This window comes from Tiliqua scincoides, chromosome 7 (assembly GCF_035046505.1).
Source record: "Tiliqua scincoides isolate rTilSci1 chromosome 7, rTilSci1.hap2, whole genome shotgun sequence".
In the NCBI taxonomy this organism is placed as follows: domain Eukaryota; kingdom Metazoa; phylum Chordata; class Lepidosauria; order Squamata; family Scincidae; genus Tiliqua; species Tiliqua scincoides.
In genome coordinates, this window is record NC_089827.1 from 16,768,744 (window position 1) to 16,912,922 (window position 144,179).

General features: G+C 42.2%; 1 protein-coding gene across 9 annotated transcripts; it reads left to right on the forward strand.

Annotated features, from left to right (window-relative positions):
- The first annotated feature begins 47,714 nt into the window (after window positions 1-47,714).
- NRCAM (neuronal cell adhesion molecule) lies at window positions 47,715-113,945 on the forward strand. Of its 9 annotated transcripts, XM_066633400.1 has the most exons (28): window positions 47,715-47,877; window positions 48,935-49,057; window positions 50,531-50,701; window positions 54,503-54,614; window positions 57,000-57,184; window positions 57,896-58,027; window positions 60,406-60,549; window positions 63,831-63,942; window positions 66,288-66,454; window positions 66,552-66,699; window positions 67,590-67,714; window positions 69,920-69,949; window positions 72,838-72,939; window positions 74,103-74,300; window positions 74,405-74,475; window positions 75,353-75,578; window positions 76,870-76,985; window positions 78,809-79,013; window positions 79,385-79,507; window positions 80,664-80,840; window positions 81,915-81,941; window positions 89,703-89,705; window positions 90,653-90,778; window positions 92,741-92,893; window positions 97,670-97,801; window positions 98,684-98,762; window positions 112,716-112,727; window positions 113,273-113,945. In XM_066633400.1, exons 1-28 carry the CDS (start codon window positions 47,730-47,732, stop codon window positions 113,508-113,510), a joined length of 3,585 nt encoding a protein of 1,194 aa, XP_066489497.1. In that variant the 5' UTR covers window positions 47,715-47,729; the 3' UTR covers window positions 113,511-113,945. The 9 variants fall into 9 exon arrangements, with proteins under 9 accessions (XP_066489497.1, XP_066489496.1, XP_066489490.1 ...); XM_066633399.1 differs by lacking the exons at window positions 81,915-81,941; window positions 89,703-89,705; window positions 112,716-112,727; XM_066633393.1 differs by lacking the exons at window positions 69,920-69,949; window positions 81,915-81,941; window positions 89,703-89,705; window positions 92,741-92,893; window positions 112,716-112,727 and adding an exon at window positions 52,772-52,828.
- The last annotated feature ends 30,234 nt before the right edge of the window (window positions 113,946-144,179 follow it).

The following is a 144,179-nucleotide window of genomic DNA, read 5'->3' on the forward strand; positions in this document are numbered from 1 at the left end:
GCCTCAGGCAGCACCTAAGTTTTGACTGGGCCTGCCCTAATGACAGTTGCAGTCAATCTTTTCTTTCCAGTACTGTTGCTTTCCCATATCTGTGGACTCGGTTTTTGTGGTTTCCGTTATCCACAGTTCACACATTTCCCCAGTCATGCTAAATCTTATCTGCTTTTGTTTTGTTTGTCCTTTTGTTTTGTTTGTCGTGGTCTCCTGTGCTATCTGCTTGCCTCTCCTGCTGGAGGGGATAGCATTTGCAGCCCTCCAAACTGTTACCTCTTTGTGTTTTTGCTGACTCTACTTCTAATGTACCAATTGACAACCCAATCCTAAACTGCACTGCATCCAGTGCAGCATAGGAGCAGGCTGGAGGTCTCCTCAAGGTAAAGGCCTATTTTTCCCCTTACCCCAAGTAAAACCCTAGCCTGCCCAATGGGGCTACTGGAATCTGCACCAGCTATTTAGCCAGAGCAAGTCTGAGCAGCCCCACGTAAAGCTGGGAGGCTTGGGAAGGGGGTTAGGATATGGCAAAGCCTGCTCTGCTGATCATACTCCCTGGTCCTGATCTAACCCCCTGCCCAGAAACACCCCTTTCCAGCCTCTGTTCCACCCTCTTTTCACCCTTTTGCAGGTCGCTGGTGGCCTATCCACTGAATGCGAACTTGGAGAGAGACTAAATTAAAAAAATCTAGTAGTATTCATGGGGAACTGAAATGTTCTGACTGCTGCACTGACATGTTTTCACAAGTTTTATTGCAGTCTGGTCTTACTGTGGAAGGTGGATATCTCAGCACATATGTTTATAATTTTGCAAGTTATCTCTCCTATGGTTTGAGCTATGGTCTCAGAGCCCAATCCTATCCAACTTTCTAGCACGGGTGCATCTGCAATGCAGCCCCAAGATAAGGGAACAAACATTCCATTACATTGAGGAGGCCTTTGTGATTGCCTCCCCACCACCGGATGCAGTGCATACCCCATTGGCACAGCTGCACTGGCACTGGAAAATTGGATAGGATTGGGCCACCAGGATTTTGCATGCAGAAGTGCTCGGGTCTCTAGTATCTCCAGTTAAAAGATTGTAGCAGCGCTTGCAGAACTGGGAGAATAAAAAGTTTGGAGCTAGATGGACCAATCATCTTAATATGAGGCTACTTCATGTATTTCTGTCTGTCCTGATATATTTACGGTATTATGGACTGATCCTGCTACATAATACGTCATCGGATAATTTGATATGAATAGTTTATTGCATTTGCATTAAAATTGTATGAGATTTAACAAATGTGTGTACATATTCATTACTCAGAGTCTGATTATAGAAAAATATTAATATTATTTATATATGCCAGTTTGATTATATGTAATATAAATGAGAACAGCCCTACTCCATCTCCAGAATTGCAGCTCAGTAATTCTGATGATGGAGGAGAGCGGAAAGCGAGGGGGGAGGGTCTGGTTAGACATCCCCTCATTCATTTCAAATGTTTTAAGAACTGTGAAATAAATTCATTTTTCCTGAGAATTCCTGTTTCACCATAGTAATTACTCATATTCTTCTAATGAATAATAGCAGAATCCAGAGGCTGCGGTCTTATGTACACTTTCTGGGAGTAAACCTCACTGAAGACAGCAGGATTTACTCCTGAGTAAACATGCATAGGACCACACTGTTAGTCACTCATGGCACATATCCTGCTTATGAGTACAAGACAGATTTCTGTTGTGAGAGCCCAATTATTAGATGGGCCGAATAAAGAACTTCTGCAGGCTGTATCCAGCCCGTGGGCCTAATGTATGACAACTCTGCCTTAAAATGGTCTTGTATAGTGATTATTACTATAAAGATGGAAACTGCAGATGGTAGGAGGAACTTGAAAGGGAGTGGCTTGTCTGCTGCCATCGGCTGATTTTATAACAGATGCAAAATTTGTTTTAAGGACTTTCTGATTAGTAGATCAGTCTCTTAGGCACTATATTGCACAGATATTACAATGCAAAAATGGTGTATTAGGGTGTTTGTCCTAACTGATGTAATACATAGTTATGATTATTTGTGTCTTCCTTCTTGTTTTCAAAGAGGAGTTTTTATGTTTTTGGAATTTCAGGAGGGGAAATATTTGGAAGATTAAAATGTCCCCTTGAACCCTCATATTCAATAGTACAGGTGTGCATTGCTTAGTGACATTCTGACTAACAACGGGCCACATATACAATGGTCCATCATTGTTTTATTGTTCAGTACAGGGGGACCCCTGTATCCGAGGATCCTGTATAAGTGGTTTCACTTATCTGTGGTTCCACAAATGCGGGGGCCTCCACCCCGCTGCGCACCCTCTGGAGGGCCACTGAGGGCTTCCCTGGCCCTCATAATGCCTTTTAAAGGCATAAAAAGGTCACTTCTGGTTTTGCCAAAAAAACTGGAAGTCACTGTTTTTTTCTCCTAAGAGGCATTCTGAGTCCTGCAGAGGCTGTGGGCAGATGTTCCCGGCCTCTGTGGGGCTCAGAAGAGCCTCCAGAGGTGAGGGGAGCATAGCTTCCCTTGCCTCTGGACGGTCCAGGGCATGCGGGGGGCGGGGTGTTGTGTATAACTGCCATTTATGGAATCAGGGCATGCTTGTAGTTGAAATTCTTCACCTTGTGGTTTTGTATGTTGTTGTTGGGGTCATTAGGAGGTCCCATGCAGTGCAGGCCAAATTCTAACCCACACTCTTAGCCTGATCAGCCTTACACAGGTTGCTCGGATTTGCATCTGCCAATTTGCTGGCGCAGATCTGAGTAGCCCCATAGGGATGTCTGGGGTGTGAGATGATATAAGGGCAAAGATATCCCCTTACCCCAAGTTGCCCTCCAGCCAGCACCTACCTTGTGTTGGGTACAGTGCAGGCCAGTCAGCCTGCCTGTTCCAGTGCAAGTTAGGATTGTGATAAAAAGATCAGTGACTTTTTGGGGAAAAGTAAAGTTCTTACTTTACTGTGTTTGAAGTAGATGAAGCAAATTCAGTCAATGTCCTATAAGAAAAGTTATCGCCTTGTCTGTTTTGTTAATTTCATGAATAATTTCATTTTTTCAAAAGCAACCCCAAGTTTAGTGAGAAGTAGGAACACTTGCTAGCCTTGTAGATCTTTATTGATAATGTAATACAGTTAGGACTTTAAATGTTGTTACTCTCAGTTGCTACATGTTCTTTAAAACTTAAGAGATGGAGTTGAGTCTTTTATGGCTATCTTTTGGACTAAGGGGATATTTTCCATAAATTTCATGTATGCAAGTCATGTTTCATTATAGAGGTTGAGTATCCCTTATCCAAAATACTTGGAACCAGAAACATGTTGGATTTTGGATTTTTTTTTTTTTAAATGTGGGCATATTTGCACATACATAATGAGATACCTTGGGAATGGGAAAAAGATATATCATAGCTGAAGGGGGCCGGGAGGGTCATTTTCCCTTGGGGATGCTGAATAAACTCCCATTGGGGACGTTGAATAAATGCCTGCATTTTGACTGCGACCTGTCACAAGAGGTCAGGTGCAGAATTTTCCGCTTGTGGCATCAAAAAGTTGATGCTCAAAAAGTTATGGATTTTGGAGCATTTCAGATTGTCAGATTCGGGTTGCTCAACCTGTAATAGGTCGAAAGGCTATACACACTTACTTACGAGTAAGTCTCATTTAAATTAGTTGGGTTGTTGGTTAGATGTATTTGTTTGAAATGTGAGCAATAAATTAATTTCAAGGGCCTTTCCTGTCATAATTTCATTTCATAAAAACTGTATTGAGGCTAAAAAATAGATACAAAATACATGACACAGGTGATTCCTTAAAAATGATCACAGGTACCATTTACAATTAGGATTAGTTCAAAGGCATATGTGAAAACCTTTGTCACAAAGGACCTGTTTGACTTTAGATAGCTCCTTCCCAGAAATCCAATGACAGATTTTGTTATAGCTTTTGAGATGTCTGTTAAGAACAGTGCCTTTCTCCCTTGAATGTTTTGAGTAGCCCACTGTGGAGCTACTGTTTGGAAAGTAATAGGTCACAGTAGGAGCCTAAAAGAGGATGGCTTCCAGAAGCATTTAGTGCTTAATGGGGCTAGTGCTGTAGTGAACCAGTGTGCAGAATTAATTCTGATTAGACTTGGTCAATCAAGCTTCAAACTCAGATCTGTCCTTCTCTCATTCATCTTTAAACAAGAGAAAACTGCTATTGTTCAGAATAAAACCTTAGGAACTCTCCTTCAAAAATAGTTTTTCATCTTATAATCAGATTCAATTATATGTTGAGGAGGTTGTGATATCAGTTGTAAGAAGGAAAAGAAAAACAGATTTTGTTTTGTTTTTTAAAAGAACAATTAGGGTTACAATAAGGCACATGATAGCATAAGATTTGGGAAATAAGGTTGTGATCCATTGATTTCAGTAAAAGTAATAGATCATCTGTTCCTTCAATAGAAACCAGTGCAACTTGAAGTGCTGACCTTTGGCCAGACATGACCTTACAGGTTCTTCAAGAGTTTAAATAGTAGTACTAACAGTAACTCAAATTTATGTGTAATTTACAATACAAATATAATTCGGATTAATATCAGCTTGTGTTGTTAGAAGATTTAGGTATTGTGTTAAAGTAATAGTTTTGAGCTTTCAAGTCAAACACAGAAAACATAAGCACAATTATTAAAATATTATTAAAGCATTTTTCTTTTAATGTAAGTGTAATTAGCTGATAATTGACAGTCCAGTCCTATGCATGTCTACTCAGAAGTAAGTCCCATTAGAGTCAATGGCGCTTGCACTGGAAGGTGTGGATAGGATTGGGCTGTAAGTCTTGAGGCTAATGATAGCACAGTCTAGAATGGTCATACGCGTAGTTAAGATACACTACTTTGTTAAATGGGACAGTTCATCTGGCTGTGCTTATTGTATAGCTTTCGTGACAATATGCTATGAACTAGATTGTGTTACAAGGCTATTGTGCCTTTGTGAAGACTCTGAATTGATCATCAGGGATACTGAAGGGGCTTCAAAGAAAAATTTCTTGCTGTTCTGAGCATGTGAAATGGCAATGGAAACATCTGTGAGTTGAGTTTTCCAGAATTCACATTGTGTGCTCCATCAACAAAGAGATATGTATTGTATTCATAGATGTCATATTTTTCCATGGAGCAGAAAGTTTGAAAGACGTCATTGTTCTTGACTAATTATGTAAAGGCAACTGTTCAAATAGTCAATGTGGAGAAAATGATAAATCCAGTTATCAAACCGTCTGTAATGCGGTCGTCTCTTGTAATCCATCCTGATTTTCAGAGCATTTTCCTCTGTGTTGAAAGGGTTGTTTCTCATCATAAAGACATCATTTTGTGAAGATACAGTGTCTAGACTTGAGTAATGTTTTAATTAGCATTTGAAATACCAGGTAGTTGTAGGAGCTATAATAACTAGGTAAAATAAAAGTATAATAAAATAATGTCTTTGTGTTAAGAAAGCAAAGAACAGTCAGCTTGTGAGCAGATTCAGGAAGACCCTTAAGGCAGTCTTAATACTTTTCAGAGTTATCCATTGTGTGAATTGGGAGAACTTTTCACTTTTTGTAGCAAACACCCGTGGCTATTTAAAATCTTAAAATGATCAAAACCATCATTTGAAGAAGAGGTCTGACCAGCTAAGCAGATTTTCTTGCTTCTAAATAAATACAGAGAAGTGTTTAACCCCTATTGTAGTGCTACAAAGCCTATGCTGATCACATCGTGAAACCTGGGAGGTCCAAAGAGGATGTGATTGGCTATTTGAAAATGGTCTGTTTGTACATCTTCTTGCATGCAATTCAGCAGCAGCAGAGTTCAGCAACACAGAGATTTTATCTGGTGGGATTACAAAGAGAGGAGAGTTTTGAATCAACGTCTTAACTGCATTGAGCAAGAGATGAAAAGGTGGGCAAAAGTGCATTCGTAAGGTAAAAAGATACAGAGCTATTTGGTTGCTACTCAGACATCAGATAGATAGTAGGTTTGTTATACGTTTGTTCTGTAGCAGTAAATCAGTTTAAGTAAAACTATACTTAAACACTTGCTTGAAAAATGTGAAGGTGCAACTAACTTGAATGAAATGCTTTGAATTCTGTTTATAGTTGAAATCAGCAGCCCTATGTTATACCTAAATCCAAACTTGGTAGTGCAGAAAGTCCCAAAGGCAAATCAAAAGCTCTGCTTGAGTTCCTGGACCACCAAAGTCATTGACAAGCCTCCTGTTTTATTTTGTGCAGAAATAGGTTTATTCTGTTTGCTGGAACATCTATAACAGCACAAACCTATGTAAATCTCTTCAGTAGTCAGTTGCACTGTGTTTAGCTGGGTTTACTCCCAGGAAAATGTGTATAGGATTGAGCCTAATTGTGCTAATTTCAACTGTTGAATAGAGAATATGTTTCTTTTAAGACTGCTATTTGGATTTCTGTTCCTATTTCATGTGGTTTTTCTAAATAGATTCTACACAGGCAAATATTCCTCCCAGTTACAAATTCATGTTACTGGAATGTAATGCCATTTTTACCCTATTTCAAATCTTTGAAAAAAAATTATTTTAGCTAATTGTTTATGTATGTACTGGAAACATTGATTCTTGTCCTCTTTTCTTCCAACTTCATTAAACAGAGACTGCAATCCTGTACATACTTTCCTGGAAGTAAATCATTGATTACAATGAGACCTACTTCTGAGTAGACATGCCTAGGATTTTGATGACAAGTATGCTAATATTTTCAGATGAAAGCTCTCCCATTGTTGACCTGAAACACTTTTTTTTCATAGTGTATATGCCTGTTCACAGGTTTACCATTTAAAACAATAGGCTATGTTGAAATATACTTTAAAAAAATTATCAGTATTTTAAAAAATTTGAATCCTTGTATGATTTCTGAGATTTTATATATTTAAAGTATTTCTATTTCACCTTTTCCATCCCAAAGCAAATGCTTGTGATGGCTTACAAAGTTTCGTAATAAAACGTACAATGTATAATAACAATATATAAAATAGTCAATAAAAATGGTAAAACCATTGGGGAGGGAGGGAACTTTTGGACCAGGAAGAAGCAGCAGGACCAAAACACTATGAAAGAAGCACAGAGCAAACGGCAACCCCTCACCCAAATGCCTTGTCTCTTGCCATGGGAGTTGCCTGCACTGAGGGAAGGAGTTGGAACTAGATTATCTCCAGCTCTAAACTTCTATTATTCTACCTTTCCTAGATAGTCCTATTTGTTTATATGTGCAGACACAAGAGTTTGAGCAGGCTGCTAAAGTTTGTTTTATTTCCTATCAAAGGAAAGCAGATTTCAGAGTTGCTTGCATCTGTCTAAGGTATCTTAATCTTAAAATAACTGAGATAACTAAGATAACTGAGCACTGAAATCTTTGGACACAAACCAACCAAAGTTAAGCACTTTTTAGTATTTTTAGTACTGTTGATTTGAGATATTTAAGCTGTAGTTATCTCAGAGGGGCAGCCCAATCCTAACCTGTGCTGGAACAAGTAGGCCAACTGGCCTGTGCTGTATCCCGCGCAGGGTAGGAGGTGGCTGCCATGCAGCTCAGAGTATGGGGAAAGCTACTCAGATCTTAGCAACCTGGTGTAACACCGGGCTGCTCGGGAAGGGGGTTAGGATCCATCCTAAGTGCCAGAGGCCGTTCCCAACCCCTTCCCTGGCCTGGTCTGCCCACTGGCATGCCGGCTAGTTGACTCCCTTCTCCCTAAAATACCCCACAAACAAGCGATGCTGCCCTGGCAGAAGATTGTACTGTAAGTTCTATTCACTTTAGTTCTAAAGCAGGCCATAGCAACAATCTCTGTGTCTCTGCTAGTGTCTCCATGCATGCCATAGCTGTGCCCACTAAAAACTGTACAACAAACAAGATCAACTCAAAAATGTTTTTGTTAAATGTTGTCTTAATTTATTTCTACTTTGAAACTTACTTAAAGCTCATTCTAAACTCTTGGAGTGGGTTGCAATCATTTTAAAACAAGTGTATAAAAATTGAAATATTGAATTTAAAAAGAATTCCAAATAAATACACCCAGAAGTAAGTCCCACTGTGTTCAGAAGGACTAACTAGATAAGAGATACTTTTTCAAGTGGGTGCTCCTCTTCTATTTAGCAGGGGGACAGTAACTGGCCATCTTCACCCCAGCAGTGTCTTCTGTTGTTGTAAATCCCTTCCCCCAACAACCCAATCTAGAAAAGGATGGATGATGATTTGGGTGAAAGCATTTCAGTCCCAAGTTATTATCTAGATGTTGGTTGCCATTTAGAGAATTATTGTTATTTAACTTTAATCTGTAAAATTATTGTTACTTAACTTTAGAATTAAGTTGTTATTGTTGCTTAACTTTAGAGAATTATTGTCACTGTAACTTTAATCTGACACAGCATATGAAACATACTTGTTTCATATGCTGTGTCAGATTAAAGTTACAGTGAGCCTACAGTCCAATTCATATGTTGATTTGTGTTTGAGTTTTAAATATGTTAAGAGATGTGCTCGACACTTAAAAATAAAACTTCATAGAGTTAGAATGTCAAGAAAACCTGCTTATGTGAACGGTTTTCCCATATGATTGCAGCAATTTGAACAATGATTTTGCAGTCCCTTTTGAGGAAGAGGGCAGAGATGGTACTACTACTGGTGAATTTAACAGATATGGTAATTTGGTTTACTTTTTAGAGTTATATGCACATCCTGTAAGCATATGAATTAAGTTCAAATACTATTTGATTAGATGTTATAGCAGCGGTTCCCAAACTTAGACTTCTTGACTTACTGGGCCATTGGTCAGTCCCATTAGGGTTACAATCCTATACATTGTATAAGGCGATGGGTTTATCACAAGGATTCTGCAGCTCCTCTGACTGGTTCAGCTCCTCACTCCCCGGGGAGCCACAGCTCACAGTTTGGAAACCACTGGGTGATACTATCCTTTTTTTCCAACCCATGTGAAAGATCCCTCCTTCCCATTGGGAGTATGATGAAGAAGAATTGACTCTTATACCTGGTTCACTAATTCATTCAATCAGATACATTCACTTCAGAATGGAATTGGATAAAACATTATATTGCTATAATCCAATAACGTTTAAACAATAATACATTATTGCATTACATTTTATTATTAGAAATGATGATAATAAATGCTTAATCAATAATAGAAACAATAAATAAAACTTTGCATATGTTTTAATCAGGCCATCCATTTCTTTCTTTCTTTTTCCTTCAGAACACCAAGGGATAAAAAGGAGGGAAGTTGAACTCAGGTTGACCTGACTCTTTAGAACAGAGCACTAAACAAAGGTAAAACCATGATGTCAAATTTTAGTTACTAGGACACAAGCTGTTGAAAATATCACCTAATGCATGTTGGTGTTTGAAATACATTTGAAAATGTGTGTCTGAAAATCAAAGGCCACTTTTATTTAACTATTTTTTTTAGATACAGTGTCAAATGAAGTTTCTGGCCACTGTGAATTCAGAATTGCATTATTTGATAATGTGTGGTATGTCTTACCCTGTTCATTTTGCTGCTGGCACTGGTATCCAACATTTGCCTCCAGGCATGGGCCGCAACTCATATGACTCGGACTCGAGTTGCAAAAACACATGTTTTTCTTTACACATACAGACTCAAGTCACATGTGTCAAAAACGTGGGCTCAGAGGTTTTACTCTAAAAATGAAAAGGCTCAAATAGACTCAAACCAAAACTCACTTTTGTGTGTGCTTGTGACTCTGTTTTGTCTATGTGCTTGCTTGCTTTTTTTTTGCTTCCACAAATCAACTAGTTTCTCAAAAAGACTCAGACTCGAGTCAAAATGACTTGAAACATGGCTCTGGACAAGTCATGACTGCTGCTGTTATGACGCATGGGCGATTCAAGTCAAGGGGGGTGGAGACTTGAGACTCAACCTGGAATTTGGGGGTGTGGCTCTGGCACTTCCCTGTTTGCCTTTCATGCAGCAGCTGCTTTCAGTCGTGCCTGGCCTGGCCACCGCTGCAAATGGGGAGTGGCTAGGTCTGTATGGCAACAGATGCTGGGTGCCAACTGTCAGAGGTAAACTCTGCAGGAGTTGGGAGGGGGGTGGAGAGGGGGTGGAATGAGGCAGGGGTGACTGGAACTGGGAAGCGACAGGGGAGGGGAGGGCAGATTGGTTCAGCAGCAGCTGTTCCCAGACCTGATCCACCATCATGGCTCAACATTGACTTGTGCCAGCAATATCACGAGTGTGGGTCCAAGTAGACTCGTCAGGCCAGCATGGGTCTTCCCTGGGGCAAGGGATCAAATGTTCCATTATCCCAAGGAGTCCTCAGCATGTCAAAATTCCACTGTGGCATGCAGCGGATGCCACATTGGTGCCTCTGCATTGCTATGGGGGGAGTTGGAGAAGGTTCAACAGTGTACATTTGTAATATGCTGCCTTATATGTAGATAGTCTGTGTTCCAGTGCTGTCAAACCTATTTCATACTGTGAGCTGAACAGCATTCCTGCTGCCTGCCAAAGACTGGAAGTGATGTCATTAAGCAGGTGATGACCAGAAATAAGTACTTTGTTCTCATTTAGAAACTCATTAGCTGCGAATGACAGAAAATATGCAAATTTTGATCATATTTTCAAGATACAGGAGAGCCCAATTATTACACTGGCCACCCTTTCAGCAGCAGCTCTTTTGTTGGGACATCATTTGCAGCTCAACAGCTGATAGGCGCTCCTCAGAGTGATGCCTTGGCAAAAGCATCACTGCTGAAAGGGCAACCTGTGTAATAATTGGGCTCTCCCTGCACTGCCCTTTCAGCAGTGCCACTTCTACCAATGTGCCAGTTTGCAGCTTAGCAGCTGAGAGCAGCTGATGGTGGTGCTGGGAGAATCTAATTATCACAGGGAGCAAATAAAGAGCTTCCATGGACCTTAAACAGTCTGGGCATCTTACCTTTGACACCCCTGCTCTACTCCAAATACTTAAGAAGCTATGTGGTATGCCCTGATATTTATTGATGGATGGAAAAGAGTGTAGGTTGAAAGCATAAACATTAAAAAATGTTCTGAAGATATGAGTATGGGTTTAGATTAGAAACAGAAACCTTTTATTTCCCATACAACTTCATCAATGGGATAATCAATGGGACTCTTCATCTGCATGGCTTAGGTCACAAAGTCAATAACCAGCTGGGAACAATCTTTGATATTCCTTCTTGTTTATATCTGTCTTGTTTAGATCTTGGATTATAGGAACAGAGATAAGTTTATCAGATGAACAGTTATCAGCTTTCATATGTTGCTTGTGAAAATTAAAATCTTATTTTGGGATCTTGAATGCAGCTTATTGTGCTGCTTTTGTGGACTTCAAAGTAGCCTTCCTCATATTAGTTCCTGATTGGCTATGTAGACTTCTATGCCTTTATGGAAATGCTTTCTTGCATTTTCCCACTTAATAGATTAGACTTTGAAAAGGACATATGTGGGACCAAAATGTGTGCTGAATGATTACCAGCATGTTCACTATTTTTTCCATTTTTTAACATTTTTGTGAAAAAAATGCATTAAAGACACAACAGAAATACAAACAGAATGAAACAGTTACGAAGAAAAACTAAGTTATATCTGCTTTCAAAAAATAAAGGAGTGGGGAAAAAAACAAGATGAAAGAAAAATAAAGGAAATGCATGATAGAGATATTTAAGCAATCTGTATTTTTATTGCATATTTCACATGCTATAATATATGTCTAGGAAATGCTTCCAAATACCCACAAATATATCCATATGTAGTTGTCACCTTTAATCCTCAAATATTGATAAAGTCAAAAATTCTTTGGTTCACTGACTAATAGTAGGGAGGTACTTATCTTCCCAATTTTTCAATATCAGTCTGTTAGCTATCATAAGGGCACAGAGAGTCCATTTCAACTGTCCCACTGTTAACTTCAGTGGTACAGGTGAACAGTTCAGGACGTAGGCATCGGCAAAAATAAGTAATTATTGCAATGTAACATTGACAGAAAATAACTTCTTCTCCCTAAAGAGTATTTATGAACAAGACCAATGCATAAATATGCATAAGAGCTGTATCCAAGGTTTTGCAACTTCACCATTCAGATGCTTTAATTTAGTCTTTTCTATAAAGTTGTTGCGGTGTCCAATATATTACCATGTTTATTACCCCAAAAGTGTGTAGAACTTCTTCTGAAAATGTATGCAACTAGTCACGAGGTTTATGCTGAATCATAAAAGATGTTAAAACAGTATTTCTCAACCAGTGGTACAGGTACCGCCAGTGGTACTTGCGGTGGTGTCTGATGGTACTTGTGGGACCCCTGAACACCTGCTGCCTGGCAGCAAAACCAGGAAACAGTGGTAGGAGGCTCCAAATCATACTTTTCTGTGTTTGAAAAAGCCCTCCCTTCCACCCTGATCCTCTTACTGGAGTTTGTCGCATTGCATCTGGCCCCCCAACCCAGAAGTAACTGGCGATGATGCCATCACCAGTTACTTCCGGTGGTAGTTCAAATAGGTGGACCATGTGAAGTGGTACAGTGGGCAAATATTGAGAAACACTGATTTAAAATATTGGTTGTATTCTGAACTTGGTTAAACTATGTGCTAGATTGTACCCTTGGCTGTTGCTAACAAAAAACTGAAGACTAAACCGGAATGTCCATACTTCTTCAGAATAATTTAAGATGAAACAATTTCATTTCAAACATGCAAATCTAGTAATCCTGTGTGGGCTTAGAGGCAGCAATGGACAAATGAACTTAACAAGAGCTTCCCCATGAGCTTCCCCATGAAACTCTGAGCAGGGACATGTAATGTAAAGCGCATTGTTGTGTTTTGAAGAGAGCCAAAAACATATCTTTGTGTACATTTCATATTCTTGTATAACCAACTTGTACTAAAATTCAGCCTTTGTATTTTCCTTCTCCCAGAAGTTGTGCAGGTTATATCTTTTGGTTGGAAAGTTTAAAATCAGCTGGATTGGAGAGATGAAAAGATTGTGTTTCTGGTGTGGCATTGTGTTGCAGAATTGGGAAGAGCAGAGTCAATACGTAAGAAGTTAACAACAGTATTTGCTCTCCGTTTTGCCATGTGAATAAACATACTGGTTGAATGCTAAACTTCAGTTGTCTTTCAGATGACATTTTGTAATTAAGGACAGTGCTGGTAAATATATATGAGTTATAGAGAATCCATAGCAACTTGCTGAATTGGCCAATAATTCAACATCCGTTGTTTGCCATTCTTTTCTCTTTCTGGTGTCTTTTATTTGAACAGTATTCGTTTCTAAGCCCTGATCCTGTGTAAGCTTTGTTATACAAACTGATCTCAAAACATTTTCTTGTTTTTTTTAATTTAAAGATTCTACTCTGGTTCCATGGTGGCGCAGTCTTTGCTTGTGGAAGCTTCAGACTGACCTTACCTGGTTAGCATGCAACAGGGTCCTCCCTTGGCTCCAACTGAGCTACGGTGTTTGTAGCAGCAGCAGTTATAGTTTCATTCTTAACTTCTAGCTCCCTCTTTTCCCCTGACAATGAATGTTTGCTGCTTTTTATGAAACCCCTTCTATGGCAGCAGGTGCCAAACCACAACCCGCAGGCCAAATCAGGCGTCGGGAAAAAGTCATCCCTACATGGCACTTTCCATTGTGCAGTGCAGTCTCTTTTCTTTCCAACCAATCTGCTCAGAAACTTCCACTGCCCATTGTCCCAGCAGGCTATTGACTCTAGTTTCTGGGTGAAAGAGTCTGCCTGGTGCGGGTTTCTGAGCAGATTGACTGGAAAGATAAGAGGCTGCAACATGGAATGGAAATTGCCACACCATATGGGGGCAGCGTTTCCTGAAGGTAGTGGTCCAGGTCCCTCTGGGGCTCTTCCGGGCCTCCCAAAGCCTTACAAGGCATTAAAAACATCACTACTGGTTTCTCTGTGAAACTGGAAGTCATGTGTTTTGAGTTGCTGAGCTCAGTCTGAGCCTGGCAGAGGCTGCGGCTGCAAATTTTTCTCTGAAACGGAAATATTTGTAGTAATTTAGTATTCTGTGGATCATAACTGCATTAATGTAACAAGTACATTTTGGTCAGGTGGCTACCTATGCCATTTTGAAGAGTTTAATGCATTAACCGTCCAGTGCGGGACCGGCAGTGCCTGTGTGCCCAGTAACCTATTCCCCTTCCCAGTGATATTGCTGGCACTGGTCCAAGTTGACCCATTGTGGCTGCCGGGGCTTACCCCAAGGAAACCAGCAGTTGAAATTCCGCCGTGAGCTGCAGCATAGGCCGTTCCTTCACTGCTGCATCACCCTGTGGGAATGTAGTCAAATTGGACTGTCGGTCTTTAGTTTTAAGTGGAGAGCGGCTTAAACTGGTTTAAGTGGTGATGTACATGATTAAATCTAATTTAGATAGTTTTGACTGTGCCCTTTCTAAGTATTTGGCAGGCGGATCATTTTAACGATTAGTCTGTTACAGTACTGTATACCTAAGTAGGGAGTTTGATAGAGTCATTTGTTTAAAATTTGATGCCGCAGTTTGGAAAAACAAATACATCTCCAAAAGCCTTATGTCAGCAAAACCTGGTTGTTTTATACTAGCAACAAGAAAAGGTAAAGGAATGGGATGCATATTTTTTTACTTCCTACGAAACAGTTTTAATCATGAAAATAAACTGCAGTTTTTCAATTAGTCAACAAAAAGTCCTCTGGCGACTTAAAGGATAATCAGTCTATTTCAACAAATGCTTTTGTGAGCAACAATCCACTGATGAAATCTTTGAAAGTTTAGGCTGAACAGATTGATTAGTCTTTAAGGTGCTACAAGACCCTTTCAAATGGCAGGGGTGGTGGGAGAGGAGTTGGGGGCGAGGAGCTGCTTCAGGCGGCCACTGATGTCACCTGCCCCCCTTCCTTCTTGCCCTCCCTACTTTTTGAAAGGGTGGCAGAGGCTGGGAGTGGGGGAGAAGGAGGAGCTGCCATCATTGTCTTCCTCCTTGCCCTGTTTCCCTGAATGTGGAAGTTCCATGATTGACCTAACTCCTGTGAGTGTATAAACATGCTTGAGTGTCCATGAGGACACTTCCGCTAAATGTGGTAATTATATCGATAACTATTGAAATCACAAAGTGACACATTCTAGGACAACTCGAATATGAACTAGTCCTCTGCAGTGCAAGAAAGATCTCATATTGCTGCTCAGAAATTTTTTTAAATCAAATTGGAGTTGAGTAGGGTCCTTGGCACTAGCCACAAACAGGGATCATCCTACAGCCATCACTATAAATCATGGTGGGAGAGTGAGCAGCTAGCCTTTCCTTAACTCACCCAGGGAGGGGGCTGCTGGCTTTATCTCTGCCAAGGACTCAGAGTAGCAACATAGCTTCTCCCCCACAGTACTTTGCTTTCTAGGAGCTGACTGGAAGGAGGCAGTGGTGTAGCTACAGGGGGGACAGTATAGCAAGTACTGTAGGCAACGCAATACGCCATATAAGTGGCCCCTCACACTTGCCATCTAAGCCTTTCCAGGAGGCAGTGGCAGCATGGAACAAATGCCGTTTGGTTCCATGAGTATTGCCATTGCCACCTGGAATGGCTCCAATGGCAAGTGGAAGCTGCCGCTTACATGGCAGATTGCGGCACCTGATAAGCCACTGAGAAGGGGCATCAATAGTAACCCCCCTCTAGAGAGAACTGTCCAATCCCCCTCTTTCCATCAAGCACTAGCCAGTGTTCTGTCCCATTCCAGGTTTTTTGTCCCTCCCTCTAGCTCTTCTTATGCTTTTATTGTTCTGTGCATACGTTCGTTCTCCCTCCCTTCCTCTCATATTCCTTCTCAAATTTCACTCTCCCACCCACCATTCTTTCAGCAGGCCCTCAGGCCCTTAACCGCTGCCATCATCATTCCTCATGTGATGTGATCTGCGCATTATCTTCTGAACCATTTTTCCAGCTCTTGCTGCTACAAGCTATTCCTGCTTGCATGATTAGGGCGCAGAATCTACTTCTTGTGCCACCTTCAGCAGACACAATCACATAATAATAATAAAAAAATAAAACTTTATTTTTATCCCGCCCTTCTCCCAAAAAGGGACCCAGGGCGGCTAACAACATATAAAACAAATTAAAACATAATTTCACAGATAAAAACATATTAAAAAACACATTAGCAGAACCCATAAAAACAGTAGTCAGAAGAGTCAGAATAAAAGAGCATAAAACAGCAGTTCTTAGAGGAATCGGGCCTGTAAAAAAGCAACTAAAAGATATATAAAAGATGTTAAAAAGGCCAGAACGTCAGAAGGCTTGGTTAAACAACAAGGTCTTCAGGCCTCGCCGAAAGGACTCAAGAGATGGAGCCATTCTCAAGTCAAGGGGAAGGGAGTTCCACAACGTTGGTGCCACTACTGAGAAGGCCCTATTTCTTGCCGCCGCCCCACGTACCTCCTTAGGCGGCGGCACTTGTAAAAAAGCCTTCTCTGATGACCTGAGAGGACGAGTCGGATTGTACGGGAGTAGGCGATCATCTGATTGCTGCACAAGGCAGCAAAATGGCTGAGGTCTCCTTTCTGCTCCATCCCGATCCTATCCAACTTTCCAGTGCTGGTGTAGCCATGCCAATGGGACATGCACTACATCCTGTGGGGGAAGTGGGTGGAGTCCACAGTTATGGAGACCTTCTCAGGGTAAGGGGATGTTTATAAGTTGAAGATAAGCTGCATCGGTGCTAAAAAATTGAGTAGGATTGGACCTTAAGGAATGTAGGCAAAGTGACCTACAAACACTTAAAAGGATGGGGAGTGCCATTCTTCAATAACTTCTCCATTTCCAAAGTGGTCAATTTTGCACATCCGTCCAGTGAAATCAATGGAGTGAGTGATAAGTACATAAACATTTCATGAACTAGGTACAAACAATTAAGAATATTGCCATTATCTTCTGCAACATAGAATACTAGTGTATTGATTTAAAAGTCATTATAGTGCATACATTTTTCATTTCTTCTCCATTAATATAGTATTTATATAGTGCACTTTGAAATTGGAATGGATTTATTCACTCACGTAAAACATTACCTTTTTAGGAGTGGGCACTGGGAAGATGGTGATGAAGAATATGTCAGCAGTGCCATTTCAGTAAAGAACTTTGCTTCCTTTGCAGCTGTGAAGCTCACCAGAGAGGGAACCCATAAAACCTTTCATGAAATATAGCAATAACCATCTAGTTTATTATCATTAGCTTTGTAAAACAACAGCCCAATCTTAACCTGCGCCAGTGCAGAGGGGCCCGTGTGGCTGCGCTGCATCCAATGCCAGATCGAGCAGGCTGGAGGTCTCCTTGAGGTAAGGAGACACATGTCCCCTTACCCTCTGTAAATCCCAAACCTTCTCAGTGGGGCAACTCAGATCTGTGCCTGCTAAATAGCCAGTGCAAGTCAGTGTTGTCCTGTGACAGTTTTCACACCCCGAACGAGGAATAGGATTTGGCATAGCCAGTGCCACCGATCCTACCCACATCCTGGGTCCGATCAAGCACTGTCTCTGCCCTCCCCCTGCCCAGTTACACCCCCTCGCTGCCATCCCCTGCCCTTCCCATACCCCTCTGCTGCTTCCCATGCCCCTCTTACCTGGTCCAGTGCGCATTTAAGAGACTCTGTGTCAGGCCTTCCAGCCCAACATGGAGCTCAGGGTCTGGCAGAGCAGAGCTCCACTGGTCCCACTCCCCTCCCGTCCTGGTTCCTCCCCCCGCCCACCCTCGCACCCAGAGCTCTTACCAAGCTCCAGGCAGCATCCAGCCACCATCGGGCTCATCACCAGCTGCCACTGGGCCAGTGCTGAAGCTGACTTGGCGCACAATGTAGCAGGCGTGCCTCACGGCATATTTGCAACATGCAGCGCTGGTGGTACACTCGTACTACTAGCGCTGAAGAGCTCAGAATTGGGCTCATAGTCTCCTGATATACAGCTACGTTTGCAAATGTATCTAACTCAAGGTTAATTGTTGAAAGTCTGGCAGCCTGTCAGGCCTGTTAGACAAATCTTATCATTTGAAATGTGCTGAGAGAAGAGTCTGAATTTGGATCACGGTTTGGTGAAATGTTAATTTATATTTCAAGAAGTCTGTGAGTCCTGTCAGGGCACGGCAAGCTGACAGCGAGATGAGAATGGTCCATCAAGTGGTAGGGAAGCAGGGCATTGGCAAGCGTCAAAAACCACCTGGAGGTTGAGCACTCCCCTCCACAAGAGTAGGAGACAGATGTTATGAGTTGTCTTATATGTTTAAAGTGATAATAATAATAATAATAATAATACAGGTATTTATATACCGCCTTTCTTGGTCTTTATTCAAGACTTTATTCAAGGTGGCTTACATAGGCAGGCTTATTAAATCCCCGTAGGGATTTTTTCAATTTGAAAGAATGTTCTATCTTACAAGAACCACAACATTCAGGTGTTACTTTCTTGATCTGGTTTCACATTCTGGCCTCCATCCTCCCATGTTCAGAGCAGATGGAATAACTTGGCTCAGTTTGTCGGCTGCTTCCAGGTCGCACGGTGCCGGTGGCCTCGAACTGGCGATCTTGTGGATGTTATCTTCAGGCAAATGGAGGCTCTACCCTCTAGACCAGACCTCCTGCCCTAAAGTAGGATAGATATCTAAAGTAAAGCCCTAAATATCTAAAGTGGATAGCTATTGTCTGATAAATTAAATATTTGGTGATGAAATATGTTAAAAGTGAGCCTAGCAATTGGTGGTGTTGTTCGTTTTAAAGTGTAGTCCTATAATTGTGAATATAAATAAACTCATAAATATTCATCAAACTGAAGCAAAATGTTTATATAAATTGATGTTCAGATTAAGTATAACCTTCATGAAGAGGGAATTTAGGGTACAATCCTGTACACCAGAAGTGACCAAAGTCGCTTAACTTAAGAGCCACATGTGTTAAACTTCAGATGTTTGAGAGGCGCAATATTTTAAAAGCATTTAAATTATTTACAATGCAACCCTAACTTGCACTGGAACAGGGAGGCCAGCAGGCCAGCCCCTTATCCAGCGTGAGTTTCGGGCTGCAAGTGGCTTGGCCCGGGCGGAGGAAATGCTTCCCCTTACCCTGAGGAGAGCTACTGGAGCCCCAATGGTTCTACTCGGATCTGCGCCACCTAAAGAGGTGGCACAGACTCGAGTAACCCAGAGCTGTGCTGCGCTGCCTGGAATGGGTCAGAATCCCACATAACTGCCAGGTCCTGGGCCCGCTGCTTACTTACAGGCCCACCTGACTCCCACCCTCGTCTTCCCCCAGAATGCCGCCTCCCTACTGGCCTCCCCACGCCCCCTCCAGATCCCTGCACCACCCGAGCTCAACCAGCGTGGACCTACCTTTCTCTAGCATGGAGGCTGGGCCAGTGCGCATTCCTGTTCCAGCCCAGCCGTCACTCGAGGAGGCGCAACTTGCTTTACGGCACCCTTTGCGACCCTTCCAGCCTGGTGCAAGGGATTTGTGCCAGCTGAGTACTCCATTAGGATTGTACTCCAAATATATTTACTCACCATGAACTTTAAACTCATGTTTTAATCCAGTAAATAATTATAATGCTTGAAAACTTCTTATTTACCTTCTATATTAAATGTGATGTAAAAAAGAAGCTTACCCAACATATTTTTGCAAGCTGCACCTATGTCAAAGACCCGTACGTGGATCACAAGCCACGGTTTGGCAACCCCACTTTACATGCTTACCCCACTTTACATGCTTACCTGGAAGTAAGTACTGTTGCACTAACAGTATATGCACTATTATATACTAACAGTATATGCACTATTCCTGAATAGACATTCAAACGATTGTACTAATAATTGTTCAGTGGGCCATTCGTGTGTTTTATTTGCCAACATTTATTCATAGCTGAAATTAGTGGGACAAGTTACACTACAAACTGTTGTGTGGTGCCTAGTGTTACTAATTTAGACTGGAGGATTCAGGAAGCTTTTGATGTCATCCTTATAATTCTGCAGGAAAGGAATTATGTTGGGGGCATGTTTCCAACCGCTTTAGTTTGAAGTGCAATACTTTGGCATAGGAGTAACCATTTGAGTTGAACATTTCTGTGTGAGATGGGTTATACTATTTATCTCTTAGCCAAATGATGATGTCTTTGAGAACTATGACATTAGCTCACCCAGACATCAAAACATGGGGAGAACCTATAAATAATATTTTAAAATCTGGGGTGGGGGCAACATCTCCAGCAACAGTAGTGACAAAACAGTGACTGAATCAGGAAGTATTCAAGAGGTATGTGCTAGCAATGCCAGTCTTGGTTTTGTGCCACAGTTGAATGATCACCCATACTGAGCCTGCTTGTCGGTGTGAATTGCAAGTGTTCAGAACCTTTATTCAGCATATGGAGCTTTGTGTCTGGAAGTGCCTTCATTCCCCCCTCCACCCTTTTCAAACCATTGTCTGCATTCTTGGATTTTTAAAGTGTTCTTTACAAGATTAGAAACTGGTAGCTGAGATTCCATTTTATCATGGTCTCTTGTCTATTTTTTTTTTAATGTACACTGCAGCACTTACGCTTTGAAGAACTATTGAAAGAGGCAGCCTTCAAAGTTTCATTAAAGGGGTTCTGGAAAGTTTGGACTTCTGGCATATTGACTATCAAGGGAAATTTTCCTCCAAAAGAAGTAATAAAAATAAATGTTAATGGGGACAGTACGTATATCCACGCCCTTCACTGGACTTAAAGAGAGGAATTTTCTCTATAAGAAACAATAGAATAAGGTAGAGTGATGATTTTCAACCACTGTGGTGCAGCACATTGGTGCACCACAAATGGTCTACAGCTGTGCCATGGGGTTTGGATGAAGGTCGTTTATTACTAGGGCCGTTGAGGGATGTCGGCCCCCAATCAGTAGTGTGATGTGCCTTGTCAGTTGTCAAGAAACTCTCTACCATTTCTATCACTACTTCATCATTTTTTAACCTTTTTCATCTCACAGCACACAGGCAAGGCACTAAAATTGTCAAGGTGCACTATCAATTTTTTGACAGTTGACAAGGCACACCACACTGCTGGCTGGGGACTCACATCCCCCAATGCCCCTACAAATATATGATCCTCCTGAAAACGTCTGTCAGTTCACAGCCAATGTGCTGCCTGAGGCACAGTGGTTGAAAATTGCTGTTATAAATACTCAAACTTATGTACAAACCCATCTTATGGTACTGAACGCATGGACATCAAAGGGAAAGGGAGGCTGGTAGAGTGATGCAGAAAGTATGAGAGTCCCTTTTTCAGGTCTTTCTTTTGCAAACTCCAGCCTGCCCTGTCTTCTACAAACAGAGTAGCTCTTCACTATGTCTCTCATTTAAAAATTCTTAAAAGTTGCCCTACTTGTTACAGCTTTGACAGCTTGTATTCCTTTTGGGAGCCATGAGTATTGCTAATGTGCACTTAATGAAACCGTCACCACGACTTTGAAATACACCAAAAACCATGTAAATCCCAGTGGATGACAATCATATTATGTCCTTTTTTTACACATAGTAAAATTGCTGCGGGTGCTGGATGCATTGTGCTGCTAGCAGCAGATTTTCTCCAGGGCAAAGCTCATAAACGATCAGCGTGCCATGGTCAAGCAATTATTCTGTCTAGGCAACTTTGTGTGCACCAAGCCAAAACAGAGTTGCACTTTATAATATTAATGTTAAGCTACACATTTACACATTGATGCCTGCATTTATCTATAACTGTGCTGTTGCATGGATAGTTTTCTGCCCAGTGAAATGACTGACATCCTCTGTGTATGACAATCTTTTTCTTGCCATGCTGAAAGATATGACATCTTTCAGTTACAAATGTGCACAAAAGTATAAATGCTGTCTTTGATGTTAAGCCGACTTTTGAATTACTGTTTAGTTACGTATGTAAATAGTTTTGCTCACAATCTCCTGGGCTAGGTAGCTTATTTAAATTTCAGATTGCTAAACAAGTCATTACTGAAACCTAGTGGTAGGCTTGTGAAAATTAGAGTGCAATCCAAAATACTCTCTACTGGTGCACTGGCCAAGGTGCCTCAAATGCGTCATAAAGCATATTTGTGGCACCTGGAAGGTAATAGCACCGGCAAGGAAGCCTGTGTTGCCATGCTGTACCCAGATGGGTGGCTGCCAGCGGAGGTAAGAGTCGCTCTGGGTAGTGGAGGGGCAGCAGGAGGGTGGGTCAGAGGAAGGGACGGGACATTTGTAGGCAGGGGAGGGCGGAAAAGAGTGAATCAGGCCTGAGGGGACAAGGTCAGTAGAGCAGGCCTCCACCGTATCCTATCCTCCCTTCCAAGTGTGAGCACCTTACACTGGAGCTGCTCAGACTTGCACTAGCTAAGTAGCGGGTGCAGATTCAAGTAGCCCCATTGAGCAGGCTGGGGAGTTATGTGAGGTGATGGGAAAAATGTCCCCATTCCCCGAGGAGACCTCCAGCCTGCTCCTAATGAGTGCTGGATAAAGTGGAGGCCATGCAGCCCCACTGCGCCAGCTCAAGTTAGGATTGGGCTGCCCAGTGAGCAAATATTGATTAAAGGATATTTCTTTTTCTTTAACCTCCTTAACACAGTTTTGGACTACAGTAGACTTACATGTTACGCACGTACAATTTATGTATATTAAATTATATGTGCTCGGGGGGGGAGAGAGAGAGAGAGAGAGCTTCTAGTTTTTAAAGAGGTAGTACCTTTTTTATTTAAGGGATTTTCAAGGGTAATTTTGAGTACATGCAGTTTTTGCCTTGTGCAGTGGTTTTGGAATCTAACTCCTGTGTAAGATTCAGTTCTACTGTACATTGCATATTTTTTAAATGTTCCTGATTACTAGTTTGTTTCTAGGCACAATTTAAGGTGCACGTTTTAATCTTTAAAGCTGTGGTTCTCAAACGCCCCAGCCAGAGAGCCCTGGCCTCTGCCCCTTTAAGGTGTGGGGAGGGGGGAAGCAGGAACACGATCACCTTGCGTCGCTTTGAAGTGGTTCAGGGGCTAGGATGGACTTACACAGCCTGCTGCAACCTTCCAGGGGTGGAGGGAGCCCCATGCCAGCCTCTGCAGGGCTCCTCGACATGCGGAGAATACAAAACTAACGATAGCAACCCATGTCCAGTTTGCAATCGTGAAACTGGATTACAATTGTTATTTTCGCAGTCTCCGCATGTTGGGGATCCCTGTGGAGGCTGGCGCGGGGCTCCCCACACTCTTAGGAGGCTGCAGCAGACTGTGGTAAGTCCAGCCAAGCCCCTGCATCCTTCAAAGTGACACAATCCTGGCGATTACATTACTGTCTCCCCCCTCCCACATAAGGACTTACAGCAGGGCTCGAACTCTCTGGGATCTTGGCAATGATTTGCCAAGCGGGTTTGAGAACCGCTGCTTTAAAGCCTTAAGAAATCTGAACTCTAGGTGAAAGAATGCCTTCTCCTATACAGTTAACCTTGGATTGGATCCATGCCACGCCCTCCCATGCCCTCTTTTCAAAAGCCAGTGGAGGTGTGGTCCACTTGCCTTCAGAGGCCTGCAGAGGCCACAGGCAAATGACTTCCCTGAGCCTCAGAATGCCTTGTAAGGCAATAAAAACGTCACTTCTGGTTTTATGATAAAACCAGAAGTAACTTTTTTCACTCGCATTCTGAGGCCCACGAGTCTACAGGCAGACATGTGTGGCCTCTGCGAGGTTCCGAAGACCGTCCAGAGGCAAGGGGAGTGCAGCTCCCCTCATCTCCAGAGGGTGGGGACTTTCCCCCCACATGCATGGATTCAGCTATTCATGGGGAGGGGGAGTTCTGAAACAGAACCCCCACGGATATGGGGACACACCTGTATAGCACTGCATATACTTTAAGATTTTCTGAGGAAGTTCTGCTAAGGGCTTCTACCCCCAATGATCTGGGGTTACAAGATCTGGGCATTCTCATTACTGAAATCTATCTGTCAAGCGCTTTGGACAAAAAATTTGCCTAGTCAGTTTTCTCTCCATTTTAAGGAGCGTTTAAGAAAAGAGCATTGTTCCAGAGGGCTTTTTGACCCTGAAACAGCACTGGAACTGACTGTTGTCTGTATATTGGTTTATTGATTTGATATTTCTGGGAATATTGTTTTAAATTTTGTGCTGTGTTTATACAGTGAATGACATGTTGTCTTAATGGATTACTATATTTTAGTGAAGTTTTTTTGTTGTTGTTAACCTGCTTGAACCCTATTTATCTGAAAAATAATTAATAAGTGACCCTGAAGGGTTAGATCTCAGTTCAAGTGATTTGACGAAAATGAAATACTGTTGGTTCAAAGTAGTAAAAGGCTTTACATGACCTGAACATGGTTTATATCAGTAGGACACTTTGACTTGATAGGAAAAGTGCATGAATAAGGTATCATTTTATGGCCCATAAGAATGAATGGTGAGAATCTGTAATGGCCGGCACAAGGCCCTTGCTGACAGGAGATGCTAAGTCAGGGCAATGAAGCCTAGAATGAGCCAAAAGGGTCAAAGATGGCCAACTGGAGGCTTGTGCAGGCGGGCGGGGCAGCTCTACAGAACCTGGAAAAGGCTACGGGTCCAAATTGGCTGCAAGGGAGATGAGCTGGCCCTTTAAAGGGCAAGACCAAGTGAAGTAGCGAGATGGCTGGCTGGCAGTGGTAGCGCCAGGCCAGAACTGGGAACCAAGGCCAGCAACACCAGAAATGGGAGAGGCAGGACTGGGGTTGATGACCCTGTGGTGCTAGGGACGGACACAGTGGTGCCAGCTGTGCCTGGGGCCCAGGGCCACGATGATCACAGGCAACTCATGGCACCGCCATCCCACAGCCACCCTAGGACCGACTCAAGAGTCATCCAAGGGCAACAGACCTGTGAGACAGAGGAGGAACTGGTCCATCAACTGGTGTAGTCTGGCTGGGACCCATGGCACCACCTGCAGAAAGAGATGACATTTGTGTTAAAGAAACTGTGACAAGTTGGACTGAGAAAACATGCCCACACATGAATGCTAAAGGTGCTCGTGGAGTAAAAGAACATGTCCACCCCAAGTCTGAGTGGTCAGTTGCCACGGGGCAGAGCAAATGGACAGTGGGGGTCAATCCCTAGACTCCCACATGGATGAGGGCGCCCAAGGGGGAGGATATATTACACTTCATTAGAATACTGATGACTAGCAGCAGTTTCTAAAGCCTTCTGAAAGAATGGATAGTGTAATGTCAGTGTGTGGATGACAAAGGAATAGATATTAAACTGTGATTGTGTCTCGTTTCCCAAATGATGGCAATTCATGCGGTTTCTCTAGCTTCTGCGGTTTGGGAATGAATTCTTTGCTGCATTCAGGAAACACATTTTACCATGAAATTATGAAATGCTGGCATCTATTCATCTGTCAGTGCATTATTAGATTGCGAAACATTTTTAAAAGAAGTCAAGTCAGTGCAAATATTTTGAAAGATAATAGGCTTCTGGAGTTAAAACATCAATGGGAAGTATATGGATCTGAAAATACATATGGACTTACATGAACTAAAAGTTCATTAAGGGCACAATCCTAACCAACTTTCCAGCACCGACGTAAGGGCAATGCAGCTTTGAGGTAAGGGAAACATTGCCTTACCTTAAGGAGACCTCCATGCCTGCACTTCAGGATGCAGCATATGCCCCACTGGCACAGCTATGCCAGTGCTGGAAAGTTGGTTAGGATTACACCCTTAGAGCTCAATCCAAAGGCACTCTTGGGCTTGTGCAAGTTCCCTGTGCTGAACTGGAGGTATAACAAAAGTGCCATAGTACTTAAGCAGGATTTTGTATAAGTGAGTTTACGCCTTAATTTTGCATAAACAATGGCTGAGAAAAAATTCCACTTGGCCTAAAAACCATGTATTCATACTCTGTTTTAATAGTATAAATAATTTATATATATTTAAATAATTAACGTCCTTTGGGTAGCATTTCAGTTCAGGAACTTGCCTTGGAAAAAAGTACAAGTTTATTATGACCAAGAAAATCTTTAGAGGAAACTTTTTTTCATTACTGTACAATTCGAGCCAGTGGATGAATTTTATTATATATCGGAGCCAAGCCCCATCATTCATCATTTTGAAACATTACCAGAATGTACTATATTCAGCAATTTGTTTTACTCGGTAGCAGTCTGAAATATGGTGGTACAATAGTTCACAAATGTTGCATATTTTAGGGGTGTAGTTAGAGGGAGAACATGAAATGCTTTTGGAACCTCTCAAAAATGCAGTAGTTGTTTGATGGGGTCTTTCTCTGTAATGCTGCCACTGGGATAAGCTTTCACATACCATGGAAAATGTTAGTTTTTCATAGTGTCAGGGAAGCCAGAAGCTAGCTGAAGGGTGTAGAACCTAGTGCACACCCCTTCCTATTCTTAGCTTCCCATATTTATTGCATCAGCAACTGAATGGAGGGAGCAAACTGGTAGATCTGGGTAGCACTAACTTTCAGCTCACTTTGTTGGCCATGTCTCAGCCCCAAATGCCTTTGGGCCTTGCATTCTGGGTCCCTGCTCTGTTGTATCATATCCTATGTGTCGGACTGAAAAGTCGTTGCTTGCAAAATAGCCAACGCAAACTTGAGAAGCCCTTTTGCTGGGCCCATTGATTTAAAAAGCCGATTTGTGAGAAAGTCTCCTTCCCCCATGGAGACCTCTGGCAGCCTCGGCAGTGCCACTGACTCAGCAGTAACTATTGTGGTGCTCCTGCACCTGGCGGCGCTGCCAGGGTTAGGATTGGGCTGCCCATGTGTTAGAAATACCTAGATCAGTGCTACTGAAACCGTGATCTGTGGACTAGTACAGGTTCATGAATCATCAGTTGCTGGTACGCAGCATAGCTCTTGTGGCTTCCTGCTTCCAGTTTCTTGGCATCTCTTGAAGCCTTACAAGAGGCTGAGATAGTGAGAAAGGAGGAGGGAAGTGGGAAAGACAATCTAAGCTGATGTGCTATATGCCTGCCTGCCTGCTTGTCTCTTTCTGTGCATGCACACAATCAGAGAGGGGGAGAAAGAGAGAGAGGAGATTGCCAGTCTACCACAGTGGACACTTTGAGAAACACTGATCTAGGTGATCCAGAAAGTATTGTAACCCTGAAGTTCTGATATGTGAACTCTTCCAATTGATTATTCTAAATTCCCTCCAAGAGTTGTCAATGGCATTAGGTCTCTGTGGCAGAACTGGGCAGAACACACCAGCTTCCTGTGTGCTTGGGTTTGGTTTAATTATGTTATCAAAGTGACCTGATTGGAGGAGTGCAACCCACCTGGCTTCTCCATCCCATTTCCTTTTCCTAGATGGACAGGATTGCTGCTCAGTTGGCAAGGCGGGTTTATTGGTAAGCTGTAAAGTTACTCTAGGTCAGCATTTCTCAAATTTCTCCACCCACTTGGTGGATTGGGACCTGCTTTCTAGTGGGTTCCCCAGAGCCTCCAATGAAAACACGGGTGATGGAAAGATCAGACAACTAATTGCCAAAAGCCCTGGGACTATTAAAAAATCAGAAAGCTGCTAACTGCCCTGCAAAAAGCAGAGCTCCTGCAGTCTGCAGCTTGTGTTAATATAGGGAGGTAAATGTTTGAGCATCTTTTCCTGGTGTTTTTTCTCCAGTCCTTCAATATCAGGTAGTGAAGTCAGGCAAAGGCTGGATCACATAACTAAGGCTGGGTTGCATAACTTTGAGGCTATTCATTAAGATTGTCTCATTACAAGAAATGAATCAAGCTTTTAAATAAATAAATATTATTTCTTTCTAGATCACCTTTTTAAAAGTCTTGTAAAGCTAGGTGGGTCCCGATAGAATGTCATTTTAAAAAGTGGGTTCCGGTGCTAAAAGGTTTGAGAACCACTGCTCGCAACAGTCAGGAATTTTCTGAATCCATGTCAACACATTCCTGGAGGGGATAATAGTGTCCCAAACAACAGACACAGGATAAAGGCTGCTTACCAGCAGCTTTTTAGGGTGCTGAGCCTGCACAGTAATTTCTGGGGCGTTACAAGTGTCCAAAATAAGGGAAAATAGGTGGGAATAAAACACGACATTCATCACAGTCATGCAAACAATTTATTCCAGCAGAGCTTTGCAACATAAATTCAGCATTGATATCTGTTTCTGGAGAGCAGCAGTATTTTGACATTTTCTCTTCTTTTGTCCTAGAAACTATTTTTAATAATAATAATAATAATAATGATAATATTACAGGTATTTATATACGTGCTGGAATCCCTAGCATGTATGCACTACTGAAACAGAGATGCCTGCGTTGGCTCGGTCATGTCGTGAGAATGGATGATGGCCGGATCCCAAAGGATCTCCTCTATGGAGAACTCGTGCAAGGAAAGCGCCCTACAGGTAGACCACAGCTGCGATACAAGGACATCTGCAAGAGGGATCTGAAGGCCTTAGGAGTGGACCTCAACAAGTGGGAAACCCTGGCCTCTGAGCGGCCCGCTTGGAGGCAGGCTGTGCAACATGGCCTTTCCCATTTTGAAGAGACACTTGGCCAACAGTCTGAGGCTAAGAGGCAAAGAAGGAAGGCCCATAGCCAGGGAGACAGGCCAGGGACAGACTGCACTTGCTCCCAGTGTGGAAGGGATTGTCACTTCCGAATCGGCCTTTTCAGCCACACTAGACGCTGTTCCAGAACCACCTTTCAGAGCGCAATACCATAGTCTTTCGAGACTGAAGGTTGCCAACTGTGACTGTTTCTTGGTCTTTATTCAAGACTTTATTCAAGGCGGTTTACATAGGCAGGCTAATTTAAATCCCCGTAGGGATTTTTGCAATTGAAAGAAGGCTCTGTCTTTCGAGAGCCACAACAATTCATATGTTTCGTTCTGATCTGGCCTCCATCCTGGCCTCCATCCTCCCACACTCAGAGCAGATAGAAATAGCTCGGTTCAGCTTGTCAGCTGCTTCAAGGTCCCACGGCACCGGTGGCCTCGAACTGGCGATCTTGTGGATGTTATCTTCAGGCAAATGGAGGCTCTAACCTCTAGACCAGACCTCCTCCTTTTTCTTAGTAGCACGCATTATAATAATTGGATTGCATGACATTTGGAATAGGAATCAACTCCTCTTTTTAACTGGTTTCATATCTTACTTGAGCAGATAAAAGTTTTAATGAGGGATGAGAACCTGCCTCTATAAGTAACACACATATAGCATTTAATTAGTTAATGGAGGGAAGACTAAATATTTGGTAAAACCAGCAAAGGTCTAGTTTACAAAGCGTAAATATGCAGTTCAAATTTTTTTAAAATTAAATCACCTATGCATTTAGAAATAGAGTGAGCAGTGAATGTGAGAAAGGCAATGTGTTGGACATGCCCCTGGAATCTTTGACTTTTTCCTGTTGATTCCCATATCATACCACAACTGGCTTTTCAACTGTTTTTCAAAAATGGAAAGGAATTTTGTGATATTGCATGAATGAGGTAATCAAAGTTTTAACTGGGTATGCCCAAACAGCTCTTTGAATCCAGTCACCTTATTTTACTGTATATGTTTGTAGTGGATCACTAGATAAAACCTATTCCATAAATTGCAAAGTTTAGGACTTGTTTATGTAATGCAGCACTTCCCAAACGTTCCTGACTTGTGATGCCCTTGGAAGTGGCGATGACATCAAACACATCATGCGGTGACTTCACCATCACTTACTTTCTAGTTCAGAAGGTGTCACAAGCCTCCAAACAGTGGTACGAGGGTCAGGCTGGACGGGAGGGCTTTTCCCAGCCCGCGGTTTTCACGTGCTGCAGTTCTGCCCACAACTCTGAGCCTCCTGCCACTGTTCAGACACTCAAACTACAACCTCCTTGCTGGGCAGCAAGCAGCTCGCAACACTCCAGCAAGTGCTTGTGATACCCCAGACCATCATGGTGCACACTTCAGTAACCACCGACATAATGTATTACCCCAAGCCAGTAGTGTCCTAAATAACTTCATTCAAAAAGTTTTAATATACAGTGAAGGAGCAAGTGGTGTTCGCAAATCACAGAAAGTATACAGGGAGCAAACTATAACCAAGAGAAGAAAGTCATTAATGAGTAAAATTACAGTGTTTAGGTGATTTAGAATTAACTCCTGAAAATTAACTTTGTCAGCCCAGAACTAGTGTTCAGGCAGCAGAGTCTGCCTTATGGCGGTTGTAAAAAACAATCCTAAAGCACACGAAGCCATGCATCGCTGGAGCACTGGTGAGGAGTCTGCGGTGGTTCACTACATGTCGGAAGATGAAACAAGTGCCTGTTGAAGTTGGTGGCAGGGGGAGGACAGGAGGTATACTGGGAGGCAGGAGGGGGTGGCACCTAGTGTGGACAACTTGTGTTGGATGCTGTCCCCTTCCTAGCCTCCCAACATACCTCCTTTCTCTCCTTTGCACTAGCTCTTTAGCTGGTGCATGTCTGAGGAGACCCATTGGAAAGCAGGAGGAAAATATGTCCCCTTACCTCTCCCAGGCATCCTGATCTGCCCCCCACCCACCAACAGGATGCAGCGCAAGCCTTTTTGGCATGGCTGCATAGGACAGAGGGGAGGATAGCTTTGGACTTCCAGGGAAGTGAGTCTAACTTCCCTGGAAGTTAGACCCACTGAAAAGAACGGGACTTACCTCTGAAAAAACATTCCTAGGAATACACAGAAACTAATTGAAACTGATGACCCCTGTAAACCTTTAAACCTGCTCTAAGGAGACTATTTGCACTATGCCTACAAGATAATCAACATAAATGAGTGGAATTGCAGTGGCAGAACCCCTCCATCTTCAGGAGGTCTGCTTACAGTCCTCACATGGGTACATGTAAGGTACATAAGTTGGTACTGTTTGTGCCATTGGGAATCATGCAAAAAGCAGGGTTAGCATCTAGTTCATATCTAATGTAAGGTAGCGTTTACAGCTGCTAGCTAATGATACCCAATTTTGGCTTTAAAAAAAAATCATATTTATTAAATTTTATAAGCAAAATGACAAAAACAGTACAAGCAGCTTAAAAAAAGAGAACGAAAAATGCACAGAACATGATTTAGTCCTCTCACTAATTCTAGTACAAAGAGAGACATTCATCAACCCTTTGAGCCTTTCCAAGTGGCCTCTGTCTTACAACCGCAGCCTTCTTCAAAGGGAACCGTAAATGTAGCAGAGGCAAGGAGTGATACTATTATACTGTGTGGTTTACTTCTTTTACTTGGCAGTCGTTAATCTGAAGTTGGCCCTAATCAGCTTCTTTGACCAGGAAGCGAATAAAATGTTACTGGCAAAACTCCAAACTCTCTGAAGGGAAAATGGCTTAAAGGGTGTTTCATGGTGCTTCGGCTCAGAACAGGAAGTGCAAACAGAGGCACAATGTTGAATGGGCAGAAAGGATTCACAGTTTTGCTTACTACATGTTCCTATTCCCCCCCCCAATAATGGTTAAAAGCTTTCTAATGAATCAGCAAAAAACTTTTTCCTTATTTTCGGAAGATTCAGAAAACTGGACCTACACATTTGCTTAAAGTACTACTGTGTTTCCCCAAAAATAAGACACTGTCTTATATTTTTTTTGGCTCAAAAAAACACACTAGGTCTTATTTTCGGGGTAGGTTTTATTTTTATTTTTTTATAGTTAATGGAACTTACTCCCTGGAAGGTGTGGAGAGGGTGTCCCCTCAGCGCCCAGGAGGATCCTGCCTGCCTGTCTACTTAGAAGTCAGTCCCTTTATAGTTAATGGGACTTACTCCCTGGAAGGTGTGGAGAGGGTGTCCCCTCAGCGCCCAGCAGGATGCCTGCCTGCCTGTCTACTCATAAGTCAGTCCCTTTATAGTTAATGGGACTTACTCCCTGGAAAGTGTGGAGAGCCTCAGAGCCCGGTAGGCAGGGTTGCCTCGCTTGCTGCTTCCCGCCTCAGCTCCTCCTCAGCGTCCTCTGCCCAAGACAGCACAGCAGGCACTTTCTAGGTGGCGCGTGTGGTCACGTTGTCCACCCGCCCTCGCCTAAGGACCCCTTCCGCGTCCCGTCCCGTCCCGTCCCTGATCACAACTAGGTCTTATTTTTGGGGAAACACGGTATTTTCATAGGAAGAAATTCAACTTCTTTACTCTTTTATGTAAAATGAGCATTGTTTGTATATTGCATAGGGTGGCCAAACTTGCATTACATAAGAGCTGCATACGATAAACTTCAGATGTTTGAGAGCCATAATATTTAAGAAGCGTTTAAATTCTTAAATATATTCACTCACTATCAATATCAAACTTATGTTTTCATTCAGTGGACCCTCGGTTTATACCAGGTAAATAATTATAAAGCTTGCAAGTTTTTTATTTCCTTTTTATTAACTGTGATGCAAAAAGGAACTTAGCCGTGCACATGGCTCACGAGATGTAGTTTGGCCACCCCTGGTATATTGGCACTCTGAGACCAAATGCAATTAGCCGTTCCATTGATTTCAGTGCCGTTTATCTCCACATTTATGAGCTTAGAATATTTGGCATAGTTAATTTTTAATTTCTCTGAAGACAGTCTGTTTTTTCTTTGAGCTGGGCTTTGAAATTTTACATGACCAGCATCAAATATGAAACACACTTCAGAAGCCCGAGTATCTCTTTGCGTTGAAGCAAGTTCTTTGTGTATCTCTTTGTATATCTTTGTGTTGAAACAAACTCCTTTACAGCGCAGTCCTAACTTGTGCTGGAACAGGCAGGCCAGCAGGCCTGCGCTGTATCCAGTGCAAGTTTGGGGTTGGTTGTGGCTTGGGGAAATAGTTCACCTTTCCCTGGGTAGAACTGCAGCTGCCCAATGGGGCTACTTGGATCTGTGCCGTCTAAATCAGTGACGCAAATCTGAGCAGCCTGGAGCTGCCCAGGAACGGGGATAGGATCTGGCATAAGTGCTGGATTCTGGCCCTGTCTCCCACTCTCTGACCTCTTCCCTCCCCGACGTGCTGGTGGAATCTGCTTCCCATCAGGTGCTTCGTTTGTGTTCCTTTGCTAATACTATATGTGGCAGACAGACATTAAACTAGAAGAAGAGGTGGAGCTGACTATTGTGGCCTGGAAATTCTGTGAACTGAACTGAACGACCTACTGCTGGGACCCAGTAGTTCTGGTCTGAAGGTGTAAGTTTCACTTTCCCGTGTTTGAATTGTACTATTACATGTTGGTGCTTAAGGAGAAGACCTTGGCTGCATTTCCATTATAGCCTTAATTCACTTTGAATGCACTTCTGTTCCCTTGAAGCATTCTGGGGGGGACTGTAGTTTGTTAAGGAATCTAGGAGCTGTTAAGAGATACCTTTCACAAACTGCAGTCTCCAGTATGCGTTGGAGTAATAGAAGTGCATTATTATTATTATGAAAGTGGAATAAAGCTGTAGTGCAGTGGTTCCCAAACTGGGTCAGGACCCACTAGTTGGTTTTGACCTGATTTTTGGTGTGTCACCAAACAATGACGGAAAGATCAAAAAGTAATTAATAAAAGATTAGTAATTGCATCAAGACCTGAGGCTATTAAAAAAATCAGATACTGTGGCTACTAATTACTGCAAAGAGCTCAGTTCCTGCAATTTGCAAGCATGTATAATTATAGGGAGATAAATGTTTGAGGGTCTCTTTTCTGATCATTATTACTAAAATACAGAGTCTTCACCTACTAAATGGTTATGCCTAATAAAGGTTGACTTGACTTGACTTATTACTAATAAATAAATATTTCTAGCTCTCCTTTTTTCAAAGTCTGGTAAAGCTAGGAGGTTTCCTATAGGATAGGCTGAGATTGAGGCACCCAAATTTATCTTGTAGTAAATATGTTTTGTACTGTATAGTTCATTTTATCATGGGCCAGCCCTGGGGATTTTGCCCCCTACTCGCCCCTCCTCAGGCCTGATTTTGAATATGCTGAATCACAAATTGTGCTGACAAATCTACAGAGATATTTCAGTTAAATAAGTTCTGCCATAAGCCACCAGGGTTTTAAGGTTCATAAAGCATGACACTTTAATACAATAATGCACGTTCAGCATTCATGTTCTCTTTCATATTAATTGTAAAATCATGCAGCAGTATGCCAGGATGTGTAGTTAAAACTGCATGACTAAATTTATATTTAGATTATTGTGCTATATGTAGCGGTTTTTTGAAAAAGGTGTTATTTATTTTACTCAGTTTCTTGTGTTCAGTAAGGCTTAGGCTGTAATCCTATCTACGAGTAACTCACTGGAAACAAAGCACCTCTAACCATGTGTCTTTAAAATAGAGAGGAGATAAGCCATAGAATATTGATTGTTGAAGTTTTGGAATATTATTGAGAAATATTGGGAAGCTGATTGTTAACAAGGCAACTCACAGGTTTCGCAAGCCAGGCATCTGCTTCATCAACTATTCATGTCCAGGCTGTGACAAGCCACTATTTCTATCCCTTGGCCCTGAGGTTTTCTAACTGGGGTGTCGCAACGCCCCAGCCTGAGGACCTCAGCCTCTGGTCCCTGAAGGGGAAGGTGTAAGGCAGCGACACAGTTCCCAGGATCATGCTGCTGCGGGGGCAGAGGGGGCTTTTTCCCCCCAAATGTTCCCTACCTGCTGCCGGGGTCCAGGAGGTGCAGGGAGACCTGTGGAGCCCTCTGCAGGGCTCCCTGTGGCTTGTAGAAGTGAAAATAGTGATTGTGACCCACTTCTGTGTTGCACTCACAAAACCAGAAGTGGGTCACGATGGCTATTTTCACTTTCTAGAAGCTTCGGGGAGCCCTGCAGAGGGGTCCGCAGAGCTCCCCACACCTGACAGCAGGCAGGAAATGTTTTAAAGAGACCTCTCTGTCCCTGCAGCGGTACGATCCTGGGGATCACATCGCTGCCATTTTCCCAGCCACTGCATAGACTAACCTCCGGAGTTTTACTCCTGAGAAGTTTGAGAACTCCTGCCTTAGCCACCTATCTGCAGTATGAGGATAAGTGCACTGACCTACCTTTCAGGGCTTGTAAGTATTATTGAGGTCCCTGCAGAGTATTTCAGGTGCTTAAAGGACTGTATAAGTAATAAGAATTTTATTATTATTAAAAACAATTATCATCATCATCATCATGAACTTGATTTTTCACAGAAGTTTCTAGGGCCCAAATCTTAACCAACTTTCCAGCACTGACACAACTGTGCCAATGGGGCGTGTGTTGCATCCTACACTTGGGTGGCAGTCACAGAGGTCACCTCCAGGTAAGGGAATGTTTGTTCCCTTACCTCGGTCCTGCGTTGCCCTTACCTCAGTGCTGGAAAGTTGGTTAGGATTGTGCCCAAAATCTCAGAACCAGAACACGCATCCATTTAATCTGTGGGAAGTTAATCATCTGGAACCCAATGCTATCCAACTTTCCAGCATTAATGCAGCCATACCAAAAGGGTGTGCGCTACATCCTGCAGTGGGGGGGGGGCCGTCACAGAGTCCACCTCAAGAAAATATTTGTTCCCTTGAGGTTGCATTGCAGCTGTATTTGCATGTTGCACTGGCCTATTGGATACAATTGGGCTGTGGGATTTATTCTGTGGTCGTATTATATTTGAAAATCCACTCAGATATTCAATGATGGTTTATCAAGTTTGTTCATCCATGAGGAATCTTAGTCAGATCCTTTTTCTGTGTGTGTCTTGTGGAGGTATTTAGGTTTACTTTTCAATACACACACCACACGTCACACAACACCCTGCATAGATTTCCTGTCAAATGTTAATTGAACCAAGTGGGAAAAGGTTATAATCACAATTTGGGGGTAGAGGAACAGGAACTTTTTCAACTATGTGGAGGAAAAAACACATGAGAGGTGGAAATATCCTTGTGAAAATGCAGTCAGACAACCATAAAAATCATGTGTAAATGTCAAAAACATATGAAGAGGGTGATGTTTATTCCATGTGGGTGGTGTGGGTGCTTTCTTGAAAAGAAATCACTGAGAGGCTTTTTCATTTCATAGATGTTGTATGTGAAACAGCCATTGTCAGGCCAGTCCTATTGGTCTGCACTCTCAGCAGATTGCTTTTATACTTTTATAATAATAATAATAATAATAATAATAATACAGGTATTTAATACAGGTATTTATATACTGCCTTTTCATGGTCGTCACATTTTTCCTCAGACTTTATTCAAGGCGGTTTACATAGGCAGGCTATTTAAATCCCCGTAGGGATTTTTACAATTGAAAGAAGGTTCTATCTTTCAAGAAACCACAACATTCAGATGTTTCTTTCTGATCTGGTTTCACATTCTGGCCTCCATCCTCCCACGCTCAGAGCAGATGGAATAACTGGCTCAGCTTGTCAGCTGCTTCAAGGTCGCACGGTGCTGGTGGCCTCGAACTGGTGACCTTGTGGATGTTATCTTCAGGCAAACGGAGGCTCTACCCTCTAGACCAGTCCTCCTGCCTTATACTTCAGAAGAAAAAAAAAAACCTTCTTCTAGTAATTAATACAAAATCCATGCAAATTTGCATAATAGTACATAACATGCAATGATTCTGCATCTCTCTCTCTCTCTCTCTCTCTCTCTCTCTCTCAACTCCTTTTCCCTTGGAAAACAGGATTCCCAGAATCGTGCAGAGATCCTTCCAGAAATTTTTTTCAGGTCTTAAAATGAATTTATGGCAGTCAAGTACACTTACTTATGCATTGAAATAATATTTGAAAAAAGCTACTAAGACCATTGACCGCAGGAGAATTAGCTCCTGTGACTAACAGCAGGTCTCAGGCAAGGTCTTTACCAGCCTTGCTACATTAGGTCATTGATTCGAGATGTAGGAAATTGAGCATGGCACCTCCTGCATTCAAAATGTTCTGAGCACCTGATGGCCCCTCCCCAAAGTTGTGATGTGGTTTACTGACTTCCTAGACCTTGCACATGGGATAAAAAAGTCTGTGTTGTAATTGTTGCTTGTTATAACTGCATGGTAATATTCGTTGAATTCAATTTTCTAATGTATGAATCAGCCTTAATGCTAAAATCATAATTGGTGAATTGTCTGTTCCTGGTTGTTTTTAAGGTTTAGTTTTCCTTTACTGCTAAGCATTCCTTCTTTTCCAGATTGTACAACTGTATTCATACAACTGCTTCCAAAAGCCTCTTTCAATAATAAGAAGGGGACCTTGAGCCCATATTAATTTCAGTGGGAGTTTCCTAATGCATTTTAGATTAAGGATGGAGACCAACAGCATCTTTGCAAACAGAATTTCTTCCCTTCTCTTTCTCTGCCAAGTTCTCACTGCATTGGATGTACCTTCTGATTGTAAGTATTTAAAGTTTATGGCATACACAGAATTGTATTAAGTGAATTCAGCTCATTGATTTTAGGCTGTTAGGATCTTTTTCTACAATCTGTGCAGAACAGTAAAATGTATTATGAAAATACAGTCTGAAAAACCACATGTATGTATACATACTTTAATGCTTCCTGCTTTCTACAGTGGTAGGAAGTTTCAAATCTTTTACAAAGTTCAGTTGTGAGAATTATTTGATGCTTAATGCCAAACTAGTTTTTTTTTTTTAGATAGAATTCTTTATTGGCATATAAAACAAATAAACAAAACTTCAACTATATACAATTGGTCAGTTGGTCAGCCAGGTAGCAAATCGACTTCTTGATTGCATAGTTCAGTGAACTGGCACAGGAAACTTGCTACAGTATCTGTTATTTCTGCCGAAGAATCACTTAGAAGGTAGCATATTCTTGCCCCATCAGTAAGTTCTCCTCTTGTTCTTAATGTAGGATCCAGATATCTTTGACGGATCTTGTTGTAGTAGGGACAATAAAGAATGGAGTGGACAATGGTCTCCACACTTCCCATCCCACAAGGGCATGGCCTTTCAGCATGAGCTATCATACAAAGTTTCCCAAAAAGAACGGCAGATGGGAGCACATTAAATCTGGCAAGAGAGAAAGCTCTCCTTTTTTGATAAATGAGAAACGAGTATAGATATGAGACTACTTGACCATGCAATATAGGAATCTCCATATTTAGCGGGGAACATGCTCTATTTGCCATGCTGTAAAGATCCTGCCTTTCAATGTCAAGAAATAGGCATTTGATACACTGAAACGCCTCTTGCTAAGGAAGCGGACCTAAACATTCAAAAGACAGACCAATTGAATTAATCTTCTTTTCCAACACGGTTATAGCAAGGGGCCTATTAGATTCAAGCAACATCGTATAGGGCAAGCTTTGAGGGTCATATTTGTAATATATGCGCAGCCAGTAATGAAACTAGTCATTTAAAATAGCCAAATTAAAATAGCCAAACTAGTTGTTAGGTGTCATGCATGTGTGTTTAAAAACCCTGGGCTTACGAATTCTGGGGAAGTAAGGAGTAGTGGTGTCTCGAACAGAGCTAGGACATTAACAGGAAGCAGAAGGCTCCCTGCTTCCTAATAACGTTCAATTAATCTGCTCCCTATAGTATGCAGGCTAGTTACCTGCATGTTGCATTTTTCAGTTAAGCAAGAATATTCCTCTGTTAAGAAACGCCTGTGCTTCAGTACTAAAGAAAAAAGAAGGTAATGGGGGCTGCAATTTATATAGGGTTCCCCCCGTATCTGTGGTTTTCATATCAACGGGAGGGGGGGCGACGAGAATAGAACCCTTGCTGATATGAAGAGGCAGCTATACTTCTTTGATGCAGGGGATGGATAAAGTGGTTAGTGGGTTGTTCTTTTCCCTCTTGCCCAGCACCAGAACCAGGGAACATCCACTCAGATTGAGTCTTGGGAGAGTTGGGACAGACAAAAGAAAATATTTCTTTACCCAGCATGTAATTAGTATGTGGAACTCCTGCAATGGGATGTGGTGATGGCATCTCGCCTATATGCCTTTAAGAGAGGGGATTGGACAAATTTCTGGAGGAAAAGTCCATCACAGGTTACAAGCCATGATGCGTATGTGCAATTTCCTGATTTTAGAAGTAGGCTTCCTTAGAATGCCAGATGCAAGGGAGGGCACCAGGATGCAGGTCTCCTGTTGTCCAGGATGCAGATGCTCCCTGAGGCATCTGTTGGGCCACTGTAAGATGCAGGAGGGTGGAGTAGATGGGCTTTTGGCCTGATCGAGCGGAGCTTTTCTTATGTTCTTATGTGGTAGACCTAAACATATTTGCCTACTGACATTTTGTCTTGTGCTTTATTTTAATTATGCCTTTTAACTGTTTATAACTTTACAGGTTTATTTATAAATTTACATGTTTACACGCACACACTCTTCAACACAGTTCCCCTACATATTAGAAGCTAATTCTAGATGCCAAGAACCTCTTCACCTCAGCCATCTTTCCCTCCAGCAAGCTGTAAACTCAAATGCTTATTTCCTTTTCTAGCTAGATTCAAATGGCAGAGACAATTCCTTCACCCTGGGTGTACATGGAGTGACCTCCAGGCATCAGAGACCATTAACTAGGATCCTATTGTTTAGCAGCCAGATGTAAAAAAGAACCGAATAGAGAGCAAGCTGTTTTACATCATGAAAGAGCATTCATATAACAATCATGTAGTATATGCCTACAGTCAGTATTTTTCAATGAGTATTTTTAGGGGTTCTCAAACTGGTGGGTTGCGACCCACCAGCCTGGGAAGTGGTGTCTCTGCCCCCTTAAGGGATAGGATAGTGAGATGGTGAAGACGTGATCCCCAGGATCACGCTGCCAACAGGGACAAAGACACTTTTTGTTTTTTCACTCCCCTTCTCCAGTACCCACTGGGCTTACCCAGCCCTAAGAATGCCTTTTAAATGCATAAACATGTCATTTCTGGTTTTCCTCAAAAACTGGAAGTAACTTTTTTTGCCTCCAGTAGGCATTCTGAAGCCCGCAGTGGCCTCTGCAGGCTTCAGAAAGCACGGCCTCTGTGGACTTCAGAAAGCCCTCCAGAGATGACCGGAGCACAGCTCTGGACTCCTTCTGAGGGTTTAAGGAGCCCTAAACCAGGGATTTGCTTATTAGTATCAAATTTGCTTTTCGTTATTCACAGGGGTTTCAAGAACCAATATCCTGTAGATACTGAGGCCCTACCAGCAGAATTTAAGCCATTTGCACCCAATGTTGCATATACGCAACAGGGACCAAATGTGTATACCTGTGGATTGGGCAAAAATGGGTTAATTGTCACTAAGGCTGAGAAGTTTGTCCTAAAATATTCAAGAGGGCTCTCACATTCAAATTATTTGACTGGGTAACTAAACAGTATCGCTAATAACTAAATATCTGTAATCTCTGTGGGTTAGAGCTCAGTGCTGTTCTAACTTCAAGTGCACCCTTAAGTGCTTAGTAGTTCTTCCATTTGACCCTATGAACAAATTGATTTTGCCTGTGGCGTGAAGGCATTTCTTTCCATTAATTCCATTTTCCCACTTCCCCAGGATTTCAGCATCAATACCATATATTCTTTATAGGTCAGAATAACGAGCACCATTTGCACTTGCAAACTCAACATTTAACAAGTGTTTCACATGTTGGAGTGTGAGAAGCAGCACTGATTCCTCTCATGCTAGCAAAATAACCTCAGTGTGTCAGATATTTGTGGCACTGGTTAGAGAACCTCATTAATATGGGTGATTTGGACATTTACTCATTATCTTCTCTTTCTAAGATTTCATTTTTCCTCCTTACTAACAAGTAATTTTCTTTAATTCATGATTGCAATTCACCTGCTGAATCTGATGTGGGGGATAAAAGCAAAACTTCTTGAAGAACGTAAGTTTTCTGCCCACAAACCTAGGCAATACAAATTGCACTGCTTGTCTTAATACATTTTTTTTAGTGTGGAGTCTGTGGTGTGGTTTTCATGCATAGTGCTGTTTTGCTGTTACTGATACTGTGTACAGACGATAGCTTAAAGGTAGCATGGTAGAAACTATAGCCAGGAACAGTTCTGGAACTGGTTTTAATACTAATTTAAACATTTTATTGAGCACCTTTCATTGCACACATCAACACTCATCTGATCTTTAAAAAAAAAGAATAAGTTTACCTTTCTCTCTCGGCAATGTCCTATGATTCAAAAGCATCTTTAGAAGTTTCTTTTAGGAGTAAAATTCATTGATTATGTTAACAACTGCATGTAATCTGGCCTAGTTAATTTCTCCAAGCCGAGGCTAGGTGGCTTCAATTAGAACAAGCATCTCCAAACTTCATCCTAGGAAACACACCCAGCCCCCCACAAGATTTTATTTGGCCTGCAGCAGCTTAAATGTTTTTTTTTTTGCTAACATTTGACATTTTTACTTATATATAATTTCTCAGTTTAAGCTCATAATTGTTTGTTTTGTTCTGAATCATATTTCGTATCTGAATTGTATTTCTCTTTTGTTCTGAATCATATCATGCTGATGGCAAAAGCTATCCAAGTAAAACTTATTCATCCATTTAAATTTCATTCATTTATAAAGCTGATTTTTTTTTCGGCCCACAAAAATGTAACCCTTGTACTGAAAAGTTTGGGGACCCCTTGAGTTAGAAAAACCATATCCATAATGGAGCTCTCTATTTTATGCCTTATTAGGCTGGACCTAACCTAGGCTGGACCTGACCTAGTAATATGGTAGCGGTAAAGACGTACAGTAGTTGAAATAATATCAGCAATAATGAATAAGTAAAAAAGAATTAATCATCTGTACACAGCTGAAGTGTGTTTTGATGCTCATATTTTCTCTTGATTGATGTTATGATTTCTAGGCAGACACAGTATCAGATTTAACTCTTCCATATGCCGTTTGTATTTTATCCACCCTCAGACACCCTTTACATCAGTAAGCTACAACTTTCCCGTTTATTTATTTATTTAACTATAATAAACATAAAATAAAAAAAACAAATACATACATAAACAAAATTCTAATAAAGCAGCACGAGCGAAGCCAAAACATTCCCATACTTATAATCCAAATACATACAGTCCAAACATTAACAAATATTAATCTATACCACTAATACTTCAAAATCAATCTTCAAATCCAAAATACCTCAAATCCCCATCCTCTCTCTGATTCAAAAAATCAATAACTGGACTCCAATTCTTCAAAAAGTTTTCTGTTGAATTCTCCCTAAGCAAAATTGTTAATTTATCCATCTCCGCATAATCCATAAGTCTTATCCACCATTCCTCCACCAAAGGTATATTCATAGTCTTCCAGTTTTGAGCATAAAGTATTCTGGCAGCGCTTATCATATAAAAAAATAAAACTTCATTTTTTCTTTCCACATACTCATCTGTCATACCTAATAAAAATACTTCTGGCTTCAATTGTATATTTGTTTTTAAGATCAACTGTATCTGTGTGTGAATTTGTGACCAATATTTTTTAACTTTTGAACATGTCCACCACATGTGGTAAAATGTTCCCTCTTGTTTCTTACATTTCCAACAATTTTTGGACATAGTTTCATACATTTTGGCTAATTTACTTGGTGTCACATACCAACGATAGATCATCTTATATATATTTTCCTTAATGTTAACATTCAAAGTAAATTTTGTCTGTTTTATCCATAATTTCTCCCATCTGTCCATTGAAAGTTCATAGCCCACATTTTTTGCCCACTGGATCATGCATTCCTTAACCTGTTCATCTTCTGTTTCAAACTTCCAAAGCAATTTATATATTTTAGATATTACCTGCTCATCTGATCTACAACTTTCCAAAGCTACAAAACTTTGGAAAGCAAAGCAAAGTTGTAAGCTACAACTTTCCAAAGCATTTGCTAAATATTACTCACCACCAAATCCAGTACCCATGTGATTGTCCTCAACCCCTCTCAAGTACAAGTACCTAAGAGATTGTTTTTCTTTCTGAAATATCTTCTCATCCTCTGTTCCACACTGCTGCATTATAAACTGCTTACAAAACTTCTGAGTTTCAGAAGCAACTTTCAGTGCAACTACATTTAGCACAACCAAAAAAGGTCAAAAGTCCTGCTGTGTGCAAAGAGCCAGTCTATCAGTTTTGTAGAGCATTAGCTGGTTGTGGTTTCTCTGCAGAAAAAAAAGTATTTTAGTTTCTTATTTCAGGATATTAACCATACAGCGGTATATATTGGCTTTTATAAATGCCACTTCTGCAGGGGAAAGGAAGATGAGGTAGACACCGAGAGACAGAAGAGTTCACTTTCTAGAAACAAGATCTGCTATTTCCTTTCTGTCCAAAAGGATGGAAAAGAGATGTTGTCAGAGAAACAGTCAAATTAGCATACTTTATACACAACTTTTCAAGCATGTTCATAAAGACAGAATTTTAAGTACAGGCACTATCCAAAAAATCCCTGTGTGTGGGAATATTCTGTGTGGTCAGAAGTCTAGTTATGAAGTACCACAGGCTGTTCAAAACTACTCATGGGCTATTTAATGTTCCTAAGTAGGCACAGTGACCTTGGTGTTATATGAAATCTTCACAGTCATGAATATGTATGCCAATCTAATGAAGTAGAGTTAGTCAGTGGGAACTCTCAGGAGCTTTGATCAGAGGATCATATAGCATAGGGCAGCAGTTCTCAAACTTTGGATCACAAATACCTTATGGCTTCCAAGTTATGCCAGCAGATGACCCACTTCATTGGCTATGTTATGCCCCATAATATCTTGCAGTCTTGCATTCAGGATGCTGCCTGGAAGCCACAAGGCATTCTGGGGCATATGGTCTCTGCAACTGACAAAGTGGGTTATGGCAAGGAAAAGTTTAAGAACCACTGGCATAGATGACCTGATCTAGCTCTTGGAAATGCAGTGCATTTTTGTCTTGTTGGGTATGTAGCTACAGGCTTATTTTGTCTGCTAAGAGTAGTAGCCAAGTTGTACACAAATCTGTGCACAAGCAAACAATATGGAGATTGAGAGCAGGGCCAGTGCCTGAGATCCCAGTTTCCCAGGGATCTTGGATCTGTGCTGACTCAGAGCCCAATCCTGAACTGCCTGGGGCATGTGGCTGTGGCAGTACCGAAAAAGGCTGCCACCGCATCCTGTACGCCCAAGGCAGCTGCCTGCGGCACCTTGGGAGAAGGGGATTAAAATCCCCTTCCCCCAGGTAAAGGGAGTAGCCCCGCAATGGGCTACTTGATTCACCGCCGACCAAAAGGTCAGCAGTGAGGTAAAAGCCCTCATGTTGGATGACGAGCCCAACATAGAGGCTTTGGATCCGGTAGAGTGAAGCTCCGCTGCTCCCACCTCCCTCCCCCGGGAGGTGCCTCTCCTGCCCTCTTCCCACCTCCCACCTCCCCGTCACGCCTCCTCCCCACTCTCCACCTGCCTCCCGCATTCCCCGGAATGCCTGCTCTCTGCCTCCCCCCGCACCCCAGCTTACCTCTTCGCTGCTCGGTGGTCCGTGCGACCACCAAGCAGTGGAGGCCAGGTGCCCACCTGGCGCTAACCCAGCGCTGGACTAGCAGTGGCACTCACTCGGTGTTAGGGCTCCGTTATGGCACGTTTGTGACAGTGTGTGCCAGCAGTAAGCTGGCACACAGAGCTCAGGATTGGGCTCTCGGCCGGCACAGTTTCAGATATATTTCCAAAACACTGTATAAGCAGCTGCCCATAATAATTAGAATGCTTTTTATGCTGAAGTGTGATTCAGTGTGAAACTGGCATGCAAATAGCTTGGCTCCGCATCTCTTGCAGTAGATTTGGTTTTATGTATTCAAGGCTGTAATTTTGAAGGTGTGTAATTATGACATACCTCATTCATTTCAGGGGAACTTACTACCATTCAAGTTTGCAGCCACATTAAATGCTTGTGATTCATGTCACTAATTTTTTTATGGTTTGCTATGTCTTTTCTTTTTACTTGGTACAAAAATGTCATGTGCCATTCTTTGGAAGATAATAATTAAAGAAGTTCCTTTTCTTTTTAATTATATTTCACAAAAAGTGCCACAGCCTCCAACGATAACACAGCAGTCTCCAAAGGACTATATTGTTGACCCAAGAGAGAATATTGTCATACAGTGTGAAGCAAAGGGAAAGCCGCCTCCTAGGTTAGTATTGGTTTTATTGTTTTAGAGCTTAGAAAAATTCATAAATGATTTGGGTATTTTGAGAATTGCCTTGCTAAAGTAACCTGAATGGAGGGTTATGAGTTAACTGCTGACTTCCGTATCTGATACTTTCTAACAAGGAAGGGAGGAGTGATTCTAGAACTCAAAATTCCAATGTCTATAACTTTTTGAATAATGTGGGCCCTCAATGTCCACGGGGGATCTGTTCCAGAACCCCCTGCAGATACCAAATTCTTTGGATGAAATCTGTGGGTGGGGGAACGCTGTGCTGCAATTACTTACCTGGGGGCTGCGCCTGGTCTTCCAGAGGTTGCATGTGGCTTCCCCATGCTTCCGAGCACCTCCCGGTGCTCCTACATCCAGGAGGTAGTCTGAGGCCCTCAAGCCATGGATTTTGCATCCATGATGCTGAGCCCGCATATAAGGAGGGCCCACTGTATAAGACTTTGGCTTTTGAGTGACTGTATTTAGAGGTGCGTGTCCACTTTTGAAAGTATAGCATAACATGCATTGTGTTCTGCACCCTCAGCAAAAACATTGATGTCCTCTGCTTTGTCTGTTACCTTCTTTTGCCTTCCATGTTTAATAAGATTTGGCATACAGTAGAAGGGCACATGTTTAATAAGATTTGGCATACAGTAGAAGGGCACGCATACCATTTTCTCCTTCACGTGCCCAAGGCTTGGGGCTCCCAACAAACACCTTATGTCTCCATCCGCCCCATGACACACTTTTGGAGATTCTGCTCTCTATTATGTATAGTGAAATTAGAGCTTCATCTGTTGTTCATACTTGAAAAGGAACATGATATGATAGCACGCTCTCATTGGTTCATTTCTATGACTTACATAGAGATACGTGTAGCTTTTAGTACTCAAAAATAAATTTTCAAGCAATTATATGATGGGAATCATGCTTCTCCAATATTTTAACAAATAATGCCATGCAGTAATAGTTAAACTCAAATAGCAACTGATGACAAACAGAGGTTATGAGAATGACCCGTGAACAAAGAAGTCATTTGAAATCTTATATCTGCCATGACCTCATTATACATGCGTGCCACTGGCTTTTAGCCTCTTCTGCAATATGGGGATATTAATCCTGACCTACTTTTCAGGAATTACAAGGCAATGTATAGGAAACACCCTGAATATGTAAAAAGCAAATGCAGTACTTATTTTTTGTGTGCATTTCTAAATTACAGCCTTGGAGACAATAGACTGACCTTAAAACGTGCTCTGTGTCCTGGGTAGCATCCAGAGTAATGCTTCTGAGAATGGAAGCACACTCCATGGAGGTAAACTCCTCTGAGAGCAGAAGGAGCAAGCCAGTCTTTCAAATCTCTGTGTGAGGGGAAGAGGCCCTTTGCACAAGCAGAATGCTATTTCTCTGTTAGGAAGAGCTGGTATTCATAGAGTTCTGTTTCCATTCAGAGATGCGTCACTGTGGATGCTATCCACAATGACCATGATGCAAAGCCCTGCACTTGATGCCTTGCTTGCTCGCAGAGCTTTTCTGCTCCACCTTCCAGGGGCAGCTTCATTAAAAAGCCTCTCTAAGGTTGAAGAGAACAGCATGGTGCCCAATGAGGTGCGGTATCCAGAAGGAAATAGATATATGCCTTTATCAAGTGCACAAAGAAGTGCTTTTGTTCATTCATCGAACTGGGTTCATAGTAGATAACTTACAAAACATTTAATTACTTTTATTGTATCAAGGAGCTCATAATGGAATTGCTCAAGGAATGGAAGGAATGGAAGTGTATCAAGGAGCTCATAATGAACCCACCTAGCTTTACGAGGCAAAAAAAAAAAAGTTTTACTTTACCTGCCATTCAAGTCTCTGCTTTCATCCTCTTTACTATGGTTGGGAGGGGGTGATTCTGGTGCGTTGGTTTAGTTTCACGTTTACTGGATTGGGTGGCCTTGCATTCCCTTTGGCCTGGGCTTTGATAATGGTTGTGACATGCTTGCCCTCTCAAGAGTAAACACACACATATGACTGAGTTTCGCTTTACATAGGGCTTAATACATTTTCCTTGTCAGCTATCAGCTTGTCAATTTGTGGTTCACAAAAAAATCAGATCTCAACCCACAGTTTGAGAACCATTGCTCTAAAGCAGCGGCGCTCAAAGTTGCAACTGCTGCACGCCCAGAATGCGGTCCCCGTCCGGACTGTATCTGAGCATTTGCTTGGGCACCACATGAAGTCCTCCTTGATTGGGAAACAGGGATGCTCTGGGCAGTCATGTTATCTGCCCAGCATACAGAAGGCTGCGCGACAGGACATCCGGGCAAATGCGACTGCCCAGAGCGTCCCTGTCCCCTGTTGTGGGGGTCTTCACACGGCGCCCAAGCAGAACTGCAAGGTCCACTCACTGGGCAGACGGATCCAAGCAAACATTGGATCCGGCCCCCGGGCCACAGTTTGCGTGGCTCTGCTCTAAGGGACTGAATTAAGACTGCATTTTGTTCAGATATTTTCTTTTTCATGTTTTCTCATTGGATATCTCATTAATATTGCCATTGTCAAAGTTTGCCCTTCAAAAGCGATACTTAGTCAAAAAGCAAATAAATGATGTTTTCCAAATAAGCACCAACCTTGACATTTTTGTTTAACTGATAGCTTCTCATGGACACGTAACGGAACCCATTTTGACATTGATAAAGATCCACGGGTAAGCATGAAGCCACACTCAGGAACACTTATAATAAATATAACAAATGATGAAAATAGAGGAAAAGCAGAAGAGTATGAAGGAGTTTATCAGTGCACAGCCAGGAATCAGCTTGGAGCAGCAATTTCCAATAATATTGTCATACGCTCATCCAGTAAGTTAAATACCAGTAGAACCTAAACTCATGCCTCTTGTTATTTTTGTTGTATACTTTTTATTTAATTGTATTTCCTCTCTTCCTTTTATTTCTTTTTATAAAAAAGACATCTTTTTAATCATCAGAGCAATCTTGTTAGAAGGTAATGGTGTGGTTTCTAATATTCTAGATTAGTACTGTATTGCATGAAAAAGATGCCTATTTTCTCCAGTTTCTTAGTAAGTTCAGCACGCAAATTTTCCCCCCTTATTTTCCATCATGTTTAAAACTGGGTATTGTATAAAGCATCACAATCAGAAGAAAAATGTTCATATTTTCTACATTCAAACATTAAATATTGCAAAAGCTGTACATTTTTTTCCTTTTATGGGAGCAAATAGATGGAATTTTAAAAGTGTGTCAGTGAGACACACTCATGATAACCATAACTATTGCCTTGAAACGGGCACGGTTGCATCTCAGATAAAGTTTTCTTCACTGCTTATAATGGGATGCAGCAACAGCTGCTTCAATAACTGACCTAAATTGTGACACTGTGCATCATTCTAGCAACACCTGGGTGGCATCCTGCTTCCTTATTCTCATTATGCGTAGAAAAGTCACATTGAACACATCAGAAATTTAGTACATGCAACTGTGCACAATGTTGGAACCATGTGTATTTTCCCAACTCATGTATAGCTTTTGTAAAAAATCAAATCAAATCAATTGTTTCTTCATCAGGGGTCTGTTATGCTTTTCAAAAATTTTAATTGCTTTGCTTTCCTACATTACCCAGAGTTATGGTATCCAAGATACGCCTATGCATATTTTAAGATGATCCAGAAGTCTTATTCTTAATATTTGAAAACTAACTTCCTGAAAGTTGTTAAGCCATAACGGTTTGTTTTTACAGTGTATTTCAAAAGAAATTCATGCTAAATTGTTCTACATTGCATAAAACTTTGTGTGTGTGTGTGTGTGTGTGTGTGTGAGAGAGAGAGAGAGAGAGAGAGGAGATTTTCCTCGCTCTTGGATATTTTTTTTCACTACTGCATAATTTCTTTTCCTATAGGGTCCCCTTTATGGACTAAAGAAAAACTAGTTCCAATAAGAGCAATAGAAGGTGATTTCATGATTCTTCCGTGCAGGCCCCCAGCGGGATTACCGCCACCTATAATATTTTGGATGGATAATTGTAAGTTTACATTTCATTTCGTGAAGACAGAACTGGTGAAAGTATTTATATCCATGTTTGAGCTACAGGAGAGGGGTCATAACTTAGGGGTATAGCACTATGCATGTAGGAGATGTCAGGTTCATCACTGCAGTTAGGAAGAGAAAATTTCTTGTCTGAAACACTGCTGCCAGTTGGTGGTGCCATTACTGAGGTTAGTGGACCAGTGAACTGATTCCGTATAAGGCATAATCTACAGGTAGGGATTGCCCTTGCTGGATTGGGCCTCCTCTGTGGTGCAAATTGGACAAGACATGGCTTCATGACCATTGCATTTCCACTGCAGTCTGTTTCATATTAAACTGGCAGATTACAGTTCAATCCTAACTAAATTCCCACGCGGCAATGCAGCAGCACAAGTGCAGGCTACATTTACAGGGGAATTTCAGAATTTTCCCAAACCTGACCTATCCTTCTCCCTGCCCCATTGCCACCTCATTCCTCAGTCCCCCTGCCCCATTTTGCCTCCTCTCACCAGCTTACCTGGGTAGGCAGGCCTTTGGTGATCTGTCATTGCATGACTGCCTCCCTGTTGGAGAAGGTTTTGCAGCTGCTGTAAGACGGTCTTGTCCGCCAGCAGATCAGCCAATAGGATTGGGATGTAAGGACCCAATCTTATCCGACTTTCCAGCACCTGTGCAACCGCAATGTAGTCCCAAGGGAACAAATGTTACCTTACCTTGAGGAGGCCTCTGTGATTGCCTCTCCACCTTAGGATGCAGAGCACGCCCCACTAACACATCTGCACTGGCACTGGAAAATTGGATAGGATTGGGCCCTAAGTCTTTTTCAAAAATTTGACCATATCTTAATGAATAGTAGTTTTCATTTTCTGATCTGAGAACTTTAACACAGGTTGACTAACTACTGCTTTAACCATCTTTTTCCTATTTTTCACTGCTGTATAATCCTGTTATCATTTTGTTGCTGCTACTTAATACGGTATTTTGCTATATATTAAATGTGTTTTGGCTTTTTAATGTTTGTTGTGCACTACTTTAGAAATGGTATTTAAAATTTAAGAGCAGACTAAATTTTTGAGATAAACAATATACATAGTATCCCTCCTGTGCAGGGATGAGGCTAATGGAGGATTGCAGAGGGGGGAGGGGGGAGAGAGGGGGTTGTGGGTGATTGGGAATTGCAGAGGGAGAGCAGGGATGTGTAAGTTTGACCTGGACCATACAGACCATAAGTTTGACCTGGACCATACAGAGACATTTTCGTGAAAGTTCTGTGAATTTTTTGCAACTACCATGTTAACAGAAATGGTTGCAAGCTGTCTCAGCTCACAACCCAGTTCACGCTGAGCTTTCTCTTTGTGATCCTTGTACAGGGAAAGATTGCCATGGTGAAAGAGTATCTAGGAGGGAACGTGTTGACAGCCATTTCTTGTTTAGAGACATTCTAAATATATTCTTTTTCTTTTCTCAGCTTTTCAAAAGCTGCCTCAAAATAGTAGAGTTTCCCAGAGTCTAAACGGAGACCTTTATTTTTCTAATGTAATACAAGAAGACACACGTGAAGATTATATATGTTATGCAAGATTTAATCACACTCAAACTATACAACAGAAGCAACCCATTTCTTTAAAAGTTTTTCCAGGTAGGTATGCAATTTTATAAACTGTTTTGTATTTATATTGGATTCAACAGATGTAAGCACTTTATCATTGACAACATGTTGAATCAGGAACACCTTCAGTTTCTCCTACCTACCCCCCCCTTCCCCTTCTTCCTGTCTTTACAGCAAACTTGCTGGTTTGTTAAACTATAGTTTCCCATTACATCTGTCTGGGCCAGAGTTACCTGACCCACAGAGTGGCCTGCCACAGGCTGGGATAAGGCTGGGAAGGGCTGGAATGGCCTCAGTGTGGGACAGCATGGTCAATCGACTAGTTGAGCAGAGGTCACCTACCCATGTAGCAAGTATCTGCAGGACCTTTCCCGGCCGCTCGGAGAGAAGGCATAAGACTCAGAGGGCGACCAGGCAGGGAGGGTGGAACCAGGAAGGGGACAGCAGGTAAGGTCAGGAGAATAGGGGTGGGCCAGGGATGAGAAGGGGCTGGCTGAGGGCTGGAAGAGTGACTCCAGAGCCCTGGGAAGCTGGAGAAGGCTTTGAGGCTGAGGTGGAGTAAGATGCTATAAACCTCCTCCCTGTCTTTGCTCTGAGAACCAGGGGAGGAAGGCAGCCCATAGGAGACAAGCCAGGTGGTGTGGCCCTGAAAGCCCTACATAGGCTACTGACCCTATTCAGGAAGGATGTAGTGGCAGGCAGAAACCCAAGACCCCCCTCCTTTCTTAGGACTGCTGACAACATAGAAAGAATTGCAGTCCTGGTGGCTAGGATATAATCAAATCATAGTTTTCTGGTTCAGATATCATGGCAAACTGTGGCTTAGTAGACTAGAAAGTCTTATAGGAAGTCAGGAATGAGAGGGGAGATGGGAAGGGAAGAATTCAAGCTTATCATTTTGTTCTTGATCAACAAACCGTGGTTTGTTGAACAGCGAATGTGATAACTGAACCAGTCCAGAAACGTTTTTTGCAGCATGTGTGACTTAAAGCTATAAAACAGAGTGTTGGGTTCTTAGCTTTCATACTGTAGCACTCTGTGGCTGGGAGCTCCATCTTTTCACAGTAGGGATTCCCAGCCACAGCGTACTGCCACAGAAAAGCTTAAACATCAACCCAGTGAAAATAATTCCCAGTATGTTTTTGTTAGAACTTTGTAAAAATGCATAATGCAGTAAAGACTATGCACTGTTGAACTTTTAGGATGCAATCTAAACTGCTTAAATTACACTGAAGTCTTTTATATTTAAGCAATCTGTGTACAGGATTGCAGCCTTAATTTGAATGTATCTTAGCGACAAGATCGTCCCTATGTTGCTCACTAAAATGTTATGAATATTGCCAGTTGCCTAGCAACAGGGTCTGTCCTGGGTACCTGCCAAAAGAGGGTGCTAATGAGATGCCAGTGTTGCTCCCACCCCGGCCACGCCAGCCTCAAACATGCTGCATCCTGGCCAGCAGGAGGCTCAGTTGTTGTCAAAGAGCAGAGGGTGCACTCACTGCAGCTGGAGCCATTGTGCACCCACACCTGGCATGGCATGGCTGGATTCTCCTCTCTCCAGAAGCAAAAGCTCAGCAACCCAGAAGTGAGGTAACATCATCGTGTCCCCGTGTTCCATGTTGCTGAGCATTGCACTGGGTAACGCCACTGAATGGAACCCACTAAAGTATTGGAAAGTGACAAATAGCAACTGTAACTTGACAATACACATTTTCTGGTTGTCCTGGATGTTGCGATCAGTTCATCAGTAGCAGTGGCGTAGCTGCAAAGGGGAGCAGCAGGCACTGCAACACTCTGTGTAAGCCACCCCTCACACTTGCTGTTGGAGCCATTTGGGGCAACAGTAGCAGTGTGCAGGAGCACCTGTGTTCTGCCCTGAATGGCTCCAGTGGTGAGTGGGGGCGGTGCAATACTTGGCTCATTGCGGCCCCTGCAATACTTACTGAGCTGACCCCTGTAGCTATACCACTGATCAATAGGTTAATGCATTAAAATGCTCCTTTCTCTTTGAGCTGCTCAATGTTGGTATACAGGTTAGCTTCTTAACCCCAGATTTATTTCTACCCAGCTGCATTCTTCATTATATTCTATTTATTTCAGTGGATTCATTGAATGAAACTATATCTGCTAATATGAGTGACTCTGATTTTTATGGTGGTGAGTTTCAGAGATCCCACTCCGGCATTCCTCTTTTCATTGTAGAATTTAGATAACTAACTTCACTCCATGGCTGCTTAATTTTACTGCCCTTACTATTCTAACGTATAGTAATATACTAATTAGAACTGGTGGTGATGTAAGTAAACTGCACCATATGAAGACCTTAGTTGATTTTAAATTATTTAGAAGTAATGGCAGACTTTTGCATGTGAAACATACTTTTGTTGTTAACAATGAGACGATGTAGTCGGCTTGTTAATATTTATGTATTTTATTGCTTTTCCTTCTACATTAACTGATTATTCATTACCACTGGGAATTTTCAATAGTGCACGCTGATCATAAGTAATAAATATGCTGTAAATAATTCACTGATGCTCATCTTGCTTAAATGTGCTGCTGAACATGCTGTTTAAGTGTTATCCATTTTAATACATGCGTGCTAGAAGGAATATATATCTAGCATGTTTTAAAGTATCTATTTCCTAATGTATCTTTTATTCTTTGCTTTTATTTTTATCCTTTACAAAGCGATATCTGTATAATACTATAAACATACGTGGATGGCTGTGAATTTGGCCATGTTATCAAATTTCTCTTTTGTGTGTACCTCAGACACTTCTTGAAAACTTTCCAAAATAAAACATGTATTACAGGAACCGACCCAACCAATTTATCATATCTGATTGATCCAGCTTTGATCTCTGTTCTGATGCTCTTCCCTTTCTCACTCACCACACCCGGCCTCCACCTGCTACTGTTGCCTACATATTTACTTGTTTATTATCCACGTGTTTATACCACCCTTCCTCCAAGGAGTTCATAGTGTACATAGCTCCTCCCCTCCATTTGTCCAGACAGCAACCCTACTACGTAAGGCTGAGAGACAGTGACTGAAACCCTTACTGAAACCCTTATTCCCTATTGAATTGTATTATTAAGGCCAGGATTAGTAAAGTAGGCAAACTAGGCACAGCGGCAGAGGTGAAAAACTCTTGTGATATATCCTTTATGCATAAATGTATAGTATCCGTAATCAGTATCAGATGCTGTAAGCATATGTACCAGTAGAATTAGAGCCCAATCCTGGGCTCGGCAGCATGGTTCCGTGCCGCCAAGCACTGTCGCAAATGTGCCATAAGGTGCTGGGCTTGCGCGGGACAGTCGCCTAGCTTCTGCGGCTCTGTGATCTCCCGGACCACTGAGTCACGGCATGGTAACTGGGGATGGGGAGGAGGCGTTCCAGAGAGGGGGGAGGCTGGCAGGGGATGGAGAAAGTGTGGGGGGGAGGTGTGCCGGGGGGAGCGAGGGAGTCATGCCGGGGGATGGAGGGAGGCGGGTCTGCAGAGTTCTGCTCCACAGGATCCAAGGCACTCATGGAGGGCTTCGCGCCCTGCACGAGCACTTTTACTTTACTGCCGACCTTTTGGTCGGCAGTAAAGTGAGTAGCCCCATTGTGGGGCTGCTTACCTTACACTGGAGAAGGGGACAAAAGTCCCCTTTTCCCGAGGCACCCTCCCGCGGTAGCCCAGGGCGTGCAGGATCCGGCGACAGCCCTTCCCAGTGCTGCTGAGCATGGGTGCCCCAGGCAGCTCAGGTTTGGGTTGCCCATTTACGGTGGATCACATTTGAATTGTAAACCCTTCCAAATACATTTTTCTTGTCTTTCAGCCACAAAAGACAGAGTGAGAGCTCCAACTCTTTTAACTCCCACTGGAACCACAAGTAGCAAAATCTCACTAAGAGGAAACACCCTCATGTTGGAGTGCATCGCGGAAGGCTTGTGAGTTGTCAGTCTAGAATGTAAATCTCCCTGAGGGCTGTTTTACCTGCTGCATTTTGTTAATGTGAAACAGGATGCATAAAATAACCTTGAATTGCGTCATTGCAGAATAATGTCCATATATATAAATTCAGTGTAGCTATATAGGGCGGGGCATGCGGTAAGTACTGCAGGCACCACAACGCGCCATATTAAGTGGCCCCTCCCACTCACTGTCAGAGCTATTCTGGAAAGTAATAGCAATGTGCAAGCGTGCCTAGAATGGCTCCAACAGCAACTCGAAGGGGCTGTTTACACGGCGCATTGCAGCGCCTGCAATATTTACTGTGCTGCCCCCCTTTAGCTATGCCACTGTATAAATTGTATCTTTGGCCTGTAAAAATATACATGAGTAAGGCCCATTTCCTTCCTACTCCTGCTCATATATAGTCATAGGCAAGAGCAGAGTGACATAATAACATTACACACTGGCCTGGTTCAAACGGTCCAACAGAGCACAGTTATTATTGACAGCGGTTTCACGTGTCATCTTAATCTAGGAGCTGTGGCTTAACTTTGATTTACAAACCAGGCTATGAAACCAGGATTAGCAGTTTCCTTCACAGATAAGTAGAGAAGAGAAGAGGAGGAGAGTGCGCAGTCCAAGAAGCCATGGTTTATTGGATCATCTGAACTGGGATTGTTCGCAAGGAATTTTTTTGGCTGACTACAAAATATAACACTAAGAGCTGATTGCCAGTTCCTAAAAAAAACTCTGTATTTTCTTGACTTCCTGCAGCTACTCTTTTGTAGAGTTAAGAAAGGATTCAGTATGACCTGAAGATTTAAGTACACTTGTTGAAAAGCAAGATTCTGACATAACAGAATCCATTTCCTTGTGATTAATGTGCCAGTAAGCACCATAGAAAAAAGTTTAGGTTCCACCTTGTCTTATACTTATTTTGTGTAAATTGATTTGTGGTATAGCTTAGTTTCATTAATAAATGGGATGTTTAGTGGCATCTACTGGCTTCTTTGTGCATACACAACTGCAAATGATGATTCATAAGAAGTTATGTGTGCTTCGCCAATTTTGGTCAGGTCTGTATGCAGTGCTTAAAGAATGTTTCCTGTTTCAGTTGCTATTGCATGTGGAAAGGTATATTAAGTTCTTTATAGCATCATAAAATAAAAAAACGAAGTAATAGTACAAATGGTTAGTAAGTGTTACGTATACTTTTTAGCAATGTCAGAGAAAGAAGAAAAGATATTAGTATTGATACTCAGAGGTTATGTGTTTTATCTCTTTGCTTCTTTTTACTTCTTAGACTTCTAGAGCAGCTTATTTGCAAGCTTAAAGAAACACTCTATATTGTTTTGGAATAAAATAGTTATGTTAAATTGTGATATATCAACTTTATATATATATATATATATATATATATATATATATATATATATATATATATATATATATTCTTTTTGCTTAAGAGCTACCTTAAATTATGTTTTTATGCCTCTTCCTTTTGTCAAGCCCTCTTTGTCCTTGTATTCATTCATATAAAATACAAGGAAGAGTGAAGTTGGAAGAGACATTTCTGCAAATGTATTTGCAGGCTTCATCATATTATTTATACCGGCGTGCTCCCTTATCCGCAGGGATTCCATTCCTGGACCCCCCCCCCCCCCACAGATAGGTGAAATTGCGGATGCAAGCAAAAGCACATCCCTATGGTTTGGACCTTCCAAAGGCAAGGGGAATCCAGCTCCTCTCCCACAGAAGGGCTTCTGAGCCCCACTGAAGCTGCGGACGTCTGCTCACAGACTTGGTGGGCCTCAGAATGGCCATTTTTGGCCAAAAACCGGAAGTGACAGGTGGATACTTGTGACCTCAGCAAGGTTCAGAAGCCCCTCCAGAGGTGAAGGGAGCATAGAATTGTGTTGCTGCTGAAGACAAAAGATATTTTTTTTTTAACCCTGGCAGTGTTGTCCCTCTGAAGGGTGCGAGGAGCCCACAGATCCCTCTGCAGGGTTCCTCAAGCCTCAGAACAGCTAAAAAAGTGATCCTCGCCCACTTCTGATTTGCGATCGCAAAGCTGGAAGTGGATCAGGATCACTTTTTTTAGCTGTTTTGGGGCTTGGGGAGGCCCTACAGAGGTATCCCGCAGGCTCCCCATAGCCTCCAGAAGGCTTGCACTGCCAGGGATGAGTTAAAAAAACACAACACCTTTTGTTCCCAGCAGTGGCACAATCATGGCAATTGCATCACTGCCTTCACCCTCATTGCAACACCGCAGTTTGGGAACCTCTAGGTGTAATCCTCTCTTACTCACCAGAAACAAGCACCTCTACCTATGTGTTCCAGTCATTCTAATCTCATATCTTTGTGTGTATTTTACCTTCCAGACCTACACCAGTTATTCGTTGGATTAAAGAAGGTGGTGAGCTTCCTGTCAACAGAACATTCATTGAAAATTTTAATAAAACCCTTAAGATCATAGACATTTCTGAAGCAGATTCTGGAAAATATAAATGTATGGCCAGAAATCGATTGGGTTCTGCTCACCATGTTATTACAGTCACTGTCAAAGGTAAAACTAATAACTAATTACATATTAGTAAAGCTGATATGTTATTTCTTAACATATTCCATGGCACTAATTCAGTTAGGGTGCAATCCTATCCCCTTATGTGAGTGCTTTCCAGCACTGGCATAGCAGTGCCAGTGGGACGTTTGCTGCATCCTGCAGTTGGGTGGCACTCACAGAGGCATCCTCAAAGTAAGGGAATGTTTGTTCCCTTACCTCGGAGCTGCATTGCACTTATGCCAGTGCTGGAAAGCACTCACAAAAGGGGTTATAATAATAATAATAATATACAGTATTTATATACCGCCTTTCTTGGTCTTTATTCAAGACTTTATTCAAGGCGGTTTACACAGGCAGGCTTATTAAATCCACGCAGGGATTTTTACAAATTGAAAGAAGGTTCTCTCTTTCAAGAACCACCACATTCAAGCTGTTACACTCCGATCTGGTTTAACATTCTGGCCTCCATCCTCCCACGCTCCGAGCAGATGGAACAGCTCAGCTGCAGCTTGCCAGCTGCTTCAAGGTCGCACGGTGCCGGTGGCCTCGAACTGGCGACCTTGTGGATGTTAATCTTCAGGCAAATGGAGGCTCTACCCTCTAGACCAGACCTCCTGCCCTGGGTTAGGATTGTGCCTTTAGTCTTTGTAAAACAGCATATATCAGCAAGCACAATCAAATGCTGACTGTTTTCTTCTCTGTTTTACATCTCAGCTGCACCCTACTGGATAAGAGAACCAACAAACCTTGTGCTATCTCCTGGAGAACATGGTTCTTTGATCTGCAGAGCAAATGGCAAACCCAAACCCAGCATTGGCTGGTTAGCAAATGGAGTTTCTATTGCAAGTACGCAAGCTAAATTTTTAACATTTCCTGAACAACATAGTTTTTAGTTGATACTTCCCCTTAGGAAAGATTGAAAAAGATATTGCAGGATGAGGCACCAGGAACATGCCACATTGTCAGAGATGGGGGGAGAGGCTGTGCGAGAGAGGGTGTCTTGCAGAGTTCTATGGAAGACAGCATAGGAGAGTCCCTGAAAGACAGAAGGGCTTTTTAGTCATCCTCCCCAGCATGTTTGTATTTTGAATGTACGGAGTGGAAAGTGGGATTGTACCCCTTGATGTCCATGTGTTCAGTGTTAGCATAAGATGGGTTTGTACATAAGTTTGATTATTTATAGCAGAGGTTTTAAACCATTGTGCCACAGCACACTGTTGTGCTTTGGGGGATGTGAGCCTTGCACTAGCAGTACAATGTGCCCTGTCAGTTGTAAGTAAACTGATGGTGTTCCTTCACAATTTTAGTGTAGTGTGAGATGAAAAGGGTTCAAAGTAGCTTTCCATACAGTCAGAAAACCTGATTGCCCCAGGCTTCCTAAATGCATGAAAGAGGCTATAGTTGAATATAGGGTAGCCACAAAGTCCCTATGCAGGCTTAGACAGCTTCAATCCCAAATCCACTCTAATCCTGGCCTTCAGAAAGGCCGGCACAAGTCCCTTGCACCGGCCTAGCAGTGCTGCGAAAGTACTGTAAAGCACTTTCACACCACTATCCGAGGAGGGAGGTGAGTGCATGAATGTTCTGCCTGTGGGGTTGGTAGAAACAATAAACCTGCTGCCAGCTAATTCAGACCAGCGCGGGGTTGGGGGGAGAGGGTGGGAGAGAGATGTTCCAGGTCAGGGGGAGGGCAGGTGGGGGTTGAGCAGGGGTGGTCCTCAGCAACCCAAAGCAGCTTTGGGCTGCTTGGATTTGTGCCACTTCTTGAGGTGGCACAGATCTGAGTAGCCCCATTGGGGCTGCTACAGCTTTACCTGCAGTAAGGGGAAGGAATTCTCCTTGCCCCTGGCTGAGCCACAACTGGTTCCAGTCCTGCTCTGGGTATGGGGCAGGCCAGCCAGCCTCCCCATTACAACACAGGATAGAATTGGGCTGTCAGTCTCATGTGTAGGGATTTTGTGTCCATTCTGCATTTCTTGTACACTAATATTAAACACATAGGGTCAGAAGTTGGGGTCAAGTTGGCAATCCAATCCCCATCATGTACTTGTTATATATGTGGGGATGATGAGTAAATAGTTCTAGCGCTGCATGGCTGGCCATTTCAAATAAGAGTTGAGGAAGTAAGAGGAAGAGATATAAGGTAAGAGGCTGACAATCATGCTGTGCACCTTCCAGAAGTAGTGGTAGTGTGTGGTGAACTATGCTCATGGGTTTAAATAGAACAGTTATTTATAGTAATGATGAGTCAAGTTTTTGCCTCACCAGGATTGCTCAGAGCAATGACAGTGTGTATTAATTAGAAGCACCACTTTATTTTGAGATACAGTTATGCCACTAAACATTATTTGTTGGAATAAGGTATTATTTAGAAAAAGCACACAAGTTTATTATTTATATTTTCTGTCTATAATTTTTGAGGTTCTTTGATGTGAAATGTACTGGGACTGGCTTCCTTTGATTGTACACAGATTAAAGTATTCATGCGACTTTTGTGGCTCTCCCAATTCAGTGCTGGAAGATGTAGACTGAGGGCATCATTTCAAAGAAAATAGCAACATTTGAATTTCAAAGCCACAGAGTCCCTGTAGGTCTTGCAGTATGCCTCTTGTGGCCCAGTAATCGGATTAAACTGATTTTATTTTCTATCAGAAAATTCAACTGATTAATAATCAGTTGGGAAGGAAAATTATGGTTAGATTCTGGTTTATGGCAATTGCTTAAACTTCAATATAGTGTACCCATTTTCAATGTGTCTGCATCATCAGGGAAGAGAATAGGATTGGGCCCTAAATTGTATTTAAATGGTTTTTTAAAAATCCACCATGCATAACCCCCTCCCCCCCTCTCCAGGGTGGTGTTTTAACACTAGTAGTTCTAGGTTTTCCTTCATTCTCATTGTAAAAGAAGGAGAAAGAAAGAAGCAACTTCGCCTGGATTGTACTGAGTGTGATGTTTTTCTCAGTTACTCTTCACTTTGCTCTTCTTTTTGATACCTTTTGCCACAATTGTCTTTTGGTGGAAAATATTAATTAACGATCTTATTTGATTTCTCAAAAAAAAATTGAAGGTAATCGCATAAATTGCATGTTGCATTTCCTAATTAATGTGTTTTATCTTTTTATAAAATTTCAGTCTTTGAATTTCTCCTTAATTTTTTGTTGCTTAAAACCTAACGAGATTGTGGTTCTTTTTTTCTTTCCTTTTTTACATTTTTCAAACAGTTGCTCCTGAAGATCCTAGCAGAAAAGTAGATGGTGATACAATTATTTTCACTGATGTTCAAGAAAGGTCAAGTGCTGTTTATCAATGTAATGCTTCTAATGAATACGGATATCTGCTAGCAAATGCATTTGTGAATGTTTTAGGTAAGACCATAGATTTTTTAAAAATGGAAAAAAGAAAACAACAAGTGGTAATGATCTATTGTTGTAGTGTGATTTTTTTTTTCCTTATAATGTATAATTTTACACAATTCAGGCCTGAGCATATTTACACAAAAGTAATTCCTTCTAAGTAGTGCTCCTAAAGGTTTGTTTGTTAGTTATATATGTATATATATATATATATAAACAGTTAAACCACTTATTTTCAACTACTGTGTCACAGCCCATTGGTGTGTCCCAAATGGTGCTGCCGGAGTTTAAGAACATAAGAAGAGTTTGAGAGAGGGTCTTTTATTAGTTGGACCATTAGGGGTGTGTGAGCCCCCCCCCACTTGCAGCATGGTGTGCCTTGACAATCTTAGCACCCTGTCAGTGTACTGTGTGATGAAAAGGGTTTTAAATTGTTGAGTTAGCTAATCACACTTCCTGCTCAGCAATGTCTCCCAGTCACCACCAGTAATTAATTTATTTACAGATTTGTATCCTGCTTTATCTCCCAAGTGGGCATTCAAAATGACTAAGCATCACTCCAAAACCAAACAGAAAAGCCAGGTTTTTCAGGGCAGGAGGCACCTGGCCTCTATATGAAGGTCATTCCTCAAGGCTGTCATGACCAGCAAAAGGGTCTGCTCCTAGTGGATGCCTGAAGCACCTGTAACAAGGCCACAGATAACAATTGGAACACATGGGCAGACACATATGGGTGATCCTTAAAGTATCTGGATTCCGGACCACTGAGAGCTTGCAATATCATAACTAGCCTCTTGAACTGAGCTTGGAAATTGATAGACAGTGCAGTTCATGCAAAGTTCAAAGAATCATAGAGTTGGAAGGGATCAACAAGCTCATCTAGTTTAACTCCTAGAGCAAGGGTGTCCAAAGTTTTTGGCAGGAGGGCCACATCAGCTCTCTGACACTGTGTCAGGGGCCTGGGAAAAAAAGAATTAATTTACATTTAAAATTTGAATAAATTTACATACGTTTACATAAATGAATATATTAAAGACGAACTTATATGAATGAATGAAGGTCTTGCAATAGCTCAAGGCCTATAAAAGGCCTTGCACAAAACAAGGCTGACCTTTCCTTTGCTGCTGCTACTGCATCACAGACATGAAACAGCAAGAAGTGGAGGGAGCCCTCATCCCACAACTCATGTGAGAGCTCGAACCCTCACGCTGCGAGCAGTTGCGTCAGGCCAGTGCTGGCTCCAGCAAATCTCTGGAGGGCCAGAGGCTCATTGGAGACTGGGGGCTTCCTGAGGGCCCCATTGAGAGGCCTTGAGGGCCGCATGTGGCCCCAGGGCCGGGGTTTGGGCACCCCTGCCCTAGAGCATCTCAAGCAGGTGCTTGTCAAACTTCTGCTTGAAGATCTCCAGTGAGAGAGTATCTGCCACCTGGAATCCACAACCCTCGGCAATCTGTTCCTCTGCCGAACTGTAATGATTGTCAAAAATTTCTTCCTGAGATCCAACCAGAATCTCCTCTATTTCAAACTGCAAGAGACCACTGAATTCAAACCACTGAATCTAGTTCCGGTGACATGCTTCTAACAGGCAACTCATTTTGCAATAGCTTCATGTTCCGAACCCTTAGGCTTAAAATTTGCTAACACATGCGCGCACGCACACAAACACACAGGATTAAAATCAACAAATTAGATACAATGTAGCACTCATCTCACCTCCTATCAATTTAAAACTCGCCACCAAACATCAGTTCAAATGAGTACCTATTTTAAAATAGATTACATAGTGAGGAGCTTTACTCCTATGCTTTTAAACACACTGGTTTGGAAGGAAGTACTAATGAAGCCAACAGGGCTTAGTTTTCAGTGTGTGTGTTTCAGCAAGATGCTGGTTTGTATAGGAAGAGGCTCGTAAGATACATCAGAAGGACGGTCCATTTATTTATTTATTTATTTATTTATTTATTTATTTATTTATTTATTTATTTTAGAGATTTATATCCCGCCTTTCTATCCAATGAAGGACACTCAAGGCGGCTCACAATTAAAAACATATTAAAAAACATAAAATATGCATATACATATATAAAGACATTAAAAACAATAAAACACAATAAAAACCTGGATCCCAAATTAAAATCCATTCAAAAAGTGCCATCCCCCCTGATGTCAGCATAAAAGGCCTCCTTAAATGAAAAGGTCTTAAGCCCCTGCCGAAAGGACTCTTAAAAGGGAGCTGTTCTCAATCCCTGGGGGAGGGAGTTCCACAGATGGGGAGCCACCACCGAGAAGGCCCTCTTTCTTTCAGTCATCCCCTTCACCTCCGCTAGTGCAGTCAGAAAGGCCCCTTCTGATGACCTGAGAGGACGGGTTGGATTGTATGGAAGGAGGCAGTCCCTCAAATAACCTGGACCCGAGCCGTATAGGGCTTTAAAAGTCAAAACTAGCACTTTGAATTCAGCCCGGAAACGAACTGGCAGCCAGTGTAGCCGCTGAAGCAGTGGCCCAACTGAGTTGAACAGATGAGCCCCAGCAACCACACGGGCTGCCGCTTTCTGCACTAGTTGCAGTTTCAGGACCGTCTTCAGAGGCAGCCCCACGTAGAGCGCGTTGCAGTAATCTAATCCGGATGTCACTAGGGCATAGGTCACCGTGGCCAGGTCTGATTTCATTGGGTCTGCAGGAGGGCAATGGGATTATAGCTCTCTTCTGGAAAAATCAGACTAGTGCTTCCTTTTTTCTGCCACATACATTTTCAAAAGTGGTGGATTATAAATTCTGTTCAAGACTGGAAAATGCCTGAGGAAAACTATTCAACTCAATTAAGCTATTGAGAAGAAAGATTGTTAACAAGATTCTTTTAGAAAGTCCAAAAATCATATTGAGATCTTTGAGAAAAGGATCTGTTGATTCTGAGTTTTTAATGGTTTTGAGTACAGTACTCTTAAAAAAAACCCGGCTTTTGTAGCTTTACATTTTTATAACAAGTAGTCATGAAAAGCATGGGCATTACAGCTATGAAAGGAAGTCCAGTTTGCAGGGAAAGAGGTCTCATTTTGTCTTTTTGGAAATGTTGGCTTTGGTTCTGAATCCTGTTGTTGCTCAGAGTGTTAATTAGCATGTGGTTTCATTGGCTGAATGCTGAGTTCTTCAGACATGATCAGTTTCAATATGTCATATGCAGTAACCTCACAACTTATAAAATCTATTTACTATTTAAACGTATTCTCTATTAAAAAGTATTTAAAGTGGATCATAGCAATTCTAGCAGTGTCTTTTGTTGTTGTTTTTTTAAGTTGAACCGCCAAGAATCCTCACTCCTCATAATAAAGTTTACCAAGTCATTGCAGAGAAACCTGCGCTACTAGATTGTGCATTTTTTGGTTCACCTGTGCCTGAAATAGAATGGTAAGTTGGTAATAGTGAAGGCATCTTAAGAAGTGTTCTGTTTCATTCACAACAATAACGCAAACGAATAACAATATTTGGGAATTTGTAAAACAATACAGAGAATTAAATGTTCTTTTTATGTGGAACTAAAGAACTAAATGTTCTTTAAACGTAAAAACATAAAAAGAACTAAATGTTCTTTTTATGTACATGTGGAAGTGCCTTTGTTGCTTTTTGGAGGGAGCAGCAGTTGTGTATTCACAAGCAGCTCAATCGTAACCTGTTCTGGAGCAGGAAGGTCAACAGGCTTGCCCACATCCAGAGCAGGGTTGGGGCCAGTTGCGGCTCAGCCCAGGGCAAGGGGAATTCCTTCCTCTTACCCTGGGTAAAGCTGCAGCAGCCCCAATGGGTCTCCCTGGATCTGCACCACCTCAAGAGGTGTCAATGGGCAATTTTCACAATGGAGAGAGGTGGAAAGCAATGTGCCCCAAGGATCTGTCTTGGAACCGGTGCTTTTCAACCTCTTCATAAATGAGCTGGAGACAGGGGTGAGCAGTGAGGTGGCTAAGTTTGCAGACGACACCAAACTTTTCCAAGTGGTGAAGACCAGAAGTGATTGTGAGGAGCTCCAGAAGGATCTCTCCAAACTGGCAGAATGGGCAGCAAAATGGCAGATGCGCTTCAATGTCAGTAAGTGTAAAGTCAGTCACAATGGGGCAAAAAATCAAAACTACATATAGGCTAATGGGTTCTGAGCTGTCTGTGACAGTTCAGGAGAGAGATCTTGGGTGGTGGTGGACAGGTCGATGAAAGTGTCGACCCAATGTGCGGCAGCAGTAAAGAAGGCCAATTCTATGCTTGGGATCATTAGAAAAGGTATTGAGAACAAAACGGCTAATATTATAATGCCGTTGTACAAATCAATGCTAAGGCCACAGCTGGAGTATTGTGTCCATTTCTGGTCATCACATCTCAAAAAGGACATAGTGGAAATAGAAAAAGTGCAAAAGAGAGTGACTACGAAGATTACTGGGCTGGGGCACCTTCCTTATGAGGAAAGGCTACAGCGTTTGGGCCTCTTCAGCCTAGAAAAGAGACGTCTGAGGGGGGACATGATTGAGACATACAAAATTATGCATGGGAAGGATAAAGTGGATAGAGAGATGCTCTTTACACTCTCACATAACACCAGAACCAGGGGACATCCACTAAAATTGAGTGTTGGGAGGGTTAGGACAGACAAAAGAAAATATTTCTTTACTCAGCGTGTGGTCAGTCTGTGGAACTCCTTGCTGCAGGATGTGGTGACAGCATCTGGCCTGGATGCCTTTAAAAGGGGATTGGACACGTTTCTGGAGGAAACATCCATTATGGGTTACAAGCCATGATGTGTATGTGCAACCTCCTGATTTTAGAAATGGGCTATGTCAGAATGCCAGATGCAAGGGAGGGCACCAGGATGAGGTCTCTTGTTATCTGGTGTGCTCCCTGGGGCATTTGGTGGGCCGCTGTAAGATACAGGAAGCTGGACTAGATGGGCCTATGGCCTGATCCAGTGGGGATGTTCTTATGTAGGTGGTGAAAATCCAAGCAGCCCTGAGCTGCTTCCGGCCACTTAGGACTGGTGTTAGGATCCAGCACACGTGGTGGTTCATGGCCCCACTCTCTGGTCACTCGCCACTCACCCGCAGGCCCACCCGCTGCCCGGCCTTCCCCCACCCCAAAATGCCTCCATTCCACCCTCTGCCCTCCCCACTGACACCTGCACCAACCGGACTCAGCTAGTGCGGGCTTACCTTTGCACCAGCCCAACGGGGCTTGGGCTGGCCTTCCTGCTCTCTTGGAGGCATGAAAGTGCTTTATGGCTCTTTTGCGACTCTAGGGACTTGTGCCAGTCCATCTACGGATTGGGATTGCACCCTTAATTTCCTGTGTCATACAGAGTAACAAAAATGTTCTATTATTTTCAGGATGCTGCGTTGGACATTGGTACATTTATTTAATTATTTTTATTCTTCACACCACCCTTCCTCAAAGGCACTCAGGGTAGTGTATACAGTTCCTTCCCTCCTTTTGTCCTCACAACAATCCTGTGGAGTAAGTGAGGCTGAGAGATAGTGACTGGCTCTAGGTCACCCAGGAAGCTACATGGCTGAGCAAGGATTTGAACCTGGATCTTCCAGGTCGAAGTCCAACACGAGAACCACTACACCATCCTGTTTCTTAATTATTAAAATGTAGTAAGCTGAGGTGCAGCCTGTTGATTTTGAGTGTGAAAATGTACTTACTAGTCAGCATTGTCCCAAATGAGGTCTAGATGAAAGCATAAAGTGGAATAACAAAATCCTCTTTTTTACACTTAGGTTTAAAGGAGTAAAAGGTAGTATTCTCCAGGGAGATGCATATGTTTTCCATGAGAATGGAACCTTGGAAATTCCTGTAGCCCAGAAGGATAGCAGTGGAACTTACACCTGTGTAGCAAGAAATAAACTGGGAAAAGTACAAAATGAAGTTCAACTAGAAATCAAGGGTAAGAAATCATGCCTCTGTTATAGAACTGCTCTTAATTGCCACTTAATAAAGAATTTCCAAATGTTAAATGTCTTAATAGTAATTTTGTGTTTCAGAGCCAACAATGATTATAAAGCATCCTGAATACAAAGTTGTACAAAGGACAGGGCAAGTTTTGTTTGAGTGTACAATTAAACATGATCCCACCTTAACACCCATAGTTACTTGGTTGAAGGACAGTGGTGAATTGCCGAACGATGAGAGGTATGTACAGGATTTTCTCTCACCTAGGTTCCCTGTAAGGAAAAAATTCTATTTAGGAAAGGCTACAGCATTTGGGGCTCTAGAAAAGAGGCATGTGAAGGGGGACATGATTGAGACATCCAGAATTATGCAGGGGATGGATAGAGTGGATAGAGGGATGCTCTTTTCCCTCTCACACAAAACCAGAACTAGGGGACATCCGGTAAAATTGAGTGGAAACTGTGTATTAATGATACTGCAGAGTGGGGCTCCTATATTAGAATTTCTTACAGTTTTCTCTTCTGACCCAGAGCTTCCTGTGTGACCCCTTTTAATGAAATCTGCATTTATATCTTTTGTTCATATGGAGATGTCTCCTCTGTTGAATATAGTGAGGTCAGGAAACAGTTCTTCTATACTTGAAAAGCACAGAATGCTTTGGTGATACACTAATTACTTTTGCAAATATGCCCTGGGCTCTTTTAATGTATTTCTGTCCATATGAAGCAGTATCCTGCCTTTCTATCCTTGCTCTGCATCAGTTTACAATGTGCTAATTACCTTTCAGTGAATTCAGTGGACTTAAGTGTATGTAACTGAATACAGGCTTACAACCTTAAATAATATCTGCGTTCTTAGCAATAGCTTTATGTATTTATCAGAAACTGTGTTGCTTGGCCACGGTGTGCCAAGGTCATTCGGCACTTGGGGCCCATAAATTTTTGATGACATTTTTGCCACGCCCTCCCCCTCCACCAGCAACAAAATTATTTTCAGCAATAGTCATGACATGAAATAAATAATAATTGTAGCCAGAGAAGAAGTCCAGACAGTAAACGTTTTCTTTTATTGAACTTTGTATACTGTCTCTCATTTGCAATATGTAGTAATTCAGTGTGTTTTTATTGCAGGTTTCTTGTTGGTAAATACAACCTGACCATTTTGAATGTAACTGATAAGGATGGTGGAACATATACTTGCATAGCTAATACTACTCTGGACAGTGTTTCTTCAAGTGCTGTACTTACTGTTGTTGGTAAGATTTCCCTTTATGTGTGATTAGGGCAAAAGCAAAGCAGTTGCTTTTCATTACTGTGGAAATGCAAATTGGGCTAAGCTCACATTATTATATAACTACCTTGTTTGGGAAGAATGAGACACATAAGAGACGTCATTGTTTCTTGTCAAGGCACGGATTTTCACTTACAGCAATGGATGCTGGTTTTTGAGGACTCGGGCACCCCAATCCTGAGCTGCCCGCAGTGCCCAGGCTTGGCGGCTCCGAGGAGGGCTTCCGCCGAATCCTGCACCTCCCGCACTACCGCAGGAGGTTCCTCGGGAGAAGGGGACGTTTGTCCCCTTCCCCCGAGTAAGGTGAGCAGCCCCGCAATGGGGATACTCTCTTTAAGTAAAGGCACTTGTGTATGGCGCACAGCCCTGCACGAACGCCCGGATCCACCTCTCTCCCTCCCGCAACACGCCTGCCACCCTCCCCCTGGCACGCCTCCCTCGGCCCTGTCCATGCCCCGCTAGCCTCCCCCCTCCCTGGAACGCCTCCTCCCCACCCCTGTCCACGCTCCACCTCCCATTCCAAGAGACCACCGAGCCACAGAACCTGGGCGACCGCCGTGCGCTAGCCCAGCACCGGCCGGCACTGGGCTAGCACCGGTGGGAGCCCAGTGGTAAGCCCCACAAACATGCCTTATGGCACGTTTGCTACTGTTCTCAACAGCACAGAGCTGTGCCGCCAACCGCAGGATTGGGCTCTTAATTAGGTTCTATGTTATATATACAGAACATCCCAAATGTACACACACTTTAGAGTCAACTTTATTATGCTATCAATTCACACATATACTGCTGTATGGTGTACACCGAAACAGATGCTTGACCCAGTTAGTTACAGCCCTATCCTTTCCTTCCCCACTGGTGAAGCTGTGCCAAAAACAGGTGCACTGTATCCAGCAGGGTGGTGGTGGTAGATCAAGAGGCTTCATCAGGGAAAGCGATTCAAATTCCCTTACCCTGCGTAAACCTTCCACCTCTGTCTCCTCAAACCTGCACTAACTTGCCTTATGCCTCTGTGGAACGCGTATTCCGGTGGCACAAGGCCCAGTTAGGATTGGGCCACAACGTATGTATCTGCTATATTTATGCAATTGGCTGCTATACAAGAAAGGAATCTACCATGCTCAATAGGTTTATCCACGTATCCTTATTAGAAATATTGTTCTGGGTAGCTGAAAAGTCAGCTAAGGACGCAATCCAAACCTGCGCTGGAGCAGGCAAGCCAGGAGGCTTGTGCTGCATCGAACACAGGTTCGTTGGCTGCAGCAGCTCAGCCACGGGCAAGGGGAAGCTCTTCCCCTTACCCATGGGTAAGGGCTACGTGCCCCTATGGGTCTCCTCGGACCTGTGCCACCTCCTGAGGTGGCGCAAGTCTGAGGAGAGCAGAGCGGCACGAAGTCGCTCCACTTTCCCCAGGGATGGGGGTTGGAATCCGGCATGACTGACCAGTCTCAGTCCCCCCCCAGCTCCCCACGCGCCTGCCCCTGGGCCTACACTCCCCCTGCCCAGGAACGCCCCCCATGCCCACCTTTGCCGCTTGCGTCAGCGCCAGAGTGCCAACACAAGCAGCAGCGCGGCAGCCACAACGGAGGCTTCTGGCTGCCTCCACACGTCGGCGCATGTAAATGTGCCGCCACGGCTCCCAGTGACGGAGGCGCAAGCATACTTTATAGCACATTTGCGACCCTCCTGTTTGGATTGCGCCCTATTTGGATTGCACTTTGGATTGCGCCCTAAATTGCAAATAGTCTCCTTTGGAATTATGATTTTCTAGATTGGGACATAATTCAGTAGAAAGAAAAATAGAGAATGAAACCTCAGTTTATCATATGCTGGTAATAGAAAATTCTGTTATGGTTCAATAACACTTAACATAGTCTTTTGTTAACTTCTAGACTTTTTCATGAATAGAGCTAAAGTTTCTGGGCTTTGTAATAGTTGGTCACCCACTTGTCACAGGTTATTTAGGTCTCAAATAATTTGAGTTAATTCTATGTCCTGTTGTTCTCAGCTCAACAACTAATCAGTGCATGATTAGCAATTTACTCTTTTCCATTTAAAAGTAATACCTTTATAATCTTCAGTCATCGTAAAAATAACCTAACTGAGCAGTTCTATGTTTTTACTGGCTACTAACACTGATTATAAACTTTATATTAATATCCCTTTTCAGCTCCTCCAACAGCTCCACCTGTCATTTACGGTAAACTAATAAAAAGTCTTGTTTGTATCATGTATCAAACATTCTTAACTTTTCTGCCTATGCCAAGTTCAGGCCTCTTTGCTTTTCCGTTTCATTACATCTCACACACTTACTTTGAATCGGATGAGAATTTTGCGTTTTGTTACCATTATTCTTGTGACCAAAATGCTCAAACTGTTTCATGATTATGATGTGACCCAGCCTATAGTTCAGGATAAATATTTCTAAAAACTTAATAAATAGTTTATTCAAAATTTTGTTAAATATGATTCTTTTCCCCCCGATCATTTGCATTTGTTACAATAGAATACAATTTCTTCAAATGCCTATACAAGATAAAATGCAGCATTCTTCTTGAGCCTTTCCATTAGTCTTTGGAAATTTGCAGTTTATTCCTGCACCATTGAATAAGGAAAAAAAAATGGATACATAAACAATTAAATTTATGTATTTGACACTTGCTAAGCATTTATGATCTTCATTCAAGATGCATCACAAAACCGCTACGTTGGACATCATTCACAAGTCTGATCCAGATAACCCAATCCTGAGTGGACAGTCACAAGCTCATATGCTGTTGTGTGCCTCTGGTCTTAGCCACACATTCTTGTTAGCCAATTTCACTGAACTTGGAGAATTTACTTCCCAATCAGTTATCAATACAGTACACAGTGATGGTTTCATACAGGCTGTATAGCTTCTTCTTCATAAAACACATAATAGAAAACATTCATACAGTGGCATAGCTAGAAGGGGTGCAGAGCACTAAGTTTTGCAGGTCACCGTACCATGCAAGTGACCTTCAGAACCATTCCAGGTTGCTAGAACAAAATGGTGATGAACACCTCTGTTTTGCTCTAGTGGCCCGGAATGGCTCCAAAGGGGAGGGGGAGGGGCTGCTTGTGTGGTGAGGCTTCCTGCAAAACTTAGTGCTTTGCACCCCCTCTAGGTACACCACTGTATACATACTGAACAAAACGAAGCAGAACAAAAATTTATACCTGTGAATTGAAACTGTGCATAGCATATTTAAAATTATAAGAATCTGTCATAATAAACGGTAAACTTTCCAGTAAACTGCATGGGGGAGCTTGCTTCCCAATACAAGTAAATATTTGCCTGCATGAGAACCAGCCTAGGTGCTTCACTGTCAGTAACGGGCAACACGTTGGAAAGAAAAGTGTGGGTTCACAGAGGTTGCAGGAGCCAAGGGTGGAGCTGCTCCTTTACCTTCATCATTTTTGCTTTCAGCAGTGGGCTATGCTCGGAAAAGAGTGGGCCCATGTGGACTGTGAGGGCTGGCAGAGCTGCACCTGCTCATGTTCTTTCAGTAGTGCTGCTTCTACAGAGGCATCAGTTCACTGCTCCACAACTAACGATGGCACTGGAGAGCTCAGTTATCATGCAGGCCAGATAAAAAGCTTCTATATGTTTGACATCCCAGACTTGACAGATGATCTCGAAATGGGCTTTTTGAAAATTCAGTGAAACAGATGAGGATCTGCTTCTCTGCTATTCTTCCATTCCTGTTCATTAAGATTAATTCCCAAATTCTTTCAGAGCCTGGGCTTGTTGCCTAGGGAAAGGAGGCATAGACATCTCCTAAATAAATAAATTAACTTACCCTATGGTCCTCATTCACATTCCCCAATATACATTTACATGTCAACAATCCATTTACCAAATGCTGTTCCCAATCTCTGTATTGTTGAAGGGACAAAAGAAGAGTCAGCCTTAGTACACATGGCATCTTTGTAGATACAGGCTCACCTTTTGGGCAGTTCATATATTTGAAATCTGGGGATATCTGCACTGCACATTCAACATAACACATTATATAGCTGTATGTGTGTTATGTGCACGTATGCATGCATAAAAGCCTGTGTCGCCTATATCATAGAAACAGTAGGGGATACACACTATGTAGAGTGAGATCTGAATTTATAACCTTGCCCCCAAGAAGTAAGTGTCAAAATCAAGTCTGTCTTTTTATCACCTGTATTTGGTGTCACCTCTGTCCAGTTGCTAGAGATCAATTCCGCCTGAAAAATTACACCTGTTTCCTGCAGCACAACAGGAAACGTTTTCAACCAAGGAGCAGGAAAAATTCCCAACTCCTTCTCTATGAATCAGCAGAAGTATCAAGACCCTCAAGGAGTGCCTTGGCCGCAAGTGTAATCTAGTTTTGGAGCAGTTTACTTGTCTTCACTTTTTCCAAGGATTGTTGGAAATTTTGATTTAGAAGGAATTAAATAACGCTGTGTTAGGATCTGATCATCCAACCCACAACAACTTTGAAGGAAAAACAGAATGCCATAAACCAGTTTACGTTAAACCAATTAAAATGTGTGTCATACACCTGTGTAGAGTGGATAGTATATCAGTGATAGAAAGCTACCTTTCTGGAGTTTTTTAAAGATGTTTGAGTTGGTTTACATCTGATAATTTTAAGGTCATGAAAATCCTTGCCATTAGAAAGCATGCCTGAACAGATTGCTTATAATCACTGTAATTCTGAAACAGTTTTATAGGATATTTACTTCTTTATTTTCATTTTCTAGTAAGCGAAGGCTTGCTTTTGTTAGCAGTAGTTCACTATTCATAACCATGAATCATACACTAAAGCTGCTGGTGAACCATTTCATCTTTTCCACTTTCCGGTTAAAGTTTTTTGTTTTTTTTAAATACAAAAGACAGTCTGACACTGGACCTCTTGTAATAATTCTTGTTTACCTTGCTTTCCAGCAAAATCATTTGTTCATTTTCATTGCGGTTGCATGCTAGTGGCCACTAAAATCATTTTTGTGCAGTGAAAGCAAACTATTGTTTTAGAATGGTTCCTGAAAAGTATTCTCTTGTATTTTCTCCTGTGCTTCTTTGGTTGACAGATCATCCCGATCCACCCTTTGATTTGGAATTGACGGATTATCAGGAGAGAAGTGTTCAGCTCACATGGATACCAGGCGAGGACAATAACAGCCCTATTACAAGTATGGTTTGCTATATTTATTGAAATGGAGCTTTTAGAGTTTTAAAAACAAAACAACCTATTAACTGAAGTGCGGAGGGGTTTTGTAATCAGGCAATGTCATTCGTGGCCCGGTCCTATTAGTACTGTATGCTGCTAGAATGAGTGTTTTGGCAGCATTCGGCATTTTCTGCCTGTCGCCAAAGGCAATTTGCTGGAGTGCGTGGCAAGCTGGCTCCGCACACCAGTGACCTCTGGATACCCACCCGCATAGGTAAGTGTGCACAGGGAGTGGGAGGGAAGTAAAGGGTGGACAGGACCAGGAAGGAGGTGGATTCGGTGGTAGTGGTGTCCACTGAATCCTAACCCCCTTCTAAACCCAGTAATCTGACATGGAGTTATACTGGGATAAGGAAACAAATGTTCCCTTGCTCCAAGGAGTTCAAAACTTCCCCACAGGATTCAACGATCACCACATTGGTGCCGCTGCAATGTCATGCGGGACGGGGGCGGTTAGTTAGAACTGGGCTATTGATTAGCATTAGAGTTTTATCTTAATTTTTTTTGTATAAAGTAACATAAAAGGTCAGATTTGCTTAAAGAGTTCCAGAAAAAAGCATAAAATAAGCTCTAGAAAGTACCATTTCATACACATTAAATTGCAAAATAGTGAATATCATGTACATCCAGGGTGACCAGATACAGTGGAGGACAGAGTGCCTGTACCTTTAACCATTGTGTAGAAGAGGGAATATTGGTAGGTGCAGCTTTTTAAACCCTTCCATGTTAAGCCCTTCCTCTGTCCTCCATTGTATCTGGTCACCCTGCGTACATCAGGTGGCCTTGACTGTTACATATTGCTATTATAACTGACTGCCTGATGTACTTTTCATCCTTTGTTTTGATTGCTGTCTAGGTATCTTGCACTTATCATTCTCCATTTCCCCTTAGAATATATATGTTTAGAATATATATATTTTGTTATATCTCTGGCAAGATCTGCCTTTATGCAAGGGAATCTTGATCACGTCTCCAGTTTCAAAACTTGAGAAATATTGCTTAATTCACATAAATTGATACGTATTGGATTGTTGTCAGATCATTTCGTTCTGAAATAATTTTGTTAGGCTTGTTGTGAGATAAAGTTATGGTTTCTAAAGCAAAATTCTTTCACTTTATACCCAGAGTTTGTCATTGAATATGAAGACGCTATGCATGAACCGGGGGTATGGAACTACCAGACGGAGGTCCCTGGAATCCAGACAAATGTACAATTAAGGCTGTCACCATATGTTAACTATTCGTTTCGGGTAATAGCTATCAATGAGATTGGAAGCAGTCAACCAAGTGAAGCCTCTGAACGATACATGACAAAAGCTGCAAGTAAATAAATGCTATCACTTACTGGTCTCCACTTAGTCTATTGATAATATTGAATTATTCAGGAGAAAAAGCATTTACTCAATATACATATATTTAACTTCTAGAGCCAGATGAAAATCCTAGTGGCATTCAAGGTATTGGATCAGAATCTGATAATTTGGTGATCATGTGGGAGGTACGAATTTATTTTGTTTTATGTTAGCGCTTCCAAGTAACACATCAATTTAAATATCTGAATAAATCCTTTTGGCAGTCTAATTGGTTTCTCTTCCCCCAAGTATGTGGAAAATGCCAGTAAATTGTCACTGTTTTTATTGGAAAAAGTAAATATAGTCATAGAACATAATTTTGGAGATCTATTTAGCTTTGTTGAGGACATCTTTTCTGAATACCAGAAACATCACTCCATTGTTCATGATGACAGATTAGAAAACCTTTTGATCTGATGCCATTGCTGTGGTAACTTGCTGCCGAAGGTAGCTTGGTCTATAGGACAGAAAATGATGATGTGTGGTTCAAATCTGTGCCAGCGTGTAAGGATGCTAGTCACACAGAAACAGTAAATGTGACAAGTCTTGAAGTTTTTGTGGTGAGTTCAAAGTGGTAATGACAGAGTGCTGAAGCTAGCTCGGTGTCTTGATTTACCCTGTAGTTGTTGCCAGTGTGTACACTGTGAGAGATCCAACATTTTCAGGTCATCTCTTCACTTAAAAACACTGACACTAACTTAACAAAACTACAAGTGTCTAAAGATAATGTGAAAATTTGATACAAGAATAAAAGTACTCAAAATTGCCCACAAACTGCAAAACCCCTGAAGGAGCTTGGCACGCTTGGATACATGGTCACATGATGTAACATGATCACATAGTTTTACATCATGGTCACATGATTAGAAAAATTTCAAAGACATTGTCTGATTAAGGGGAAGGGCATATTTTGACATTTTTCACAACAGGCTTTGATTTTGTATAATCCTTGCACTACTTCCTGTGCTCTTTGTAAATGAAATTGGTATTCTCATGTGGTATTTTTTCTTTTCCTCTTTTCAGCCTTTAAAGCGTTTTCAGTCCAACGGTCCAGGGCTTCGATATGAAGTCAGTTGGCGGCAAAAGGATGTTGATGATGAATGGACATCAGTTATAGTTGCCAATGTATCGAAATATATTGTGTCTGGTACACCAATATTTGTTCCATATGAGATAAAAGTACAGGCATTAAATGACTGGGGACCTGGACCAGAGCCTATAATTGCCATTGGATATTCTGGAGAGGATTGTAAGTTTCTGAAACAGACGATTTCTGCGGTTGTCTTTGCTACAAGAATTATGCATTTATCTTAACACTTCAAGAGTCCACTCCTATTGTTTCCGCTCCCACCCCTGCCAATTTTGCAGTGCCAAATGACTACTGTTGCATCCTGCAGGTGGGGGGGGCAGTTGCAGAGGACCCCCCAGGGTAAGGGAACAATTCCTCTCTTACTCGGGTTAAGCCGCAGCAAAGTGGAGGGGTCCACTTGGACCTGCCCTGGCTGGCACAGGCCCTTGTTGACTCCTGCTGTGGGATCAGGTGCAGGAGGGGGGTTAGGATTTGGTGACCACCACTGTCACTGAATCTGCCCCCTTCCCGGACCTGATCTGCCCATCCATGCCCCCCTTGCAGCCTCATTCCAGCCTCCTCCACATAGTTCTAGCCTCTCACCACTCCCTCACCACCTTACTTGGATCGGTGGGGAGCTCCTAAACCACTGGGACCCGCATGAAGGCTCCAAACTTCCTGCCAGCATCCCTTGTAGTGAGCTGAGTAGGGTGCTGCTAGAACACGGTTTACAACTGATGCTGTACTACAGTCAGTGAAAGTGAAAGAAGCACTGCAGTAATGGTGGGGAAGGTAGGAGTTGGTTGTGAAGATTCAACAGCAATTCTACTGTGGCCCAGTGATGCTTATATACATTCACAACCAGATTATAAACAGCTCAGTTGGGTCTCTGCACTGCCAGAACATATGTTCCAGTGACACTGTGCACTTTACGGCTGCTGCAAAATGTGACATGCCATAGAGCACAGACTGGCTACTTCCGCAAGCAACAGTGCCCACACAACAGCAGCCACCGGAGAAGTCCCAGTACCAGTAAGTCAGTGCAGGAGGTGGGCAGAAAGCGGAATTGAAGGGGAGGAATGGGGCAGAGACCAGGGAAGGGAAGGGGAGTGTGTTGAGACCAAGAAGGGGTTGGTATCAGCAGCAGCTTTGTCAATATCTTGTCCCCCTTCCTGGCTTTGATTCTCACAACTTGATCCAGTTGGACTTGTTTCAGCAGAGTAGCTGGCACAGATCTGAGTAGGCCTATAAGGGCAGTGGAGGCTTGCCCTGGGACAAGGGACCAAGCATTTGCTTTCTTTGTGGAGGCCTCCAGGATCTGAAACTCCCCCATGGGATGCAGTGTGCACTTTTTGCTGGGTCATAGGTGCCGCAGTAGTTAAATAGGATTGGACTGTCTGTGAAATCCAAAGCACTGTGTGATCACATATGGATAGCTCTAACCTGATTCTTCTTGCATTTTCCCTAACAGTACCAATGGTGGCTCCTGGCAATTTGCAGGTCCATGTCGTAAACAGCACGCTCGCTAAAGTGCGATGGGATCCAGTTCCACTGAAGTCTGTTCGAGGGCATCTTCGGGGATACAGAGTAAGCTGACCATCAAAGCTTCCTGAATAGCATTTACTGCAACAACATTCTCTTTGTGTGTTTAGGTGGAAACTTCAATTACACATCTTGGATTTTCTCTGTCTGTGGTAACAGCTTGCTTTCAGCAGCCAATATTTGGATGAAGCAGCTATTCTGTCCTCTTAGAGGTTATTAAAGCAACTGCTTGAGCTGTTGTGCCTCACAGTGTTCTACCATTAGTTCATTTCTGTCAAAAACAATTTTTAGCCTGACTGATGATATCCTTTGCTCTAAAATGCTTTCTGAAAAGTGTGCAACTGGAATAATTCTGAAAATTAATATAGCATGACTCAAACTGGAGTTATTATTTTATTTTAGTACTCTTAGGGAATAAAAGTTTTCTTAGCAGTGTTGAAACAAAAGAAGAAGAAAAAATAAAAAAGCATGTTAGTCAGAATGTTACCATAGCCATTTTTTTCACTTGTAATAGTGAAGACTTCCATATTTTGCTTACTACGAATATAGTAAATGAAAATATGCAATATTCCACTTTCTGAATAGTTTTTTCTCTATATCTGATTGGTATTGTATCTTACCAAATGGTAAAATTCAGCAGTTCCCAAACTCCCTACCTTTGTGACCCAGCTCATCATCTGCACTGGATCCTGAACTTGCCATGTCCAGGAAGTTGCCTGGCAATATAGTACATGACCCAAAAATCGCTTCCAGGTGCGTGACCTGTATCATTGGCTGCACTGCACATTGTTTCTCATACTATGTGTAGTGACCTATCACTACAGTGGGTCATGACCCAATTTTTGACCCTCGCGGGGCCTCAGAATGTCTTAAAAGGCATAAAAATGTAACTTCTAGTTTCCCAAGGAAACCAGAAGTTGCATCTTTTCGGCTGAAACAACCATTCTGAAGCCCACAGAGGTGGTGGGCAGATGCGTGCGACCTCTGCGAGCTTCAGAAAACCCTCCAGAGGTTGGGCCAAGTCTGGCTCAAGGGTCCAGGTCTGGCTCCAGTCTGGCTCCACGTTGAACCAGGTCCATGGCTCTGGAGGCCCCACCTGTACTCACATAATTCAGTAAAGCCACAATATATAAAACAGCAGGGACGGTAACAGATACAGGAGGATCAAGCAAACAGAAATAAAGTGAAAAGGAGAAACAAAACAGGTCTTTAGTTCCTTCCAATGAGTTGTTAGGATGATATTCATAATTCCAGAGAGAGGCTGTTCTCTGCGGCAGCATCATGGCTATAGAAGGCCCTATCTATTGGGCAGGAGGTCTGGTCTAGAGGGTTGAGCCTTCATTTGCCTGAAGATAACATCTGAAGGTCGCCAGTTCAAGGCCACCGGCACTGTGCGACCTTGAAGCAGCTGACAAACTGAGCCGAGCTATTCCATCTGCTCTGAGCATGGGAGGGTGGAGGCCAGAATGTGCGACCAGATCAAGAAAGAAACATCTGAATGTTGTGGGTTCTTGAAAGATAGAAACCTTCTTTCAAATTGTAAAAATCCCTACGGGAATTTAAATTGCCTGCCTATGTAAACCGCCTTGAATAAAGTCTAAGGAGAAATCTGAGGACCAAGAAAGGCGGTATATAAATACCTGTATTATCAATCATCATCATCATCATCATCATCATCATCATCATCTATCATCACTGCCAAATGAGCTTTGGCACAGGTAGGAGGGCCCCCTTGAAAAGCTTTGGGGATAGGCTATCTCATATGGGAGGAAGAAATCCCTCAGATACTCCAGTATACCAAAATCATACCATAGTGCAATCTGAGGAAAATACTAGATTAAGCCTGACATATTCATTTTAATTTTTAGATTTACTACTGGAAAGTGCAAAGTTTATCTGGGAAAAGTAAGCGGCATGTAGAAAAAAAGATTTTGACTTTCAGTGGAAACAAAACACATGGAATGTTGCCAGGACTGGAGCCGTACAGCACTTATAAGCTGAATGTGAGAGTGGTTAATGGAAAAGGAGAAGGACCACCAACGCCCGATGAAACATTTAAAACCCCTGAAGGAGGTATGCAATTAGAAAAGTATGCAATAGAAATGAGCCATTTTATCATTGATTGATTTTCTCTGTAAAACTATTTATCACTGTGAACATATTGTTACCGTAGCAGTTTTTGCTGATGTCATAAGGTAGCATATGGATTATTGTAGAAAGCATAATATAAATTACAGTCCTAAGCACATTTACTTGGAAAGTAACCCATTTCACTGATAAAAAATAAACTTACTTCAGTGTCACCATGGACAGGATTTGAATGGAAATCATTACAATAGTCAGTATTACATTTGTTTGAAAAAGGAATAAAGTAAGGATTATTTGATTATTTAATTTCAGTTTGTCATAGTATCTTTACATGTGCTATATTGTCTCTTTAAAAGTTCCCAGTCCGCCCTCGTTCTTCAAGATAACAAATCTAAATCTGGACTCTCTCACTTTGGAGTGGGGCCCCCCTTCTCAGCCAAATGGTATTCTGGTAGGATATACACTGAAATTTCAACCAAGTAAGTAAACACTTCTTTTAAGTGTCAAGATACATATTGACTTTATGCTGAATGGCCACTCGGTTCAATACATGTATTTGAGCATACTACATTTTTGAAGGGCAGCTTATAAAATTAGTTAAAAGAGTGATGAACAGTGTTTAATAATCTACTTCAGGGGTTCCCAAACTGTGAGTCATGACCCACTGGTGGGCACAAGCAAAGTGGGTTGTGGATTGGGCCCTCCCACCTGTGCTTGCTCCCAAATGACTCCAAATAGGAGCCATTCTGGAAGATGAACAAACGTACGGGGGGGGGTGTCCTCCAGATGGCAGCAGGCTGTAGACCCACTCTATCAACCTCTGCTGGCCTCAGAATGGCCCACAGAAGCCTCCAAAAGCCACTTCTAGTTTGCTTCTGAAAGCCAGTGTGGCTTCTAGAAGCTTCCGTGGGCTATTCTGAGGGCCACTGAAGCCAAGTGGGTCTTTAACCTGGTGGAACCCTCTGGAGGTTCCCTTCTGAACCACTAGGAGTGTTGTAACCCACTGCAGGGGACAAGGTGGATCGTGGCGCCAAAGAGTTTGGGATCTGCTGGTCTACTTCTTTTTTAAAAATAAGTAGATATCTTTTGCTTTACTTAAAGCATTGACTGCTGTAAGTAAAGAGAGAGGCCATGTATAGGATATGAACAAAATCCACGCCACCAATGTAGTTTATACTCCAGCCTTCTAAGGTGACTTAAGTCATAGTTCTGCTGTACCTGTGTGCATGTAAGGCAGGTTGCAGAACACCTTGTTACAGAAACCTAATAGTCTGCTACTCAATATTCCCTTTTCCTACTGCTGTTCCAAAGAAGCCACTGCCATGCCAATGTACTACAGCCATTATAATCCAGATACTTAACCTAAGCAAAAAAAAACTTTTGGCATTTCACTGCTCATACTTCCCAAAGGCTCTAGACCTGTGTTAGTATTAAGTGCATACATAGTTCATTGTACTAGAGATAGCAAATATTACTTGGAGGATGTCATAGATATGAACCATTTTTACATCAAAGCCATACCCTAAATAAATCGGAAAATAAATGCTGCATGTGTAATAAATCATTCTGATTTGCTACATTATGTATTCCCACCTAGATAGTAATTATATCCTCTTTACTATTTTACATTAACAGTTAATAGCACACATGAATTGGGCCGCTTAGAAGAGATTAGTATTCCAGCAAATGAAACCATGCTGATATTAAGCAACTTAAATTACAGCACCAGATACAAATTTTACTTCTATGCACAAACTTCAGTTGGCTCCGGAAGTCAAATAACAGAGGAAGCCGTAACAGTAATGGATGAAGGTAAGATGGGTATGTATAAAGATGGTCCTCTTAAATTTGAAAGCTTATGCAATTTTTTTTTCTCAAAATAAGTGAATGTGATTGTCTTTAGTTAAACAGTCTTCTTATTAATCTTTTTTTGAAAGAATGTTTAATACTTTAAAAAGCTCCCCTATGGTCTAATATTTACACCTAAGAAAAGTTGTGCAGAATCGTTTAACAAGAAAGACAACTTGAATGTGAGGAAACACACATGTGCATTTCCTTATACTTGTACCCCCTGCATTAGGGGGAGTTCCATTCCAGACACACACACATCGCCCCGGGGCACGAATATCTCAAACCCGCAAAAACTGAGGGACCATTTTAAAAACACACATTCTGGACTGAGGCTGGATGAAGAGAAAGCAATGAAACGGCCACCGCTCTATCCTGCAGGGCAGGAGAAGCAGCAGTGGGAGTCCTTGGGGTAAGAGAACATTGGTTCCTTTATCCCTTTTAGCACCCTGCAGCCCCAGTGGGTCTTCTCATACCTGCACTCACTTAATCACTGGCACAGAACCAAGGAGACCTGTGTTGGGCTCTGAAGGCCGGGGGGGGGGTGTAGAATCCAGCAGTGGCAGGACTAATAATTAAAACTGCTAGTTGCATATTCAATCGCTGTAATGTTTACCATTAAATCACCGACACTGCCCCAGATCCAGCAAAATAATTGCCTGTAATCTAGCAGTATCACACAAGGGAGATAAACCAGAATAAAGTACAGCACAGTGTTTGAACTAATGGACAGGGGCAGGTCATCCCAAATGAAAATACACTTTTTCCCATAAAGAGATCTCTCCTGCTAAATAATTGTTTTGGAAAGTATTGTTATCATAAAAGCTACTGGACTGAAAACATCTTACAGTTGGTAAAGCTAACAGCCCAGTCCTTTGTAGATTTGGGCTGCTGGCTGTAGCACTTTGCAACAGTAGAACGGAATTCTGCTGTTGCAGAATAGCCACCAGCAATGTTCAGAGTGCTCAGCTGGCAGCAATTTTGGGACCACTGCCATAAGAGGCGGCAGTGCTCTCCATCCACTCCCCTCCACTGAAGCAGGTAAGGCAGCATTGGGGGCAGGGAGTGGGCACATTTGGGTGGGTAGGGAGTGAAACTGGGCAGGGACGGGGAGGAACAGAGGCAGGGAGGGGGTGGATCTTTTGGCAGTGGCACACACCAGATCCTATTCCCCCCATCAGTATCCTCCCTGTGCCCTTTCTCTACCTGGACTAGCACCAACTAGCACCAGAGCTCATGCAGGTCCAAGGAGACCTGTTGTGGAGCAAGAGGCCTATGGAAGGTTAAAGGAATTGAAATCTTCTTTCCCCTCCGAAGCCTCCTGATCCATCCCCCTCTCACATTGGAGCATGCAGCATGCTCTTTTTTGGCACATCTGCACCAAGTTGGTGGGTGGGGAGGAGGATAGCATTGGGGTCAAATGTTGTTTAAGTATTAAAATATTTTAAATGATCTTTAATATTTCTTGTGTGCTCATATATGTTTATATATGTTTACCTACATTTTACTGTACATTGACTGAAATATTAAATTATCTGAATTTAAAACTGTAATTTAGTTTTTCTTAATCAACTATTGGTGAATATAAGTAAAACAGATGCATGAATATTAACATAGGCTGTTGCTTATACAATCATTGTTCAGTGTAAGTGAATGTTTAATTTCTTACACCCTAGTTCTAATACTTTTTCATTTAGCTGCATGCTTCTGTACTCTAATATAAATGTATAGATTTATACTATATATTGATATACAAGTTCTTTTTGTTGTATCTAATTATATAGTGTCTTTTTTATTTTCCTCCATTACTGCTGGTATTCTCCCACTTGATATGTGGTGCTGGTAAAGGTAATGCTTAAGCACTGATTGCATGGATTTTTGATTTTTTTTTAGTTTTCTATGTTGAAAGAATAATAGTGGTAAGGAAAAGGAATAGTAGAATTCATGAAATGAAAGACTGATTTGATAATGAAGAAACTACTTATTGAGCATCCGTGTTTCCTTAGCATGGTACCTTCCTTAATCCTTCCAAAAGCAGTAGTGAACATACTGTCTTCCATTTTTATTTCGTATGAAGTGACCATCAGTTGGACAGCTGTGTTGGAAAGACCAGGTTATATTGCAGTGACAGGTTCCCTCTCCTATAGCTCACCCTGTCCCTTGATGGCCATAAAGGCAGCAAGATAGCTGAATTACCAAGGCATAGGGCAGCACCTCTGGACTGCTAGGAATGAAGTGGAAAGAAAAAAGCCTCGCTGCCCCCATTTATTGCTGTGGCAGGAAGGATGCAAATCCACCTGGCTCTTGGTTGCACAGAGATTTTCTGGAGGGTATGGCTAGGAGCTAGCAGGGCAGAGTGTACTAGAAATGCTATAAGTCAAGGATGGAACTCCAAGAATTGGTTTCTTTGTAAATGACAGTTTCCTTTAGTTGTTGCTCCATCATAGAGATTTCTGCTGCCTTTTGATAGACAGACCTTTCAAACATATATATGCTCAAAGTAACTTCCTAGATCAATTATTCTGGCTACTTAATGTATCTAGAAAGTAGAATAGAAAAGTAAAATACAGCACAAATTCATAAGAAAAAAGTAGGATTATTATTTAATAATTATACTTCAGTACAGAGCATTATGTACTGTCCTACCAAAACAGCATTGTAATAGTTTATTTCCAGCACAATTTCAAATCAGAATTTTGAACAGGGTCTGAGTTGCTAATTACCTGAAGATATATTTCTGTAACACAGGTGAATGAACTGCTTTTCTCAAACATTTATTCTATAAAAATATGATAATTCTTTTCGAAGAGCAATTCCTTGCAAAATTAGACTTTCTTTGCACTTTTTCTGTTTCTTTCTCTTAACCTGTTTCTGCCCAGCCCACAGGTGTACACATTTGATCCCTGCTGCATAAATGCAACATTGGGCAGAAATGGCTTAAGAGTATTGTTCATATGCCCTTACAAATGAGGTTCTAACATAAGGATAATTAATGATGCAAACCATTTGCTATCCCATACCATATAAATACAGCATTTGAATTCTAGATAAATGAATCTAGATAATTTTATTTAATTCTTTTCGTATCAGATAGTAGATAGGATGATATGAATTCCTGCAGCAATTTATCTGTGTCGGTTGCTCATATATTTCCCTGTTGTCCCTGGTCATGCAGGTGTACAGCTCTACATGTTTAGCACTGTAGAATTTAATGTCTCATAAATGATGCAGGACATAGACTATGTAGTGAGGAATAGTCTCTGCTAAGAAATTATGGCTGGCAATATTGTTGGTATTTTGTCTGTATATCTAAATAAACTGTAGTGTTGCTTGGTTAACTACCTGCGTGTAGATCATAAATTGAAACTGAGGGCAAAAATTAGCTTTTTCACAGCCCATGTAATACTTCTTGAATTCCCTATTTTCTTTTGCATATTAACCGCATTGCTTGGAGAAAAGAGACACCAAGTCTATAAGTTCCATAGATTTTTACATTTCTTTAGTTATGGTGGTGTTGTTTATACTGAAGTCTACAATTTCTACGTCAATCACTGTGAATGCAGCTCCATGCAAGGTTGCTTTCAGATGCATTCACTGTCTAATAAAAATGTATTACGGGAGGACCCCATATCTGCGGATTCACTTATCCGTGGATTGAGTCAGCACCACCCACCCCACCCCACCCCCACGCACCCCCTCCAGAGGTGAGCTTCTGCCATCCATGTCCTCTGCTGGGCTCAGACTGAGCCAGTCACTTAAAAAAAAACAACACCAAAAAAACTTCTGTTTTCTCTGTGAAACTGGAAGTGATATTTTGAATGCTTCACTGCGTTCACCAGTACGCACAGTTTCACGTAACCACAGGGAGTTCCAGAACGACGACGCCCACAGATATGGAGGCATGCCTGTATATCAGGGGTGAGCAAACATTCAGCTTTAGGGATCTTGGGCCTTTAACAATTGTATAGAAGTTGGAATGTCAGCAGGTGCAGCTTGTCCTCTCACAGAAGACAAGCTGCTCCTGCTGAAATTCTCTCTCCTACACAATTGTTAAAGGTCCAGGATCTCTAAAGTTAAAAGTTTGTCCACCCCTGCTGTATATCATGCAAGCTGCTACTTTAGGGGAAACAAAGGTTCAGGAGTCCTTGAGAAGCAGTCAACCAGGCTTGTGTAATATATTCAGTTCCTGCATTGCTGTGGCAGCTTGAGGGCCCAATCATATTTACCCTCAGTGCCATAAGGCATGTCTGAAGCACTCAGGGAGGAGGAGTCACTGGCGCTAGACCAGTGCTGGTCAGCACCTGAACCTCCTCGTAGTTGTTTGGTCAGTGCTCGTGCAGTCTGGGGAGGGCTTGGCTATTGCTTCCAGTCTCACCCCCTATGGGGACCCGATCTACTTTACCCTACCTCCGAGCCCCTGCACTGCTCAGAGCAGCTCTTACCTGCTCCAGCATGCAATCCTCCTTACACTGGTGCTGATGTCACAACGGCCTAGGCGGGCCTAGTCACTGTGCCAGTACTAACAGAGCCTAGGATTGTGCCATTAGACTTCTGTCCTGTATATCTACCTGAGAGTAAGCCCCACTTGAACACAGTGGGACTTTTTTCTTGGTAGATATGCATAGGATTGCTCTGTTCATAACAATAACAGTTATGGCGCAATCCTATCCTCCACAGTCTTCCATCATGCATCTATGCTGTGTGCAGTGATGGAGGGGTGGTTAGACAGCCAGCAAGACATAAGTAAAAATATCTTTTATTTACCTTCTGGTAGTCTTCCTAATCACCAGTGGGTCTCCAGAACCTCCTCAGCAGCTTAAGGAAAATTAGACAGACATGAGCCCAATCCTATGAGTTCTGCAATGTGCATTATCACTGAGCTCTCTGTGTGTTGAGCTCCTCATTTTGTTAATGAAAAAAAAAACCTAATTTTTGCACAGGAAGGAATGAGCTTGCGCAAAATGGTTTGTTTGGGCTGTGAATATTAATAACCAAACTACATGTTGCAATTAATACATGTGCTATCTTTCAAATTTTTATATTAAAAATAAGAGTGCAGGAGCAAGAGCATGATCCAGAGCAAAATGATGGCAGGAGCTTTAATACTCCCCTCCCCCCCCCCCGGTGGTTCCATTTAAGATTGCATCCCTCCATCTCCCATGTGCCATGTACTGTAGTAAAAAACCTTCTGTGGGCTTTCAGTGGAAGCTCCTTACTGTAAGTATAGTCAGCCCTCATTATCAGCAGGGGGTTCATTCGAGAAATGGCCGCGGATATCAAATTCCGCAGATGCTGAAGTCCTGGTGGGGACAGGTTTGCAGCTCCACAATGATTTACCTGGAGGTTGTGCTGGGCCCTCTGGAGGTTGCACCAGGTCCTCGGCTTCGCTGCCTCTTCAGAATGGAGTGGGCCATGGGCCTCCCAGTGCCTCAGAATGCCTCCTGCCAAACAAATGCATATATGATACCTATGCTTTTTATTTACCCAACAGAATCATGCAAAGCCTTTTTTTTTTCCCCTGAGTTTCCACATTGTTCACAAAGAAACCGATTTTATGCTTAAACAACCTATTCTAGCTAGAAGTTTGATGTTTGGAAAAGTGGTAGATATATGAAAATGTGAAGGTTTATGGCTGTGTTTTGTGAGATCTACGAAAAAAAGGATATAGAATTTCAAAAATTTCCCTTGGCATATTGTCATAATAGCATTGCTTCCAGATCCAAAAGGGGAAAAAAGGCCTTGGTATTTCCCTTCCCAAAATACGTTCTGTGTATTGACTGCTTGCCCTTTGAGAACATGTTATGATATAGAATGAAATAATGTCTGCAATCCATCATTTGCTGCAGCTATAAAGCTATTGGAGCTGCTATGGGAACCCCTTATGAGCTATGCTTAGTGCATTTCACCCATTGTTAAACCCCCATGTTCTTTGGAGTGGATAGAGAATGGCTGACTAGCCTTTTAAAGCAGCAGAAAAAATGTTTTGCTTTCATATTTTTATTTTTTCTTTTGTAATTTGTTCTCAGATAAAATGTTTTCAGGAAAACGCACATGAATGTTATTTATGTATGTGACATTTACAAGATTGCACTGTGTTTGAGACATTTCCACTATGTAAAAATATTTTTATTCTTTGTTTTCTTTTTTCCTGCTTTCTCTGATGAAGGATATTCAGAGAACTCTTTTGAAATCTCTCCTGTCATGCATACTGTATCTTCAACATTTTATAAGGGTATTATTATTTATCTTATCCATATCAAGTGCCCATGGAAGCAGATGAAATCAGCATTCCACAAAAAAAGAAACACAGGAAAGAAATTGTGGAATGTGTAAAATGATATTAAATTAAGAAGTCATATGTATGCATGTTACTTGTAGAATTGGAGGTCTGCTTTGGTAACGGGATGACTTAAATAGTGATTTCCAGTCTTTGTCCTTTTAATTGAGCAGTAGAATTCATAAATACGCAACCTGATCTTATGCCTGTTTAACTGGAAATTAACTGGAAATACGTATATCTTTAAACTGAATGTGATTTAGGCTGCAATCTTATACACATTATTTTTGGGAGTAAGCCCCACTGAGCATAGTGGGGCTTACTTCTGAGGGCATGCACAGGATTGCACGGTTACCTGTCAGTAAGTGTGCACAGTATTGAATCTTTAGTTGTTCTTTATAGTATACTAACATGCTTACTCTCATTTCATGTACAATGTCTGCTAATCCCATGGTCACTAATTTTTCAGTGCTGCCAGATTGGGGCATCCTTCAGGGAATCACCAACTCTTAATTACCAGGCAGGTTCTGCTTGCAAAACAAAACACCAAAAGGACTGGCTTCTCCTAGGCTTCCTGAATGACAAAGGCTTATTGCAGGCAGAATGATTCTGGCATCGCTTGTTACTCATCTTCCTAACTTCTCCTTTCCCTTCTTCCCCTCCCCCCACTTCCAGCTCAGGGCATTGGATCATGGAGGGTAGAAAAACCCAACCTTGAAGCTTGGGAAGATAACAATGGTCCAATGATTCCATCTTCTGTCCCTATCAGTTTCCCAAACAATGCCCTTTTCCCCATCCAAACTGCAAGGCAGTTAAATTGGGTCAGTTGTTTTATCACCGAAGCAATACAAGTCCCTTTCTTTTCTGAATTTGCCAGATTGTCAGGCAGGTGATCTTATTAATCCTCATCATCTTGAAAGGTAGCAAGAGGTTCCACCATGAAAAGGAAGAACAGAGCACCCTCAAGGATAGGAACATAGCTAGGAGAACAGGAAGGAGCAAAGATAGCGATCAGTCCTTTGGATCTAGGTCTTCCCACTTTCCTGTTTCACCTTCACTGCAGCTTTTACTTGGAATGACCTTGAGGTGATCTAGATATGGATATCTCTGAAGAACAAGTGAAGCTGGGTGAGTGAGGCTCTTCTATTGCTCTTTTTTCACAATTGGGTCTCTTCATCCTTTATGGGATATTCTTCCACTCTTATTGAGAAAAAAAAATGGATCAAGAACAAGAATGTATGCATTCATTTGTGCAACATGTTGGCAAAGGCATACATCAATAGGCAAATTTGCAAAGGCCAGGACCAGCGTCTTCACAAAGAAACTCCTGAAATGTTATCCCAGGCAGAACATTTAGTGTTTATGAGGACCAAACATGGCTGGAACACAAAGGCAACAGTAGACTGGCTGGGTGGGAAGACATTGGAGCAGAGAGAGTGGATCCTAAGTTCCAACAGATCTGCTACCAGTTTGAAGTGGTTAAGGTCAACCTGCTCATGACTATGGAGGACAGTTATGTCAACAGTTCCTTCTCTTGGTTCAGATGCCCAGAGTGTAGGGTGGATGTTCTAGAATCACAATTGGCTAAGGGATTTGATTATGCTTTTTACCCATCAATTTTTCCCCCAGAGTAATGCACAAAATATGAAAACAAAGAGCAGAGATCACCCTAGCAGCCCTTATGGTTATGGATATTGTTTCCAGATCTCATCTAGTTATCATTCCAGCTTCAAGGGCATCCCATACCTTACTACAACCTTATTAACCAACAACTACTAGAACATTCCAACATGAGGTACTACATCTGACTACATGGAAATTGAACAGCAACAACTTTTGGAAGTGAGTTGATCTGATGGCATCATGTTGACTCTCCTTGTAAACCATCAGCTTGTAGGAGACATAACACCACTTGGTAAACTCTGAAGCTCCCTGTAGTATCATGACAGGTTTATCAGTCTCCCATCCAAAATTTAACCAGACCCATTCCTGCTTAGCATTCTTCCAGCAACCTTCTGCTCAATCACCAGACCACGCCTGCTCTTGGTTTATTAGAAATTATGCACTTTTTCATGAAAACTGGGCATTTCTTACAGTTGATTCTTCTATACCAAAAGTGAAATAATTTTTCCATTTATCTGAGATGATGCTATCTTCTTTCTTCCGAACTTCACTAAAGGAATAGGACAATCTGAAGAACATTCAGGGCTTTTGTTTTTGTTTTGCATTTCTAGGATTTTTAAGAATTACTGTTTGTGTCCTTTAATCAACAGTTGGTTGGGCCAAACATGTAACATCTCCACAATTACTAGGCAGATATAAGACTGCTTTCCCAAAGCCAATCAAGATAAACATCAGACGCTGCTCAGTGATATTGTGACTCACTAACAGTGTGATACTGTTGTTTGTAGTTTACAGAAGATGATCATTCATGGAATCTATGTGTAAGCTTGCAAACTTGAGATGCATACCTTCCTTTACTAGACATTATTGTGCTGTTGCCTTTCAGCTAAAAAAAAAAAAATGCTTTCAGTAGAAGAATTTTTCAGAAGGTAGCATTGGTGTAGGTAACCAAGTCTTGCTGCCCATATATTTCTTTCCTCCATCCCTGAACAGCCCATCCTGTCCCAGCACTACTAGAGAAAAGGAAATTTGGACTTACAGTGAATTCCCATTCTCAGTGGTTCCAGGGTTCATTCATTGGCATCCTTCAGTCTCGGAAGACTATGATATCGCGCTCTGAAATGTGGTCCTGGAACAGCGTCTAGTGTGGCTGAAAAGGCCAGTTCGCGTTTATATCATATGCACGAACATACCCTAAAAGAGAGAATACAGTAGCAATGGACCTCAGTAAACTTTTGTGAGGTATTCACACACGTTTTAGTGGATTTGGTTTTTCTCTGGTGGGATGACCTTTCCTTAATCACCTTGAACCTTTCTTTGTTAACTGCAATGTTTTCAAGGTCTTATTGTTTAATACCATTAGTAGATATTCTATTTCTAGTTGACAATAGGGTCTTATTCAGTCTTCAGGCTCGGTCCGGGCCCTGAGGTAGATCCTCAGTCTGAAAACTGAGGAAACACTTGAACTTTTCTTTGTTAACTACAATGTCTTCAAAGTCTCCTTGTTTAATACCATTAGTAGATATTCTATTTCTAGTTTACAATAGGGTCTTGTACCAGCTTCAGGCTCGGTCTGGGACCTGAGGTAAACCCTCAGTCTGAAACCTGAGGGAACACTTTCCCCTTGGTGGTGTTTGCAAGAGGACCATGCCTGGTCACCAAGTGGGAGGTGCTTTCCTTAACTGAAGACTGCCCCACTCTGGAGCACTGCAAATGGGGAGTCACGGTAAGTCCAAATTTCTCTTTTTACATAGTGTAAACAGGAACAATAATCCATTACATAAGATGCAGATGAAAGAAGTAGTTAAATTTGTGTATTTTATTCAATGCATGCACCTTTTCATATTTTGCTCTGTTTTTCTTGTTGTATATTCAGTGCAACGAGTGTTTCCAAGGATCAAAAATGTTACTGCAGCAGCTGCTGAGACCTATGCCAATATCAGTTGGGAGTTTGAGGGTCCCGTTCATGAGAACGTTTATGTTGAATATGGTGTGGCAGGCAGTAAGAAGACATTTCATTGAATTCTTCTAAATGCTGTAATATACTTCAAAATATTTAATAATGGGAAATAGCCCCATAGTTACCTAGCTGGGGAAGGAAAAAAACAGTTTTGCTTTAAAAAAACTATGATAAATGTTTTCATGTGAATTACATTTAAACATTATATATTTAATCTCTGAATAAGTTCTGCTTAATGGTAAAACAATTAAGGGCCCAGTCCTATCCAACTTTCCAGCACTGATGCAGCCGCAATAGAGCTCCGACGTAAAGGAACAAACATTCCCTTACCTTGAAGAGTCCTCCGTGTTTGCCCCACGGCTGCATTTGTGCTGAGAATTTGGATAGGATTATGCCCTCAGTGTAACTTTGATCTAGTTTGGGGCGTTTTTAAGAACACTTGCTAATGTCAAGTTCAAATGACTCTACTCATAGTTTCACGTGCAAACTCCTTTCAGAGGAGCTGTGTGCAGAGTCCTTTTAAAACAGAGAAACTCCCACCAATCAAATCTGGGAAAGAGGAAACACAAATGATTTTAATCTAACCCCTGATTTCCTTCCCAAATAGCAGTTCAACAGAATTGTTAGCATTTTTTAAAATATAGGGCTCAATCCTAATCAACATTCCAGCACTGACATTACTGTGCCAATGTGGCATTTACTGCATCTTGCAGTGGGGAGGCAGTCCAGGGGGCTTCCTCAAGGTAAGGGCATGTTTGTTACCTTACATTGGGGCTGCATGGTGGCTAGTCCAATGCTGGAAAGTTAGTTAGGATTGTGCCCATAGAATCACAGCTCAATCAGAGAGGAGACTACTTGTAGGGAACGTGTTAGAATAAGCAGTTCCTCATATAAATGAGAATTTGCATCTGTGGAACTCTATTCCTAATGCCCCAGTTTTCAAGCCAAAAGTATATAAAGCTGCCAGTCATGTAGAAATTCAATCTTAGTAGACAGCTTTGCAGAAGCAAATACTACCCAGGATGTAAAGACATTGTAATTTTTTCAATTTCAAAAACCTTTATTAGACAGTATAATTCCATGTTATGACAATTTCATGAACAATACAGTTTCAACAAAATTATTTGTTCTGAAAAGTGTAGAGTAAAATACTTTCTATTTTATGCTTTTAAAAAAATCTAGTGTACTTAAACTATAGGTTTGTGTTTTTAAAAAACAACAACCAATTATACTTCTACAAACCTCTGAAGTATACTCTGAAGTATAATAAGTACAACCCTGTGTGGTTGCTCAGTACATATATTCCACTCTTTTTATCAGAGCAAGCAAAGTTGAGTTGAAAGATAGTCTTTCTTAAAGAATGATAAATTACGGAGAAATTGAAAGTTGATTAAGCCAACCAAATTTCTTCCTTCTGGGTGTGAGTGCCTGCCTTTCTTTTTGTTGGAAATGGAGACATTAAGGAGAAGTCAAAGAGAATATCATTCATGTTTGGAGTGTATAAAAATGCTTCCCAAGAAAACAAAATGATAATCTAATTCAGTGAATAATTGCTATGTTCACAGCAATTTTGAGCTGTTAAGTATTACCTAAGTTCTGTTAACAGGATGAAGTAGATAGGTTTTCCACAACAGATTAAGGGCACAGTCCTAACCCCTTAGGTCAGTGCTTTCCAGCACTGACATCAGGGCAATGCAACTCTGAGGTAAGGGAACAAACATTCCCTTACTTTGAGGAGGCCTCCATGAGTGCCACCCAACTGCAGGATGCAGCACATGTCCCATTGGCACCGCTATGCCAGTGCTGGAAAGCACTGACATATAAGGGGTTAGGACTGTGCCCTGAAATGAACACTTGGATTGCAGTTTATCTAGTATTGCGTGTTAAGGAAATAACAGCAAAATAGTTTTGAAAAGGAAATCTAAGCTTTAGTCGAATGACAGTAAGGAAGTCTGAATGTGAATTTAAATACTCCAATGTGTTGTGTTCCTAAAAATTTTGTAGGCAAAGAAGAATTGAAAAAAGAAAATATAAATGGTTCCCGGAGCTTCTTTGTGTTAAAGGGATTAACGCCAGGAACTTCATATAAAGTCCGGGTTGGTGCTGAGGGTCTTTCTGAGTTTAAGAGTTCAGAGGCTGTGTTTGAGACCGGCCCAGGTGAGGCACACCATACCAATTCTGCCTTGAATTCAGAATTGTGATGTGTTAAGTGCTGACACTTTGAGCTACAAAGTGCTGTGTTGCATCTAAGTATTGCGATTTCTTTATAGAGCTAAAATGTGTTTCATAGTCACGCCAGCGTGTCTTCACTATGTTCCGTGGATATCATCTTCATCTCTCCGTTATCTTATTTTAAGAAAATATACACTTCTTATGCCCCTTTTGGGGGGCACTGTTATATATGTTTCTGGGTGAACTATCCTTCATTCTGAACCAGAAATACTATTTGAGGATAATGATGTTTCAGTCCATCGGACCGGTTTATCACTGGAATTTCTTCCAACTTCAAGATTAACAGTAATATCTACTAAATCTGATGTTATGTTTGACCAAAAGTACCAGAATAAAAACAGTTAGTGCCCAGTTCTATCCAGTTTTCCAGTGCTGGTGCAGCCCTGCCAGTAGGGCATGCACTGCATCCTGTGGTGGGGCAGCAGTCACGGAGACCTCCTTTCCACCCCAAAAAAAACAAATATAAACAAACACACATAACACAGAGGCCTCCTCAAGGTGTGGGAACATTTGTTCCCTTACCACAGGGCTGCGTTGCGGTTGCACCGGTGCTGGAAAGTTGGATAGGATTGGGCCCTTAATGTCTATAGTATTTGCAATATTTTGTTCTGTAAAAAAGAAGAGAAGGAAACTCTGTGTCAATTTCTCTGTATGAAACTGTGTGTGATAATAATTTAAAATACTATATAGATTTTGTTGAAAATATCTAGGTATCATATTAAATTGTGTTCCCTTAGCAACATTACTTAGCACAATGCTGTCAGTATACTTTTGTTCATAGATTTCATTTATTGCACATACACTACAGTTTATAGATAATGAAATACTAAGGATGTGTTGATTATAAAAAGTGAAATAATGGTACAGAGGATTAAACATTTGATAATCTTTCAAGGATGATCGGTGAATAGAAACAAAGCAGGTTGTTCTTCTAGATGCAGTTTTCTTGTGTGTGCAAAATAAGAAAAATTCTTCAGTGAGAAAAAAATTCCCTGCATTCAGCACTGTCAGTGCTGATAGCATCAATCAGCTGAGGAATGAGAATACTGATTCCAGGCATGCACTTTCAATTCCTCCCTAATAGGTATTCAGTACTGCCAAGCTGACACCACTGATTCATTTTTTGGTGGAGGAACCTGCTGTGACCCAGGAGCATCTCTAAACTAGAAGCCATAATGTTTTGTTTCCTTATAAATTTATCGCACAATTGCCATTGCATTGTAACAACTAGAAAAAATGTACAGAGTTATAGAAAAGTGTGCAAAATCTGTTGTCAGTAGACTTACCTATACTTGACTGCATTTAATTTTCAATTTCACTTCATATAATAGAGTAGTCTGGAGTTTAGTATAAGAAAATAGTTTATGAAAATGCTGTGCTCCCTAATAATTCAGGGATATTTTATGATTATTGCAAAGCTGAAGAAATTTTAATAGGCACATTCCCATTTTCCTTGCAGAACCCATTAAAACCGTAGGGATGGCACAAGGCCTTTCTAGTGACTGTTGTTGCTGCAGAAGCCACTATATGCCCTTTCATCTTTATTATGGGTGAAAATGGGGTGGTATTTCACAGGTAAATCTACACATCTGAAATTGGATAGCAGATATCAACAGTATATCTGTTTCGCCAGGGAATCTAAAAGTCCCAAACCAGGCGGCTCACTCGTACTCCTGAGCTGTTTGCCAAGTCATCTTTATCTGATGCCATACAGCAGCAGTTCCCAAACTTGCCATGGTCACAGCACCCTTCTTTTGCGGCCATCTTTTCTTCTTGTCTCTCTTGGGCAACACCATCTTGGATCGCAAGATTTGAAACGATCCAAGATGGCATGAAGAAGAGACTGCCATGGGCAGGCTGTGGTGCCCCTGTGAATTCACTGCAGTGCCCTCAGGCACCACAGCACACAGTTTGGGAACTAGTGCCATACAGCCAAGGTGAAGTATGTGAGTTGCAGCCTGTAAAGGGTGTGCAAAGAATGGTGCAGCGTTCAATATTATGGCATAATGGTACACACCAAATCCTAAAGGGTTGCGGACACTCAAGAATCTTCTAGAGCCTATGAGGATTCCAACAAGGGATTCCAGAGCCTATGAGTGTCCAGAGCCCACAAATATCCAAAGGGGGTACTATGCAGATGGAACTTCAGGATCTGATCAGAAATCCACTTTGAGAAGAATATGCCAGCAACATGAATATTCATGAGGAAATGAGGGTCAGGATCCTTGATGGGTGAATTCTCCTGAGGTTTACTCAAGCTCAGTATATTTTCTTTAGAAACTGGTAATATCAGCCATAGTGGCAAAACACTTGGAAAGATGTTATCAATAATTTGATTTCTGTATAGAACTAAAGTTTAGCTGACAACATTATTGTAATTATATGACATAATTAAGCATCTGAATTCTTGCTTAATAATGTGATGAATATAGGAAAATAAAACAGGGTAAAAGGGAAAAATGATGCCATTATGTAAGAAGAAAGAACCCATAATTAAATTCAATTTCATAAAACATGTTCTATGATGTCTAAAAGAATTTCTATCCAACATTTTCATAAGACATTTTTTGTAATGGGATAGTTTTTACTATTCACGTATACTAGCAGCTTCTGTATTCACCAGAAAAAACAAAGAGTTTGCTTCAAGCAAGTCATTTGTGTAGTGTGATTACAAAATTTTGTGTCATTTAAAACCACAATACCAGGTTTTAGAAACCTATACTCCTTATCAGGATGTACAGTAATACAAAGAATACCAGAAGCTGCATAAGTAAGTTATCATCTTTTCTCGTCCTATTTTTTGCATGTTTTATGCATGAGCTGTTCAGTTGACATGAAACTTCACACTACGTTCGAATGTTAAATGTGTGTCTTCCCTTAATGTTTGACACTAAATTTTTAATTTGTCATAACTGCATGTTTGTAAAACTCCAAATCTCTCTAACCCTAATAGAAAAGTGACAATGATTATTTTATTTAAAATGCTAGCATTGTATTCCTTTAAAAACCAGAGCTTACCCTTTCAGCTTGTATCACCTGTTATGTTGATGTAATTGTTGGATTTTGGCAAAAAGGAACAAAAAAGCTTTCAATCATCTTTAGGAGAAGCACACTTCAACTTTCATAATCACAACATATGAACCCAGTAAAGTTTGAAAAGATAAAAATACTGCATTATGCTAGAAATTCTATTTCATTTTGCTCTACAAGGGGTGACGCCTTCCAAGTGTATCATGTTGCCTAAATTACAAGCTCAACCATCTTCATGTGCCAGTAAGAAAATGTTGACAGTCTGTTTGTCTGAACACACTCAGGGTGGTGCAAGGCTTGGGGGGCAAAGCCTGGCACTGGGCACTCCAATAATGCTAGGCTCCTACATACCTATAGTGCAGTGGATCCCAAACATAGCCCAAGTGGTTCCCGTAGGTCAAGGGAGTGGTGGTTTCCATTAGGGCTCCATTAGCTCCCCATTAGGGCTGCAATCCTATATAGGGGTGGGTTTTTCACAAGGATTCCATGACTCCCTTGGCTGGCTTCTATGTCTTCCTGGGGAGCCACAGCTCACAGTTTGGGAACCACTGCCATAGCATGTAGGCAGGTATGCTGTTCCCACCAGTGGTGACCAACCACTAAGGAAATCTAAAGGAGTAGTGTCTGTCCATTCTCTCTTTGCTTTACCCATACAGGCAAGCACAATGGGAAGTTATTGGGGGTAGATGTGTGTGCTGGTCCTCTGCTTCTCCCCTAGCTTCCCAAATGGTGTTTGGTCACTCAGAAAAGGTAAAGGGAAGCCCAGACGGACACTTTGTCAACCCAGGGCCCACTGAGATATTAGTGGTGGACAACAGCAGGGATTTCATGTGTCAGCTGAGAGAGCCCCTGGGCATGTGAGGGCTTCTGCCCAATCTAAATGATCACCATAATTTTCTGAGCTATGTTCATAGAAGGTGCTACCACATACTATAACAACTGTTGCCAAACTCACAACCACTGCATCTAAAAAATGCGGTCCCCATTCGGAAAGCAGCTTACTGTTCTGCCTCCACACATCTTGTCTTTTGAGTAGGTCTGGGCACCGAGATGCTCTGGGCAGTGTCGCCCAGTGTCCCAGAAGGCTATGCAACATGACGTCTGGGCAGATGAGACTGCCGAGCATCTGGGTGCCCAGATCTATCCAAAAGATGTGCCATGCAGGGGCGGAACAGTAAGCATCACTCTCAGAACAGAAGGCTATCCTCAAACCCTGGATCTGGTTCCGGGCCAGGGTTTGGAGGAGCCTGTACTATAATTTCCCATATAGACCTGAACAAAACATATGAAAAGATGTTTCTCAATGGTTGTTCATTCTTTCTGCTCATACATATGGATACATATACTTTCCTTGAAATTTTGTATTGCCAAACTATTGGCTACTGCCTTCTCATATTGATTTGCAAAACAGGTCAAGAAACTAAAAGAAATTGTCACTGCGGACTTTTAAAGTACGCTAAATACAAATGTAGACATTTCAGCTACATTGGAAACCTTTTCCAAACCTATTCAAAGGTGGAATGCTTTGAAATTAAGATACCATCTGTATATCTGTCCTGTTTGTGTGTAGTGCAAGATCAATAAGAATGCATTATTACAGAACGATTGCGAATCTTAAGCCTACAATGTAATAGTTCTTTGAGAAATTAATTGATCCTTTTCATTTCCTAGCAAAGGCAAGTCGGCAGGTTGACATTGCAACTCAAGGATGGTTCATTGGTCTTATGTGTGCAGTGGCCCTTCTCATCCTGATTTTGCTGATTGTTTGTTTCATAAGGCGAAATAAAGGTGGAAAATATCCAGGTATGAGCTATTTCAGTAGCCTTGAAATACCTAATACTGTTTAAACCTACGGACCAGCACTGAAGGCTAGTTATGCTAGCGTACCACTAGATGTGTCAGCCCAACGAGGGATCTGCTTGCACAGCAGCCTCTTATAGCAGTCTGCACAGTGCTTCTGCTTATGCTGCAGCTATAAAGCGGTGCACCACCAACATTGTAACACAGACGGGCCACCAGTGGGGTTTTGCTGGTGTAGTGACAGGGATTGGGGCGGGAATTCGGGCGGAATGGGTCATGGTGTCATTGGTGTCTGCTTTTTCCTAAACCCCCAGCGTGTTTCTCAGAACTACACCAGCAGAAGAAGTGGCATAGAGCTGAGAAGTCCCACAGGGGTCACTTCAGTGGCAACGCAGAGGTGTCTTCCACTTACCTCTCTAGCCCAGCTCTCCCCCCAGGATGGCACGTGGGATACAACAGCCAACACACTGGAGGCCCTGCATCCCTCATGCCTGCCCAGGAAAGGATTGGGCTGTTATCTGATTTTTGACCAGGGGCACAATCCTAACCAGGTCTACTCAGAAGTAAGTCCTATTTTGTTCAATGGGGCTTCCTCTCAGAAAAGTGTGGTTAGGATTGCAGCCCAGGTTTCTAAATGCATTTTCAGGTGAGCCCATAGTTTTGAGTATTTTTTAGAGAGATCTTGAATTTCCCCCCCTCTAACTGCTATATCAGAAACTGCTTGAAATCAAATTGATTTGGTTAATTATTTTAATGGATTTTGTTTCTATTGTGTTTTTATGTTGTAAACTACTTTGCCTTTTGGAAGGCAGAAAGGGAAGTATAGAAGAGCTTTAATTGATAAACGAATCATATTTATTTAAATGCAAATTTTGTATGTTTTAGTGAAAGAAAAGGAAGATGCTCATGGTGACCCAGAAATACAGCCAATGAAAGAAGATGATGGAACTCTTGGTGAATACAGGTAAGCAATTTTATTAGCTCTTATTGACCCTATCAACTAAGAGTTGAAGGTAACCACCCAGTCTTAGAATTTGTTGCACCCAGCTCAGAAGCATTTAATGTTGGATATTTTGACAGTTTCTTCAGCTCAGTATCATCACACATGATGTCACACCCACAATAAAGTATATTATGTTGGTATCACAGGTAGATATGTTGATGTGGGACCATGTCTCCATCGCCATTGTAAGTCCATTTGCAGAGATATATATCGACATATCTAATATAATCAAATCATTAATTTGACTTCATGTTCTTTTTAAAATGACATGTGTGTGATACATTTGAGAAGGTATAACATAACTGACAGCATCTGCATTGCTTTTGAATGTATTTAGATCAATCAAAGTGATGCAGCCTTGCCTACTGTCTTTGTTGGTAGACTTGTTGCATACAGCCTCTGTGGATCACTTTATAAGTGGGGAATTAGTACCATGCATTATGATCAATCAGAAATGTAAAATAAAGATCCAAACTGCAGTGTTGAAATTGCAATACTTGAAAGATTTGGATCTAGTTTTTTTACCTCATTCATACCTCTGGTATACCCGCTTCCAATGTTCAGTCTGATTTTTTGGGTTATGTTCTGCATGTGTAATTTTTTTTTCTTATAATTTAATCTCTCTGCCTTATTCCTTTAATGGCAGGAATAAAGCACAGTATGTAAATGTCTCAAGTTAAATCCAGGCTTGGTAATAAAAATGTCATTGACTTCAGTGATACTCAGATTTTACTTCTTTGCCTTGGTAGTGCAATAATCACGTATAGACAAATTTTAGATAACTCATTTGATGATAGCCAAAAAAATCCACAAGACACTCACACACACACATAACAACAGAGTAGCGTGCAAATAATGAACAAATATGTTCATTCATATATGTTCAATTAATGAACAAGCATGTAACCATTCAGTGGATAAGAAACTGAGGATGGTTTCAGTCTACTTTCTGCCTTCAAAGCCAGTTTACCCTTCTTAAAGAAAAAGAGCTGTCTTGCCTCACAAAGCATGCTCTTCAAGCTAGTGAATTTCTAATAGTAGCTTTAATCCAATATATTGGGTTTAAACCAGAAGGGATTGTTTCCTTAAAATGTTAGTGCTTTGTTGTTTTGCTTTTATGTTGTGTTATATTTGAATATATGTTTGGTTCTGTGTAGTACCATTTTAAAAACTTATTTTAATTTTCATTTGTAATTTATTGTAGTAATTTAAATGTCGTCTTTTCAAATGGATTCAATATATTTTTTATGTTTTTTTGTATCTATTGGAAATTGATATTTAATTTTCCTACAAAAAGCTATATATATTTATAGTATATAATTCTGAATGCCAAAGAATAGCTCCTATGGTTTTCTGTGGCCTTTTCAATGTGAAACATATTGAAGTTGATTAGTTTTTGTTTCCATGTTACCTAGCAGAAAATAGTAATCAGAAAAGGTATGGGCTAGTTGACATGGGCCTAGCCCAATTAAGTAGTGCTAAAATGGTTCACATAGGAGATGGTTTGAATGCTAACCAGTGATGCTTTTTTCTTTCTGGACTACTTGTCATACAGAATTATGCCAGTTCTGTGAATTTTTGTGAGTTGACATCTCAGTTCTAGATGAGATCATCAAATCTGTTATCAAGTGTGACCACAGCCAAGATCTCAGTATATGCTAGCATGCTATTCTGCTAAATCTTCTATTCCACTGTCAGTTAGTTTGTGTGGTTAAGTAAATAATTGTATAAACATGAATAACTGAAGCATTAAAAAGAGACACTCATTCATTTTGTCATTTTGGACATGAATTCTTGTGCCATTCAGCCTAATAGGATATCCCCTTTTTTTACTTTAGACACAGGGCAGATGCAAGCAAATATTGAAATTTGTAACCTTTGTGCAGCTCAGCATTGCTACATTCAATCGGTTCTCCTATTCATTGTGCCTCTGGGCCCAATCCTATCCAATTTTACAGCGCTGATGCAGCCACAGTGCAACCTTGAGGTAAGGGAACAAATGCTCCCTTACCTTGAGAAGTCTCTGTGACTTCCCCTCCACCACAGGTTGCATTTTGGAACCCCATTGGAACTGCTACATCACTGCTGGAAAGTTGGATAGGATTGGGTTCTCAGGTGGTACTGAGACAAAATTCTGGCTACCTTTGAGGGAAAAGTTAGTTTTCTCCAAATTTTCCTAAAGGTTCGAGTATTTTGAACTTTTTTCCATCACTTCAGGTCCATGTCAGCGTGGACAGTAAAAAAAATGGACAAAGGAAGAAGAAGAAAATGTAGCGATGTCACCAAATTTCCTGAAGCAGACCCTGTCTTTACCAAAGCAGTGTCTGTGTGGTCTCAGAGAGCCAACATATCCAGAAGGTCAGGAGAACAAAACATCAGCACCAGATCAGAGACGTCCCATAGGGGAGTCAGGCACTCTTCAGAGCACTCAGAGGTTAATTCCATCTCCCCTTCACCCTGCCGGAGGAAAAAGATACCAGCTGAATGTCAATCTGAGGGTGTTTCTAGACATTGCATTCGGCAGCAACGTAAAACAGAACTCGAAGAAGGGTCAGATTCTCAGGTAGGGGAGCATTCCTCATTTCAGCCAAGGTTCACAATAGAGCTCAGCTCAGATTCAGAAGACAACCACAGGCCCCATATCAAGAAGGTAAGACCTTCTTCTACAACTACTGCTAGTAGTAGTACTACTACTAACTCCAATGCACTAATGAGGTCTGTCGTATTGCCTGAGATTAGTAGTACCTTTTTGAAGGATTGCCATGCTATATCCAGTACTACAGAGGAAGCAGGACTCTCTTCTGTAATGAATCCTGTGGGAATGCGCACAGCAGTTGCAGTGGTATCTCCTGAAACAACTAGGCAACAGTTCCAGTTGTCAGTGTCTGAAACTGTGGATATTCTGAAAGAGTTTGCGGCTTCTACGGTTAAGAAGCCCAAGTGTTGTAGGTGCTTGGAGGATGAGTCACCTCTTGAGAATAGGGAAACATCCTGTGTTTCTGCACTGGAAGTAGAAGATGATGGTGAGCCTGTACGTAAATTTAAAGTAGAGAATCAAGCCTACTTATTCAGACATATTCAGAAGGAACTAAGGTTAAACTCCCACAAGTCTAAAGAGACTTCAGAAGAAGAAAAGGCAGACAAATCCCTTCCTATACATTCAGCTGTTCAAAAGCTAGTACACAGAATTTGGAATAACCCCAATATAAAACATGTAGCACCAGCCATTTTGCATGAACTCTATCCTTTTCCACTGGACAAATCCTGTTTATGGGATACAATACCCAAGGTCGATTCTGCAGTAGTCAATGGAAATGCTAAATCAAGCATCTCTAGCATGGAGGGTCCAGTCCCCAAAAATCCACTTGATAGAAAAGCTGAGGCTGTGATCAAGAGATCATTCAATTTAGCTGCATCCCAGCTTCGAGTCTCCCTCTATTCTGCCTATGCTTCTAGAGCTTTATTAGCCTGGCTGGAAAAGGGACAAGTAAAAGGGAGAAAGACATTGACCTCATCTTCAAGCAAGTGGAGGACTCACATGCTGTGTAGAACGGCAGCTAATTTTATTCATGATGCAGCCCAGGATTCTCTCAGACTCACAGTTAAAATCATGGCATGTCTCACAGTAGCCAGGAGGGCCATCTGGCTACGTAATTGGCCCTTGGATATACGCATGAAATATCAGCTGTTATCTCTACCATATTGTGGTGGGATTTTATTTGGAGACTGCTTGGAGCATGTTTTCAAGGATTATTTCCAGCAGAAGAGATCCCTCTGTTGGTTGAAAAGGAAAAATTATTGTTCCAGATCTTTTCTCTGTTATCCTTATCGCTGTCACATGTCTTGCCAGCTTCCCCCTAGACTGAAAAAAGGAAAGGGTTTGCAGTCCTTTCATGTGAATCATGTGAAAGGATATGGCACTCAAAGAAATTATAAACGTATGAAGGGAAGACTTCTGAGTCGATAAAGAGAAGCAAAATAGATGACATGTTCATTTATAGTTTCAAAGAAAATGGATTATAATAGGTGCAAGAAACTCTCATCATTTGTGTTGAGAATCTGAGAATTTGTTTGAGAATCTGATACACTTTAATTGTAGGATAAATTGATGAACTTTTCTTTCTTAATTACTTGCTTTCACTAAATCTTTGGCTAGCCATGTCATTTGTTATCCATTTTGTACAAAAAGGCTAAATGAAAGGACTATGGAAGTCTAAAAGGAAACCATATTTATGCCTTGAGTGTACCAATAAAGAAAGGCAGGATATAAATTAATAAGCAGACACCACAATCCTATGCATGTCTCACATTGCTGACCAGACCTATTTAAATCAATGAGACTGACAGCCCAATCCTGAGCTGCCCGGAGCTCCCAGACTCAGCAGCTCCACAGAGGGCTCCCGCTGGATCCTGCGCCTCCCGCGCTACCGCGGGAGGCTCCTCCAGAGAAGGGGACGTTCATCCCCTTCCCCCGAGTAAGGTAAGCAGCCCCACAATGGGGCTACTCACTTTAGCGGCGACCAAAAGGTTGGCGCTAAAGTAAAGGCGCTCGTGTAGGGCAAACAGCCCTGCACGAGCACCTTGGATCCTGTGGAGCTCAGCTCCACGGATCCTCCTCTCTCCCTCCCTCCTACACGCCTCCCCCACGCCCCTAGCCACGCCTCCCCCTCCCCAGAACACCTCCCCCACGCCCCTGGCCACGCCCCCACCTCCCGTTCTGCAACCCGGCAGTCTGGGAGACTACAGAGCTGTGGAACCTGGGCGACCGCCGAGTGGCGCTGGGCTAGCTCTGGCGGGAGCCCGATAGTGAGCCCCGCAAACGTGCCTTATGGCACGTTTGCAACTGAGGTCCACAGCACGGAGCCATGCCGCGGACCTCAGGATTGGGCTCTTACTCCCTGGTAAATGTATATAGGATTGCAGCCTAAGCTATATATCAGGGGTGGTCAAACCATAGTTTGGGAGCCACTTGTGGCTCTTTGACATATAATGTGCAGCACTTAATCTTAATCATTTGAAGTTTATTGTATTTGGCTCTTAGGTCAAGAAAGTTTGGCCACCCCTGATATATATAGAATTTCAGGTGGATCTAACGTTGATCTTGTGAGATTTACAAGACGTACATGTGCTGTAGCCATAGCTATTTAACTCAAACCGTTTTGTTCAGTTGGAGTAAAATACAATATTGAGTTTTTCAGTACAGTTTGAGACTATAGTCTCATTTGAGAAAACAAAATATTCTTGTTCTCGTATGGTTAGTCAAGTGAATTTACAGTATTAATCCTGTAATGTATGTTTCACTGGAGTGAGAATTGCTACAGAATAGCATCTTTCTATGCTGGTTCTGTAATGCATTTTTTCTAACACAATGGTATTATAAAACTACTTCAGAGAGACATGCTTTCTCTTGGACATTTTTATTATCTAGGTGTGCTTTTCATTACTGGTAGATTCCATCCCTACCCACTGAATGTCTTCAACACGCACACATTAAACGCCCAATCCTATTCCCCACTATTATCATTATGCAATGCATCCATGCTAACAGAGTATGTGCTGCAGCCAGTGGGGGGGAAGGTGTCAACCAGAATCATCAATACATTGAGAGTGAAGTGCTACTTATTTTGAATATCTCATTGTTTTTTTTCCTCTGAAAAGCATGTATTTTATTTGTGCTTTCAGACCCACCAGTCCAAAATGCCTTCTCCGCCACAGCAATTTGCATTAATTTGTTCTTGGAGTTTCCACTGCAAAAACGCAAAGGATTCATTTTGTCAATTGAATATAACACTAACCATATTTTAAGTTATTTTGCATGTTGTCTATGGAAGAATTTATTGAGTTTGGTTGGCTGCTGAACTGCATAACAGGCACAAAACAAAACAAAAAACCCTCTTCTATATTTTGCCTGATTATTGCATCTGCCTGTCCCTGAAGTGAAAAGATTATTAGCAGGTAATAAAATGTCATCAGAAAGATGTGACGAAGTTCACTATGAATTTGTAAAATGTTTTGATCTCTTTCATTTATCATACTGTATTCTTTTCAAATATTCTTTAGCTTCAGTTTAATCACCTCACTTTGTCATGTACCTCATCAATCACCGTATCACATTTTGCAACAGCTATTAAGGGCCTTATGCTGCTGGAATACTTGTGGAGGGGTTAAGGCCCCAATAGGATTGAGCCGTCAGTGTATTTTCATTCTTCCTGGTAGGAATCTGAGTCAAAGTATTGTATTCATTTCATCCTTTTTATGGCATACTCTAAACATACAGTACTTAACCACGATAAGCAATATGGATTTACTTGTCATACCTGCATGTAGTATGTGATATTCCTATTTCTGTCTGTCTTTTAGTCAAAAGTATTTCATAGTTTTGTCATCAATTTTGAACCATAAACAGTTAGGAATTTCAGATTTACTTTGGATTTAGTATCTGTGAATATGTGCCTAATTTCTCACTTCTCCACTAGGAGCAATGTTTGACAAGGACCGGGGCCAAAGTTTTCTTGATCATATATGTCTATCTTTTATGGTGATTGTTCAGTGGGACTTATTTTCAAGTCAATTCATAAAGGACTGTAGGCTGACTATTAGATTATGTTATTCACATTACTTCAGTGGTGTGGAATATTCAGTAGCACTACTACATCCTGTGTCCCCAGAATAATGTCGGAAGCCTGAATCCAAGTGTGAGAAGGGGTTTCTCCTGTTCTCCTGGCTGTGTTGCAGTTCCCCTGTGAAGTGTCTTCATTTAGAGTGACTTACAGATGGGCCCGCTTTACGTGGATTTGGAACCTGCGGATTTGACTCACTGCGGATTCCGAACCCAAGGTGGAGAACCTCTTACCCAGGCACCTCCCAAGAAGGGTCTTTTAAAAGACCCACTTCTATTTATGCAGACTAAGAAATTTCAACAAGCATAGAGTTTCATTCAGGTGTGAACTAGGTTTGCCTCTGGTCATTTTGCATGACAAATTTAGTACATTACCCTGCTTTACAAAATGTTTCACTGGGCTGTGGTACATTGACTCTAGTTGACCCCTCTTTCCCTCAAGATGACCCTGCTCTCTCATTCAGTTTAGTTTGACACAATGCAGCACTCAGCGTTGTTGAACTAAAGTTTCACTCATTCCTGCCTTTGCCCTAGCCTGTTCTTCTGACAGCAAAAATCTTCATGACAGAGCTTTTGCCTGACATTCCCGGCAGCTTTGAACTTTCTCCTTAACAAAGGGTTCCCTGGGGAAAAATTGGCTGCAGTCCCTACATCAACATGATTTTTGGTTTCTTTTTTAAAGGTGTCAAAAGGGAGGAACCCTATTTTCGGGTTTGATTTTTGCATATGCTGTAACTGTGCACACGCAAACACCTTGCAGTGTCCACCTCCTTGCAGGTACACGCTTGTGTAAATCTGCAGTTTTGCTTTTGTTTTGTTTTTTAATTATACAGACATTAGAATCTGCATCCTTACTAGCATATAGAAAAATCACAGAAACAAAATGCAACCAACCGTGTAAGTATTTTTTCATTATTTAGATTATAAATATGGATACATTTGTAAAATAAATCTTAAAAAAAAACAAGAATGGAAGAAAAACTGATAACAGAAATTTATTTCTTGGAGGCTAAAAAAAATCCTGTATTCTCTTCAGTAATAAACAAAACAAATACTTTTCAGAGTGAATGCACATGTTTTCAAAACATTTTATGTAAAGTATGTTCCAGTTTAAAACAATTTGAAATGCTTGTGTTTACATTTTCTAAAGTTTTTAAGCTCTATCCAAATATTTTGTGTTCATGGAATTTTAAAGAGAGAGATTAACAAGGCAATACAGAGCAGTAAATATTGAGCATTTATGCTCTATGTGCTGTATACATGCCAGGCCTGATCCAACTTTTTGTGGCTGAAATTATGTGAATTTCATTAAAAGTGCAGTAAAAAATTACACACAAAAAAAAGTGCACAAAATATTTGGAGCAGTGGATGCATAAGGTTCTTGTTAGAGATGGATTTGTATTTCATGGTTAAATTGTGTGTACAAGTGTGTGTTAATACATTGTTACATAATGCACAATATGACACTTTAATTTCAATTTTGGATTCAGTTTTTGACAGAGCTCGAGTTTTCAAAATAGTCTGTGCAGTGCTTACTTGGTGGCATTATTTACATTCATAGGTACTATAAATAAGATATATATATTTTTTTGTTTGCAAGTAAAATTTGGTCTCGAAGATTTTTAAGTGCTTTCTTTTTTCCGAGCAAAGTTTCTTTGATAAAATAAGTTGTGAAAATTAGATATAACCGTGTGAAATTCATTCATGGAAGGGTGACATTTTTTAAGGGATTATGGGTAGTATCCTAAGATGATCTTCTACTCATGGAAGAAGTCTCATTTGCAGAAAGGGGAAGGGAGATTTTTGCTGATCTGTGGTTCCTCTGTACCACAAGGATATCTGCTCTAGAGGATCCCGCAACCCTCTGGAACAAAATGTTCATGGGGTGTAAGGGGCTGCAGAAGGAAGAGAAATTCTATGAAAATTGCACCTCACCCCTTTTTCAAGCAGGGGTACTTCCATGAAGATGTTAGGATACAACTGATAAGCTTTTGCTTCCATAGAGGGAAGAATGTGTGTGTGCTCTATTGAGTTACAAATATGCCCATTTATGACCCAATGTATCTGCACAAGTTGAAGGAACAAGTTTGGGGTTGTCACACAGTGGCAGGACACATGCATTTCTTAAACAGAAGTGCAACCCATTTTTTTGACAGTGGTACGCAGTGGTATAAAATGATAGCTGAATTGCAGCAAAGTGATTATGTATGTGAAACGTGACGGTAGTATATAATGCAGCCTTTCCCAAAGCGTGGGTCAGAGCCATTCCGGACACACTGGGCAGCCCCGGAGTCAGCTTCTGGGTCACACCAGGCTGGCGACCCACTCTACTGGCCTCAGAATGGCCCACAGAAGCCTCTGAAAGCCACTTCCACTTTGGAACTGGAAGTGGCTTTAGGAGACTTCTGCAGGCCATTCTGAGACCAACAGAGGCCAATAGAGTGGGTCACTGTCTGGTGTGACCCAGAAGAAGCCTCCCCAGCACCACCAGGAGTGTTGCAAGGATGAGGTGGGTTGCGGTGGGTAAAAGATTGGAAAACTTTGATATAATCTATAAACTGCAATTGTAATACTGCTGAATTCAACCTAGTCTCTTCTAGCATCTGATGACCAACAGAGACTCTTCTTGCTATTGTCAATAAATTGGTTGATTGATCTTTCTTTACAATTTGGGATAAATACCAGATCAGTGCTCTGGACTCAGCTACCCAGATGCAATGGTATCAGAGATTTCATGTTGTGCCCTACATAGCCATACGATTTCAGTAACTAGAGAAAGGTATATGCATGTTTTTAGAGACAGGTATTGAAAAACACTTGTGGAAAAAAGAAAGGTTAACTTTTAGTTTAAGATCTTAAAGATCTTTAATTTCCTTTCTTATTTTATTGCATATTGGAAAGTAGTTGATGATCATATCATGTATCAGTAGTTGAGAAATAAGAAATGATCCCGTTACCTGGATGTATTGTGAAACAGGGCTATAGGAATGAAGAATAAATGAAGGTATTCAGTGTGGATAGAATGGAAAACACAATTGGAAATCTAGATATCCTTGAAGCATAGAGTTCCACAGAGGTAGAGGCTTTCTTATTCAGTCCTGGGAAGTGGATGCAATATTTCACTAAGTAGACCTGTGGCATCTAACAAAAAATATAAAGGCATAAAAACAATTTACAATAAAAAAAGAGATCAACAATCTAAAATACTCAGATTTTTACTTTTATTCAGATAAATACTTTTAAAGTTTCGGAGTCTTTAGGATATATTATGGTTGTTTTATTTGTGACTTTATGATTTTCTGTATTTTTTTGTGATATACAGCATGGATGTATAATAAACTGTCCAGTATGGAAGTATCTAGTTTTACCTATATAAAATAAATGTATTTGTGTATGCTCCTGTTAAAGGAAGTTGTCTTTTCAAAGCCTGTTATGGCATTCTGTGTACAAAAAAACCAAGGGCTGGTTTAATAGTGCTGTCTTCCTACTAAATTTCTGTTGCTCTGCTCCTTATGATAGCTAATGGAATAGTTGTATATAACAACATATGAAAGAATACAACTTTTCATTCTCTCCTATTCTGATTTGATATGTGAAGTATATAAGTGGAAGATAAAAGATGGTGAATTTTTTAAGATGGATATTTTCTAGCTTTAGAGAACATAAGAACAGCCCTGCTAGATCAGGCCAGGCCCATCTAGTCCAACTTCCTAGGTTTCATATAATTGCATCACCATGCAATAGCTGAATCTTGGTAATAATGTGAACTTACATTGCATCAGAGTGTTGTTTAATCAATAATGACATGCTGCTGTTAAAGAATGGAATTGACAGGCACATTCTGAACTTTTTCTACTGAAACATGTAGTTCAGACAAGAAATCTACACAGTATTTTCCTGAACAGAGATCAGTATTTCCTGTGGTGAATTTTTTTTAATAAAAAAAGATTTATTTTTGAAAACTGATACGTGGTCCCAAAGATTTCAAAATCAAAACACATTCATGACCTTATTTCAAGTGTCTGCAACTGTAGTGTGTTCCTGTGGACTAAATTTGCAAGTGCAAAGCTAATACATTTCTACTCAGAAGTAAGTTCCATTAAGTTCAAAGGGACTTACTCCAAGGTAAGTGTGTATAGGGTTGCCACCATAGTCACTTAGCTTTTTCTCCCTGTGCTTTCCTTAGTATTTAATCATAAGCTGTGACTCCTTAAGATAAATGAGTTTGTTTACTTACCCTTTCCCATACCTCCATTTGACATAAAGTGCTTGTACTTGATGTATAAGATATGATATATAAGATATGACCTGACAGCAGCAGTCAAATTGATAACATTACCAGCATTAGTGAAAAAAACAACTTGTGGACAAGTTCTTACAGTTTTAAGACCCTGTCCACAATAAAGCCATTCATTTCCGACCTGTTAACAGGCAGTGAAATTCTTTTCTAGTCCACTCGAAAATGCAATGCCTTAACAATTTCTAAGAGGGATTTAGATTATCAATTTTTCTGCCATGCATTGAATCTTGTTTTAATGCAAGATTAATGCATAAAGAATACCATCATTTTTTAACACGACCAAAGTCTAGCCAGTCGAAAGTCCTTTGTAGGAAGGGTCAATCGACCTATGAAGTGGGCCAATGCGCATTCTTCAAGCAACAGGCTGGGGGAGGCAGCTGTTGGAAGTGCACCCTTCTCTGGCCCATCACCTGCCCATCTGCTCCACTCAGCTGTTACCCAATCCTCTTTTTTATTACTCCCCTATCTGCTAAGGGGAGTAGAGCTGATTTGCTCCATTAAAGATGTACAAAACTCTAAAGCAGTGATTTTCAACCTTTTTCATCTCACAGCACACTGACAAGGCACTAAAATGGTCAAGGCATGCCACCAGGTTTTTGACAATTGACAAGGCACACCATGCTGCCAGTGAGGCTCACATCTCCCATTGGCCCTACTAATAAATGACCTTCCCTCAAATTCCTGTGGCACATCTGTGGACCACTTATGGCACACCAGTGTGCCATGGCACAGTGGTTGAAAATGGCTGCTCTAAAGCCTTTTCATGAGTTCTGCAGGAGCGAAGGCTTCAGAATAGGCCAAAGACTCAATTTGTGAGGAACAGGTAAGATGGTAGACAGTATTGCATCATTTTACCACACATTTTTGTGTCTTTTCCTCTTCACTCAGTTTAAACCTGAGGGTTAAACCTTTTGACCCTTCAGCTGTGAGAGGTATAAATGAAATGGGAGGTAAGGAGAGGTGCCCGCAGTAGGGAATACTCAGGTTTAGAGTTCATGCAAAATAAGAATGTTGGATGTTGTAGTCACCTCTCTTCTTTCAAAAGTCTCTCCTTGTGATCTCCTTGCTGGAATTAGATATGGTAGGCTGTGCTGTGAGAACACTGAGACAGGATGTATGTGTATGTTGAGCAGAGGGAAATACACACATTAAGTCCTGCACAGCTTATGGTTGCCCATGATGTGAAGAGAACCCATGGTGTAAATCAGTCTGAAGGCTTCATCTTTGAGGCCAACTTGTTTGTTGAAAAGAGAGCCATTTTTCATGCAGATCTGTGAAGAGTGTTACTTTGGCTATACTATGTAACTATCTCCAGGTAGTAACTTTCTGTACCCAGAAAGTTTGTCGAAATGCAATACCATGTGGTGAGAGTCTTGTGGATTGAAATTCGGAGTTGTATCCTATCAGTTATGCGGGCAATGATAAAAGGAGGCAGTAAATGACAATTATATACAATTGGCATAACATTTCACCCGGATTCTTCATTAAACTTAATACTGATTCATTCATTACCAGAACAATACAAGAGCTTCTTTGATTGATTGATTGATTGATTGATTGATTGATTGATTGGTGCACATGGCTTTGTCCTACGCTTCTCTACTAATATGTATAGGAAATTGTTATGCAGGTGGTGCAAATTATATAACTTAACTTGCTGTGCTAAGAACGTGACATTGGAATAGGCAGATAACTATATAAGTCATGCAACCCAAATGTTCCTGCAGACAATACTGAAGTAGCATCCAGTTCAGCCCCATGGAAATGATTTCCACATCATTCTGGTAATGGATGAATCTATCCTTAAGAATATTAATAAAACAACATTTAGAAGGCTGCAGCAAAACTTTAATCCAGCATTTCCCAAACTGTGAGTCACAACCCATTTTTTGATGGGGCATGGCCCACCATGACCAGGAAGCTGGCAGGCTTTATGCATGCAACACAGAAGTTGCTTCCAGGTTGCTCCAAAACGCGATCTGCTTCATTGACCACATCACACTGCATCATTCCCTGGACTACCTTGCAGCTTTCTGGTTGTGGCCTGTGACCCACCTCTGGGTCATGACTCACAGTTTGGGAACACATTGCATTATGGGGTGCAAAGCAGCCAAAGATGCTGGTTGTGCACAGGTGCATCCCAGAACCAACTTCTGCATTGCACCCTATAATGCCTGGTTGTGCAGGCCTATGACCCACCGTAGACAACAAGGTGGGTTGTGAAGCCTGAAAGTTTGGGAACAGCTGCATTAATCTACTTTTCCTGTGAACAAGCAGATTTCTGTGTGGACTATTGTTATTATTGTTATTAACAGTATTTATATACCGCTTTTCAACTAAAAGTTCACAAAGCAGTTTACAGAGAAAAATCAAATAACCAAATGGCTCCCTGTCCCAAACTAATGCATCCCTGAATTATAGGGGGCTGTTAGTACTGCATCTGTACAGTTAATGAATGAAATTAAAGTCTTATGTTTGTGCCCTTACCTTGTCCAGTCTTTATGGGTACTGGTGTTTCAACTAAGGGATGGGCATCACGTAGCCAAAGTGTCTGTTTATACAGAGTGGGGCCAAAGATTGGAGTTCGATTCACGCATCTTGGGCTTTCCCATGCTGTCCACCGCAGTCTCTGTGCCTCTCCAAATCTGCACCTGAGTGATAGATAATGCTCTGGAATGTCATGTAGCAGAGACTACAGGAGGAGGGGCAACTTGCATGACATGTTTCTCTGCTCCCAAAAGCACCTTAGGATCCGACCTGTAGTACCGCACAGTTAAAGTCTGTGTAAACCATTTCTTCCAGAACTAATTCTTTCTAAAACAATTGCCATATACTTAAATGAACTTGCTGTTTCCACAGAGAGTGAATGAATATTAGCAGTTAAGCTCTGGTTCTGATTTAATTAAATGCCGCTCACTATCAGGATATGGACTCTGCTTTTCTTCTTAGGCTATTTTCATTTGTTTCTTCTGCACCCTTTTAATGGAATGTATAGGTCTCTGGAAAGGTAAGGTCAAACGTTTCAAGCCTGGTGTGTGTAATGTAACAAAATTACTCCAAATACAACACTTTGTTTATTGTATTTTCCTAATAATGGGGAGAATCAGTGTATTGTTTTTTTCATTTAATCAAATTCATTCCTCATTCATATTCAGGAAGTGAGATTAAGAAGTTTTAACAGACTAATTTCACAGTGCACCATTAGCTTTAAATTTGAAGAACAAAGTTCCCTTTTTTTGTAATGCTTGCAGATCTGTTCACATTGCTTCAGAACTGGGAGCTGAACCTTGTTGTCACTGAGAAGTCAAGCACGGCGGGGACAATGCACTTACTCTGCTGGAGACATCCTGCGTTTCAGCCATTACTGCACCATGTATTCATGCCAGTTACATCATATTAATTTGTCTCTACCACATAATTGAGTTTACTAGAAGACTGTGGGGACCACACGTGCTTTTCAGAAACCTGCATGCCTGATTAGTTTTGCACGCATTGTCTTAAATTAGCATGTTAACATGTTGTTTTTTTTAAAACAAACTTTATTTTTTTCAGTGATGCAGATGACCACAAGCCTCTAAAAAAGGGAAGCAGGACACCTTCAGACAGGACTGTGAAAAAGGAGGACAGCGACGATAGTTTAGTTGACTATGGAGAAGGAGTCAATGGCCAGTTCAATGAGGACGGCTCTTTTATTGGACAATACAGTGGTAAGAAAGAGAAGGAACCTGCAGAAGGCAATGAAAGTTCTGAGGCTCCGTCACCTGTCAACGCCATGAATTCATTTGTCTGATGAATGAAACTCTGCCAACTCCCAGCATTTCCATTATTTTTTTTCAAACACTTCTACATCTTCCCTTGTTATGGACGTGAAAGAAACAGATCTTCTACAATAACTAAAGTGTTTATTCTACAAGCAATGCCGTTACACTCTATATACATCAGAATGCAAAACTGGAAACATTTTGCACAGAACTTGCTTTCTCCTACAAAACTAAACAAAAAAAGAGCAACATCGACCGAGAATATTGAAAGTACAGTATAATGCATGAACAGTGCTGCATATCTCACAAGCAGAGCCAGTTACACCATTGGAGATGGTGTTTTGATAAAACGTTGTTATGCGGTCCTCAAATGAATCCCTGGATATGAAGTCCATTTTCATTGTCAGAGTGTTATAGTAGTATTATATAGAACTTCAATGTCTTTGTGGACATTGTTGTGAAATTGGTGGCTTATTGTCTAGATATCATTATGTCTTTTTTGCAAGACAGTTAGGAACAGTATGTACAGTATATGATTGATAAATGACTTAAGTATGACACTTGCATTTGCTGATGCTTACTGAGATCCTGAGATCTGCTCTTGCTCCTCTTACTTCATAGCCTTTCAGATCTATCAAGTATTACTGCAGTACAGTGTTCTATTTTTGACACCCTATATACTGTTGTTTTTTTTTAGGGCATACAGCAATCTGCATTGTAATGTATTTGGAATTTGTACAGTTGTGGAAGTTAAATTTTCAAATAAGATAAATGTTATTCCAGAAAACATACAGGGCAAAATACATACAGTGCCTTTAAAGTAATGAGCATTCCGCAGTGTACTGTAACTGGTCATGCTCACCAGGAACTTGTTCAGTGAAAGTTACAGTTAAATGAAAAGAGTTGCAAAAGAGCTACTTTACAACTCTGTACAATTTGATGGACCTTGTGAAAAAAATGTTCCCAGTGGATTGTGTTCCCTCCTCAGTCAGCTACTACAGTGGTGCATGACTAATGAACGCCATCATTGCCAAGGAATTTGATTTTTGTTTCATGCCCAGGTATATTAGGAAGACTGTTGGATTGAAATAAGAGTTTGTTTTTTTTTAATTACACAAAGTTCATTAAGGTGTGTATTTTTCTTTTGTGGAGATAAACTGTAGAGAAGCTAATGCAACATGTTATCATGGCCTTACACAGCTGACACAAAAATGGCTGAATTAGGACATTTTGCTAACACCAAGAAACATAATGATCCTCATAATGTACTCAGATACCACGTCCACAACAGCACGTTCCCTTGCTTGTCTGAAAAGTTCAATATCCAGTGACTATTTGAGGCATCTTTTAACATTATGCTTGGCATGAAACCGTGTGTAGATTGCTACTTGGAGCCATAGCATTCAAGCAGTTTGACAAGAGCTAAGCAAATTTAGTCACAAACAGTCACTACTGTCTGCTAGAATATTACACACGTACAGAGACATGCGCGTGCGCACATACACAAAATCTATATTGCAGAAATGGCCTCCAAGTATGAAATTTTATATAGCAACCTATGGTTGAAAGAATGCTCAGTTTCATTTGCCAATAAATTGGTTTTTTCATAACTTGCATCAAGTTTAATTTTAAGTAAGCTTTTTATATGTAGATATTTTGTTGAATTTGTAAATACACTTAAAGTGTAGATGCTATATGCTTCTAGGTGTTTAAAACAAATAAAATGCTTTTTGTTGTATGGTGCAAGAAGTACTCTAGCCAATGGAGTGCTCGGTATTTTAAAGCATCCATTTAAAATATATTTAATTGAAAAAATGGAGATAATGAGATGTTCACCCATGTAGCTGCAGCTTTTGGAGTCATGTGCCAGTTCGTAAAACTAGCTAATGCGTAATTTCCAGTCCGCGAGTCTGTGTAAGAACTCACGAAAGCCCTGTCTCAATGAATGGAGATTGCGTAGCAGGAGTTTGGGCAGATCACAATCAATATTATTAGAGCATGTGTCAGTGCTTTACATTGGCTCACAGCTTTGAGGCATATACTGTAGTTAAAGCACAATTTACAATAAATCACCATGTAAGCAATCCAACACGTTTGACAAGAACTGTTTAGCTTTTTATAAGCCCCAATTTTCACCCAAGAAAGCAAAAAAAATTTTTAAAAAATTGGGTACATAGCAGTGATGAAGCACAAAAGGGGGAACATTCCTAACAAGTTATCCCAACAGTATTGGAGACCAGCATAATTTTACTCCATAAAACGTAGAGACTAAGTTTACTGGTACATTTGAAGTAACCTGGAAAAAAATCACTTCTGTAATAGTGCAGCACATTTTTGTATTACAATAAATGTGGTTTTAAAATTTCATTTGCCGTTCAGTCTGTACACAACAACGCGGAAGAGGTTTACTTCATTGGTGACATCACTTGAGACTGCATTCCTAAGAACTAGGGATAAACTTATTTGGACACAGTGGGATTGAGTTCTGAGCAAACATGCACTGAATTATGCTTTGTGTATCAGTATATGGGGAAATTGTTTATAGCTCTTTGGCTGCAATCCTAACCACACTTCCCTGAGAGTAAGCCCATTGGAAAAAAAATAGGACTTCTGAGTAGACCTGGTTAGGATTGTGCCCTAAATAAGACTAGCAACCCAATCCTATCTAAATCTCAGTGTGGCGATGCAGCAGCACCAGCATGGACTCCACTACATACCACAGGGGATTTTCAGCTGTTGGAGGTCTCCCTGGGTAGGAAGACATTTGACCCTTGCCCCAGAATAAGTCCCAGCAGCTACGGTGGGTCAACTTGGACATGCACTCGTTATACCACATGGGAAGGGCGTCTGGGATTTTGTGTGCACCAGTGCTGTTGAATCCACCATCTTCCCAGGCCTGATCCGCCCCATTCTGTCGACTCTCCCTTTCCTCCCTCCCTGTTCATCCCACTCACTCTCCGCCTGCATGGGCTTATCTTCTCTGCTGGGGCTCCATTGATCTGCCAGCACATTCAGAAAGGCTCCTGTCTTCCCACTGGCTTGCTGGCTGCTTGCGCTGCTGCTGTGACACTTTTGTGGCACTTGGTACCAGTAGCATTCCACCAGCACTGCCTTTAGTGAGGATTGGGCCATAGGTAAATGCAGCCTTTGTTGTCGAACCTTCTTGTAGGTTGTTGCCACCAGCTGCTTTTGATGGATTTATGCTAATTTATAAGAGCATGTGCTTTGAATCATTGTCTTACAGTGAAAATGATTTACCAACCAAACAAATGGAACATGTGAAGATACCTTTCTAACTGACTAACTTTCACTCTAGCTCTCCTTGTGTATTCTGTTTCCAAATACTATTTGTGTATGCTTTTTGTTTGTTTGTTTTTTGCATCATTTGCACTTTTCAACTCTTTTGCTTTGTCAGAAGTATATAAACCAGAAATACAGCTCACTGGCAGTTCTACTATCCTGCTTCTTTAAAACAAACCAAACTTCTCCAAACTTTTCGGCCTCAGTGGCGCATTGTATATCTCAATTTGGTGTTGAGGGCTGGATGTGGTCCTTCGGCCCGGGTTTGGAGACTCCTGCTTTAGAGCACCCAAGAAAGGTTCCTGAGAAAACTCAACAGTTGGGGGAATGAGAGGGCAGGTCCTCTTATGGATTAGAAAAGATCTGAAGAACAGGAAACAGAAACTGGGTGTAAATGGGCAATTTACACCCTGTAGTGAGGTGGAACGAAGTGTGTACCCTAAGGATCAATCTTGGGACTGGCACTTTTCAATCTTTGGGACTGGGCATTAGCTTCTATGCCCTGGCAGCTAAAAAGCAACTGCAAGATTTTTTGATTGGTATATTGTGCATTGTAATCGGGGCCGGCCCTAAGCCAATTCATCCAATGTCACCAAATTGGGCCCTGTGGTTTAGGGAGTCTTGCGCTGGGGCAGCAAGTGGAGGAGACCAGTGTGGCAAGCGGAGTGCCTGCTGCTGTGGCTTCACCCACCCGCCCCTGTGACCATTTGGCCCAAAATGGACCTCACAGAAGCTGTTGGTGGTGGTGACATCTTTATATCACCGCCACCTACATCTGCTCGTTACTGCATTTTGCAGCAGGTGCTATCAGCTCTGGGCACTCATTGGGGTGAGCGGGGGATGCGGGAGAGGGGAGCCCGCAAAAACCAATGCCACATTGGACCCTGCAGTTCCTACAGTCGGCCCTGATTGTTATTGTAATGTTTGCCACTGGACATCGCTTGACATTGGAATCTTGTTCATCTTAGGGTTGGTTTGTGTGTACAGTATTTCACGATTGTCTACTGCCAGTTTTATTTTATTTTTTATTGTTTGTTATTCTGTTGTAGCCAACAGCTGAAGCAAATGAAGTGAATGAAAATTTGGAGGAGAATGTAGAAAACATGTTCCTAGGCCGATGAAACATTTTTTTCCCTTTCTCTTATTTGTAATCTGCCAATTTGTGTGGTGTTTCACTTTCCAAAGAACTCTTTATTGCAGTCTCAAGCTGTGGGTCAGGGCCCACTAGGTGGGTCGCAAGCCAATTTCAGGTGGGTCCCCATTCATTTCAATATTTTATTTTTAATATATTAGACTGATGCTCCCATGGTCTGTGACTGCATTTGGGGAAATGTTACAGAGCTGTATTTTTAACAAGCTACTATGTATATTCTTTTAACAATGATAGTAAATGGGACTTACTCCTAGGTAAGATTGCAGCCTAGGATTGTTAAAAATTTTCCTGCTACATGGTGTCACTTCCGGTCATGACATCACTTCCTGTGGGTCCTGACAGATTCTCATTCTAAAAAGTGGGTCCTGGTGCTAAAAGCTTGAGAACCACTGCTTTAGGGTGTGCATGATGTTATCACCTTATATCCACTTTGTGAAATAGCTCATACTGGAAGATAGTGATTTACCCCAGAACACGCCAGGCGGTACATAATTGTACAGTATTTTGAAGCCAGATGTCAGCATTCCAAGTCTATCCACTATATCTGTATATATGTATTTAAATTGTGTGTCTGATATTGCCAACAGCCACAAATGCATCCAGGAAATGTGGTATCTGGTTCGGGAATTTGGATTTGTGGCCAATTAGCTCATATTTTGTGGTTCACTGAGAAGTCACTCAGCTCACGAGCGTTTGCTTGTAACTGGGTGATCTGGTGCTTCTAGCAGAATATGTAAAAATGAGACAGCTAACCTTGTGACGTGTTTTGGATCCCGGCTTCCCATTGCTAATTTGTAGGTCAGTAGTCCATCTCGCCAAGCAATCACACTTCATCTGCTTCAAAATGTGTCACAGCTATTCAGAGCTTCCTAGTCAAAGAGGGCAATGTAAATAGAAAATCCCAAGAGTGAAGCAGCATTTTCAGGTCACTACTGACATTGTATTTGCAGAAGCAAAGATGAGAATGGGCAGCTCATTGCTGTACCTTGTCCATGGGCAGAAAACATTCCTTTTTGTGATGCTGGGAAAGTCCTTTAAAATATAATTATTAGACTCTTTGAGTAAATTACAGTTTAAAGAGAACTCTCAAAGCAGTCTTTCAGAATATATCTGCTTGTGTGGATATTTGTATATTTGAAGCATCCTTCGTTTGCAATAGGAGCCGGAGAACAATGAAATCAAATTGCTCTGAAATATCACATTGTCAGACAGCATTACTTCCATTGGCTATCTTCCTGAATGTCTGCCTGTCTAAGGGCATTAGGAAAATGCTTTTCTCAGAATAATGGTGGATCTGCCTGTTGACATTAACATCAACCTGGTGTTTGGTGGTAAAAGGAAAAACGGGGAATTTACACAAAATGTAATTAATGAGACCAGGAAAACCTGTAGCACAGAAGGGTACCAAAAAGTGAATTCACCTACTGGTAGTCGGATCCTCTGCATATTTAATAATAATGCTTAGCTTTTGTGCTTTTAGGTTTCAGAGCTCATTACTTCCATTACTAAGTATAGTCATCCCTTGGCATCTACAGGAGTTCCCAGAATGCCCGTGAATGCCAAAACCTGCAGAATGAAATCTGTGGGTTAGGCACCCTGTAATCTTCTGAACGTGACCAGAGCTGGGCTCCAGTTGCATTCAGGAGGACTTCTGAGGGCTAGGGAAGCCTCCTCAACACTTAGAAGGTGTCGGAAGTTGCTGTTTTCAATCTTCCAGAGGCCTGAGAAGGCCTTCTGAGGGTCATGGAAGCCATATGTTGCCTCCTTGGTCTCTGGAAGGCAGAAAATTGCAACTTCCTTTTTTTGACCAAAAACCAGAAGTTGCAATTTTTGGCGTTCAGGAGGAGGTCTTATGAGGGTCAGGGAGGTCACATGCGGCTTCCCCGGCCCTTGGAAAGCCCTCCAGACTCAGTGGTATCCAGAAGGAACCAGTGAATTCAGTGGTAAAATGAGAAATCGGACAATTTACACAAAATGTAGTTAATGAGATTAGCAAACCTGTAGCATAGAAGCGTACCAAAAAGTGAATCCACCTGCTTATACAGCCGGATCCTCTGCATATTTAATAATGCTTAGCTTTTGTGCTAACCTTGAACCCATGGTTAGATAAAACCGAATGTCCCAAATCCATGGATAATCAATCTGATAAGCAGCCCTGTAAGGTAAGCGAGCAGTATTATTTCTCCTTAGTGGAGCGAGGAAATGTGACCATGTCACACCCCTACTAACCCATCTATGTTGACTGCCTGTATATTTCCAAGCACCACTGAGAAGTACTGGAGATGGTCAATAAATCTCTAGTCTAAAGGTGTCCTCTTGCATTAGTATGCCCATTCCCTGAGGTCAACACACACAAGGCGTCAGAATGGCCTGCATAAGCCTCTGAAAGCTTCTGGTTTTCGGAGGCAAATCAGAAGTTGCCTTCTGAAATCCAGAAGTAGCTTTGGGAGGCGTCTGCCGACCATTCTGAGACCTGTAGAGTCCTGTAGAGTGGGTTGCTTCCTCGGTGCAACCCAGAAGAGGCCTCTAAAACCTCCCCACACCTCCAGAATGGCTCCAATTTGTAGTCAAAAGGAGGCAAGAGCAGGTGGGATAGCCCAGGTCATGAACCAGCTGGCATGGGCTAGCGACCCACCAATAGGTTGCAACCCACACTTTGGGAAACCCTGCTGTAAAGCATTCTGTGTTGCCAGAACATGAGTTTTGGTAGTACAGCATGCCCATAAAATTGGGCCATTAAAAAAACAAACAGCTAAAGCCTTTTAGGGTGCAGTCCTAAGTACTCCTTGGGCCGGTGTAAGTCCCTTGCACCAGCCCAGGAGAGTCGCAAATGTGCGGTAAAGCACGTTTGCACCTCCTCTAGAGTTGGCTGGGATCTCATAGGGACGTGCACCAGCCCGCGGAGGTTGAATCCAGCCTCTGCACTGACTCGAGCAAGGGGGCTTGCGTCTGCCGAGCTCAGCCGAGATATGCCGCATCCTAGCCCTCGTTCCTGAACAGTGCAGAGTGGCTACAAGCCATTCTGCTCTCCTCAGGCTTATGTCACCTCCAAAGGTGGCGCAAGTCCAAGGAGAACCATTGGGGCTGCGGTTGCTTACCCGGGGGTAAGGGGAAGAGTTTCTCCTTACCGACAACTGAGCCACTTTGGGGCCCTGTCTTGCGCTGGATGCAGCACAAGCCTCCTGGTCTCCCTGTTCCAGCGCAAGATAGGATTGCGCTGTTAGTTGTACAACAGAACAGACCCTGGAGTGTTACTCGTGGACCTCATCTGCTGTTAAGAGATTGAAATCAGACACAATCCTATACACACCCCATTGAAAAGTGAAAGATTTTTGTTCCAGCTTCCATTCATGTCAATGGTGCTTGTAGGGGAGAAGTAGGGTCTGCAAAAGGAGTACATTTTTATACTATCTACAGAAAATAGACTAGTTCCCATTTTCCTCATCTGCTTGTTCTGAAGGTCCTGAGAACTGAGTGTTCCCTGGAGAAGGGTCTCAGTAGCAAGTTAGCAGTTCATTAATTTTTTTTGTTCTTGTTCTTTATAAGACAGTGTTAAATAATTACTACTGCATGTGAATAATTTACAAGTGATTTTTTAAAATTGGACACAAAATTAATAATAAAATATCCGACCCAAATTATTCTCATTGATCACACAAAGTTACCCTGGCATGTTAGTCGTGGTTTGATTCCTCACAGAGAAAAGCCATCAACATGAATGATCAACTCTTCTGCAGAGAAGAAAAGGCTACCCAGAGCACACCAAACTATCAGAAAGGATCTACAAATGGATGTTTCTCTGACAGCTGAGTGAATGATCAAGGTATGGAAAATGCTACTAAAGGGTTTTCAAAGCAACATCTGTATCAATGAAATTCCCTAACTAGGGATTAGAAAAAAGGTCACATGCAAGCTTTGGTTAAGGCCATCTCTCTTTAGGAATATCTAATGAGGGCATGTGGGAGAGGAATTAATTTGTGCAGGTGGGGGAGAGAATAACCATTCAGAGGTCTCCAAACTTTTTGGCCAGAGGGCTGCATCAAATATCTTGCATGGTGTCGAGGGCCAGAAAAAAAAATTAAATATAAAATTTAAATAAACACATTAGAGATGGAACTTAGATGAATGAATAAATGAATGTGCTCAAATGTCCAGGACTTCTCCAAGAACGAATACAGCCCAAGAAACAGTCAACAGTGGCCCCTTGCTCTGGCAGGCAAGCATGGGGTTAACACCAGGGCCTTAGATTGCAGTGAATGTGCTGCATAGCTGCTGCCACTTGGAGGTAAGAAGGCCCTCAGGGTTAAAAGCAGCACCTGCCAGAAGGAAAAGGGGTGTGAGTAGTAGAAGGAAGGAAGGAAGGAAGGAGTGAGAGAGTTAAACTGACAGATTAATGGACTGAGGAACTAATGAACTAGCTGGTGGACTACTGGACTGACCATTGGACTAACGGACAGACAAAAATTTCTAAGGATTGCTGGAATGGGGACTGCTGGAACTGAGGTTGCTGGAGACACTGGAGACTGGTGTGTGGCTGCCATGCCCAAGACCTACTGAGGACCAAGGTGTTGCTGTGAAGGCTGGAGAAGTTGCTGGCAAGGAGGAAGGGAGGAAGAAGGACCTCTGCAGGTTGAACAGGTGAGTTAACTTGCTTTGTGCACAGAAATGTTAAAAAATGGCAACCTAGTTAATATGTTTTTTTTAATTCATTAACAACCATTAATATGTTGTAAGCCGCCTTGAGTCCCTTCGGTGAGAAAGGCGGGGTAGAAATAAAGTTATTATTATTATTAGTTTAAAAAAAAATAAAAACACTTCACAATATGACATGAATGACAATATGACATGAATGGTGGGGGGAGCTGATGTTGCCGGTGGAAAAAACAAATTCCAACAAGGGCAGTGGTGTACCAGTGGGCAAAATGTGATGCACTGTTGCCTTGGCCTTCAAAGAAACCTGGAGAAGGATGGTGAAGTCCAAAGGAGAGACCAGGAAGCATCAATGGTACTAGGGTATTTGGGTCCTAGACGACTGTGTCTTGGTCAGATGTTGGCAGAAGTTGCCTTCTGAAAACTGGAAGTAGCTTGTCAGAGGCTTCTGCAAGCCATATTGAGGCATGCCGAGGCCTGTAAGTGGGTTGTTGGCTCGGTGTAACCTAGAAGAGGCCCTTGGGGCCTTTCCACACCTCCAGAATGGCTCCGATTTGGAGCCAAATGGGCTCATGTCCCACCAGTGGGTTGTGAGCCACACTTTGAGAAACGCTGTCCTAAGCTACTTATCTCTATCCCTAACCCTACCTTTATGTTAAAAAAAATTATAAACATATATTGGGACACAAATGGCCGGGATGCAAAAAGAAGGGAAGCAATGTCCAATACCAGGACACATTCACCTCCATTTTGCTCCCACCACCCGTAATGGCTCCAAAGGGGGAGGCTCCCTTGCACAGCATGTTCAGGGGCCTGCAAAACGTAGAGCTTTGCACCCCCTCTAGCTATGCTACCGCGTACAGTTCTCAGGGTGAGCTATATTAGTATCTCACTTCTAACCATTTACTTTCACACTGTTCAGTTGACTGGTGGCTCTGGTCCTTTTACCAAATCTACACTTTATATAAAGGTAGTACTAGATCACCATAATTCCCTGGAGCTTCCAGTATTGCAACTGAAAATAGCGATGGCATCTACTTGTAACAAAATTGTTCTATACCCAACCAAGTGTAGTCACCATGTCCTCTTGGCAGCATGGAAATCACTCGGGAACAGTCAAACCATTTCCAACAAGAGTTAAGGGCTTCTCCCCATATTCCAATGCACGCTACTGTCCTTTTCAGAGAAACACCGCCCTCATCATGAACTGTTCCATATTTAATTCTCCAAAAAGAACATGATGAGGGCAATAATGTAATTTATTAGAAGAAACATTATTAGTGTCATCTGGGAAAGTTAATTAAAACCTTTATTGTAATAGCAATCCACCTCTCACAAGCAATTATTTGGGGCCTCTGGGTGTAGGATCCTTCAGAGCAAAGCTACACAAGCTTAGGGATGTTGCCAGGGGAGACTCTTGTTGCTATGGCAACCTCCTAACCAGAGCAATGGTAGACAGGAGCAATCAGTTGCAACATACGTGTAATTTGCTCAGAGAGAGAGAGAGAAATATAAAAGACCGTGGAGCTCCTGGGATCTCAGTGGTTATGTCAGGTTTTGCTGGATTCCCCTGTGTAGCACTTAATCCGAAAATGCAAAGTCAGTAAAATTATTTGATGGTGCCTCTACCTGGATGTCATAATACCTGCCTAGTAAAAAAAAATAATCAAGAAAATCTTTTGGTATGCATTAAAACCCATTTTGGCCCAGCCCACAGGTGTACATATTTGGCCCCTGTTGCATATATGCAACGTTGGGCAGAAATGGATTAGGGCCCAATCCTATCCAACTTTCCAGTGCCGGTGCAACCGCAGTGCAACCCTAAGGAAAGGGAACAAACATTTTCTTACCTGGAAGAGGCCCACTGCAGGGTACAGCTCATGCCACGTTGGTGGGGAGGCAGTCACAGAGGGCTCCTCAAGGTATGGGCACATTTGTTCCCTTACCTTGGGGCTGCATTGCGGCTGCACTGGTGCTGGAAAGTTGGCTAGGATTGGACTCTAAGTCTTTACAGTCTGTCCGAGGGCTGGCTGAGTTCTTGATAGAAATAAAAAGACAGCAAGTGTAATCAGCTTCCCACCAATGGATTAAATATGTTGAAACTCTTTGCCCAGATATGTGCAGGTCATGGAAATGGAAACCAGATTTAAAATAACCCAATCAAAGCCACTGGTCAGTGAAAGAGGGAGTGACGGCTTAATAGTGGCTGGAAGGCACCATGCAAAGAAATGAGACAGTCAGCGTAGGGCTCTATGAACACCTGAAAATGACCCAGGTAGCTGAACCCACTGGGGTTCTAGGGAGATGCTCCTTTTTGAAAGGGAAATTAAAACCATGGCCTTTGATTAAGACATTTTTGGCTCACTCAAATTGGAGCAAGCTTGCCGTCTGATTAAACGTAGACTACAAGATACCAAACAGCAAGATTTGCTGAGTGCTTGCCCTTATATCTGCAATTCCTGGTTAGCCATGGACAAGCAAGAGTTGGCATCCTTCAGTTTCGGAAGACCACGGCGCCACGCTCTGAATGGTGGCTCTGGAACAGAGTGTCCTCTCCAGTGCGCGAAGCCTGGGTAAAGTAGGTATGGAGGATAGGCTGTTACCCATGCAGCAAATCCCCCCTCTCCACGTCGCTGAAATGGTCCAATGGATAGGCAGAGGCCAATACGGTTGGTTCCAGCGGCGTCGCAGGAGTTGCCAGAACGTGACTGTGTTCAGCCATGAACTGCTTCAGGGACTCCGGCTCCGGATTTTGCCTCGAGGTTGACTCCTGAAGCCTTTTCCATAACTGGAGGTAGCCACAAGGCAGTGGAGGTTTGGGATCAGAGTTTTCCTTCTCTCAGATGAGCTGCCTTCCCAGGCTGACGAGCCCCATCTACCCGGTGGCTGTTTAGTCGCCTCTTACGACAAGTACAGCCAAACGGAGGGCCTATTCTTATCCCCAGCCCCCAGGGGAAAGGACAAGCAAACCTTTACAGAAAGATCTGTGGCTAATTATTTTTATGTTTTCAAATGCCCTAACAAGTGTAGAGCTTTCTCCCTTGCCAGAAATGCAGAACACTCTGAGGTGCTATATTCAGAGAATATGTGCTTGCTCCTTAGGTATGGTTGAATCCTTACAACATATGAGTCTGTATTGTCCCCTTTATAAGGACCTCCGTTCAGTCTTTCTCGAGGGTCTTCCTGAAAGGAGGATGGGTTGGGCTGACTTGGAAAAAAAATTGGTTTATCCTTTCAGGGGATAAGGATGATCTTTCTGTGAAAGTGGCATCTTTATTGTATCTAATTATTAAGAGAAGGAGGAGCCGATCAACTGCAATTGCTAAGGAAGGGTAGTGATTATTTCTTTTTTAAACTGTTGACTGGTTTTTATATATGTCTGTTGAATGTCTATTATGCCAATAAAGGTATGATGATGAACTGGGAGGAACAAAATCAAGTAGGGCTGCCCTCTAATTGGTTGTGATATTGTTCACACCCACATTCTAACATTGGAAAAGCTGCAATTCTGCTGGTCATGCAGCTAATAAACACATTTTCTTTTCCTGATAGAAAAAAAGGGTGATGACCCTCAGGTTGACTGTAGAGACTAAATTGCTTTGATAGTAATGAAAATGAACACTTGAAGTCTTGGTACTGTTAACCCGGATAATCCCACTCACCGAATTAAGCATTTGAAAGGTCTCTATCGCTTAATGAATATTTATTATTTTGCCTCCTATAAAGGAATTGTGATTCCTCTTTATTGCACGGATAGCTCCATTCCTTCATCAAAGCTGTTCCCTATGGGAAAAAGCAGGAAATAACATTTGAAGGATCTGAATAATCAAATCTACTGCAATGAGTTGATAATTCATGACTTCTGAAATGGAGCGTAAAGCACTGACATTTTTCATAGAAGTTTGGTTGGTATCTTTATTTGAATTAAGCAGAGAACATGCTAACTGGACTGCTTTAAAATCTAAATCTGGAGGTGGAGGGAAAGTCTCTTAAGGACTTTTGTCTGTTTAATGATCACAGACTTACAGTGCAATCCTATCTCCTCCTCCCCCCCCCCCCCAAGCTGGCATAAGTTCCTCGTGCCCAGTGGCGTCACTAGGATTTACGTCACCCGGTGTGGAAGACCAGTGCGTCAGCCCCATGAGGGACCTCCTCCCATCCAGTGGGTGAACATTTGAGGTCTTGGTACTGTTAACCCAGATGATCCCCCTCACTGAATTAAGCATTCAAAAGTGGGGTGGGCAATGACATTGATGGTGGGTGTGGTGATGTACCATTGCCCCGTCCCACTGGTTTTATGGCTATACCATTTGACAGAACACAGATATTTCAATGTAGTTTTTTTCCATTGCATTCTGCTGTAAATTACACATCAAACAGTACATAGCACAATGGTATTATTCCTACAAACAGCAATTTTACCGATTTTGGTCACTAGTGGTGTCACCCCTCCCCCTTACTAACACCTTATTGGTTCCATGTTGTGTCATAATAACATCTCATTGGCTCTTTGAACAATCAGTCTCACTGGTCCGTTTTGAATTGACATGTACTTTTTTGTGACATAAGACAGTTGCATTTTTGTTTTCTGGTTTTGTGGCCATAACTTTTGATAGAATGGAGATATTTAACTCTGATTTTTTCACTGTTTTCTGTTGTCAATTACACATCGAATGGTATATAACATGATATATGATTATTCCTACAAACCACTATTTTACCAATTTTGGTCACTAGTGTGCATCACACACATACACCCCCGTGTACATCACCTGGTGCAGCCCACACGCCTTGCACCTCCCTAGCAATGTCACTGATTGTGCAGACTCACAAGTGTCCTGAACTTGCCATAGAGCACGTTTGCGGCTACTCGGGAGCAGACCGAGCCAGTGCACAGACGTGCGCTGGCTGAGTGGGCCAGAGCAGTGCTGGGACAGTGTACGTTTGTGCCGGAATACGTGCACCAGCACAGAGTGTGGGAAAGAGTGGAGGGAGGGAGAAACAGAGGCAGAGAGGGGGGTCTCTGGGTGGAGGAGGGCGGCCCGGAGCAGATCAGGACTGGGATGAGCTGCACATTATATGTCAAAGAGCTGCATGTGGCTTGGCCACCCCTGGGATATGCTATAGTAGGAAGGGATTTTCATTCAGACTAATTTTTGATAAACAACTTTACCCTAAATTGCTGGAAGGAGGAGAGGCCTTCATTTAATAATTTCTTGCTGGGATAAAGCATAATGATGTGGTGTTGTTGTTTTATTAATAAGAATATTTATATATCATTTATCAACAAAAAAATGTTTACAAAGTGATTTACAGAGAAAATCAAATAACTAAATGCCTCCCTGTTCCAAAAGGGCTTACAATCTAAGAGCCCAATCTTAGGTCTGTCTGCTCAGAAGTAAGTTCCATTATAGTCAATGGAGCTCACTCCCAGGAAAGTGAGGATAGGATCGCAGCCTAAAAAAGTTGTAGAAGGAACACCAGCAAACGGCCACTAGAAGTGGCACTGTGCTGTGATGAAGAGGCATAATTACAGCCCAATCTTACAGTTTCTGGCACCCACAGCTCCAGCAGCACCAAAACAGCGACCACTGGATCGTGTGGGTGCTGGGATACCACTGGAGGTCTCCTCAGGAGAAAGGAGCATTTGCTCCCTTACCCCAGGTAGACAGCAACCAGCAGAAATGGGTTTCCTTGGCTCAGCGCCCGTGGATGAGCGGGCACAGAGCCAAGGAGTCCCTTGTTGGCCTGCCCACGCTGGGAGGGAGGATAGGATATGGCGGCAGAGCCTTCCGCCATCTCCGCCCCCTCCCGGCCTCCCCTGCCCCAGCGATCCACCACTGATATAAACCACATCACCTAGCCTCATGGATGGGTTGCCCCTGCTTGAGTTGATTTACCATAATCACTATATTTAAATGTTACATGTGCATTATTTTTGCAGACAATTCCTTAAGAATTCCCTCCTCTACGCTGCCACAGACTAAAAATATATTTGGTTACACTAATAAATAGGTGGTGGTGGTTGTATGTTAAATGATGGGTAAATGCTCTAAGGGGAAATGTACAAGGAAAGGATATTTTAACTGATTAGTTAGTGATAGGAAGAGTTGTAATGGACAAGACTTACAACAGCTACCTGAAGATACCTCAGGCTTAAGATTCTTTAGGTCAGCAATTTTCAACAGTTCATTACTACAGATAGTTTCCCTAAAAACCAGAACCAGGGGACATCCACTAAAATTGAGTGTTGGGAGAGTTAGAACAGACAAAAGAAAATATTTCTTTACTCAGCGTATGGTTGGTCTGTGGAACTCCTTCCCACAGGATGTGGTGATGGCATCTGGCCTGGATGCCTTTAAAAGGGGATTGGACAAGTTTCTGGAGGAAAAATCCATTACGGGTTACAAGCCATGATGTGCATGTACAACCTCCTGATTTTAGAAATGGGCTATGTCAGAATGCCAGATGCAAGGGAGGGCACCAGGATGAGGTCTCTTGTTATCTGGTGTGCTCCCTGGGGCATTTGGTGGGCCGCTGTGAGATACAGGAAGCTGGACTAGATGGGCCTATGGCCTGATCCAGTGGGGCTGTTCTTATGTTCTTAAACTACAATTCCCAGGAGGCCTTGCAGGTCTCTTGTTGTCTGGTGTGCTCCCTGGGGCATTTGGTGGTAGTTTTCTAAACTACCTAATCATAATGGGAAAGAACATGTGATTCCCTGGGGCATTTGGTGGGCAGCTGTGAGATACAGGAAGCTGGACTAGATGGGCCTATGGCCTGATCCAGTGGGGCTGTTCTTATGTTCTTATGTTATGTTCTTATGTAAAAACAGAGCCGCAGAACCCAGAAGAGTTTTTCTGTGATCTTCAACCACTGTGCTCCCAACTCTGGCAGCACATCTGAGGACCTTTAACGGCACACCATGCACCATGGCAAAGTGGCTGAAAATCACTGCTTTAGGTGATCTTAAATGAGGCTCTTGCCCAACACTGCAAAGTCCTTCTACCTCTAAACTGGTTCAGGTTAGTCGAGCATCATTTCTACATCACCACCACATGCTATTTTGGTCGCTGAAAATGAGACAGTACAAAATGCCAGTTTAGGATTCTTTGGATCAGTGGTTCTCACATGTTTAGCACCAGGGCCCACTTTTTAGAATGGGAATCTGTCAGGACCCAACAGAAGTGATGTCATGACTGGAAGTGATATTATCAAGCAGGAAAATTTTTAACAATCCTAGGCTGCAATCCTACCCACGCTTACACAGGAGTACGTTCCATTGACTATCATTGTTAAAAGCATATACAGAGTAGCCTGTTTAAAGTACAGATCTGTAACATGTCTCCAATGTAGTCACATACTATGGTAGCGTCGTCTAATTATATTTAAAAAAATATTGAAATGAATGGACACCCACCTGAAATTGGCTCGTGACCTACCTAATGGGTTCCAACCAACAGATTGAGAAACACTGCTTTGGATAAACTCAATACCCGCTCTGATCATTACCTTGTCCAAACATATTCCCTCACTGTTGGACGGAAGAAATGAGTGCTGCTCATCAAATGCAGCAAAATATTTATTTAAGGCACTATTGAGGCATAAATTCCTTTGTATTTCTTTGCCTGATCGGTGATTGGTGGCTACCTTGAATGTGTTAATTTTGTTTTCTTGTTGGATTGTTTATGCCAATAAAGGTGGAATGAATGAATGAATGAATATTCCCTAACATCTATGAAATACAAACAGTGTTTAACTATTTATCATTTGTAATGCCCATCACAGATGGTAGTGGTATTAGGTTCATAGACTAAAAACACCCGTTTCGCTCACTGACATTTCGGGCCCTGCATGTCTTCTGCTTTCCTCGTCCATTTCATTTTTCCTTATGTGCTTTCTTTTCCTTATGTGTTGCCAAAGAAAATCTGTTCCAAGGCCATGCTTTGCCAAGGGGAGCTTCACAGCAGCACATCACAGCGACTGCCGTCTGATATGCGAGGAAGGCACGAACCACTTCAGACTAACAGAATCTGATCATTTCACTTATAAGACTGAAGTCATTCCCAGAAAAGTAGGGAAAGTCTTAAATATCCAAATTATCCTGCCACAAGAATGCTAAAGTGATGACACGATGAGGAATACATATGGATGTGTTTTAATGCCAGCCTTGTTTCTTTTCATTGGCTCATTCACATCCGTTAGTCTGTGTGTGGTTCTACAAATGATGCTTGGAGCCTTAGTTTAACCCTTCACTAGTATCTAGAAGACTGATTTTTTTTTTCAACCTCTTTCATCTCACAGCACACTGACAAGGCACTAAAATTGTCAAGGCACACCATTAGTTTTTTGACGATTGACAAGACACACCATGCTGCTGGTGGGGGCGGGGCACACATTCCTCAATGGCCCTACAAATAAATGGCCCTACAATGGCCCTACATATAAATAAATGGCGCTCAATGGCCCTACAAATAAATAAATAAATGGCCCTCAATGGCCCTACAAATAAATAAATGACCCTTCCCTAAACTCCCACTGCACCCCTGTGGACCACTTACGGCACAGTAATGTCCCACAGCACACTGGTTGAAAAATGTTGATCTGGAATCATAGACTGTGAGATTTGGAAGGGACCTTGGAAGTCATCCAGTCCAACCCCCTGCTCAATGCAGGCTACTGTACTGTCCCTGATAGGTGGCCACCCAGCCTCTGCTTGAAAACCTTCAGTGAGGGAATGACCATTGCTGCCCAAAGCAGACTATTCCAGTTCCAGAAAGCTCTATATTTAAGAAATTCTTCCTCATGTCTAGCTTAAACTTGCTTCCTTGTAGTGTCAACCCATTGGTTCCAGTCATGCCCTCAATAGCCACAGAAGGTAAGTTCTCCCTTTTGATATGATAGCCTTTTCATACTTGAAGAACAAGTATATCATATCTTCCCTTTCTCTTCTTTCTCTTTATTATATACATGGTTCCCTAGATGCATGGACAGGCAGCCCAATCCTATGCTTCCCAGCGCCCGTTGAAGCAGCACCACCAAAGCGGCTAAGCAGTACCCAATAAGTGCCAGGAAGCCACCAGGAATCTTCTCAGTGGAAGGGGGACTTCTGGCCTGTCACAGAGTTCAGGATCTGACTGAGCCTGCTCAGTTGGTCTCTCGCCTCCTGCTCCACTTCCTCCCCCACCCCACCCTTGTTTTGATGTCATTTCCCCCTTCCCCCATCCCCCAGAGGCCGCACCACCACCCAGCAGTTTCACTTATCCCTAGCGGCAGCATCCTACTTCTGCAGGCACTGGGCCCAACGTCCGTGCTCCCTACTCTTCAGGTGTAATAAAAGTGCTTTATGGCACATTTATGGCACTCAGCACTGGCACTAGGGCTCAGTACTAGTGCTGGGGAAGTTTAAGATTGGATCCTAAGTGCTCTGATTAGTGCATAGGATTTCCTTCTGTGTAGGAAATCATGCAACTCCCATACTTAACCACTTGTAGCATCCTGTTACTAGGATGGGAAAGCAGAGTATAAGTGTTAGAAGTAAGTAAATCAATAATGGTCCTGCATGCAAGTAAATTGTGGCATAAAAATGCCATAATTTTGTGCATGCACGTGTGTATTATACACTTAGAGAGGAACTATGAAATTTACTGCATGGCTGTGATTTTGTTGTAGAACAATAGTAAAGCACAAGTCTGTACGAAGGAGTCTGTACAGTGTACTCCTGCTGCAGTTTATCTGTGTCTGTTATTGTCCCTTAACTGGTTTCTAGACCAGCCTTGATTTTGTTTTCTAAACTACCTAATCATAATGGGAAAGAACATGTGATTCCCTGGGGCATTTGGTGGGCAGCTGTGAGATACAGGAAGCTGGAATAGATGGGCCTATGGCCTGATCCAGTGGGGCTGTTCTTATGTTCTTATTCACAATGATTTTTTTAAAAGCTGGGGGGGGGGGGGTGGATACAATTCTTAGGACCTGTGATGAAACAGACCTGATCCAGTGGGGTTGTTCTTATGTTCTTATGTGATTGTTCCATGGTCTTGTGTAGTGACAGCAGCAGTGTGCTTTCATTTACCACTCATGATTTTAATGTATGATGCTGGGCAGTGCACAGAGGTGGTCCCTGCCCTGCGGCAGGAGATAAGAATGGTGACAAATGAGGCCAGCCATCCTTCCCCATCATTCCACCTTTCAGTCTCCTTTAGTTTCAAAATAGCTGAATGGTTGCATTGGCACAGCACAGCTTCTGTTTAATTGTCCAGACAGATTATTAACTAGTGACTGGCTGTGTTGCCTCAGTACTGTTCAAATATAGGTGCAGTGCTGCCTGCAGGACTCTGGAGGGCAATGTATTGCCAAGATGCCTGATATAACCTTTCTCTTCTCCACTGTGATACCTGTAACTCTCTCTCTCTCTCTCTCTCTCTCTCTCTCTCTCTCTCTCTCTCTCTCTCTCTCTCTCTCTCGTCTTCACCATCAAAGCAGTGGCATCCAGGGTTTAAATTGTGATATGATGATAAATTCATGTATTGCCTCAACATGGTTTGGATCTGGGGTACCTGAAAAAACTCCTTACTCTGCAGCAGTGTTTCCTAACCTGGGGTTGTGACCCCTCCTCAGGGATATTGGAAACACTGCCTTCCCCCTTAAGGGGGGATGGACAGGGACAGCGCCCGTGGCATTTCCAAGATCGTGCCACAGCAGAGAAAAAATCAGGGTTTCCCATGTCCCTGAGGGTTGTGCCAGTCCTCTGGATGGGGTGGAGCATGACCCCCTTTGTGGGCCCCCCCCCATGCCTCAGAATGGCTCCCTGATGCAATTGTGACCCACTTCTGGTTTTTGTTGCGAAACTGGAAGTGGGTGGCTGTTGCATCAGGAAACCGTTCTGAGGCGTGGGGAAGCCTTGCAGAGGGGGCCACAGACATCCCCCCATAGAGCCAGCATGACCCCCAGGTACATGGGAACCCCCATTTTTTCTCAGCAGTATAAGAGGATCTACTTTGGGACACAGTGGGACTCTACTCTACTTTGGAACACAGTGGGACTCTACTTTGGGACACACTTTTCTACACAGTGGCTGACTTGAGTCTGATGGGAACTTGGCACAAAGCCTTCCCTAAGGTTGTGTCCAGGTTGTAGAATTCAGTCCCCCATGAGGCTCATCCATCCTGCTCCATCTTACAGACACTGGCACCAAAAATATCCTTTTCCACCAAGCCTATGGTTTGGTGTATTTCCACGATACGAGTGTTTTATGTTGGTTCCTGCTTTACTTTTAGAGGTTTGGATTTCTGGCTCAGATTATATTGTCGTAATTGATTGATTTTTTTATGGTTTTTGTTGTTCACTGCTTTGATCACCTCTGGGGAAAAGGCATCCTAGAATACTTTATTTTTTTAATAAAGTGTTTTGAAATGTAACCTCTAAGCAGAAATGTCCGTCATGGCTTCAAACCACACAAAAAATACATGTAAGTGTTTTTTGTTGTTGTTTTTTTAAAGTAAACCAAGATTACTTTAAATCAATCTGAAAGGAAATATACTACTCTTCCTGGAGAACTCCAGGAAAGAGATTTGTAGTAACTTAGACAGGAAGTAATATAACCAATTCACCAGCCCTCTGGGAAAGGTAATATCACAATACTGAGATGACAGAACACCAAATAGGCTGATGTCCCTGATAAAAATTAGATTGAAGCCCCTGTTCATTTTGAAAAGTTTCATTCCTGCTGAAACAATATGGTGACTAGACAGGCTGAAAATGTGGCCTGTAAAGTGAAATGGAAGATGACACAGCTCTGGTATCAATCTCTTATCCCACCAGTATTAAAGAGTCAGATGAAGTCCTGTTGTTGCTTTTAAAATGTTCACACACTGCTTCGAAGGGTAGTTCATGCCTGTGAGAGTCATTGCATCCTAACCCTCCTCCTGGTTTGAAAGCCCAACATGGAGTGGCCTGGATTTTTGCCAGTGATATCAGTGGCACAGATCCAAATAGCCCAACAGAGGCTGCTATCCCTTTACCTGGGGTAAGGGGATAAATGTCTCCTTCCCCCAGTGAGACTTCCAGCAGCCTCTATTCCTGCACTGGATGCAGCAGGGGCTGCACTGGCCTCACTGGATCACAGCGTGGAACTATTATTAGGATTGGGCTGCATCTAACAGCCCAAATGATCTAACCATGCAAATTAAATTATCTAACAGTACAATCCTAACTTGTGCTGGAACAGAGAGGCCGGCAGGTCTGCCCCGTAACCAGCATGAGTTTGGGGCTGAAAGCGGCTCAGCACAGGGTAAGGGGAATCACTTCCCCTTACCCCAGGAAGAGCTGTTGCTGCCCCAATGAGGCTACTCAGATCTGTTCCACCTAAAGAGGTAGCACAGATCTGAGTAGCCCGGAGCTTCCCCCCCCCCCCGGCTGCCTTGGAATGGGGATAGGATCTGGCATAAGTGCCAGATCCTGGCCTCACTCCCCCACTCTCCCACCACCTGCCAATGGGTTCATCTGACGCCCACCCACCACCTGCCCTCTCCCTGCCCTGAAATGCTTCCTCCCCGCCCTCTCCACATCCCCTCCAGACCCCACGCCAGCTAAGCTCAGCTGGCGTGGACTTAACCCATTGTGTTGCCACAGAGGCTGAATCTGGCCACCATAGGTCCGCACACCTCTGTGCACCAGCCTGGCTGATTTCAGAGGAGGCACAAAGATGCTTTATGGCATGTTTGTGACCCTCCCGGGCTGATTCAGGGGACTTGCACCAGCCCAGCACAATCTCAGGATTGCACTCTAATAATAATCTACTTATCTATTTAATCTACTAAATTATCTAGTTATCTTGGAATTTCTGGATGTTTAAAAAAATAAGAATATATTGTAATCAGGTGGGTATGCTCTGGTTTGGCTCTGTTGTTGTGCTCTGAAATATTCTTTTCCAAATATTTTATTCTTATTCACAAAAGGCATTTTTTTGGGTGTAAAATGGTTTTTGTTGCAACTGAGATTCCTATTATTTCAACAGCAGGAAAACAGCGGAACAGTCAAATCATAGGAGCTGGTAGACATGTTCTTTCAAATAGCCAGTGGAATGGCATAGAAATGTGTGTTAGAAGCAGGTAGTCCACACAATGAGTGTTGAGAATCATTCAGAGTCAGATCACCAGAGCTCAAAATATTCCAACAATGGGAAGTGTGAATTCACAGTAGGAGCTGAAAATTTTCAAGGATCTCTTGAAAACATAATAATAATAATAATAATAATAATAATAATAATAATAATAATAATAGGTATTTATATATCGCCTTTCTGGTCATCGGATTACTCCTCTGACTTTATTCAAGGCGGTTTACATAGGCAGGCGTTTCTTCCTGGTTTGGTCTCACTTCTGGCCTCCAGTTCTCCCACGTAGGCTGACAAGCAGCTCCATCTCTCACATGGAGGCAGCCAATACACTTCTTGCTCACACCAAGAGCAGGTGGAATCAGTCGGCTGGGCTTCTCAGCTGCTTCAAGGTCTCACCATTCTCAGCCGTTCAGGGAGCTGCTGGTGTCCTCGAACTGACGACCTTCTGATGTTATCTTCGGGCTAACAGAGGCTCTACCCTCTAGACCAGACCCCCTGCCCAGACCTTGATCAAAACATGATCAAGATTTGTGCATTTTCTGTTCTGTCGTTTGTGGCTAATGAATTTCTATGTGAGAACCAAGTGCCTCTTTCTAAGAACATAAGAACAGCCCCACTGGAGCAGGCCATAGGCCCATCTAGTCCAGCTTCCTATATCTCACAGTGGCCCACTAAATGCCCCAGGGAACACACCAGATAACAAGAGACCTGCATCCTGGTGCCCTCTCTTGCATCTGACATAGCCCATTTCTAAAATCAGGAGGTTGCACATACACATCATGGCTTGTAACCTGTAATGGATTTTTCCTCCAGAAACTTGTCCAATCCCCTTTTAAAGGCATCTACGACAGATGCCATCACCACATCCTGTAGCAAGGAGTTCCACAGACCAACCACACGCCGAGTAAAGAAATATTTTCTTTTGTCTGTCCTAACCCTCCCAATACTCAATTTTAGTGGATGTCCCCTGGTTCTGGTGTTATGTGAGAGTGTAAAGAGCATCTCTCAATCCACTTTATCCTTCCCATGCATAATTTTGTATGTCTCACTCATGTCCCCCCTCAGGTGTCTCTTTTCTAGGCTGAAGAGGCCCAAACGCCGTAGCCTTTCCTCATAAGGAAGGTGCCCCAGTCCAGTAATCATCTTAGGGTGCAATCCTAACCAACTTTCCAGCACTGGCATAGCCGTGCGAGTGGGGCATGTGTTGCATCCTGCAGTTGGGAGGGCAGTCATGGAGGCCTCCTCAAGGTAAGGCAATATTTGTTCCCTTACCTTGGAGTTGCATTGCCCTTATGTCAGTGCAGAAAAATTGGTTAGGATTGTGGCTTTAGTTGCTCTCTTTTGCACCTTTTCCATTTCCACTATGTCCTTTTTGAGATGTGGCGACCAGAACTGGACACAATACTCCAGATGTGGCCTTACCATTGATTTGTACAATGGCATTATATTAGCTGTTTTGCTCTCAATACCTTTTCTAATGATCCCAAGCATAGAATTGGCCTTCTTCACTGCTGCCGCACATTGGGTCGACACTTTCATTGAGCTGGCCACCACCACCCCAAGATCTCTCTCCTGATCTGTCACAGACAGCTCAGAACCAATTAGCCTATATGTGAAGTTTTGATTTTTTGCCCCAATGTGCATGACTTTACACTTACTGACATTGAAATGCATCTGCCATTTTGCTGCCCATTCTGTCAGTTTAGAGAGATCCTTCTGGAGCTCCTCACAATTACTTCTGGTCTTCACCACTCAGAAAAGCTTGGCATCATTTATGAAGAGGTTGATAAGCACCGGTACCAGGACAGATCCTTGGGGCACACCGTTTTTCACCTCTCTCCGTTATGAAAACTGTCCATTGATACCCACTCTCTGTTTCCTGGTCTTCAACCAGTTCCCAATTCTGAGAGGACCTGCCCTCTATTTCCCTGACTGTGGAGTTTTCTCAGTAACCTTTGGTGAGGGACCATGTTGAATGCTTTCTGAAAGTCCAGTTATGTAATGTCCACGGGTTCTCCCGCATCCACATGCCTGTTGAACTTTTCAAAGAATTCTAAAAGGTTTGTGGGGCAAGACTTACCCTTACAGAAGCCATGCTGATTCTCCCTCAGCAAAGCTTGTTTGTCTATGTGTTTTGAGATTCTATCTTTGATGAGGTATTCCACCATCTTACACAGAATAGATGTTAGACTGACTGGCCTATAGTTTCCCAGGACCCCTCCCCTTTTTAAAGATCACTGTGACATTTGCTATCCTCCAGTCCTCTGGCACCATGGCTGTTTTGAGGGACAAGTTGCATATTTTAGTCAAGAGATCAGCAACTTCATTCTTCAATTCCTTAATAACTCTTGGGTGGATGCCATCTGGGCCCGGTAACTTATTGATCTTTAATTTGTTAATTAGGTCTGAAACATCTCTTTTAACCTCTATCCGACTTAATTTCTTGGTCACGAGGGGCCGTTCAGGCAGCAGTATCTGCCCCAGGTCTTCTGCTGTGAAGACAGATGCAAAGAACTCATTTAATTTCTCTGCCATCTCTAAGTCTCCTTTTATCTCCCCTTTCCCTCCCTGACAATCAAGAGAACCAACCACTTCTCTGGTGGGTTTCCTGCTTCTAACATATTTGAAGAATCTTTTATTATTCCCCTGAATGTTGCTGGCCATGCGTTTCTCATAGTCTTGCTTGGTCACCCATATCACCTTCTTACATTTCTTTTGCCACAGTTTATGCTCTTTTTTATTCTCCTCATTAGGGCAAGACTTCCATTTATGGCAGGAAGCCTCCTTGCAATTCACAGCCTCTCTAACTTGGCTCGTTAGCCATGCGGGCACCCTCCTGGACTTAGCTGAACCCTTCTTCCTTTGCAGTATACACCTCTGCTGGGCCTCTATTACTGTTGTTTTAAGCAGCCTCCATGCACTCTGGAGAGTTTGGACTCTTTTTACCTTCCCTTTCAACCTCCTTCTAACCAGCCTCCTCATTTGAGGGAAGTCCGCTTGTTGGAAGTCAAGAGTTTTTGTGGCAGATTTGCCTGGTACTCTTCCCCCAACATGCATGTTAAAACAGATCGCAGTGTGGTCACTGTTCCCCAATGGCTCAGTAACATTTACATCTCTAACCAGGTCCTGAGTATATTAAATCCAGAGTCACCTGTCCTCTGGTGGGCTCCATGACTAGCTACTCTAAGGCACAGTCATTTAGCATGTCAAGGAATCCGGTCTCCTTTTCGTGACCAGAACACAAATTGACCCAGTCAATATGAGGATAATTGAAGTCCCCCATGATTACAATCCTGTCCCTCCTTGACACCTCCCTGATCTGTTTTCTCATTTCAAGGTCCACTTCTGGTTTCTGGACTGGAGGACGATAGTATGCCCCCAGTATTAGGCCTGGTAATTTAACCCATATAGATTCTGTGTTGGAGTCGGACCCGCCTTCAATCTCTACTTTGCTGGATTCTATCCCTTCCTTAACATAAATGGCCACGCCACCTCCAACATGCCCTTCCCTGTTCCTCCTGTAGAGTTTATAGCCCGGGATTGCAGTATCCCACTGATTTTCCGTATTCCACCAGGTTTCCATTATGCCCACTATATGAAAGTTTTCTCTATTCACCAAACATTCCAGTTCTCCCATCTTCACTCGGAGACTTTGGGCATTTGCATAAAAGCATTTGAACATGGATGCCCCAGGATGGGCTGCTTTAGCTCCTTTATCCCTGCAACCTCTCATTGTGCCAAACCTTCTATCACATCCCATCATGCTACCATTCCCAGTTTCTTCTCCTACTCTGTCTTTACCTTGTTGTTCTCTAACCTCCCCATCCTCGTCCCATAGGGATGAGGAGTCCCGAACCAAATGCCCCTCAGCTCCTGTCGGCTCTCCCCCAGGGGTCAGTTTAAAAGCTGCTCTGCCACCTTTTTAATGTTATTCGCCAGCAGTCTGGTTCCATTCTGGTTCAAGTGAAACCCGTCCCTCTTGTACAGGCCCTGCTTGTCCCAAAACATTCCCCAGTGCCTAACAAATCTAAACTCCTCCTCCCTACACCACCGTCTCATCCACACACTGAGACCCCTGATCTCCACCTGCCTAGCTGACCCTACGCGTGGAACAGGTATGCTACCTTTGGGGTCCTGGCTTTCAGCTTCCTATCCAATAGCCTAAATTTGGCCTCCAGGACCTCCCAGCTACACTTGCCTATGTCACTGGTGTCAACATGCACCACAACCACTGCCTTCTCCCCAGCACTATCTACCAGCCTGTTTAGACGAGAAGTGATGGCCACAACCTTCGAACCAGGCAGGCAAGTTACCTGCTCAACTACTCCTTGCTATTTTCTTCTTATGTCAGTGGTCCCAGACTGTGAGCTGTGGCTCCCCAGGGGGCCTCAGAAACCAACCAGGGAAACCACAGAATCCTCGTGAAAAAACCACTGCCCTATACCCTAGGAGTTAGACATGCTTAGGAGGATTATAATTGCCCTAAACCCATCTGCTCACTAGTTGCTGCTTCTGGAATGTGTCCTTTTGCCTGCCTCAGATTTAGCAGTTTGTATGGGGCCCTCACCTGGCTGGTAGATTGCTATCTCCTGATCTTGGAGCACTGATCTTCTTACCATATTGATGCCAGCTGCCTCTCCCCACCCCACAGGACGCCAAAGAAGCAAAGATAGAACAAAGGGGTTGGAAAAGAGAAAAGCAGGCAGATGAGTGAGTGGGAGGGCCAAAATGAACTAAGAAGTTCACAGATTACGTTTAAATAGAATGAAAGAATAGAAGAACTGAATGGTAATATAATCCAGTCAGCTAATGGAAAGGGTTTCAATCTCTCTGCGAGACTGCAGTTTTTCAGTCAACTATAAAGTGTTTTTTAACAAAATCTATAGCAGCTAGAGCAATACTTGTCTTTTCTATACGTTGCGATTGTTGACAACACACTGAATTTAGAAATTTAGGAAATATCCCCAGTAGCTGAATGTATACAGTTTGGGTGACATACCTACCTAATCTGCACTGTTATATAAGAAAACTGCTACTGCCCTCGTCTTGATCCTGTTGCAGTCTTTCCAGGGGAGGAAAGAAGCTAACCCAATAAATCTTGCTCAAAGAACTATTGCTGATGAGAGGAAGCCACAAATAGGATTATGGGATGTTTGTGGCAGGACGAATATAATAAAGAGACTCTAGTCTAGTATGATAGCATCAGCCTCTTGAATTCTCCCAGTGCTGTGCTTTAGGGAATTCACTTAACAGTTACCAAACAATATAAGGAAATAAATGTCATTTTACTGTATAGTAGTGTTGTCCTAGCCTGTGAGTTTAAGTTTTCCCTATTCCAGTAAGCTGCAGGAGGTTGATTGCTTGTGATTGTACTTAACACAGATTGTCTTTACACTTTTGGTGAAGACATATTGGTATGTGCAACAGATTGTAGCATATGGGCCACTCCATAGCTCTGAAACAGTCTGTCCTTTCATGAAATGCTTCTATGAAATTAAACGACTGTTAAGTGATTCTATGTTAAATCTCAAGGGGCAGGAGATAAAACTGTGATTAAAAGGATACAAATCTGTAGCAAAGCCTTTTATATTTGAACACAGTACTTGCGATTAGAGTCAAAGTGCTGTGTGGTGGTTTTCTTGATGCAGTAGTCAATACTCCAAATTCATATAAATGGTAACTACCTCAGTTTAGTGCAAGGACATTATAAAACAGAGTCAGCCATGATTTTGACATGTCAGGTCATGGCAGTTATGTAACTGGACAGGATGCCAAAGCCTTGGAGTCCTTGGAGAGGGAAAAATTCCCTCAAAAAGCAAGAGTATATCTGAGTTGGTATAGGACAGCTAAAAGGGAAATGAGATAGTGAGTTTCTACTTGTTGCTACAAATCCCCAAACTTGAAACATTGCATGAAAGGTCTGTTTGTGATCCAACAGAATCAAGAACAGGTAACCAAGATTAGGAATTAGGCCTATCTAAGGGCCCAATCCTATGCTGCCCAACACCGGCGCTGCACTCCCAGTGCTGGCACTAGGTGTTGCAAAAGTGCCATAAGGCACTTTGCCCACTGGTGGGAGACACACAGTGCCAGTGGAGAGGCCCATGCCAGTGGGGGCTGGACCTCTGTAGCCAGTAGGACACCAACAAGGAGCACCAGCCAGTTGGTTTCCTTGCAGGGTGGTTGGAAGTCTTTTGGGGGGTAGGGGAAGATGGGGACAGGGGAAAAACTTGGTGGAGGAAGGGTGAGGCGGAGGCAAATAGGGGCCTGTGATGGGGCAGGGATGGTCGCAGAGGCTGCTGCCAAATTCTATCCCTCCTCCTGAGCCACGGAGCCCAATGTCGGGGCCAGCAGCAGTGTTCTACACAGGGTGAGGGAACTGATGTTCCCTTAGCCTGAGGAGACTCCGGCAGCTACTCCGGTCCCACAAGATATAGTGGCCATTTCGGCACTGCTGTACTGCACAGCCCCAGGGCAGCATAGAAAACTGAACAGAAGCAAGGACACTGTTTTGGATTTCGGTAACGAAAAGGCAAGATTTCAGTTGAGGAATGCATCATTCACAGCAAGTTCACGAAAAAGCCCACTCTTAGGAATACTGTAGGATGAAGTTGCCAAAATCCCAAAGTATTGCAAAATCTTTGGATATGGTTATTTTCTTGTAACAAGGCTATCAGCACAGGGCAGGCAGCCTTCTTATGAAACAATTGGGTTTTTCTGGCCTGCAAATTGGGAACACAATATCTCTATTTGTGGATGGCAAATACCACTCAATGTGTGAGCGGAGTGGTGTTCATAATGAATCATCATATGGAATTAGAGACATATGGCCTCATCCTAAAGGTGCCTAGTGCCACTAAGGGTGCAATCCTAACCCCTTATGTCAGTGCTTTCCAACACTGACATAAGGGCAATGCCGCTCTGAGGTAAGGAAACAAACATTTCTTTACTTTGAGGAGGCCTCCATAAGTGACACCCAACTGCAGGATGCAGCACATGTCCCATTGGCACCTCTATGCCAGTGCTGGAAAGGGGTTAGGATTGTACCCTAAAATGAGCTCTCTGGCAGTCACAAAGCACAGCATGTGCAATCATGCTCCACCAGAATTGTTCAAATGAGCGAAATTAGAGAATGTTTACATAATGCAGCTAGTGCACAATTGCACACTAGTGCTTTTGCCATCCCACACACAAGGAGCAGGGCAGAGACGCGTTCTCCCCTTGGCTGGGGCTGCTGCCGGGGGCAGGAGTGAGCGATGCTGGTCAGGGCATGGAGCTCCCAGTCTCTCAGTTTGTCTCCGGCCACTGTCCTGCTTGCCTGCCTTCTACAAAGTCTGGTCACCTTCAGGGGCTGGGTAGGTTGGCACCCCAGCAGTGTCTTTTCTAGTGGCTGTCTGCTGGTGTTCTTTTTGCATCTTTTTAGATTGTGAGCCCTTTTGGGACAGGGAGCCATTATTTATTTGATTTTTCTCTGTAAACCGCTTTGTGAACTTTTAGTTGAAAAGCGGTATATAAATACAGTTAATAATAATAATAATAATAATAACCTTCAGTCTCGAAAGACTGTGGTATAAGCCTACAGCACATGGTATTCCCAGGCAATCTCCCATCCAAGTACTAACCAGGCCTGACCCTGCTTAGCTTCCAAGATCAGACAAGATCAGGGATGTGCAGGGTAAGAGTTGCTATCAATCAAATTGGTCCTAAGTTGACTTATTTTTTTCTTTTGGCGTTGGTCGTGCAGTGTTCTTTTAGGGTTTCCCCTTTAATTTCAGGTCACTTCGGCAGGTGTCGTGCAGGGTGGGTAGGTAGGCACTAAGTCTTTTGGTGTCCATTATTAAGTAAGCAAGGCCAGGGAGTGAGTCAGAACCTCTGCAATGATGCTTGACCAGCTTGATGAGCCTAGCCGGCCACCACCACCCCCCCGGCTGGAATGGGCATGGACTAGCAGTGTTTGGCCTGGGTCCACACTGTCCAGCTACCTTGACTCTTTGGGCTTACTCAGGGATACCCAGGCATTGGCTGAGTACACCCATAAGAGCACCAGGGTAGACGGCTAGGGCCATTTTCCATGGCTTAGTGCCCTGCACATTGGTGGGTGGGTGGTTTAGTTACCCTGCTGCAGTTGTTGTTTTGTTGTAAGTTTAAATAAAGTGGTGCAGTCAGTCCAAAGCCTCTGCCTTGCGTTCTTATTGCAGGGCGCATGAGTAAATGAATGCTTCATTTTGCAAATGTCACCATTTAAAGGACTAATGAAGGCATCTGTGATGGTTATTTGCACTTGTCATAATCAGCTATGCAATCTCCTGCTGATGGTTTTGTTTTTTTTTTTCATTGGGTCAACATGGGTATTGATAGCTTCCTATTCCAGGATCCTGAGGGATGGAGGCTTCTATTATGAGGACACATTGATCAGATGTGTAGAAAATTGCTAACGGCCAGGAAGAGCAATGATTTTGAAAAACCGAACTCTGA

Bases quoted from the DNA above. Each gene is read 5' to 3' on its own strand.
- NRCAM (XM_066633400.1), top strand. From the start codon at position 47,730: ATGAAGCCACACTCAGGAACACTTATAATAAATATAACAAATGATGAA. The intron at 50,702-54,502 runs GTAGGTATGCAA...CTTGTCTTTCAG, and splicing joins TTCTTTAAAAGTTTTTCCAG to CCACAAAAGACAGAGTGAGA. The intron at 97,802-98,683 runs GTATGAGCTATT...TGTATGTTTTAG, and splicing joins TAAAGGTGGAAAATATCCAG to TGAAAGAAAAGGAAGATGCT.